This window comes from Hibiscus syriacus, unplaced genomic scaffold (genome assembly GCF_006381635.1).
Source record: "Hibiscus syriacus cultivar Baekdansim isolate YM2019G1 unplaced genomic scaffold, ASM638163v2 tig00113123_pilon, whole genome shotgun sequence".
NCBI lineage: Eukaryota > Viridiplantae > Streptophyta > Magnoliopsida > Malvales > Malvaceae > Hibiscus > Hibiscus syriacus.
This window is the reverse complement of record NW_024063443.1, coordinates 1,748,733-1,892,911: the sequence shown is the minus strand read 5'-3', so window position 1 is coordinate 1,892,911 and position 144,179 is coordinate 1,748,733. Positions and strand designations below refer to the sequence as shown.

Sequence of the window (144,179 nt, the reverse complement as noted above, 5' to 3'; positions counted from 1 at the left end):
TCAAAATAATTGTTTGAATATGATTTTTTTTTGTTGCCATATCGGTTTCAAGATTTTTCTCTTACTAATTCGGATCAACCCGCATCGTACACCTGACTTTGGTAGGTGAGTATTTCATCAGAGATTTTTTGCATACACAGTGACTCGAACTTGAGACATTGCTTAAGCAGAATCAAAATGCTCACCACTTAAACCAACTATGTTGGTCGAATATGGAATTTTTGATATTAATGTTAAATGAGGTAACATAATACATAGAAAATAAAAGTAATGACTTGAGAGAGAAAGGGAAAATATATATTAAATATGAAAGCCGACATATGGGAATAATAAACAGAAAAACGTTGAAAATTGGTGTTTTGACGAGCGTCGTTTGAAGAAGGCAGTTTGATTGAAATAAAATAAAGTATATTAAACTTTTATTCTATATGCACATGCATTCAATTATATTGATTCATATGTAAAATATTATATTTTTAAAAAGATAAGTAAAACATTTGATACTCCATTAAGTTTGTTAATATCGAATTTAATATTTTAATAACTCTTATTTCGTTTTTATATGAAAAGGGGTTGAAAATAAATATTTAACCTCACACAGTATGAAATCGAGATTGCTCCCCGATAACTAAACCGGTTATACATCTGGATAATCTAAAAATGTAAACAGAAAGAGAGTGAGTTAAAAGCTCAGTGTGCCCTCTAAATATAAATAATTATTATTATAAATATACGGATAATCAAATATGACATATTAAATAACATGATAAATAAGTAAAACATATATTTATCACTCGAAAATCATACAGAGTTTCTCACAATCTTGCATTTCATTACAGATAAACATAATAAGGAGCATTACCTTCCAAAGGGTTAGTGACCTCCGAAAAATGGATTCATAACAGAAAACATTCATCAGGATGGGGACGTTACCCTCTGGAAAGGAGCCCGAGTTAACCTCCAAAGATCAACAAAAATCAAAAACATGATGGGGATACCTTCCGAAGAGGATCCCAATAGAATCAGGACATGGATGATGCCCTCCGTAGAGGATCCCATGTTGAATCGGGACGAGGATGATGCCCTCCGTAGATGATCCCATGCAAAATCGGGACGAGGATGATGCTCTCCGTAGAGGATCCCATGCAAAATCGGGACGGGGATGATGCCCTCCGTAGAGGATCACATGCAAAATCGGGACGAGGAAGATGCCCTCCATAGAGGATCCCATGCAAAATCGCGACGAGGATGATGCTCTCCGTAGAGGATCCCATACAGAATGATATAAATGCACCAATATATAAATTAATAGTGATGCAACATTAATAAGAAATCAGACATATTACGGATAAATATAATCATGTTACAAACACGCGTTCTAATAGAATCATGTCATACAATATCATTAAACATTAGATGTATCAATAGGTTAAGAGATACACCTATACCTGCTAAGCTTCACTTTTCCCACGAACAGTAGTATTAGGTCATGCGAAACGAAAACCTAATGATAATATATTACTGAAAAGAACTGAAGTAATGTTTACTTAAACGGAGATCAACCAGTAATTAATTTAATAACACTAAGACGTATCTCAAATTAAACGTGCAGAATCAAGCCGAATTTAATAGAGTTGATTCAGACTTACTAGGGAGCAGTGTAGAGACATGTAACCACCTTCAAAAAATAATATCAAAGAGTAAGACCATAAATTTCAAAAAAATTACTTAACATAATTGTACTGTAAAGTACTAAAATATGCAAAAAGTGACTTTTAGATCAAAATTCGACAAAATGCACTACGAAAACGGATCAAGACATCGAAAAATATCAGAATAGAGATCTTCAAAAAAGCCAATGGTTAACGGAAATATCAACGGTCAACTGATCGGGTCAAAGTCAACGTATCAGGTTGGTCAAAGTTAACAGGTCTATTTGATTAAAGTCAACGGGTCGGGTCAATCAAATTTGATTGGATTAGCGATTCAAAATTGATTTAGACAGACCGATTCAAGCAAACTGGTTCAACAGGCTCACAGTTTAGGACGTTTTCATCTTTAATAAAATCTATTGCTGAGCAAAAAAAAAATGATTCAATAGTTTACACGATTGGAACCTTCCCCACAGATGACGCGTAAGACGCCTTCCGATGGCTGGAATTATACCATTTTTTCTAGAATTACATTTTAAAGCACAATGAATCACTTAACGAGGTCGGTTTACGGCAAAGCTTAGCGGAGACATGACTTCTACAAAATCTGAAAGTTATCTTACTTCATCCCTGGTAACGACGACAGCAACGAGAATGAGGTCACCACTGTTCAAACGAAAATGCCAAGACGAACCGAACTGTGCTAACGGTGTCATTAACAGAGACCATATCGACGATGAAACGAGCAAAACCAGAATGTAGAGAGAGAGAGAGACTGTTGGAAATTTTCAAAATGGGGGGGAACTTGAAAGGCAAAACTGAAATTTGTTTTTAAATATTTCAACCTTGGTCCAATCACAGAAAATGTCCCTACACTTTTAGGACACTCATACAATGACAGTGAAATTTTAAATGTTCGACCTGTAACCTCCAATTTTTGGGGTGTGACAACATGTCCTACTTAGTTCTTTGATTCATTTTCAAAATTGACTTATGACATTATTTTTTTAATTGTTTAGAGCAATTACAATCAATAGAAGATTAAAGTTGAAACTTAATTTTTTTTCCTGATAATTATCTATTTTATTAATGTGCACCCTGAAATTTTATTTGTGTTAATCCAATATAAAAAAATTATGTGGTTGATATATATGTGTGTGCTCACTCTAAAAAAAATTCTAGATCAACCACTTAATACAGAGTAGTATATGTTGAGAATTATAACATTATTTTCTTTATTTCAAATGGAAACTTTGCTCATAAGAAGAAAATTTATTTGTAGATTTACATTTGCACATAATGTTCTATATGCAATTTGCTGAAGCTGCATCATATAACTTGAACCTACCTATAATTAAAGAAGAAGCAAAAAATAAAATAATAACAAAATATAACTTTCTTCTAGTCTGAATATTGATCCTTTATACTGGATTTGCAGACTTGAATCATTCTAGTGACCAGGTCCTCTAGGACTGGGTCCAGACGCCAAGCGCTGGAGCCAGCATGACATGGTGAACTTGGCCTTCTCGTATACCGACGAGTATGTCTCCAAGTGATTTGCTTCAGCAAAATCTTCGCCTAAAACTCGTGTTGCCTCGACTCGAACATGGCTCGAAATGGCCACCGAAATGACGAAAATGATCAAAAAGGTGCTTAACTTTCTGCTATTCATCTTCTGAAATCGACTGTGTTTTTCCTGCACCCGATAGCTCAAACTATGAAGGTTGTTTTTGTGTGAAGCATGGAAGAGAAATGAGGTGTGTTTATATAGGCAAGGTTGGACTGTAGTAAAATGGCTTGAATATATTAGTTGGGGTTTTGAACAGATTACGTGTTGACCAAGGAGTTTTGAACCAGTCATGCATGCAGCAGGCATAAACAGGAAAGACTTGGCGAAAATGCGGTTTAAGGAGGATATTATAAAGCGCAAACTATGTATTTAGTCACCCAACTACTCCCATGATATGTTTTTTCACCCATTTATTCCCATGATTACATTTTGGTCATCCAACTATTTTTTTTTCAAATCACTCCTAAACTTATGTTTTTGTTCTGTTTTAGTCAGGGTCATGCCTCCTAAGGGCCAAGTGTATACCCATTATTTTGGATAAATTATTAAATATAGCTCAATGTATTAAGGGATGGAGAAATAATAATAAATTTGCATACCTATTTTGTTGGGGAAAAAAGTATTAAAATTTTTGGACCACTATTTTAAATTATGGACCCACCACTAGTTTTAATCAACCTTTATTAAAGAATTAACGGTGATATTGATGTGTCACCATAGGATAATAGCACATTATTATTGAAAAAAGTACAAAAATGTCACGTTGGTAATTTTGTTTATTTTTAATGACAACTGACTAAAATGAAACATAAACTTAAGTTTAAATATGATTTAAAAATAATTGAATGACTAAAACAGAATCGTGGAAATAGTTGGTTGAATAAATATATAGTTTACCCTAATATAGAAGGTGTAGTGTTTTGAATGTCAGAAGCACGAGTTATTTGAACACTTGAATTCATACTGCATTCATGTAGTTCCGTTTTCCATAAGGTAGAAAGTTGGTTTTTGTCGCGTTTACGATACTGTACATAAATCAGATTAGTCATCGATTAAGGGTATAAAATACAACTCTTTAATATAAAATTAAAAAAATATTGTAATCGGTTGTAATCAAAATATTTTTTATGTTAAAACTGAAAATTTTATCTTCTTCGTGATTTATTATGTAAATTGCATAATTGTTTTAATTGTAATCTAAAAAGTTACCATTAAAAACTCATGTAACATTATCGATTGTAAATGAAATTATTACTAATTGTATAATTTTTTAGAGTAGTATGGTAATATTTTAGGTTAAAACCAATCATAATATAATATTCTCGATTGTAACCGAAATTATTATCAATTATATAACTTTTTTAAAAGTATATAAAATAATTTAAATTCATCGTAAATTAGTTTTAGATTTCTCCACCGCACGCAGAACTATGGTCAATTAAGAGTGAATAAAAACTTAGGTATAAGTTCATGTAAATATCTTTGGAAATTACATTCGGATGTCAACATTTATAACATTTTTAGTATTACATTTATTATTGGGATCATACAAAATTGAAGTAATTAATAATGAAGTCCAATGTGTTGAAATTTTCTATTGATTTGTTATAAGATTATTAATTAGTTTGCTTATTTTGAATGGAATGGCGTGCAAGAAAGACTGAAACCCCAACTATTACAGCGAAGCAACTGTGATGGCGCTTCCAATTTTCGTTCAAAGACCGCTGCTTATATTTTATGCTTTGAATTTTATAGCCGGACCGCTGCTAAAAGTTTTGACACGTTTGCTCCCTTTTTTCCTTTCTTCACAAGCAAAATTGACCTCTAGACCAAAAGAAATCTGCCCGAATATCGCAAGCTTCGGGTTTATGATAAACTTGGGAATGTATCCAGGAATAACGATGATCGTTTGCCGTCCGTAATTCGCGGCAGCTATCGGTTAGATACTCGAAAGGTGTGTCAAACAGATTTAAAAAAGGCAAAGTTGACAGAGACTATTTGTACATTAGCAAGTTACTTGAATACATGGTCCAAAAACATGGGACACTGCCGCTGGTGCACATTAGGATAAGTGCAACATGACAATGATCATTTAATGTAAATACATGAAAGTATGTACATAACCATCCAAAATTTGCTATAGTGGGTTGAGTTTGGACTGGACTGCAGCTATACATATCATAGATTTGGAATCTAGCTCGAGAAAGTAAATTGTTGGAAGGAAAATACCGTCATTTTGGCATCCATATCAGGAACTTTAGAAGCCTTTTGCCTTTTTCCTCAGCTCTTTGAGCTCCATCTCAATCTCGGCGTCTTGATACGGAAATGTCTTGTTTGTGCTAGCAGAACCAGTTCTTCCAGGCGGAAGCTCTCCCTTCTGTTGGTCAAACGAAGAGGCGAAGAGAAAAAGAAAAATAAAAACTTTTGAGTTCGAGTTGTGACCAACTAAGGGGAATTTCTTTTCCTTCTCAAACCACTATCACTCCGTAGTTGTCGAAACAGACCAGGGAAAGAAAAACGATATGCAAAAATAGATTCTGAATGTTCAGTCAATGCCCATTTTTTTTTATAATTGGTCAGTCAGTTCTGAATTCAGTTCTTCACCCAATATCCAGTAATTTAATTTTAAAATCAGCTCTATGCAGGGGAAGTTATGTATATAAGAGAGACTAATACAATCACACAGAATCCCATTTTTCGTAAAACAAGTATGAGACGTATCTGTGAGCTGCCAGAGAGTTCCCTTTTCATTTTTGCAAGATCATCATCAACCGATGTGCTCTCAAGTAATGCAAACTGCAAATTCAAGAAATGGGATCGAAAAATACATCATATTATCAAAGTGAAAGGCTCCTACATATGTGCAGCAGTACATTGCAGCTTTGCATTCTTATTACAAAATTTCAGGTTGCAGACAATCCAGAATATGAAAGCCAAAATTTCTGACTAATAAAATACTAAAATTCTAATGATTTATCTTCAATGTACGATAATTACCTATCCCGAATAATATGACCTTTTTCATACCACAACCAAAAAAAAGGCTATCGTATCCAATTGGCTGTCCATCTATTTTCAGTTCAGGGACCTAACTGGAAAACCTGTTCTGTATTTCCTATCCCAGGAGAAATTCAACAGAAACATATAAATCGTATGTCCCTATTTCAAAAAGATTCAAGAATATACGTACAGCTAAATTGACGTTTCCTATTTACACCATCAACAAGCCATCATGCCAGCCACCATCAATCACAAATATTATAGCATATCAACAAGAGAAAGTCAGATTTAACGAATGCAAATAAAGATAGAGCAGTCACTACCTTTCCTTCAAGATCATCGGTGGTTAACTGCAACAAGAGCTTCTGCTTCAGACTCCATAGCCATAACTGTCCCAAGAAAGAAAAAAAATAGAAGACATGGTTGGTATGTAGTGATCAAGATTCAAGAAATGCATTTGGCAAGGAGGGATTACAAATCATCAGGTGCATGATAAGGATGATATCAGAGTCAGACAATGTATTTTGAATCTTCAGTTCTTTTTAAATTACATATGATTCATGCATATCCAAACATGAAAATGGGAATATCATCCTCCAAAGACCTACTATATACATGAAAATGGGAATATCATCCTCCAAAGACCTTCTATACACGTGAAAATAATTTAAAAAATTAATGCAATTCTCACTTACAACAAAAAGCTTGCAACCTAAGACAAACTCACCTTTCTCTTCCATCTTCTCAAAAGCTGCTAAAGCACTGTCAGGGTTGACATCTCCCACCATCTCATTGACTTTAGTTGCAGTTCTGAAGAAACATCAAAGTGAGCATGACCAGAAAGTTCAATTTAAAAAACACACCGAAATAGGTAGCAATGAGAATATTGGATATCACCTGGCAGACTGAGCACGAGCATTCAAAGTATCTTTCTTCGACTTTGCTTCTAGTATCTTGCTCTCCAAAAGCTATACAACAGGGAATTCAGGGAAAGCGACCACAACAACCCGTCAATGTACAACTAATAAAAAGGTAAAAATAATTGTATAGAAAATTCTCTTATCATATGTATTATTTATGTATTACGTGTTTCATCAAATTTATTTTCATCAAAATCATTTCATAATTATAAGGAAAAACTGTCTCAGTCTAACAAAATGACCTACAAAGTATGCTAAAAGGCATGCAAAGCAAGATAGAGAGGATAATTCTCAAGCTAGTTGACATCCTGCAAGTTCCCAACACATTGCTGAGATAAAGCACCACTGTTAATTCGGCCACTTAATAAGGTAACTAAAACTGCTCCAATTCTATTCAGGATGACTTATTGCCTCTAACTAACGGATCATATATAGCAAGAAGTTCCGTTCCATCTCCTAACCAGGTTCTTAATTCAACAATAATTCAGAACACCAAGATCAACAAAGCACTAGTACAACATTCTTTCCTCTTCCGTAGCCTTTTTATTCGAAACAGATCTTAACCTTTAGATGCTTGTGTCTCATACATATCCAAAACATGATAATCATATATTTCAATTCATGTCAAACATGAAACAAAGTGTACCTAAGTCATATGACACTGTAAAAATCCCAACCAAATTATCTAAGTAGATAATATTTCAATCATATTAATAGTCAAAAAGTTAAACAGAAACAAGTTTCAAAAAATAAAGTTAAACAGAAACCTACTCGTGTGTTAGAAAAAAGATTATCAACGCCACTTTTTTGTTGATCAAGCTGGGTTTTCAATGAATTAGCATTATCCTGCAACAAAATGGAGAAATGGCAATTAATCAATTATTCGGTCGGAAAGATAATATCCACTTTATGAACTATGAATTGTAATAGGTTCTAAAACCAGAGAAAAAAAGGGCACTTTGAATCCAAAGTAAATTACATTAACCAGTTACACAGGCTTAGTCTCTTTAGCCAATAAATCAGACCATGATGCCAACTGGTCTTTCTGTAATTTTTTTTGCTAGAAGAAGCATAGTTTGAGAAACACGAGGAAATAGATAGGACTTGGGAGACATAGAGGACCCAAATTCCACTCCAAAACCTCGAATTTCAAGCTTTTAATGATCTCAATGCAAACCTAACAGAAATTGAAATAACATAAAAATATTTATATCTACTTGGATCTTAAAATTCAAGAGACCAATTTTAATCCTAAAATACCTTACAAATCAACAGGTAGAATTTGAACCATAAGATATGCCAAAGTAATTGAAAATATCCCAAATGCCTTTATTTCTTCAATTAGCTTTTTCACCCATCAACTCGTCTTCTATTTTCTTTCTTCCTTCACTATCTCCATATAAATTCAGCATCCTTTTGTAGTCTTCCTCTACTTTTCCATGAGCAATAGTACTAGAACCAGGGTTTAAATAGCGTTAGCGGTCGCGTTTATCGCGGTTGCGGACATAATGGATGCCATCACGTTCATTGCGGATGTCGCGGTCGTGAATTTTTTTAAATTTTGCACAACTTATCTTAAAACATAATAAAATAATTATAATTATAATGAATCATTTTAATGATTTTTAAAATGTTTTCTAAGCGAAATTGACATATATATAATATAGTTTAACAAAGAAAACAAAACAAAAACGTAAACAATGTGATTTTTTAGGCTTTTCTAAGTAGGATATTTATTTAATTTAAAATATCAGAATATAAGGCCTAAATAAAATAGTTCAGAATATTAAAATTATAGAATTAAAATGACTAAAATATAATAAAGTAAAGCATAGAGATCAAAATAAAATAATAACAGTGAGTAGATTATAAATAAAAACAATGACCAAAATAAAAGAAAATAAAAATATCACAACTAATTTCGAAATAAAAAATATAAATGAGTCATTAAAATAAAACTAATGAAACTAGAGCATCATATTCAAAATAATTAAAAAATGAGGAAGGGGTGACTATTTCATAAAAAGGTGCATAAATGTTAGGGACCTAAGAAGGATTAATCCTAAAACTTCTTAATAAACACTGAGCAAAACAATAAGGTAAATTATCATTATTAGACCCTATGATCCAGAATAAAATTCATAATAGTCCAAACTCAATGACAAAAATACAAATATGCGGCTAAAGATGGGGGACTTAAATGAAATTAATCCAAAAAATAAATTAATATAACCTAAAACAATACCCCGTGTACTTCATCTCTTCTATTTCTCTCCCTCTCATCTCACGAACGACGCTCACCATGGAGGCTCCAAGCCTCTCGATCGTCGACCACCGTTATTAACGGTAGATAACGGTAATAGCGCCCCGTTATCGGCGCTATTCACCGTTACCCGTTAGATTGCGGATGTGATCGACTGATTTTGGCGTGAATCCGCTGCCCACCGTTATTTTATCGGATTTCGGTTTCGGACGACGGCGCTACCGCAAAATAGTGGACGCTATTACGTTTTCGTCCCGCTATTTTAAACCCTGCTAGAACCATAACATCCCAAGCCCAGTAAATCTGATCAGATTATTCTTTGTTGCCAACCCAAACCAAACTTTCTCATTACATAAATTTAGTAAAATCTAAAAATATAGTCACTCCAATCAATGGATAAACTATGCTAAATTTGTTAATTTAACTTTTTGGTTTCCTCAATCCTTTAAAAAGCCACAGATAGTTCAGGGAAAGACTTGACTAGGGAAATTTTTATAACTTGCATATCAAATTTTAAGTGTCCTGTCATCCTGTGAAATCAAATAATTGGAAGAAAGCTTGACTAATGTTCTTTTTACAAATTTCGAGGAGTAAGAAATTGTAGATATGGAATGATTTTATACGAGTCCTCGGAGAAACTCTATTTCTAGCAAGAAGTCATCTTACAGCAAAAGATTTACGCCGCTTGAGGGCTTCACATGCAAGATCCTCTTCTCCTTTCTGCAGAGCCAACTGCTTTGCGGTACCTACATGAAATCAAAACTTAACTGGGACATTTAAATACCAGCATATTTCACAGACTAAAGAAAAAAACCCCTTAAAACAATTACCACTCTTCAGAAGCCTGTTGTGCAGCATTGTACTTGTTTTCCAACCGCTTTTGAGACGCTAATACCTTCAAAAAGAGAGAAGAAGAAAGATCACATTTATAGTAACGTGGGAAGAAAATTACACTGAAACTGCAGAATAACACATCAAATAGGATTCTAAGACCATATAGGCATCCACAGTTGAGTACATATGCTTTGCAATTATGAATAAAAGTGAATAAAAGAAAACAAAAAACAGCGAAAAGGAAGATGATAAAAAGGAAATTATGAGAACAAAAAGAAAGGAACCAAAAGAAAACTTTAAAATGAAATACAAGATGTAAAAAATTATGAGGCTTACTTGTGCAGTGGCCTGTCTCATCTTCACTGAGTCATCATTCATTTCAAGCACAGCTTGATCCAAAATTTTCTCAGGGTCTTCAACGGAACTTAAGATTGAATTTGAATATGACTGCCATTATTAGAGAAATAAGTGAATTATTGATATAACACACCAAAAGTTGGAATCAGAAGCCATGATACCATTACATGAATTATATATGAACAGTTCCCAAACTCTGAACTTAACAACTCTAGCAAACCGATCAAAAAGGTTCATGCGCGTACCAAGAGCACCTCCACCTTGTTTGACAATGAGATCTTCCCGGAAGGGCCCTTATGCTTGTAACTTTTAGTTCAGCCGCTATTTTACAAAATAAAAATATATATTAAAGGATAGATTGAACCTATTATAAATGTTTGTATTTAGCCCTGTTTAGATGATGTTAGATGGTCCTTTGAATTTAGTATTGCCATGTATTAGAATGAGAAAATGTTGTTTTTCACAGGAGTTCCTAACTTACCTTACACTCCCTTTCTTCAGCCAAAATGTGAATAAAACAGTCAAATCAATAGAAAAATGGGAGGAAGAAAATAGGCTGAAAAGATGGTGGCTCGCATGACTACCAATTCAAAATCTCATTACCCAAGCCAAGCACACTTATTGCTGGAGAACTGACAAATTCATCAATAGTATTTTATTTCATAGAATTGATTTATCTTTTTTGAAACGTAAATCATTCAACTGCTGTTATTCAGTAAACCGTTTGTGCTTTAATATATTAATGTCTTCAAGAACGCATTTGATTCACCAAATAACTAAGCTTTACCTTCGCTCACGGAATATATAAATGTGATCTTCGATACAACCAGTTCAGCTTTAAAAATCCTTTTTTGTATTCCATTTGAGCTAAGTTAGCAGGCTAGTCAATATACTTATCAAATACACATTCATTGGCAACTCTCTTTTCTCAAATCAGACAAAGACACAATTGCTCTAGATTTACGGTAACAATCAAAGCTCATTTCTTTAGGGGGAGAGCATAAGTTCAATATATCTCATCACAATAAACAAAATTTAGTTCCAAATTCCAATATTAATCTTACTCCAAAGGCAAGTAAAAGAGGAAAAAAGAAAAACACTTCATTAACCATATTAAAAATAAAAAAGAGAAAATACCCATTAAAATTGAAAGAAAGAAAGAGGCAAAAGGAAGAGTACCTCCGCCGTTGAAGAAGGAGGAAGTGAGTGGTTTCTTAACTAAAGAGAGGCTGCTGCTACTACTCCCAGAGCTTGAAGAAGAAGCAGTGGGTTTGAAAGGATTGATAAATCCTGTAATTATGTGAGACTTTACAGACATCTTAGGATTAACGGGAAGAAAAATTGAAATCTTTATTGCCGGCTGTCTTATTCGGTTTTATCCGGGTACGAAATTTTACTTAACCGAAAAAATAAATGATTTTGATTTAGAATATTTTAGGAGTAACCATTAACTTTTTTGGTTTAGGTAGTTTAAATACCTAAAAATAATATTTTAAAATATTTTTTAAGAAAACATAATTTAAAAAATAAATTGATTTGCATTTAACCAAAAATTCATTCTTTTTAATAATAAAAATTGTCTTTATTTTTAGAAATTTAAATATTCAAAGATGTACTTAATTTATAATCCTATTATTTCGAATTTATAATTTTAAGAAAATCTATTAATTTATATATATAAATAAAATATTTATTTATTTAGAAATATTAGAAAAGAGTTTTTAGGTGCTTTAAGACAGTTCTTTTTTTAATATTAAAAAATAAATAAATATTAAAACATTTATCTAAAAAATAAAAAATAGATATAATTTATAAAAGTAATATATTTATTTATTTAAAAATATCAGAAAATGGACATCCAGTTGCTTTAAGACTGTCATTTCTTAATATTTGAAAAATAAATATATATTTAAATATAATTCTTTAAAATTAATTTGTAAACTTAAAAATAAAAAATAAAAAATAAATATTATTTATTATATAGATTTTTATAATAATAATAATAATAATGATAATAATAATAAATGTATTAAAAATAAACATATAAAATTGAAATACAACTAAATAATGACCAAAATAAATAAAATTAAAACTATATAGTTTAAAATATAAAGCAATAAAACTTGTAATTGAAAATATTAAAATTAATGACTAAATTAGAATATATTAAAATTAAATATCCTAAATCATAATTAATTATTTAATATTTCAGTGACTAAACATGTTATTTTTCTTATTATTAATTTAGGGACTAAAATAAACATAATTAAAAAATATAATTTAAATGTAAAATATTAAAATTCACACACCTAATTCGAATTTAGCCTTAATTAATTATTTCGGGATTAAAATAAATGTTATCAAAATTTTAGGGACTAAATGTGATATTTATCCTAAATATGTATAAAATACAGGTAATGACGAAATTATAAATAAATAAGTAACCGGTTTTCGCCCGGGCACGAAATTTTACTTAGCGGAAAAAATAAATGATTTTGATTTAGAATATTTTAGGAGTAGTCATTGACCTTTTTGGTTTAGGTAGGTCAACTACCTAAAATAATCTTTTAAAATAGTTTTTAAGAAAACATAATACAGGTAAGAAACGAAATTTAAATAAATAGTAACCGGTTTTCGCTCGGGACGAAATTTTACTTAGCGGAAAAAATAAATGATTTTGATTTAGAATATTTTAGGAGTAGTCATTGACCTTTTTGGTTTAGGTAGGTCAACTACCTAAAATAATTTTTAAAATAGTTTTTAAGAAAACATAATTTAAAAAATAAATTGATATGCGTTTAACCAAAAATTCATTCTTTTTAATAATAAAAAGGGATTCGTGGTCGATTACGTTTGGGGAAGGATTAACACCCCCACAACGCCCAAGATTGGTACTTTATTAATTATAAATTGTCTTTATTATTAGAAATTTAAATATTCAAAGATGTATTTAATTTATAATCCTATTATGAATTTATAATTTTAAGAAAATCTATTAATTTATATATATAAATAAGATATTTATTTATTTAGAAATATCAGAAAAGGGCTTCTAGGTGCTTTAAGACAACTCTTTTCTTAATATTAAAAAAAGTAAATAAATATTAAAACATTTATCTATAAATAAAAAATAGATATAATTTAAAAAAGTAATATATTTATTTATTTAAAAATATCATAAAATGGACATTAAGTTGCTTTAAGACTGTCATTTCTTAATATTTAAAAAATAAATATATATTTAAATATAATTCTTTAAAGTAATTTGTAAACTTAAAAATAAAAAAAAAAAATAAATATTATTTATTATATAGATATTTATAATAATAATAATATATATAATAAATGTATTAAAAATAAACATATAAAATTGAAATACAACTAAATAATGACCAAAATAAATAAAATTAAAACTATATAGTTTAAAATATAAAGCAATAAAACTTGTAATTGAAAATATTAAAATTAATGACTAAATTAGAATATATTAAAATTAAATATCCTAAATCATAATTAATTATTTAATATTTCAGTGACTAAACATGTTATTTTTCTTATTATTAATTTAGGGACTAAAATAAACATAATTAAAAAATATAATTTAAATGTAAAATATTAAAATTCACAGACCTAATTCGAATTTAGCCTTACTTAAATATTTTGGGATTAAAATAAATGTTATCAAAATTTTAGGGACTAAATGTGATATTTATCCTAAATATGTATAAAATACAGGTAATGACTAAATTATAAATAATTAAAATATAACGACCAAATTAGAATAATTAGAAGCTGATATCAGTGACTAATTTGTAAAGAATACAAAATAGGAGTGACTACGGACGAGGTTTTCATATAAGGGAAATTACACAGATACCCTCCCCAAAACGGCATCGTTTGGGGAGGGGTTTAAATACCCTTTCAATCGACCATTCAGGCCATTTGCTTTTATTCTTTCTTAGAGAGAGAATGTTTTTTTCTCTCATCTCTCTCCTAAAACCCTTCGCCCGGAGAGATCCCGGGCATCGATCGGCTGTCGTGCTCCGACGTCGATGGTCACCGCCGGCCACCGTCATCGGTGGCCAGAAAATTCAAAATACCCTAAAATATAGATCTCAAATCCCCAAAGGCAAATCCAAACTCCATTTCTCTTAAATCCCTCTAGAATTTCCTAGATCTAGGTTTTATACCTTCGGGTTTTCAAGGGTTCGAAGACGGTTTGGAGGGCTGTGATGGTCGTAAGTTCTTCTCTCTTCATTTTCTTTATTTTGTTGCTGTGGATTTTGTTTGCTGTTGGTGTGGTTTTTGCAGTTTGTCGTTGGTCTGTCCTCTTTGCTTGCTCTCGGGTTCTTGCTCGCCTCTTTTTTTTGCAAGTTTGGTGGCCATATTTATAGGCCACCATGTACGCCCTTCGGACCGGATAATGGAGCGGTCTTCAGTGAGTCACCAAGCTATGGCGGTGACTCACCATAGAGCTTCAACGTGGGTGGCTATCTGGGTCTTCTGGAGGCTTCGAAGAGGGTGGTAGAAGCTGGCTGAGGCACCTGGCAGTGGCATCGTCGGCAGTGGCGGTTGGAGCACTTGGCAGCAAAGGTTGAAGCGTCTGGAAGCTTGGAGCGACGGCGGCGCTAGGGTTAGAAACCCTAGCAGACATGATACAAATCCTAGAGGGTTTGGGTTATCTGTTGGTTGGTTCTAGACTGGATCGGGGTCTGGGCCTCTGATGGTAATTGGGCTCCGGGATTTGTAATTGTAAATGGGCATGTTTGTAATAAATAAATAATAATAAAAATAAATAATAATATAATAGTAATAATAATAATAAAATGAAAAAACTAGTGTCTTCACTTTATTGCTGTGAGAAAATAAGGAAAGAAAGTTGTGATTCATAGAAATGGAAGAGATGATGAATGATAGCACTCTCTCACGAACAGGCGTTTTCCCCCCTTTTTATCTCCGTTTATTTGTGTGAATTGTATAGGATTTTGATTTGGGTAAACAGTACTACTGGTAGTCCCCTTTTTAAGTCTATTTGCTTTTGGTCACCATTTTTGAAGAAGTTACATTACAAGCACTTATGTTATTGATTTATTATATTACGGTCATTGAATCGTTAAGGGATGTCTGTTTGATGATATGATACATTAGTTAAAAGGACTAATTTCAAATTTAAATCTTAATATTTATATAAAATGTAAAATTAATCATTAATTTTTTATGATATAAAAATATTTTTATTTTGTTAATGACTATAACACTGGTAGAAGGCTCCATTGGTCAAATATTGGAGGTGGGGAAAAATTCAAAATATAAGGATGTTTGAAGATTATTTTAGGATCTAGTTCATTTGCTACCGTAGATAGGAAATTTGTCATAAGGGGGTGACGAGTTTCATAAAATATAATAAATAATCTAAACCCATCACGAAGACATGACGAGTTCCATACAATTTTCTAAAAGTTCATATGATTAGTTTGATTTTTTTAATATAGTTCACAAAACTCGTCACTCCCCCATGTCAAGTTTCCCGTGTATTATAGTAAATGACCTAGATCTCAAAATAATTCTCAAACACCCTCATTTTTAAAATTTTTCTTGCCTACAATATTCCCAATATTTAAACCTAGTACGAGCAGCTCCATAATAGTGCCAAGTTCGGGGATTTTTTGGAAATACTGAGCAGGGATTTAAATAGCGATTGATTATTAACGACCGTTATATAACAATAAAGGTATCATTCGAAATTGTTATTGCACAACTATACTCACAATGACAGCAATAACACCCGTTATTGCTGCAATTGCGATAAACACGTTACAACTGAAGATACAACCACAACCACGATTTACCGAATAAGACAACCAATTGTGTTGCTATATGTTGTTGTCTTTGTTCCATACCAAGTGGATATCGTCGAGTATTATAACAAATGGGGAGTTCTAGTGGTGATCTCATTTCATTCGCCAACACTTCGGCATTGTTTAGATGAACCAAACATAACCGTCGAGCATTATAACGAATGGATATCGTTGACGGACATAAACGAGCTTCACACGAAGGCCGAACAATGGAACGGCATGCCTTTTGGCAGCAAGGGAAACCATGTTCAACCCAGCAGGCCCTACGATCCCACCTTTTGCCATCACTGCATGAGCTCCAACAATAATTTACAGTAGGACTTTCGTATCTAGCCAGCTTATAGGCTTGAACGTACCATATAAAAGTTGATAGTTACCATGTGAAAGTCGTGAAATCCGCAATCGATGCAGTGATACATGTACATTATGAGCACACATTTACACTAACTTCAAAAATAGCACCATTAACCTTATAAGCATTAAAATGACATAACTTTATACTTGCAAACACATATAGAACATTCACACATTATCTACTCTTATCTTTCTTGCCTAATTGCATTTAACAATTATAAATAAATGAATTTGTCAAGTGACCTCAATAACAAAAGATAATGTAATTCTCCTTAAAAGTTTTGGGTTTGAGCAACTACATTTACAGGGTGTATGTATTATCAATTGATTAATTTTTTTAAATGAGTAATACTTTATAATCACCCTAAACTATTAAAAAATCAATTATAAATAAACCGACATCGATATTATGCATTTCAACTCAACAATTTATCATTAAGGTAAAACCAATCAAACGTCAATGACATTTATTTATATACTTTTGCTCATAAACAATGCACAAACTAATTAATCAAAGCACATAGAGTTTGAGCATTAAACATTTGTATTGATTAGTTCCGGAGTTACTTGCAATGCCCTAAATGCAATCTCGACCAATCTATAAGTATTAAATATTTGCAAAGACATTAAAAAAATGGAATAAGCTTACATACCTTAATAAGACAATTAACTAAAGTTCTTTAGGGACAATTTATCTAAACAACTTATACAGTTAATCAATAAGAAATTTTGGTATTAAAAGTCCTATTAAATTTCACCAAGGATACTGAAATGTTTAGTAGGATTTTATAAGATAATGTTTCACGATAGTAGGATCGATTTTATAAGAATAAGCTTCCATTGTCGCAGGATTCACGGATCCGTCAGTGTTAAGATTGAAAGTTACTTTGTTGGAATTGTTTCCTTGAGGGCCTCAAACCGTGACCCGAAATCCTTGTTTGACTTGGCTTGATCCTTTTTTTCAGCCGATCCCGGAGCTTGTCGGCAACAGTGGCGTTCAATCACCATCCCGGGGCCGTAAGGGTCAGAATTCTTCCCCATCTGATCGTCTGAAACTTCTTTATGGATCGCATGATTAGAGTTTCCATCTCCCACAACATTGGACCGCTGGTTGTTAGAATTTGAAGTATGGTTCAGAAAACAAGGATTCTGGCCATTGTCCCAGGGTTTACACGCTTCCTTTAGATGATCAAAGCGGCCGCAGGCAAAGCAGATAAGAGGAAGGTTCTCATATTCCACTATTTGGACCTTATTTTCTATCACCACTTTGGGCACACAAGGGGTTTCGTAAGGTCGACATAGACTGCAATCAGGGACGAAGCCACGTTATGGATGGGACACCTACATTGACGGACTAATTACATTTTAGGCCATTGGATGTTTTTAAACTAATACAATTAAGTCTTTCACCCCAAAAAAAAATCTTAGTATAATTATTTTTTAAATACCGTCAGTTTTAAAATTAATAAAATCAAGTCTTGACCCAAAATTTATCTGATTTAATTATTTTTATAAGACATTTAAATTTTAAAATTAGTAGAATTAACCCCCCCCCAAACTCTTAATTTTTACGATTTAATAGTGCAGGTTTGGACACTCCATAGTATAACTGGAGACAGTTATTCGGTATTCTTATTCGGTGATTATGGAAGAATCGAAATGGCTTTGTGTTTCAAGGCCAAATTTGGTCGTATACGGCCACCATTCTGTCGGTAAAAGCTTGGGCTCAAACTGCCAAGATCTATCAAACCACTTATGCTACTCGGTCGACCACTAGAGCTGGCAACACTCGGTGGAAAAGCACCCGAGCTTGGATCCCTCAAGCTTAATACTGGCGGCGCCATGAATCCCTCGACGATGAAAGCTGCATGTGGTGGAGTTATTTGAAACAACAACGGTGACTGGATTGTCGATTTTAGCAGAAGAATATAACGTTATTCAGCCCTTCAGGCTGAGCTCTGGTGGACTCGATCTAGCCTGGTCCCTCGGCACAAACCAGATTCAAGTTGAGCTCGACAGCAAAGAAGTGGTCAGTAGCGTCACAGTTCATCCCTCAATGAATCCTCACTTATAAGGAGGATCCGAGGTTTTCTAAGTCAGGGATTCAAATCGTGCCTTGGCAGCGTTTTGGCGCGTTGCGTTTATCACGGTCGCGGACGTAACGAATGCTATCACGATCATTGCAGGTATCGTGGATGTGAATTTTTTTAATTCACACAACTTATTACAAAATATAATAAATTATAATTATAAAATATCAATTTTAATGATATTTAGAGTGTTTTCTAACACTTATTAACTTCTAAAAACTTTTATTAATACATTAGAATAATTTTTTAGCATCATTAATTATTCTTATATTTATTTATAAATTTCTTAAAAATATTATACAAGAAACATAAAATTAAAATTTATAAATATAAAACAATTCATTACTTCTATTATCACTAATATAATACAAAATATAATAAACGTTTACTAATAGTGAAGAAAAGTAAGTTTATTACATAAATTAATAAATAATAAAAATAATTTAAGTGTATAAAATTTAAATTCAACATTCAATCTCTTAAAATAAATCATAATCATTTAAAAAAGTTAAGCCATAAAATTATCCATTATTATTCATTTACCAAAAACAACATATTAAAATTGAAAACTCACAAAACTAAAATAAACCTAACAAAAAAACCCGTAACATGTAACCCAAATCTTATTAATTTATTGGGATTTCTTTTGGTCCAAACCCAAAAAATTAAAAGTAAAAAAATATTTAAATCTAAAACATAAATAAAATAAAAATTATTAAATCTCCAAGCCTCTTCTTCTTCTATCTCTTCGTGAGATAAGGGAGGCAGAGATACACATCAAAATCAGAAAAACTGGATTCCCATATTTATTTTTCGTTTGTGATTTTCATAAAAAAATTTCATTTTTTTCTTGTAGATGTGTTGTTGAAAGCTTCCACTGTTCTTTCTTTGTTGAAGAATCATCAATTGGAACATCCTGTTCGCATGTTTTCCCCTCTTTTTATCCAAAAACAGGTATGGGTCTGGTCATTTTCCTTCTTTTTTCTTTCTTCCAAGCTCTACTCTTCCCTCTAAAACCCAGAAAATCTGTGGGTTTCAGTAGTTGATTTGAGTATAACGAGAATAAAGGTCTGTTATCACCGTGATCGACCGTTACCCGTTAAGTTGTGGCCGCAATCGGCCGTTATCGGTGTGATTCTGCTTCACACCGTTATTTTGGACAATAGCGGTATCGGATGACGGCGCTACCGCGAAATAGCAACTGCTATCACGTTTGCGCTCCGCTATTTAATACCCTGTTCTAAATCGCTATTTAATAGTCTCATTGGGGTTTATCCATCGAGAAGCAAAAAGGTGGCTGATAGCCTCACTAAACTCGGTCGCACTCAAAACATGAGTGGTTCTTGTTGAAAAAATAGACTGCTGCAAAATGAGGCGTTAGTATTGACTGAAAAATATTAAATAAAATAATCAATCAGAATGATAATCGTGTCGTGGTAATCCACTGCCTTAGAAGCGAATTCGCCTCGATGTGTGTAATCGTTATAATAGACGAATGCCCCCCGAGTTTAACACGGCTCTCCAAATTTCATATACCCAAAAGACGGAACAGACTTGGTGGTACTATTTTCTCTCAACTCAAGGCAACACTCTATGAGAGTGTTTCTAAAGTAAACAATTACTTTTTGGATATATCAAAAGAGAAAAATTGCCCACTATTTATAGGCTAAATAGTGAGGGTAAAGACATCATTTTAAACACACAATTTAATTCTATTAAAAATAGGATTAAATATCAGTATGAAATGATTATATTTTGAGCATTAACCAACAATCCCCACTAATGTGAAATATTTTTTTTCGTAAAAATGAGGGCATTGAAATTAAAACACGAGAAGAGCAATAGTGAGATTAATTGCTTAAGCATTGGCGAACATATCTTGAACTATTGTATAGTAATGATGAACAATTATTCTCTTAGATAAGTAAACTAGTCTTGAACTAACTAAGATAAGGGTAAACTCATAGCACACAATTAATCCCTTAATCTTCCAAATTCCTTGATGTGTCTACAAGGAGTATATATATGTTTTAGCCATCTTTCCTCAAGATTTTAATAAGTGTACTAGAAAAATAGGTAACGTTTTTCATATAAGGTGCTATTATATATTGTGATAAAAGTACAAATAAAATACTTATCTATATAAATTTACTTTTTAAAATATTATATAATATATTAATTATTGGTTTAATATGAAGTTTTTGTTAAAATTTGAGAGTACAACGATAATAATTCTAAGAATTTTCATTTAATAATTTAGTTTAATATTAATAATTTAATTTATTAAAAAATATATCATAAGAATAATTTAAAGAAAAAAATTGATTCTAAATAATTTTAGATTCTTCTAACCAAACATACAAAAAAATTAATATAACATCCCAATAATATATTAAATATTATTACATTATAGAATTTTATTTCTAAAATAATATTATATTAAACCAAACTACCCTTAAATATACTTTTTTACTTTTTATACAATTAAAGTGAAAATTTGATATTAAATTTTCTGAAAACAAGGAGAATTACATTTTTGGTGTTTTAATTAAGAGTAACTCATTTTTTTCAGATTTTAATTTTTCTTTTGCTTTTGACATTGATTAAATTGTGATCTCAATAGAAAAAGAAACTTTGTTGTTTCTGTAGATAACATTTTTTTCCTCAACAAATTATTAATATAATATTACTTTTTAAATAATTATGATATTCGAATCAATTAATTTGATTTAAATAATTAATTTAGATTTATTAATATCTAATTTATTCAACTCGAAATCATCTATTTATTTTAATTTATTTTATTTTCAAAATTAAAATTAAAATTTAAAAATATAATATCTCATCGATCAATCAGTAATTAAAAATCAGTCTGAACCATGGTTATCAAAACCGGACCGACCGGTTCAATCGTGAACCAGTGGCTTGTCCGGTCCTGTTACCTCACAAAACCGGTATGGCAATGAACCGGCTGAAAATCGGTAAAATCGGGGTGAACCAGCTAAAAATCAGCAAAACAGGTTTGAACCGCTGGTTCACTTTTTTTTTCTTTTTTTTAAAAAAAAATTAAACTAAACGACGTCGTTTGTTCAACGAGTCGAGTCAAATTCGAGTATTGCTGAGCTCGACTCAAACTCGAAAACTTTAAAAGTAAGCTCAACTCAACTAAAAAACTCACGAGCTAAAAATTATCAAGTTCAACTCGAACTCGAAATATAATATTAAAACTTGAACTCGAAAAGGCTCGAACTCAAAAAAAATTAGAAGTTCGATTGAAGCCTAAGATTTGAGCTCAATTGCGCTCTGTGCTAACCAAAAGGCTCCATGATTTTGAATGTCAAATTACTTCTATTATTTATAGAAGTAAATTGTGATGCTCTTCAATGTTTCTTAGTCATGTGAGATTGTTTTGTTCTCATATTTTTACTCTTTAAACTTTTGAGATACTCTTCTATGTTTCTTAGCCATGTAAAATTATTTAAAAAAAAAAAATTAAACCAAATGATATCATTTATTATAATTTTTTAAAACCCTAATTTTATTTTTTTGATTATAGTTATATAATTATATTTATTATTTATTACGTTTTACCTTAAATATTATGTTGTAGTTGATTTGAATCATTTTGTTTCACTTGATTTTATGGTTTTTAATTTATATATGTTATGACTTGTGATATTTTTATACATATTAATATTGTAAACTTAAAAAAAGTGTTACATATATATTAATATTGCTTTGAATATTATGTAAAATTAAAAAAATTATTTTATATAAAATCCGATTCAACCGCGGTTGAACCCGGTTGAACTAGTGAGCCAGTACCTTCACCGGTTCAATGTCCGATCCGGTTTTAAAAACATTGGTTTGAACAACTTAATAAATTTATATTATTCGCTTTTACAAAATAAAATTATTATTATCAAAAAATAATATTATCAAAAAAATAATACTATGATATTTGTTCTTAAATTTTGAATTGCCATTTCTATTAACAATAATAATAATAAAAAAAAAGGAATGAACAATATAAACATGAAAAATAAGAAATCAAACCTAGGACAGACCCGAAAGGGGAAAATGAAAAGAGAAAAACAAAAAAATTGAAGAAAAATCTGAGAAACGAATTAATAAATTAAAAAATAAGAAACGAGAAACGATTTTGGTGCGTGTGGAAATGGCGACGGAGGAGAAGCTCCTCCTCTTTCACAAATCCCTTTTCTCTTCGCCTCTTGTTCTCGTCAAATATTCGAAACGGGTTTTGAATGCGTTTTGAATTCGATCAACAATCAAAAAACCAGGATCCGTATAAATCAAATGGAAACGTTTAGGAAAACCCATAGTTCATATACGGGTTTTATGTGAAATCATATCTTCATTGTTTGGAAATAAATAATAAAGGAAGAGGGAGGGGGTGAATGGTGGTTTAGGAAAAGAGAAGAGAGAGAAAAAAAGGAAGCGGAGGTGGTTGGTGTTTTTTCGAAGGGTAATGTCTTTGAAGGACAAGGAAAATCAATGGAGCTGTGGAAAAGCTGCCGCCGCCGCCGTCAACATTCAAAGAGTTGGTTCTATCGTTCGCGACATTGGAGATCCGTGCCTTCCCTATTCTTCCATCAAGGTTGTTTTTAGCTGTAAGATTATTCCTTTAACATTCTTTATATCTGTATATTTACCAGTTAAATTATATAATGAAACGATTTTTTTCTTGTGGAATCCAGTTTTATTCCTTTAAAATGTTTGTTTCTTATCATTGAATCATAACAGTTTGTAAGTTTTTAAGGTTTTTGTTGCAAACGTTTTGATCAAATGAGATCTGTGGGAGAGATCTAGGGTTTTCTTCTGTTTATTGTTTTTTTCCCTGAAAACAAGGAAATTATTACAATAATGGAAAATTTAATTGGTTTAATGTTTAGTTCCAATAGTTTAAGAAATTAAGCAAGCTTGAAATAAATAATTAGTGATTGACACCCTTGTTGAATGGTTGATCCTTTAATCGTTGAATTTTATTTGTATGCTTATAAAGGAAAAAAGTTTGTATTGTGAGGGAAGGGTCGACGTGGGTCAAATGCGATGTCCGAACATTGATCGTTGTGTTCACACTAATATATATTCAGAATTTATGCTCTCTGAAAAATTGAATTGAGACCATGCAATGTGAGTTCAAACAAATTGCAGCATTTTAGTCTTAAAATGTTTCTTTACTGGCTCTCTCCATTTTCTATTTTGTTAATTTCAATAACTAGAGAAGAAAGTGGCTTCATTGCTTTTGAAAAAAAATTGATCTCCACAAAAATGTACCTTCATTGGTTTCCCATTTTCTGATTATGGTATGGCTAGGGTAATTCATTTTATCTATTGCCATATTGATAAAGCCGGTACTTATGATTTAGGTAGGCAAGATGCTTAAGCCAGAGAAATGGCAGGCCACTTTTGATGACAAGGGGAAGGTTTCTGGTTTTCAGAAAGCACTCAAGTTGATTATTCTGGGGGTATGTCTTAGCTTCTCTTTCCCTTTTCTTTTTCCAATCATTTGTTTCAACCAGATTGTTTATTTCATGCTTTCTTTTTGCATTTTTTTTGGGAAATCTGTTGGTATTGCTATTGTACTTGCAGGAACGGATTTTTATTGTGGTCCATGATGAGATTTGATATGCTCAAATATTTGTTTCCTTGTTTTTGAAATAAATAGGCTTTAGTAGTAAATCGACCCCTAAACTATACCCTAATTTTCAGATTGGTATTTAAAAGTTTTTTTTGGTCAGAAGTGGTACCTAAAGTATTAACTTGTTACCCCCAAAAAGTTACCAGCCAATAAGAATGTGATAAAATGATAATGTGATAAAATGATAGTTTAAGTACCGGTTCTAACCAAAAGAAACTTTAAATACCAATTTGATAATTGGAGTATAGTTGAGGGACCCATTTGTTAGCAAAGTTAAATAAATAATACCAAAAGTTAAGTCTGCCAATCATTATTCTTCCTTTGGTACCAATTTGATCAATAGTTTTTTAAGCTTTGCCATGTTCAACTTGCATGGTTATATGCAAATGCTTATTATATATATACTCTCGACCTATGAAAATATCTATACTTCATGCCTTTCTGAACTATATGGCATTAAAATTTTAGCAGGGTCTATCATGGATGACAATTGGGTAATTTTGAGGGTATTAACTTGTCCCAACTTTAATAGGTTGTGTCAAACTGTCAGTTAATACCTTATATGATGATCTAACCTGACTATGTTTTCTTTTTCGAGTCTATTTTCATGTTATTATGGTAATTATATGCATGTCTATTTTATGTCACTGGTTTGTTGAAGTTTTAAATTTTTTTGAGTACTAAAATGTGAAGAGACTAATATGTTTGGAATTAATTGTTGGCTTGATTGGATGCCCGCTTTAACCTGTTCCATTTCCGGTTCAAATTTGCTTAAATTCTGAACACACTTGGGTTTGGCTTCTAGAAATCTGCATGTTTTATGATCTGCAGTGACATCTTGGCGTAATGGCACTTCTCTCTTGTTTTGTTTGCATTCATGATGCTTGCTATCATATTTCTATCTTTTAGATGGACCTTGGTTTTATTCTGGGTTCATTTGGCCACATAGCTCTCTGCAACTTCACTGGTTCTAGGTAGTCACAAGTGCTTCATTAATCAGCCCATATCTCATATAATATGACATCTTAGCTCATAATTAAGCGGTGGGAGGTCAAATGTGGATTCAGAGCTCAGCTTTGTTGCATGACTGAATAAGAGGAGAAAATACAAGTGCAACTTCTATCATTTTGTTTGGTTCCATATAGTGAATTTGTCACCTTCGTTACCTTTACTAGCTTTAAGATTTTAGGTGATATTGTGACTGTTTCAGTTAGTGCCATATTTGCTTTCCACATATCTCTCTTCTCCTCCAAGTCTGTATGAACACACTAACATTTTCTGCAGTTGGTGCAAAACTTTAAGATCAATTTATCTCATTGATGCTAGGGGGTTGATCCGTCTATAAGACCAGAAGTTTGGGAATTTCTTCTAGGTTGCTATGCATTGGGGAGCACTGCAGATGACAGAAGGCAATTAAGGACAGCCCGGAGGTTAGTCCTGTTCTTTTCCACTTTATATTCTAAAATTCTTTTCCTTGTGAGTCCCTTTCTTAGGTTGTTCTGCTTGGCGCTTGAATGTCAAAGTAACTGAATATCTTTTTTCAGTTAAATATTCTTATGTAATCATACTTATTTGTCGACCATGGTTAGCTTTCAATCAACATTATTTTTAATAATTATCTGCAATGTCCATTGTTTCTCCTCTTTCTATTGTCAGCAGATAGACAAATATGCTCATTGTCGTATGTAGGAAATAGCTGTTCAAGCAAATGACTGAAAGTTATCATTTGTTCGAGAAGTCTTATTTGTTATGGTATGATTTATACCAAATTAGGTTACCTTTCAAGAGGCTCATTTTGTAAAGGATTATAATTTTATCCGTATTTGCTTTTATTATTTAGGTATAGTGTTTGTATTTTATCCTTATCCTCTTCATCTGCTATTGCAAGCTATAAATTCCTTCAAATGCCAATAACTTTAAACAGAAAAACATACAATGGTTTTAAATGCTGGGAAAAGTGCTCAAATTGCAATGCATTGAGAATACAGATAGATACTTAAGATTAAAGGACATTTTGATTAGAACTTTTAGTTTTATGCTTTGGCTAGAAGAAGGATACGCGTCAGCACTATTTAAGAAATATATATATTCATTTGGGAAAAGGCTCTCTTGATTAAGCATCTGTAGAGACGCATGCTGTCTATGCTTCCAGAATTGATGACTTTTTATTTTTGTAGTTAAAATTTTTTTTAGAGAATTTCTCTAGAGTGCTGGGAATTTTGCAAATTCCACTATCCTTTTTTCTCAGATCAAGGCTCTGTTTTGCTGAATTCTAAATAATTAACAGCTGTATGGAAAATATGCAGGGAACGTTACGAAGACCTTATAAAGCAATGCCAGACAATGCATTCAAGCATAGGAACTGGTTCACTTGCATATCCTGTTGGTTCAAAAGTTATGGATATGAGGACTCCATCCAAGGAAGTAAAAGTTAAGAGTAGAGAAGCTTCCCCTGATGGTACTGGTAAAAGAGAGAAATGTTCTGATTTCAGTAATTGTTCTGATAAGTCGTCTGCTGACCAAAGACTGAGTATTAGTAATTCTGGTGACCTTACAAGTGTCAGGAAAAATGCTGAGAGTGCTGCATATGATTCTTGTTCTTCATCGACTTCTGGTCCATGTGGTCCTTGTTCCTCAAAAAGAGGGGGAGATTGTAATGGGTCAGAATTCATAGCTGAATATGATTTTGATTTTCCTTCCTTACCAAGAACAGATTTGTTTGAGGAGAGTGAAGATGAAAAAAGAATTTGATGCAGAGGAAGTGTATTCTGCACGATATAAATTGATATTTGAGGATGATAATATGCATAGTTTTCAAATCGATAACAATGCTGATTTAATCATGGAATCAAACATTAAATCCTCACTTTCTAAAAATATCTCACGTCGATGTAATACTGAAATTGAATTGGTGGCCCATTCTGATGCCTTTGAGCCAGCTCTGTGTCCCAACAATATAAGTTATAAAACAGAAACAGTGAACGGATTAAGCATATCTAGTGTTCCAAAACCACCATTGGCGAATGCAACCAGATCCCAAGAAGTGGCTGCCCAAGAAGAAAGAGTAAGTGAATGGCTTTGGACTCTGCACCGAATAGGTAACTTATGTGTTTTTGCAGTTTAAAGCATTTTTTCCTTTTTCTATTCCATTTGATGGATACTGTTTATTTGTTTTTCTTCTTAACTGACAGGATTTCTGTTTTCCCAGTTGTTGATGTGGTCAGAACAGATAGTCATCTTGATTTCTATAAGGATACAAGAAACTTAGCTAGAATGGCTGATATTCTCGCTGTTTATGCATGGGTTGATCCTACAACTGGTTATTGTCAAGGTTTTAGCCTTCTGCTTTGTTTTGCTGAACCTTTCTCTTATTATTGCTATTTATTTGGTGCAAAGCTGTGAATGATCCAGCTTCAGGTTTTGAGTTTTAAACATCTAATGCTATTTGTTCTGCTTGGATTTTGATCTTAGGTATGAGTGACCTGCTGTCTCCTTTTGTTGTGCTCTTTGAGGATAATGCAGATGCATTTTGGTGCTTTGAGATGCTCATTAGAAGAATGGTAATTTAAACTTGGTGAATATGTCAATCTTGATCGTTTATATTTTTAATACTTACACCTCTTTCTCATACGCCTCCAGCGTGAAAATTTTAAGATTGACGGGCCGACTGGAGTGATGAAGCAGCTGCAAGCACTGTGGCATATTTTGGAATTCACAGACAGGGAAATTTTTGCACATCTCTCAAATATAGGTGCTGAAAGCCTTCATTTTGCATTTCCTATGCTGCTTGTTCTGTTTCGGCGAGAGCTATCATTCAATGAGTCTCTTCGTATGTGGGAGGTCTGTGCCCTTACTCTCATTTGATGCTATCAAACTATTGCAATCTTTTGTACTACTATGTTATAATGTATCCAGGAAACAATAAAGCATTGTGATAAAATTTTAATGGGCATAAAGCATAATAGTCATCTGGTTGAGCACAAAGTTAACAACAGTAAGGTGGAAAGCTTCTAGCACGAATTTTGTTGCTTATTTAGAGTTTCGCTGCAACAATTATCTTCTTGATTGAGCCCATATTTCTGGAATATTTTGTCCCTTCTTTTTCACCATTGCGGTTCCATGAGGAGCCCTGCCTATTTTTATCAGTGATGCTTGTTTTACCTAGTTAACTCAAACCCCCGACTGATGGTATTTATGTATGAAGGTCCTAAAACCAACTTGTGGGGTTTGACTTTTGACTACTGCATCTATGAGGGTGCTTTTACAATACAAAGTTAATAGAATAGGGCCACAGGGAATTAAAATTTCCAACAGATTTCCCTTTGCTCTAAAAATTGACAGAGATTACCACTAACCTATACAGTGTGTAATGCATGTTATTGTTTTTCATTTTAATTAAGTCTCAAGATCTTGATTCTCTCCACCTCATTTTATTGTCAAGTTCAAGTTTACAATGTCTGAGGTGCGGTTGATGAGCATGGTTTCTGTGAAACAGAGTATTATCCTATTAAGGAAGTTGAGAAAAGAAATTTTATATCTGAGTTTCTCATGATTAGCATGAAACTATACTTTACTTTTTCATATTCTTTTGGGGGGTTTTTGGGTGAGATTGGCACTAAGAATATCAACCTCGATATAGATGATGTGGGCAGCTGATTTTGATGAATCTACCACCTGCAATTTAGAGGACATCTGTCTGGATGCATTGATTGTACATCTTCCTAGGGATTCTGGGGAAGAAATCCGACAAGAAAACCCAGAAAATGAAGATGATGGCGTAAAGGGTGACTTACAATCAAAACATTCACGTTCGTTGTCAGCATCGGATCGCTTTTGTGGTTTGACAAAGAGTTTTTTGGCTAGAAATAATAGCCTCCAATTACACGGTGTTGTCTCATCAGCTAGGAAAGGAGATGAAAATTTGGCTGTATATTGTGTAGCTGCTATTCTTATCATGAACCGTCAAAAAATCATCAAGCAAACCCGTTCAATAGATGATATGATAAAGGTAATTCAATAGATGACATGATAAAGGTAAGTCCCTTAAAATTATTAAGTTATACTATCATCCTCTGTCTTTACACACATGCACAGCTTTGAGTATCCATTCTACTCACAACCCCTCTCAAGTAGGACTTATTAAATTTACAAAGTAGAAAATGTTTTTTCCCCCTTAAGATGCAATATTATTGTTTTCCTTTCTGTAAAAAAGTATTATTGTTCTCTTCTACAAGATATAAAAAACTTGGAAAAAAAATGCCTGATAGATATGATGTTAATCAAAGTGATGCCTCGCCTTTGAAATGTCGCTTTTAGCTAGTTATATTGCAACCTTACAAGTGAAATTTGGGGGGAGCTCACCTGTATTGCTTGGTTTTTTTATAAGTTGGTTCCATACTAAATTTTCATAGAAACTATTTTTGTCTTAAATGAAATTTAACCTACCAGAGAACTCAGGTTTTGAGCGAGTGCATAATTTGCATATTTATGGCCAGTTTATTTCCTGTATAACCTGTTATTTTTCAAGTCTTTCTTTCTGCTGTGTATGCCATTAAATTCCAGATGTGTGAGAAATGTTTTTGATGGAAGGGTTGATTTCTATGTACAACTTTTCCAAAGGAAAAATGCTTGCTATCAATACCTTTTTATGATATTTTTCTGCTGTAGAACTTAAAAATTGAAACGGGGAAGATTTCCCTTTCTTTATTTAGGATAGCGGGGATGCTTGCTTTGATTTCAATTGTTTTTCTTTGCTTTTCTATTGCAGATTTTCAATGATAAGCGTCTGAAAATCCATGTGAAAAGATGCGTGTGCACTGCAATCAAACTCAGAAAGAAATATTTATACAAGGTTAGTAATTTACTGAATTATGAGTGAGCCGATATGTGAATTCAACTCGCTACTGTGAGATGAATCCTTATTTTTTTTTGTGGTCTCTTTTTCTGATGACAAAATGAAGGTGCTTTATATTGGAAATTCTAAAACTGTTATCATGATTGAACATGTGAAAGCAAGTATCCAGTTACCCATGTGACAAGATGTGAGTTAATGCATGACAAGTATAACCCTTGCCTTTTTACTTGGTTGCTATACAGTCTTAAATGGAGCACAGTGGATTTGATATGATCCATTAAGTGAACCCCATACGGGGAATACTGTATTGTTCTTGCAATGACTTTTCTTGACTATCACATTGCCTGCATTACATAGTTTTGACAGAATGTTCTTGTTTTGAATGGATTGGATGAGAATATTAACAAGTTGAACATACCGAATTTATTATCTCCGTTGTTAAGTTATGTTAAACGAGTGGCATGTAAAATGTGTATATCCATATATTATGCCAATTGACGTGCATGGCATTACTTGTTTTTTTGCTCCATTAATTGGTTCACCTTGACAGTAAGCTGTATTAATCTCATGTTTTGTTTCAATCAGCTAACCAAGAGAAGAGGCTGAGTAGATCGCAGTATTGAGTAGGTCGGCAACGTTTCTTACCTACTTTCACAGAAATAAAAGGTGACAGCACTTGGAGCCAATATTTTCTATCCGGATTTCCTAGTTTGGACATGGCATGAAAGTTTATGGTGGATTTTTCTGATGGCATATAAAGAACACTTTGCCATCCAAAAATTCATCCGATTTTTGCACCTCCGTTGTCCTCAAGTCTGTTCCAAGCTAACTACTGTGGTGTAAATTCTTTTTCACAGAAACAGTATATTTGATGCAAAAAGAATGTATAAAAATATTCATATTGAAATTTTGGGTCGAGCGGACTCGGTACTACATGCTCTGGGACAATGACACATTTTCAAGACTTGAACTGTTGGTCATGTAGTCTCAGGGGAAATCATCTGTTCCCGCGGCCATATTTGGAGTTATTACCCTCCAAATACACAAAAAAAAACTTGAAAAATAAAAATGTCCGCAGCCGATACTTGCACGCGTTCGAGTAATTCAAGTGTTTGCGTAGAGTGTATTGCACATATTATTGACTATATCAGTGGAATTTGCATCTTATTTGACACCTTGCTTGTGCAGAGTTTTCCTGATGTTGAAGCACCCCCAAAAAGAGTGGTCTGTCCATTTTTGTGAAGTTTGATGCAGATGCAAGCGCTTAGCAATTACAGGGAAAGGTCTCCCAGGTTAGGCCCGGCTTTGATCTGCCTTTCTTTTTTCACTTAAAAGAAAAACTTGTAAATTCAAATGTCAAATTGTGCCTAAAAAATCTCTTGTTTTTATTCCTCCGAAATGAAACAAAAATACGGTGTCTAGTTAGATAATTGTTCATCTTTTAGCTCCCATGTAAGGACAGTCATTTTAGTTTAGGATTCAACAATTCATTTCTGGAAAGCTACTTTTTTTTAAATGCCTTTCTATTGTTTTTAAATATTTCATTTAATTAATAATAAAAATACTTTTAAATTAAATAATACATTTTCATTAAAATCTTTTCATCACACAGCATGGTTACGATTAAGTGTAAACTTTTCATCTTCAAATTAGATTTGTCCATTGTCAGTTGACTCGATCGATTCAACTCATCAGATTTTGATTTCGGATTTTTGTTAGGTTAATTCGAACAAAATTAAATTAGTTTTCAAGTTTTTATATTTAATTTAATTTTAACTAAAAATATAAATAAATATTAATATGATATCATTATTTTTATTATTTTAAGAAAATATAAGTGAGCCTCAATTTGATTCATGGGCACTTCTAATATTTAATTATAGAAACTATATAAGTAATATAAAACCAAATCTTTAAATACTAAAATATGTTGTTTTATTCATTAGCCTTGCTGTAAGAGATCCACTTAGTGTCAATGGTGTTGCATCATTCGATACAAGTATGAACGGACATATGATTTTATATTTATTGACGAACATATAAAGTTCTAAGGGACAAAATCAAATTATCAATGGAAAATACAAAAAAAAAAAAATTAAAATATATAAAATTTTGAAAATTTCCAGAGATGACCGGCATCATTGAATACAAGGCATGAGTAGCCAAACATCTTTTCTTACAAATTGCTATAGTTCTTTCTTGCATTGCATGCATTTTCACTATTAGTGTCCATCCTTCAAACTTAGGCTTCAATGGTATAGCAAGTAAATCTTACCATATTTCGATAGTTTTTACTTGATTTCTCAATCCTTCACTTATGTTCCCAATAAATATATCAATAGGGTCAGGGATGAAATCAGGATTGAACTATGAGGAGCAAATTACTTAATTTTGAAGTAAATGAGGTCCTAAAAAGTAATTAAACCATAAAAATTAAGAGAGTCGGTGTTTAATTTCAATGATTTTGTTAATTGTTTTAAAAAAAATGAACCAATGCTTAATTTTGTTAATTTTAAAATTGGTAGGGTCCTAAAAACAATTAAACCAAAAAGTTTTTAGATGGGCAACGATTTGATTACAATGATTTCAAACTACCAGTGACATAAAATGTAATCAGACCATCAAAGTTATGGGGACACTGCCCCTGTCACAATGTCACCCTAGAATGTACATTAGTCTCCCAAATAATATTTGTTCAATGCATTGCATTGTAGGAGAGAGGCGAAATCATTTTTTAATTAAAATACTAAATATGTAGTTTACCACTTATATATTCATTTTTAAAAAATATGTTCTTTTAAATTCTCTTTAAAAAGATAATTTTGAAAGTCTACTTTTAAAATTAAAATAAAATCAGATTCAAGAGTCGATTACGTAAAGAGAAAATTAAAGTATCCTATTACGCCAAAAAAGTTAATATCTTGTTTAAATGTATCTCGTCTCGGGTTTTGAATTTTTTTAATATAAAATTAAATTAAATTCATAATTCATTGAATGAAAAAAAATATGAATATAAATTTATGAAATTGTCTGAAAAGATAAAGCATTTACATTGATTTTTGAAAATACAAAAACCTTTGTTTATACGGTTTTACAAAAGAATGTTCTCCTATTCCGAACATTTAAAAAGATAATATTTCAATAAATAAAGATATCGCATCGTTAAATATATGCCTTATTTTTAAAAAAAAGATGAAGAGAAAATTTTTGCAAATGATGTTCTACTATAACAAATAATTAAATGGATAATCGTTATTTATCAAAATGTAACAACTTTACTTTAATTGTTTTTAAAAATGATTTTTTTTTTTAATTTTATAAAACTAACAAGATATCACTCTCGTAAGTTAATAGATCCTCTCATTATTTACCAAAACACAACAATATTATATTAATTAATTTTAAAAATAAGAATTTTTAAGTTAATTGCATCAAATGTCCTCAAATTATGACCCTCATTTTAAATTGGTCCTTAATATTTTAAATACTTCAATTTTCATCCCTAATTTTTGACGACCATTCTAAATTAGCCCTCAAACTTTTGAAAATTTCAATTTCATCCCCAAACTATGACATTCATTCAGAATTGGTCCCCACACATTTTGAACATTCCAATTTCATCCCAAACTAGACATATATTCTAATTGCATCCCTTGTTAATAAACTTATTAGGCAAGTTATATTATTATATGTTTAAGAAAATAAAATTTAGGTTAAACTATGGTTGAAACTAATTTCACACTTGGATGAACTGGCTGATGAAATAGGAATATTCAAAGTTTGGGGGACTAATTTAGAAGGATTGTCATAGTTTAGGGCTGAAATTAGAACGTCTTAAGGTTTAAGGACTAATTTAGGGCGAGAGTCATAGTTTGGAGATGCAATTAGAATATTATAAAGTTTAGGGACCAATTTAAAATAAGGATTATAGTTTGAGGACATATGATGCAATTAACTTTTTTTATATATAAAAATGCATCATTTATCACCCCTATACTGTCTAGTCGAAAACTGAGCAGAAGATGTCATATTAACTGATTGAAATTTGGTTGGAGTCGAATTATAACTAAACCAAACTAACAAAAATTCAAATAGACAATAAACTATTTTTTAGAGTATAACTGTCTCATATATAAAACATAAGGTTAAATCAGGTAATCACACATCAAATATGATTGCCAAACAAAAAAAAAATTAGTCTAGGGATACTCGGATCTCACATCCTCGTCAAGTATCAATACGATACAAAAATCAATATTTATTATTTTGTCTTGTTTGGATACAAGGTCGTAATACACAATATCCCTCTGCCTTATCAAGAGTGAAGTCTTAATTAAGTTGCACGCAAGTGCAATAGATCGTATGTCATGCCAATTGTACCCGACATAAAATTAACAATCAAGGATTGTTGAAAAATCAAGAGACTCGTTAGTCATCACAATTACAAAAAACTGACTGAAACAAACAAATGGTGAAGAAAAGAAATAGAACATTCACTGTAAACAACAACGAATAACGTCCCAAGCACACCAGCCTCACAAATTAACCAGCTTCTATAGAACCTGAAAGAAAAAAAGAAAGACAAAAACAAAGAAAACCTAAAAGGTTAGGTTAGGAGAAGAGAGAAATGCAAGCTATTAGATTATCTAGCCTTTTTTTTTATATATCCCAATAATTCCTATCAGATCAGCACTATTAGTCTGATTTATTTTGGATTAATGGGCATAACCGCCTAACCGAAAAGCCAAACGGATTAACCTCATGGCCACCTGGCAAGAGCCCCAACAACCTATTTTCCATTTTTAACGTTCTTTCTGCTTCTCAACTTTCTTAAAAAAAACTCAGTTAGCACCTCCAACAGAAGCACAATTCTGATTCAAAGGCAAAACCTTCAGACTTTGACGCATCTCTTGGAACTGAGCTGTGGGAAGAGGCTTAGTAAGGATGTCAACAACTTGAAACTTAGCAGGCACTTAGTTCATTTCAAGAACTTTACTCCCAACCTTTTCACGAACAAAATGTATACCAAGGTCTACATGCTTAAGTTGCGCACGTAAAACCAAGTTCACTACCATAGCGATAGTACTTGTGTTATCACACCATACAACCGGTGTTTGAGAAGAATGCACGCCTATATCCTGAAGCAACGCCTTAACCCAAGCAACCTCATACATTGCATCCGCAAGGCTCCTATATTCTACCTCAATAGTAGAACGAGGGACAGATCGATGCTTCCTTGAAATCCAAGACAACAGATGCTTCCCGAGATACACATAATAACCGAAGATGGAACGTCGGCCATCAACGTCACTACCCCAGTCAGCATCAGCAAAACAAGTTATACAAGGAACAGTTTTCTAAGGAGCAATCCAAGTACCAAATTCAGAGGTACCGCAGTATGCACTTAACCCCGGACTAATGCGACTCACAAGGAGCCTACATAAACTACGCAATCTTACGCACATCAAACGAGATAAAACATTCACTGTAAACAAAGATGAAGAAAAGAAATAAAACATTCACTGTAAACAACAATGAATGAACGCCCTAAGCACACCAACCTCACAGATTAACCAACTTCCATAGAACCTGAAAGAAGAAGAAACGACATAAACAAAGAAAACCTAAAAGATTATGTTAAGAGAGAGAAATGTAGCCTTTTTAGCCGAGGGCCTTTTTTTATATAGCCCAATATATCCTATCAGATCAGCACTCTTAGTCTGATATGTTTTGGATTATTGGGCATAACCCGCCAAACCGAAAAGCGAACGAATTAACCACACACCCAACTAGCAAGAGCCCCAACTGTTGGTTTTTGGAAAAAGTCCCACATTGGTTGTGTATAAAGAGGAGGGAAAATTATTTTGTTATAAATAAAGCCCTCATCCTCCTTAGTTAATCATTCCACAAATATAAGTCTTCTTCTATTTTAAAGGCTATTTGTATTCTTTCTCTCTTTGAAATATTTTGGTGTTCTCTTTTATGTCTATTTAATAGCTATTGTCGGGTATAGTTGTTAATTATTGTCCTATTAAAATTACTTGTCTTGGTAGTTCTGTCTAAGGAAAGTGGGTTTTAAGAGGAACCATTGTGACCCCTCTTCTTTCCTGGGAATCTACCTTGGGGTGATTTTTAGTACAATCGTTTTCACACTAGTCACCTAGATAATAGTTTTCAAGGTGAATATGTTATTGGTGGAAATTAACCCGAATTCCACAACAATTGGTATCAGAGCTCTTGGTTTATTTTAGTATGCTCTGTGGTTGCGGCTTAGGCTGATCTTCCACATCAGAAAAATTTCCTTGGGATAATTGACATTCCGCATTGGCAGCTATTAAATAGAATTTGTAGCAGAAATGGCAGACGCTTCTTCATCTTCAATTTTGACAAGAAATGCTGTGACAAATGTTAGATTTGCAGTGGAGATTTTTGATGGCACCGATCATTTTGGCATGTGGCAAAGCGAGGTTCTAGATGCCCTATTTCAGCAGGGTCTAGACATTGCTATTGAAGGAGAGAAACCAGATGATGTTGAGGAGAAAGAATGGAAGAGGATCAATAGAATGACATGTGGTACTATTCGATCGTGTCTTTCTAGAGAGCAGAAGTATGCATTTTCTAAGGAAACTTCTGCAAGTAAATTGTGGAAGGCACTGGAGGAGAAATTTTTGAAGAAAAGCGGTCAGAACAAACTCTACATGAAAAAGAGATTGTTCCGCTTCAACTATGTACCAGGTACCACTATGAATGATCACATTACTAGCTTTAATCAGCCGGTGACTGATCTGATGAATATGGACGTGACTTTTGAAGACGAAGATCTGGCTCTGATGTTGATGGGATCACTTCCTGATGAGTTTGAGTATCTTGAAACTACTCTACTTCATGGGAAGGTTGATGTGTCTCTCAGTGAACTAACTGTTGCCTTGTATAGTTATGAATTGAGAAAAAAAGACAAACAAGAAAACACAAGTGTCGAAGCAGAAGCTCTTGTTGTTAGAGGCCGTTCCAAGAGTCAGAATAAAGGAAGCAGAGGGAGATCGAAGTCAAAGTCCAGATTGAGCAAAGATGAATGTGCCTTTTGTCGAGAAAAAGGGCACTGGAAGAAAGAATGTCCCAGGCTAAAGAATAAAGGCAAACCTAAAAGGGGAAAGGCTGTCTCAGAATCAAATGTGGTCGAGTATGATGATGGAGATTCAGATTTCGCATTCGCTGCTACGCCATCAACCAGCTGTTCCAGTTCATGGCTGTTAGATTCAGCTTGTAGCCACCATATGACCCCCAATAGAGAATGGTTCTTTGATTTTAAAGAACTAAAAGGTGGAATTATCTACACAGCAAATAATTCCCCTCTTGACACACTTGGGATTGGTTCAATTCGCTTGAGGAATCAGGATGGATCAATCAGAACCTTAACATGTGTCCATTATATACCAGATTTAATGAGAAATCTCATCTCTGTGGGAACCTTAAAGTCAAAAGGTTTAGAAGTGAGGGCAAAAGATGGGATTATGAGGATTATCTCGGGTGCACTGGTGATAATGAAGGGAATCCGAAAAAGAAACAATGTGTATTACTTTCTGGGTAGTACAATTGTTGGGACAGCAACAGTGGCAGCTTCTACTGATGAACAGGAGTCAGAAGCAACCAGGTTATGGCATATGCGCTTGGGGCATGTTGGTGAAAAATCCTTGAAATTACTGATAGATCAAGGATTATTGAAGGGTGCTCGGGCTTGCAAATTAGCTTTTTGTGAGCATTGCATCAAAGGGAAGAAGACGATGGTGAAATTTGGAACAACAATCCATGATACTAAATGTATTTTGGATTATGTTCATTCAGATGTATGGGGGCCTTCCAAGATAACTTCATTGGGAGGAACACACTATTATGTCACATTTGTTGATGATTTTTCCCGGAGAGTTTGGGTGTATCCAATGAAGGCAAAGGATGAAGTGCTAGGATTTTTCCTTAAATGGAAAAAGATGATGGAGACTCAAACAGGCAGAAAAATCAAACGTCTCCGTACAGACAATGGTGGAGAGTACAAAAATGATCCATTTCTGAAAGTCTGTGAAGAGGAAGGTATTGTTAGGCACTTCACTGTCAGAGGTACACCACAACAGAATGGGGTGGCAGAGCGTATGAACTGGACATTAGTGGAGAAGGTTCGGTGTATGTTGTCTAATGCTGGGTTAGGCAAAGAATTTTGGGCTGAGGCTTTGGTCTATGCTTGTCACCTTGTCAACTGCTTACCATCGACTGCTATTGGTGGTAAAACACCATTAGAGAAATGGTTTGGAGTACCTGCTACAGATTATGATTCCTTACATGTGTTTGGTTCCACTGCATACTACCATGTTAAGGAGTCAAAGCTGGATCCAAGAGCAAAGAAGGCGATCTTTATGGGGATCACCTCTGGTATGAAAGGCTATCGTCTTTGGTGTCCATAAACAAAGAAAATAATCTTCAGCAGGGATGTTACCTTTGATGAATCTACCATGTTGAGAAAGGTGACTTCAGAAAAATTGGAGCAGACAGATGGAACTCCCAAACAGGTGGAGTTTGAAGGAAGCAAATTTGTCCCAACCAGTAAAGAAACTGATGTTGACTCTCCTATGGTAGAAGAAGAGTCAGATGAAGAAGAGGTTCAGACCCAAGAACCTCCACAACAACATGAATCAATTACACTCAGAAAGGGAAAGAGGACTATTAGACAACCTGCTCGTTATGCTGATATGGTCTCTTTTGCATCACCAATTGTAATTGATGACGTTCCTGCCACTTTTAATGAAGCAGTTCAAAGTTCAGAACATAAAAAGTGGAGGATCGCCATGAATGAAGAAATGCAATCCCTTCAAAAGAATCAGACGTGGAAACTAGCTAGTCTTCCGAAGGGAAAGAAGGCAATTGGGTGCAAGTGGGTATATGCAAAGAAAGATGGATTTCCTGACAAGAATAACATCTGCCACAAAGCAAGATTGGTGGCTAAAGGCTACGCTCAAACGGAGGGAGTTGATTATAATGAAGTATTTTCTCCAGTTGTAAAACATTCCTCCATCAGAATTTTGTTGACTTTGGTAGCGCAGTTGGATTTGGAACTAGTTCAGATGGATGTAAAAACTGCATTTTTACATGGAGACTTGGATGAGGAAATCTACATGACTCAGCCAGATGGATTCAAAGTTGCTGAAAAAGAAGAGATGGTGTGCAAATTAGAAAAATCGCTATAAGGATTGAAGCAATCTCCAAGGCAGTGGTACAAGCGATTTGACAAGTTTATGATAGGGCAGAAGTACACAAGAAGCAAATATGATCATTGTGTGTATTTACGCGAGCTAGAAGACGGATCCTATATATATCTTCTTCTTTATGTTGATGATATGCTGATAGCTTCCAGGAGTCAGACAGAAATTGCGAAACTAAAGACTCAATTGAACAGGGAGTTTGAGATGAAGGATCTTGGTGAAGCGAAGAAGATTCTAGGCATGGAGATATCAAGGGATAAGAAATTGGGGAGGCTTTATTTGTCTCAGAAAGAATATCTGAGGAAGGTACTAAAACGTTTTGGCATAAATGAGATGTCAAAACCAGTTAGTACACCTCTTGCTCCTCATTTCAAGCTCGGTGCATCCATGTCACCTAAGGATGATGCAGAACGGGAATACATGTCAAAGGTTCCGTATGCAAGTGCTGTTGGTAGCTTGATGTATGCAATGGTGTGTATGAGACCCGATATTTCACAGGCAATTGGGGTTGTGAGCAGGTATATGCATGATCCTGGAAAGGAGCATTGGCAAGTTGTGAAATGGATTCTGCGGTATATTCTGAACACCGTAGATGTTGGTTTGGTCTTTCAGCAGGGCAAACAAGATGGTCAGTGTGTAGTTGGGTATTGTGATTCAGACTATGCAGGTGATTTGGACAAGCGTCGATCAACTACTGGTTATGTGTTTACATTTGCAAAGGCACCAGTCAGTTGGAAGTCCACCTTACAGTCAACAGTGGCTTTGTCTACTACAGAGGCAAAGTATATGGCAGTTACAGAGGCTGTGAAGGAGGCAATTTGGCTTCAAGGGTTGCTTGGTGAATTGGGAATGGAATAAAAGCACATCAAAATGCACTGTGACAGTCAGAGTGCTATTCATTTAGCAAAGAACCAGGTTTACCATGCAAGGACGAAGCACATCGATGTTCGATATCACTTTGTACGAGAGATTCTAGAAGAAGGTGGAGTCATAATCCAGAAGATTCGGACCACTGAGAATCCTGCTGATATGTTGACAAAAGTGGTAACTGCGGTCAAGTTTAAACATTGTTTAGACTTGGTCAATATTGTTACAAATTAAAAGATTGTTTTTTTTAGAGATATGTGTGGAATTTTCCAAGGTAGAGATTTGTTGGATTTTGGCAAAAGTCCCACATTGGTTGTGTATAAGGAGGAGGGGAAATTCTTTTGTTATAAATAAAACCCTCCTCCTCCTTAGTTAATCATCCCACAAATATAAGCCTTCTTCTATTTTAAAGGCTATTTGTATTCTTTCTCTCTTTGAAATATTTTGGTGTTCTCTTTTATGTCTATTTAATAGCTATTGTCGGGTATAGTTGTTAATTATTGTCCTATTAAAATTACTTGTCTTGGTAGTTCTGTCTAAGGAAAGTGGGTTTTAAGAGGGACCATTGTGACCCCTCCTCTTTCCTGGGAATCTACCTTGGGGTGATTTTTAGTACAATCGTTTTCACACTAGTCACCTAGATAATAGTTTTCAAGGTGAATCTGTTATTGGTGGAAATTAACCCGAGTTCCACAACACCAACAACCTACTTCCATTTTTAACAAGGATTATTTTAACACCTCACTAAGTATAAGAATTTACCATTTATGTTATTTGATTAATATATATGATATATCAAATGGAGCTTTGAGCTTGATTTAACAAATTCAAACATGGAAAATTAACACATTGCATATGTCAAATATAATTTCATATGAAACACTAAGTCGACTGTGCTCAAATATAATCGATCATCGAAATAACATATCAAAACACTTTACAACATACCATAACACTTCCATTACTAGTTAATTACTTAGTTTTCAATCGATTTTATAAATTAATTCAAACATAATTCACCTAGACCAAAGCATATCAAACATACATATACATAAAAACATGTTAACTTGATTTTAATAACATTGACTTAATTTAAACTTACGATATCTCTCAAATTGTCAAATTTAATCAGTATTTTTCCCTTTCTGATTTGAGGTTTCCACCTCATCCAATGCTTCAAATACACAAATAAAAATATATTACACATAGAAATTACTTGTTTAATTAAATTTATGATCATCAAACTCCAAACAAATTTCAATTAACAATTATATGTCCACACGTCTTGATTCCCCAGACATTTATGAAAGTTTAACAATTTCATGTTCGTTATCATACTTGAGAAATGTCCATTTTTATTTCTTAAATGAACAGTTGCATTGAATTATTCTTTCTTTCTTCTATTTGTTCATTCTATAGGAATTAAAAGTTAAGGGATAGAAATGTAATAAATGTAAGTAAATAAAAGATGATTATGGAGAGTCAAAAGCAGGCAAAATAAGTATTTTGTAAGAAAGAATTGTGCTATGAATTTGGTCTAATCATCCGTCAAATTCGCAATTTGATTTTGTAGCTTTAGTTAACAGATAATAAAAGAGTATGAAATGGCGGTTTACGCTTAGACTTTGTCACTCTATTTTGTTTTAGTTACTCGATTATTTTTCTAGAATTATATCTAATGTTACGTTTTTACTTCATTTTGATCCTCCGTAAAAATAAATTGAACTGTTGACGTGATAATTCTTTACTTTTTTCAATGATGACACGACATTATCTACACATTAACACCATCGTTCATTAATTTTTTAACGACGGACGATCAAAACGAAACTAAAATGTAACATTAGATGTGATTTAAAAAAAATGGTCGATAATCAAAATAGAGCCACAAAAATAATTGAGTGGCTAAATATCTTCTAAAAATTTCAAATCCTCGTATAATTTAAATATCTTTTTTTATTAATTATCTAATTTTGATATTTTATAGTTTCAATATAATTTCTTAGGTCTATCCGATTGGAAAAATCTATTGATTGTTTGACAGGTTGAGAATGGGGTTTACAAATGGAACAACATTGTTGAGGGTGCTGATTTTCGGCTTCAATTTCATAGCATTTGCTGCCCAATTTGATTGACCTTCCCCAGGTCAGTTCTAATTACATTTGACTTCTCTATTATGATTATGAAGGGTGGAATAAATATATTTCTTAGAAAATAAAATCTTGGAAAAATATATTCTTCTTATACAAGTTAAAATGAAACTTAAATAAAAACTAAATATTTAAAACAATATCTTATCTTAATCCAATTCCAACTTTTATTTAAGGTAAAACTATGGGCCGTGCCCAAAAATATATAAGAGGGTCCGAGTCTTGTGTATAACAACTTTAAACTACTCCATGTCATCGAATTGTACACTTTAAACTATTCCACGTCATAATGGCGTTATAAATTTAGAGCGAGTAAAATAATGCAATCTTCAAAGTTCGGTAAGTAAAATAGAAAAACTTGAAGTTGGGTGAGCAAAATCTGGGAGAAAGTAAAGTTCAATGAGGAACAGTAAATTTTCCCTTATAGATTTAAGGGTAAAACTATATAAAATGACCACTTTCATTTTGTAAGTGTTCACTTTTGGTCATTGAAATTTTAAAGTGATATTTTGCTCATTTGTATTATTGTTATATAATGTTTTGGTCCCTTATGTTACGGTTTCTAATATTTTTAGTCACTAGGTCATCAAACTATTAGTTTGATAATATGGCATATTAATAAAAGGAATTATTTTTTATTTTTAACCTTTAAATTTTAGATAAAATATCAATTTGTCATTGAACTTTAGATAAAATATCAATTTAACTCAAAAATCTGATCAAATTCTTTTGTTACTTGCCTTCATTCACCATCATTATCAGTCATTGTTGACCGTCATCGTCGACGATCGTTGGACCATAAAATTTCTAGTTTACTCCAATTTAACATTCCAAACACGAATCTAATGTCTGTTTCTTTGAAAAATACATTAAACTCTATAAATCTAGTCTCAAATCCTTAACTTCCTTTAAAATTAAAGCATAATAAATTTATCATTAATGTTCATTTGTAAATAAGGGCATTATAAATCAAAATCTATGTCGTAATCAAATTCATATTTTTTTTTGTTTATAGTTGTTTTGGTTTAGATAAAGTAAAATCCTATAATGAAACAATATGATTTTTTATTGAAATTTTAAGGTCTAACGATTACCGGTGATGGAGATCGAAGACACTGGTGAATGATAGACCGTAGTAAGAGATTTCGATAGAATTCATTTGGTATTTTATCTAAGGTTAAAGAGTTAAATTAATATTTTATCTAGAGTTAAAATAATATTTTATCTAAAGTTAATGGGTAAAATTAAAAAGTATTTCCTTTTCAATTTAGTGATCAAAAGTGAACATTGGACAATTTACTCTTAACTTTAATTAACGAAACTGATAAATCCATAAGTTTTATTACGTTGGTTTGGTTTTAATTTTGATTAGATATAAATTCAAGCAATGAAGCTGATACAGTGATGGTGGATCCATTGGACAGTTTCAACAAGTATAGAGGAGGATTTGATATCACCAACAAGCATTATTGGGCTGTAATTCTCTTATCTTTTACTATTTCACATTCTTTTTTATTAGAATTTGATCGGAATTTGAAGTTTGATTTAACCAATTAAAATTCAAACAAAATTTTATTTGATTTGGGTTTGAAATAATCTCGATCTAATTTTGAATAAATTCCCTCCGTTTTGCAGTCAGTTGTATTTACAGGTATCTACGGCTTCGCAATCGCATTCTCGTGGCTTTTATGTGGATTATTGTACGAAATATGTCTCCTGGCAATTGCTTGCCGTTGCGGAAGATGCAGAAAACCCAGAACGAAATCGGACTGTCACAAGCAATGTTACTTATGGCCTGTTCTCCTTGCTATAATCTTCACAATCCTTGCACAGTAAGTTCTTCAACATCTAAATTTTAATCAATTCGATTCAATAATCTCATGTTACCGAGTTTCAAAAATCGAAATCAATTCCGGGTTATGAAGAAAGCCCTGTTCTCGTTTTCAGAGTTGCCTCAGGTTTAGCTCTTGGAGGGACAGTTAGATTCCATTCTGAAGCGAAAACCATGGCGGACATTATTATAGACAGGGCATCGGAAACTATATATAACACAACGGGAGCCATGAAAGAAATGAGGGATAGCTTGGCAGACACGGATGCAACTGGTCAGGCTTCTACTTTTCTTACTACTACATCTCGGAGGTTAGATGTCGAAGCCGACGATATCGCGAGACAGGCAAGGAGAAACAGGCGATTGATCGAAAGGGGTCTCGAGATTGTGTAAATCCTTCTCAAACTTAGTATCTTTGTTACTTGAACCCGAGTGTGTGTCTCTGGTATTGATTATGGATCCTTGTATCTATTTGTTCTTGCAGGTTTATAGTAACCAATGTGACTATTTCCTTGAACTTGGTAGCAGTTATTGCTTTGTCAGGTATGTTTATCAATGTATATGAAACTTTTCATGATCATGAACAAAATCCATAGTGCTTATGGAATTTAGATAATTGGATTGAACAACTTCGGATATCAATATACAAATCGAATTTAGATAGCCCTTTGTCATTGTTCTTATCATAGTTGAACGTTTTCTCCTTCTGCAGTGACTGAATTTTGAGAATTCGACCATCACTTTACTGGTAAGACACTTGAGCATTCATAAGCTTGAGATTTTTATGATTGAATGATTGAAGGTGATAAAATTTAGCTGAAGATTTTAATTTTTTCCATTCGTTTTTCAGGCTAATTGGAATGTGTTGGATCTTGACAATTCTATGCTGGTTGTTCTTTGGGGTTTATTTCTTCTTGGAAAAGTAAGTGCATGCAAGCTGGTTTGCTCGATCTATTTGTTATTTTCTCAGGATTTTTCCAGGTTTGATTGAATTAAAAAAACTCACAAACAAATGCTTGAATTCCAGGTTTTCAGGAGATACTTGCACCGCCCTAGAAATCTTCCAATAAAATCCATACAATAACACTTTGAGTTCAATCCTCCATTGTGATGAATTGCTGTCTGCAGAGTCAGTCATCTTTGATGTTAGTGCTGGAATTTACAACCTTGTTAATGAGGTAATTCAATCTCATTTGATGTTTTACTTAATATGTTTAATCCGAACTCGAAAAAGCCGAACTTGAAAATTAACCTAATTAGCCTAAATCCAAACTCCATATGAACTTGCGCAACGACATGAACTGAACTAAACACGAAATGCGTTAAACAATGGCTTAAATATACAAAAGGTGCCCAATCTAGACCCGTTTTTCCAGTTCAGTGCCTAATGTTTTTTTCGTTTCAGTTTGGTGCCTAACGTTTCATTCTGTAACTCAAAATGGGTTACACCGTGACAAACCGTTAAGTTTGGCCATTAACCCATTAAAAATGCCATGTGTCATGTTTTTTAATATTAAAAAATAATTTTTGCAAATAAAAAATTAAAATGAAAAAATAAACATTTTAAGGGGGGAAACCAATTACCCAGGCTAACCAGAACCCCTCCCCCCGATTTTTTGTGTGTGTATCCCCAAAAGCTCTTCGCCCTCCGATCAAGCATCTCCGACCACCGTGGAAGTGCCCCGTCGCCGCTAACGGCCTCAACAACGAGTGGCGACCCAACCCCGACACTCCAATCGGTTGATTTAGCCGTAGTCGCGTCTTAATCGCAAGGAGAGCTTTCGGCTGCCAATCGTCGATCCGCCCATCCGGTCGCCGTTGACGTACACCCTCGCCATGATAACATGGTTCTAGAATGTTGTATATGTTCAAATCTTGTAAGTTCTGCAATTTGTTAAATTTCATAAGCAAACCAAAGAGAACTGAGATTCAAATTATCCAAATTTCCCCTTAAAATCATCGTAAAATAAGAAAATTAGTCAACTACCGCATCAACTTTGTCCAGTTTTTTTTTCACAAATATCACTCAGTGGGATATAGAAATTGCCCTTGCACTCAGTTTTAACCTCCTGCACAATGTAGATTCGAATATCAGAGCTACACATTTTCAGGAAATAAAAACAAACTTATGGCCTGTTTTCACTCGAGAGTTGGTCAAGTTTGAATCCAATTGTTTCCAATAACAAACATGGATCAAAGAAAAATCTAAAAACATAAAAACAGTCCTTTACCAAACACAAACTAAGACGAAAACTGATATTTGAAAGTGTAGATTCAGATAGAATGTGAACAGAAAGCTCAAATGCCACTACTGCAGCAAAATTTCAGAAGTAATTACACTTAGTACTGGCACCTTCTGTAAGAGCTCGTTGCACGGAAAATCCAGTGTTATGCAAGCAAAAGGTGGCATTACAATATGATATACCATTTCCAGGCATGTGACATACCTCATATATATCATCTGATATCAGGCCATACCATGGGCAAATGGAACAAGAGCATTGCCATCAAATTCATTGTCTGTGACTCTATTTCCGACCAACTATCCCTGCATTTTACAACTTAAGATTGTAGCAAGAAGGCAAGCATTTGTTTAAACTTTAACCAAAATAGTTTCTAGAGATACACCTTTAAATTGAGAACAGGCTGAGAACCAGCAATAATTCCTGTGAAAGATTCATATCACACTTTTAGGTTTATCCTAAAACTTTAAGTCTAAAACTACGAGGATATACCTTTCACTACATAAGAAAGAGTGGGGACATAAACACCTGTAATACCCTAATTTTATCCTAAAAATGAATAGGGAACAAAACCAATGACCAAGCTTGTACTATTACCTTTTTTATTGTTGGGGGGCTTTAAAAGCCAAAAAGAAATCAGAAATCAGGGCCCCGTTTTTGTAAACCCCCAGATTTGTAAGTTTAAAAACAGTAAATAAAAGCTCTTTGGTTCTCTGCTTCAGTTTTTTTTGCTTTCATTTCTTTTTTTTCTTAGTCTCATTACGTGAAGGTGGTGAAGGTGTAGGCATTGGTCGTAGTTCTACATCACCGGTGGGGAGTTGTTATTGTCCAGGTTAGTTTAGAGTCCCGACCACCATGGATGGTGGTCGGAGAGGATGAACAATGGCTTACATAGGGCATTCGGGTTTCGTCCGAGGGGTTTTGGTTCTTTTTGAGTTGGATCGTGTTTCTCTGTTTGTTTCGGTGTTGGTTGGGGTATGTGAGGACCACCGCTTTATGGTGGCCGGCGTTTGGCCGGAGAGAAGAGACCCACCCTTGTGGCCAGTTGTGCGTGCAGAGAAGAAAAATGGGAAGTTTGTTTTATGTTTTTTTGGGTAAATCACGCATAGGTCTCCTGTTTTTTAGAGCCATTTACGTTTTGGTCATTTAAAAGTGGAAAACCACTTGCCAGTCCTCCATTTTTAACCTTTTTGCTTTGGTCACTAATTTATTTATTATTTTCGAATATGCATGCATCTTTTACTAACTTTTAATTTGGTCACTGCTAACTGTTAACTGCTATTTTATTGCATTCTAACCATTATTTATTTATTTATTTATTTATTTATTTATTGTTTCTATTATTCGATTCGACCTTGTGGAGATTAGATTCGGAGTATGATCCACGTTATTATGGTTCGGACTCTGCTAGCTACTGACTTTTATTTTTATTGCGCTCTAACATTTGTTTATTTATTTATTGTTTCTATTATTAGATTCGGCCTTGTGGTGACCCGATCCGGGGTATGATCTACATTATTATGGTTCAGACTCTGTTAACTACTAACTTTTATTTTATTACATTCTAACAGTTATTTATTTATTTATTTGTTGTTTCTATTATTTGATTCGGCCTTGTGGTGACCCGATCCGGGGTATGATCCGTATTATTATAGTTCGGACTCTGTTAACCGTTAATTTTTCTAACCGCTAATTACTAATTGTTAACCTTTTATTTATTTGTTTGTTTTATTTCATGTTCGAACTATGTACGACCTTACGAAAATTTACCCCAACTTGCATAATTTACGGTATGAGATACATAATAAAATTCGATATTAATATTTTATTTTTATTACATTTTATTTATGCAATTTACCTTTGTACACTTTTAAATTTATGTTTTTATTTTCTTTATTTAATTTAAGTATTTACATTTTATTTGTTTTAACGATCTAATCATTTATTTTTGTCTCTTTATTTTTTAGTACTTTAATTTTATTCGTTTAATTATTGTGTTTTATTATATGTTTATTTTATTTCTATAATTTAATTTTTGTTGAGTTAGATTTTATTGTCTTACATTTTTGCCATGTATGTATATTATATATTTATTCGTATCATTTATGTATGAATATGTTCTTTGTACTTGGGAATTAGTTTCAAACGATTATACAAAATATTTGTTTCATTCATTTTTTTTGTTGTTTTACTCCAATATTTTCAAAAACATCGATTTTGTAAAATGAGCGTGGAAAGCTTCACTTGTCGAAGTGATGCGATCCGATACGACATTTTAACAAAATGTGAACTTGAAATAAATCAATTTTATTTTGCTAATTAATTCTTTTTATTTTAAGTTGAACAATGCGATGTGTGTTATTAAATAGCAATTTATTTTAGGCAAATATCGATTTTCTTTTTTATTCGATTTGCGTTTATCGAAGAGGCAAAATTTTTTACGGATCATAAATAGTCGAAATAACTTTCCTGATAGAGGATTGCTAATTTCAAGATTTCTTTTCAAGGTAAGCAATTTTCTCTAATTAATGTGAAGCTAATTAAATTAATTTTAATAAATAGATCATAATTTAATTTTATATTCGATTTATAGTTTCCACCATTACGACGATATGTAAGCGACATAGTATTGATTTTTTGGCGTTGTGGGGGTGCTAATCCTTCCCCACACGTAATAGACTCCCGAACCTAACAAATCGAATTTTTGGTAAACGCAGACTATTTTTGTTTTCAAAAAGATTTTTCTTAAAATTGTTTTGAAATGCGTTTTTAGGTATTCGATCTACCTAACCCAAAGGTCGATGGCGACTCCTTTCAATTTAATTCTAATTAATCCAAAATCACTTAATTTATCCAAATTAAAGTCATAATCGTTTTTTAAAATAATATTTATTTGTTTTACGAAAAATGGTTATGACAGCTTGGCGACTCTGCTGGAGACGTTTTTAGAGGGTCAAGTTGTAGGTCGTTTACACATTGTCGTTGTGGTTGAAATTATAAGTTCGAGTCTTTAGTTAACTTCTGATTCATTTATTGAAGTTTTTAATTGCTTTATTTTTATCTGTCATACTAACAATTTAATCTATGTTTTCAGATTCGTCAAGGTTTTATCAAGTTTTTTCCTTGTTTTGTTTTCCTTTTGAGTCAATGGTAGGTACGTTCCTCCTCACACACATCACTCGCATTAGCATACATAAGTTCTAGACACGAGCTTCGATCCAAATTAGTTGGGTGAATGCTTTACTCTCGTAAGAATTTATTCTTCGTATGAGTTTTAGCAAATAACCCATGGGATACATACCTTATACCTTCGTAGGGATTTATTCCTCGTATGAGTATAAGACAGTGAATCCCCTCAAATTGAACTCGTTCCGCTCGAAACCTGTAATGGGTGAGGATCGAGGGTCTGGCAGCCCAAGGGGCACCAACATCAAGGACAATTCGAGCACCATTTTCCTGTTAGAGCCGAAACCATGTATATAGTGAACTGTATAACGGTCACTCTAGATATAGTCATACCGAACCTCTGTCCGTTAGTAGGTACCCAAATAGGTGTACACAAAGGAGGAGCGTTTCTAAACCATTATCTTTTGCTTTAAGTTTGTAGAATATGTTTTCTTTTCGAATAAAAACATGCGAACTAGATACCATGCGGTTAGGACCAATTTCTTGAAAATAGATCATTGTGGGTAAAAAGCATATTCGTGTAGGATTGTTATATATCGAAAGCATGTTCGGGTAGATATCATGATGGGGTAGGTGTTATATTCATATTTGAATAACATTTTTTATCTGTATCAATTATTTTACATGTACTAACTTGTTTTTCTCTTTTGTTTTTGTACACCAACTTATTTCTTCTCTTTTGTTTGTGTCATTTTGTCATAATTCTTTGCATTGCCTTGCATCATCATAAGGCAAAAGTGTTGATCCGCAAGGGGGTATCTAAGAGAAAATTTTTCACAAGAAGAGGTGAAAATTTTCAGTCAAGCAGTCGTGTATGTAGGCATGCATCGAGGGTTCAAAGAAGCTCAAAATATAAGAATGAGACTTGCTCGATGATCGTGCCGCATTCTAGACTAAAATGATGATCCACTAATTCGAGGAGTAATCCAACAGTGGAGTTTTATCTACAATCATGTCATCACTAGTCATCAATGATTGACATACTGGCTTCAACACCGCCGAGGCATTAACAGAGTTGGTTTATAGAGCATTGAGGGGCATTAGTTCTAAATACAAAGATCCAAGACGAAGCAGTGATCTCGAAGATCGTGTAATATTCGATACTGAAATGACGATCCATTGATTTGAGGAAGAATCCTGTAGTAGATTCTCTTTTACGATCATTCAAACTCTAATCATCGAAGAGTGACGTACTGACTTCACCACCTCAGGAGCATTAACCGAGTTAGGTTATAGAATGCTTGAGAGGCATCATTTTCAAGAATGAAGATCCGAGACGAAGCAGTGATCCATTTCAAACTCAGCATATAAACGAACCCTTGTCCGTAAAGTGGACTGTCTTGTAATGTGAAAGCTTTTATTTCTGGTGAAAATTATTCTAAGATATTCATCGTTGGGATCAACATTTTTGCGTTTGCATGTGCATTTTTGCATTTTGCATATGTATTTCAATTTTTAAGCATTTTCACATGCATGGAATTAGTTCATGGAGAATTCGATGGAATTGATCATGATCATGTGACGCCATTGAGAATATAAGCAAGATTCGAATAAATCAGCACGATGAAAGCTTGTTCAGCTGGTTATAGGATTGAGCCTTCCATGGTGATCTGAGACAAGAGTCCCATATCCTGGGGGCTACGATGTTGATCCAACACGTAATTACCGCCTGAGATGCTCCGGACATTCCGTTGAGAACTGCAAGGAATTAAAGATCAAACTCCAGAATCTTATTCATTCAGGGGCATCCTAATGCTAAGCAAGAGAAGTCATTGCACCTACCATTTGTATCTAGAGAGTTTATTTTTGTTTGAACTCAATTTTTGTTCTGTTTTTAATATGTGCTTAAATATATTTTTAAATCTTAATTATTGAATTTATGCTACCTTCTAAGGTGGAATAATTGAAAATTTTTAATCTTTAGTTATTTGAATATCGAATGAATTAAGTATTCTCTTAATTCTTCAAGAATTATAGATTTTTGACATATGACAAGATTAAACCTTTCTCATCCTGTCTAAAACCCCAAAAATAAGAATCTCTTATTTTTCCCCAAAATAATTCATGGTCACTACCAAAGAACCAATTTTTGACATTCCCTCTCTTTGAGACCTTAAAACATTCTTTTCAACCTTGAAACATTGCATCTATCCTTTTGATACACAAAAATTTATACCCATACATTCCTTTGAGCCAACAAAGTCATACCATTGTCTCTTTAGACGCAAAGTCGACATTTTTCTACCAATAAAACAATAAGACATTGAGTACAAGATGTTCGCTTGAACATGAAATTTCCTACAACAAGAAACAATGTGGGGTATCTCGAAGCGATCTTATGAAGACGAGCCTGAGCAATTGAGACATGCTGAGAGCAAGAAGCAAAATAAGAGAATTAATTCAAAATAATTTTATCATGCATTAATTACATTTTTTTCATGTGAATAAAAATTATTCCTGAATATTTATCCCCCTGGGGATACCTCTTCTGCAAGGACTTCTGTGTATGAGATGATGAACGACTTTCTTTCTTTATCATTTCTCAATAGGAGAAAATATATCCCTTATGTCCTCTTTTGAGCCTGAATGATATTTTCTTCTGATTCAACCCTAACCAAGGATCACCCTCCACATTGGGGGGCAAGGTGGAGTAAATCTGCTCGTATGAGTGAAGACATCGATTCAGAATAGATACCGAAAGTTGAACCAGATGCAAAGAGCAAAGATCAAATCAAAGTGAAGAGACAAGAAAAACAAACATAAAAGAAGCAAAAAAAAACAAAGAAAAAGAGAAAAAGAACAAAGAATAACAAAGAAAAAACAAAGAAAAAAAGTGCAAAGAAAAAAGCAAAGAGAAAAGAAACAAAGAAAAAATCAAAGCAAAAGAAAAAACAAAGAGCAAAAAGAAAACAAGGAGCATAGACAAAGAGTCTCTCGACTCAAATGACGCATCGAGTTTTAAACCATGAGATTGATCAAGCACAATCATTCCAGAATCACTTCACTCGAAGATCACAGAACATCAAGAGAAAGACATATACGAGCATATTCAAATTGAGCAAGACAATCTAAGGCATCATAATAAATTGATCTTTGGTTCAATTACCCTTAAATGCTTATTTGTGCCTATTTATCCATTTCTTTCATAACCATGAACCATGGCCTACATTACTTTCCTTAAAAGTCCATTCTAATCATACATGGATTTCTAAACAGAAGAGACTATCTTCAGATTTCATCAAGCCCATTAGGATTAATCTTTTATTTAAAAAAAGGTTTTCTAAAATCTTTAATGCCATGATAGAGAAAAATAACAAAGGAGGTTCAAGACGTAAATTCTGAATAACATCTTGAAACCAAAGGAGGATTCGAGTTGAAAACCTGAAAAGGCGGCTTGAATACGAAGATTGTGCAACTATTGCATATGAGGCAATCGCACAAGTCCCTTAAGGCATCGCACAACCCGAATGTGTAACACCCCCAACCCGTTATGGGATGCGTCACTGTATACTACAAAATTCTTGCCAGATTCCAGTTGAACCAATATCGGAGTTTCCGTCAGAATTCTCTTTAAAGCTTCGAAACTTTCTTGACATTCAGAATTCCAAACAAACGGTACATTCTTTCTCATCATCTTTGTTAAAGGCAATACTATCATCGAAAAATTCTTAACGAATCTTCGATAATACCCGGCAAGTCCAAGAAAACTCCGAACTTCAGATACATTCTTTGGAACTTCCCAGTCCATAATAGCTTTAACCTTCTGAGGGTATACTCTAATCCCAACTGCCGAGATCACATGCCCCAAGAAAATTACTTCGTTTAGCCAAAATTCACATTTGGATAATTTCGCATAGAGATTTTTATCCCTGAGAATTTGCAAAACTAGCCTCAGATGTGCGCTGTACTCTTCAATGGACTTCGAGTAAACCAGTATGTCATCAATAAAGACAACAACAAACTGGTCCAAATAGGGCTGAAAAATCCTGTTCATAAGATCCATGAAAGCAGCTGGTGCATTCGTTACTCCGAATGACATTACGATGAATTCATAATGACCATATCTCGTTCTGAAAGCCGTCTTCGGAATATCTTTCTCCTGAATCTTCAATTGATGATAACCCGAATGTAGATCGATCTTCGAAAATACCGAAGCTCCTTTTAGTTGATCAAACAAGTCATCAATGCGCGGAAGGGGATACTTGTTCTTGATGGTCACCTTATTAAGCTGTCGATAATCAATACAGAGACGCATTGATCCATCCTTCTTCTTAACAAATAACACCGGAGCTCCCCAAGGTGACACACTTGGTTGAATAAATCCTTTTCCTAACAATTCTTGCAATTGATTCTTTAACTCTTGCAATTTCGGAGCCATCCGATAAGGTGCCATTGCAATTGGAGCGGTTCCTGGCATTATCTCAATTTGAAATTCTACCTCTCTATCTGGAGGTAATCCTGGCAACTCCGCCGGGAAAACTTCAGGGAATTCTTGAACTATTGGAATCTCCTCTAGCCCTTTCTCTATAGCTCTTAAATCTATCACATTTGCAAGAAATCATTGACATCCCTGTAGCAATAGCTTCTTAGCTGACATTACATTTGCTAAGGGATTAAACTTTTCACTGCTCACACTTATCTCTGTTCCTCCTGGACTTTTCAGGGTTACCTTTTTCAATCTGTAATTAACATCTTCATAGTAACGGAACAACCAATCCATTCCCAGAATCACTTCAAACTCGTCAAAGGGTAATTCCATCAGATTAGCAGGGAATTCAATTCCTTGAACCTTTATGGGACACCCCTTACAGACTTTATTCACCCGAGCACTATGGCCTAACGGAGTTGTTACTATAATCTCATTACTCGTACCTTCTAAGGGAATCCTCAATTCCTTTACTAACTTACTTGTAATATAAGAATAATTAGAACCCAGATCAATCAGTACCAATACTAATTTATCTTACAACTGAAAAGTACCTGCTATAATATCAGGGTCATCATGGTCTTCACTTGTCTTTAAATTGTACACTCGTGCGGTTGATCGAACTTCAGGTTGAGCAGAGAATTCAGACGGGTTCCTTCCTCTGCCTCTTCCTCATCCTCTTTGTGAGGAAGAACCAACTCTTTCAGAGGGTGCAGGCTCACCAACAATCAATGGACAATCCCGGATAAAATGTCCGGCATCTCCGCATCGAAAACAAGTCCCAGCAGCCATCCGACAAGCCCCAGAATGGTTTTTCCCACAGTGCTGACAATGTCTCGCTTGACTCGGAGTAGATCTCCCAGCACCATATCCCACTGACTGCGTCTGTCTAGGTCTTGCCTGACTTGCTCCCCTAGCAGACGATGCAACTGATTCTGTTCTAGCTTGTGATCGAAATCCCGAGTCTCTTCCCCTTTTTGATGGTGCAGAGCTAGAAGAAGCACCCGTTCTCTTTGATGTCTGAACTCTAAAATCCCCGAATCTCTCATTCTGAGCTCTTTCAAGAGCCTTGGCACGATTGATCACCTCTTGGAACGAGGACAAATTCAATACTATCCGCATCTCTTTCAATCTAGGGCGTAAACCCTCCACACAAACCATTCACAAGCCTCTTTTTCAGTAGGCACAAGCTCGGATGCAAACCTACTCAACTTGTTGAACTCACATTCATACTCATATACAGAGCGGTTCATCTGTTTGAAATTCAAAAACTCCTGCTTCATCTGTCGAATAAATTGATCTCCAATGTACTTGTTTTTAAATTCATCTAAGAATAAAGACCAAGTCAATTGGTCACTGGGCATCCTCATGGTGACGTTCGTCCACCATATTCTCGCCTGACCCCTCAACAACGAGACAGCTCCATCTAACTTCTCCACTTCAGAACAGTGGAGACCATCCAACATGATTTTTAAATCATTTAACCAAAGATCTGCCACAACCGGACCTTCTTCGGTTTCTCCCTTAAATTCGGGAGCTCCTAAACCTCTCAACTCTTTTGCTACATCCATCCTTTGAGTTGGTGGAGCAGGAGGTTGAAGACGCGTTAGAATAACGTCTAATGTTCTGAAGAACATATCTTGATCTTGCACAGGCACTCCTTGATATGCATGTTCTTCACCTTGCCTGGCCAGGGCAGGTGAATTACTGCTTTCAGAATGCCTATCTTCTCCCGCTTCACTTCGGGAGCTATTATGTCCGGACATCTAATAAGAATAAACACATTGTTCTATTAGCAAAACAGCATACTCATACTATACCAGATCAGAAGTTCTCACTATTTGTTGGCATGTATTCCATTTAAAGACTCTATAGACTCTGGTTTATGCCTAGAATCGGCTAAACCATAGCTCTGATACCATTAAATGTAACACCCCCAACCCGTATCCCAACCCGGATACGAGTCAGAGATATTACATTGACTTTTAAAACATAACTCATTACAAATAATAGTAAAATACTTGAACTTATATTACGAAAAATACAATAATATACATATGGTACTATAAGTTACCAAAATATTCAGAGCATACACAACTTAACTTTTTAATTACATGCCAACATCCATTTTCATAACAAAATGACCTACTGATTATGTTGCTTCTGATCTGATAGTTGCAGGAGTAATGTTGTCCAGCTGCTTAACCTCGATCGTCTACTTTATCGGATCCTACGTGTGAAACACTCACACGTTAAGTCATCGACTTAGTGAGGCAATAATATAATAATAATATCAATAAACATAAAGTAATTGCCAAAATGAGATGGGTTGCAATAATAAGATGTATGTAAACAATGCAATAACCAAAACCATGTTTCTTACACATATACTTATCAAATTCACATTCATAAATTCGCCTTAGTAAGTTCATTAGCCCATGGTACCATACAGAGAACCTAAGGTATGTGAGTATTGTGAGGTTGTGCACTATGTTGTCACCACAGCTCATATAATTGCACCTAAGTGCCACGTAGAATTGCACCAGAGTGCCGCGTAGAATTGCACCGTAATGCCATATAATAATGTCCATAAGGACCACATATCATTCCTTAAGGATCATATACATATGCCAAGGATCAAGTATGTGTCTCACCAGACTTCACACATGTACCAAAGAATACATATATGTCCCGAAAGACCACATATCATTCCTTAAGAATCATATACATATGCCAAGGATCAAGTATGTGTCTCACCAGAGTTCACACATGTTCCAAAGAATACATATATGTCCCGAAGGACCACATATCATTTCTTAAGAATCATATACATATGCCAAGGATCAAGTATGTGTCTCACCAGAGTTCACACATGTTCCAAAGAATACATATATGTCCCGAAGGACCACATAGACCCTCTACCCTTGGCATGCCAACTATACCTATAGTTCTCATTTACATAACATGGGCTTTTACAATTTATCTAATTCATATCACGTAGACATATTATTTCCATACCTTTATCATATAACTCATATAACTTTTCTTTCATATTCATGTCCCATAATGCATATGGTATGGATTCATGTCATATATCATCATATAAACTACGATCATGTATCAAAACATTGAATCTAGACTTATCACAAGTCTAGAACTGAATAAAATACATATTCATGCTATGTATATGCACTCACCTAGATTTCATTGTTTTTCCCTCGATTGATCCTACTTGTCGATGGTTCCGGAACTCGATTAGGCTCAATATCTACATAAGCAAAATTTTCAAGATGATTATCATATGCCTAAGTCTTGAAATTAACCTCTAATAGCCTATCATAATAAGAAATTGATAGTTTAGTCTCTCTTCTTTCTTTTCTTTTTTTTTATGGGGGAATCGGTTCCCCCCTGGGGGTATCGATTCCCCTCTAGCGTTCTGGAAATTCATATTCGTTTGAGGGGGTATCGATTCCCCTTGAATGGGTATCGATTCCCCTAGCCCAGAACTCCTATTTTGAGCTCGAAAATCACTTCATTTCAGCTTAAACCTTCATATTTTACTTCCTTTAATATTTCTAACTTCCATATACATATTTAAACTCATTTCTATTCCATAATCACTTTTTTAAACCCAAAATTCCATCATTTACATGGTATTCAAGAATCACACTAAATTTTCAAGGTGTTCTAATTCCAAGTCTAACACTTCATATCCCTTAATTAACTTGATGACAAGTCAAATCTCACTTCCAATTCTTATTATGAACTCTAATCTAAGATTTCACTTTTATACTTCATTTCTTTAATTCTTCATATACTTCTCATCTTGAGGTTTTAAAACAATTTAAACCTCCTTTAAGCTTAACTATTGCCTAATAGTCATGAATCAACCATAAATTCATCAAGAAATTCACTAACAAGAAAATCTTACCTTAGCTTGGGTCTCACGTATGAAGAAGAAGAAAGAAGAATATGACTCTGGAAGCTTGTTTTAATTTCCTACTCTTCCACATGCTTAATATAATACTAACCCCAAAATTATATTGCTATAAAAAAACCATTTTGTCCTTCTAATCTTCCTTCTTTATAATTCAATCCTACACCAAATAACTCAAATAGGTCATTGAACTCTTCCATCATTCTACTTAAATCACCAAATGCTGAAACTTTACAAATTAATCACTAACCCGGCATGGAGGATGTTACAGAATGAGATCATGAGAACTGGGAGTCGGAAAACACTTCCAATAAATGAGTACAAAAGCTACTCCATCAGATCAGTGAACAACAAATAAATGAGAATACCAAACCTTTGACCAAAAATAACCGCTTGAAACTTTTTTATCCTTCCTTGCTTAAACCATTCCTCAAAGATAGCATTGATCTTGACATTTGTCAAATAGCTATAATTTATTGAAGAATTAACAGTGTAATTAATTCTTTGATATACAATGAACTCTTGTTTTATGATTTTTCAATTGTGAAACCTTGAAAGAGGCAATATTTTCAAAATCTTTGATTAAACATTTTTAAAACTCTTTTGATAGATATTTTCATACTTTTGAAAATAAAAAGAAAAAGGAAAACATTTTCAAACAAGATAATCTCTTTGGATGCATATCTTGGAATTCAACGAATATCTCTCTGAAGCTCAAGATCAAAGCTGGGGCAAGAGAAGCTAAATTTGCGAGTCAAAATTTACTGGGGAAAGGAAACAAATTGTCTCAGGTCGAGGTTTGAAAGAGTACACCCTAGTGGAAATACAGACAAACTGAATCAAAGATATAATGAAGACTGCTCTCGCAACCATTCTCCTTCAATATCGAGAAAAGCATACATCAATACATACATACATACATACATACATACATACAAACATATATACACATACATACATTATATATAAAAGTTGCATCAAACATTTATCATCATGTGTATTAAAAACATTTTTCGCCTCACTTGAGGACAAATCAAATGAATTTCATCTTAACAACCATCATAACATCCAAGATAGTCAGTCAAAAATGCATCATTTTGATCTCTCAGGAAATCAAAGCTCGGAAATGACTAGATGTCTCTAACTTGATGAAACAATGATTTGACTTCCTGAAGTCAACAATCAGATCTTCTGAAGCATTTCATCCACTAGCAGGAATAAGCAAATTATCAGTATCCTTTGATGTTGTTTCTCTCGAAACAAAATGTCGTCTCGCTATAGACAACTTTTGAAAAACAAATTTTGTCTCACTTGAGACATTTTTCCTTTGAGATACAAAATTCGAATTTGTTTCACATTAAACAAAGTTGATCTCATTCGAGATCGCTTTCTAAAAAAAACAAACAAACTTCGTCTCGATTGAGACATTTTTCTATGAAATAAAAATTTAAATTTGTTGTACTTGAAACAAAATTATCTAACTTGAGATTGTTATTTCTTTCAAAACAATTATGTCTCGTTTGAGACATTTTTCCTTTGAGAATACAAATTTCGAATTTATTTCACATTAAACAAAGTTGATCTCACTTGAGATCGTTTTCTCAAAAAACAAACTTTGTCTCAAACAAACTTTGTCTCACTTGAGACAGTTTTTTAAAAACAAATTTTGTCTCGTTTAAAACAATTTCTCTTAAAACAAATGTTGTCTCAGTTGAGACAATTCTCCAAATTATGAATTTGTTTCACTGGAAACAAACTCATCTTTGAGTATTTTTCTTTCGAAAGAAAATTTTGTCTCGCTTGAGATAGTTTTTCGTGAAAAAATCTTTGAGTCCTTTCTTTTCAAACACCTATCTTTGAGTTAATTTCTCTTGAAACACCCACCTTTGAGATTGTTTCTATTAAAACAAATATTATTTCCCTTGAGGCAGTTTCTCTAGAAAATCAAAATCTTTGAGTTTGTTTCTCTTGAAATAAAACCATCTTTGAGTCGTTTCCCTTGAAACGAATTTTGACTATTGAGACATTTTCTCTTAAAACAATATCATCTTTGAGTTTGTTTCTCTGGAAATAAGGTTTTATCCCTTGAGACAGTTTCTTTTGAAGAAAAATCTTTGAATTTGTTTCTTTGGAAACAAAATTTTGTTTCACTTAGATACAATTTTCTGAAAAACAAAGTTTTGTCTATATTGAGACAATTTCTTTTGAAAAATCATTGAATATATTTCTTTGGGAAACAAAATTTTGTCTCTTTTGAGATAGTTTCTTTTAAGAAAAATCTTTGAGTTTGTTTCTTTGGAAACAAAATTTACCATCTTTGAGTCTGTTTCCCTTGAAACAAAACAAAAATCTTTGAGAACGTCTCCCTTAAAAACAAATTTTATTTCGCTTGAAACAGTTTCCTTTAAATGTCATCTTTGAGTCGTTTCCCTTGAAACGAATTTTGTCTCTTTCGAGACAGTTGCTTTTAAAAAACATCATCCTTGAGTCTGTTTCTTTTGAAACATCATCTTTGAGTTGGTTTCTTTTGAAATCAGTATCCCTAAAGATGGCCAGAACTCTTCATCACCTATGAGCCGTGTCATCCACCGACCAGATCTCTTCATCACGTAGGAGTCGTGTCAACCATAGATAACCAGCCGTCCTCATCACGTAGGAACCGAGTTATCACCCTTCCTAAAGATGGCCAGAACTCTTCATCACGTATAAGTCGTGTCATCCACCACCAGATCTCTTCATCACGTAGGAGCCATGTCAACCATAGATAACCAGTCGTCCTCATCATGTAGGAACCGAGTTATCACCCTTCCTAAAGATGGCCATAACTCTTCATCACGTATGAGCCGTGACATCCACCGACCAGATCTCTTCATCACGTAGGAGCCGTGTCAACCATAGATAACCAGCCGTCCTCATCGTGTAGGAACCGAGTTATCACCCTTCCTAAAGATGGCCATAACTCTTCATCACGTATGAGCCGTGTCATCCCTGACCAGACCTCCTTATCATGTAGGAGTTGTGTCACTCTTAGACGACCCGAACTCTTCATCACGCTCGGAAATGAAGCCTATTACAAGAAGCCCAAATAGTGGCCCAATACACAACCCACGTGGAAAACCCATCAGGTTTTTGCTTCAGCTCCAGCAGCCCATCAGGACCCAACTGACCCATATTGACCCGATTTCCTCAACGAGAAGGAACAAAGTCATATTCAACAAACAATTTACCTGAAAGCGACCAGAACTCTTCAACATGGATGAGCAACGTCATCTTCAACACCAAATTATCTCCAGATTGACCCGACGTCCTCAACATGAAGGAACAATGTCATCTTTAAGTCATATGTTTTCAGATAAAGAATTGGAGCTCCAGATGCGAAGCAAACATCGTAGCTAGAAAAAATTAGGCCATTATTTATCTTTGCTTCGTCATTGTTTACACAATAGGCAAGCAAAGAGGGGCAGTTGTAATACCCTAATTTTGTCCTAAAAATGAATAGGGAACAAAACCAATGACCAAGCTTGTACTATTACTTTTTTTATTGTGGGGGGCTTTAAAAGCCAAAAAGAAATCAGAAATCAGGGCCCTGTTTTTGTAACCCCATTCCCCATTTTGTAAACTCCCAGATTTGTAAGTTTAAAAACAATAAATAAAAGCTCTTTGGTTCTCTGCTTCAGTTTTTTTTTTGCTTTCATTTCTTTTTTTTTCTTAGTCTCATTACGTGAAGGTGGTGAAGGTGTAGGCATTGGTCGTAGTTCTACATCACTGGTGGGGAGTTGTTATTGTCCAAGTTAGTTTAGAGTCCCGACCACCATGGATGGTGGTCGGAAAGGATGAACAGTGGCTTACGTAGGGCATTCGGGTTTCGTCCGAGGGGTTTTGGTCTTTTTTGAGTTGGTTCGCGTTTCTCTGTTTGTTTCGATGTTGGTTAGGGTATGTGAGGACCACCGCTTTATGGTGGCCAGCGTTTGGCCTGAGAGAAGGGACCCTTATGGCCAGTTGTGCATGCAGAGAAGAAAAATAGGAAGTTTGTTTTATGTTTTTTTGGGTAAATCACGCATAGGTCTCCTGTTTTTTAGAGCCATTTACGTTTTGGTCATTTAAAAGGGGAAAACCACTTGTCAGTCCTCCATATTTTAACCTTTTTGCTCTGGTCACTTATTTATTTATTTTTTTCGAATATGCATGCATCTTTTACTAACTTTTAATTTGGTCACTGCTAACTGCTAACTTTTATCTTATTGCATTCTAACCATTATTTATTTATTTATTGTTTCTATTATTCGATTCGACCTTGTGGTGACCAGATCCGGGGTATGATCCACATTATTATGGTTCGGACTATGCTAACTACTGACTTTTATTTTTATTGCGCTCTAACCTTTGTTTATTTATTTATTGTTTCTATTATTAGATTCGGCCTTGTGGTGACCCGATCCGGGGTATGATCTACATTATTATGGTTCGGACTCTGTTAACTACTAATTTTTATTTTATTACATTCTAACAGTTATTTATTTATTTGTTGTTTCTATTATTTGATTCGGCCTTGTGGTGACCCGATCCGGGGTATGATCCGTATTATTATGGTTCGGACTCTGTTAACCGTTAATTTTTCTAACCGCTAATTACTAATTGTTAACCTTTTATTTATTTGTTTGTTTTATTTTATTTTCGAACCATGTACGACCTTACAAAAATTTGCCCCAAGGTATGATTTGCATCATTTACGGTATGAGATACATAATAAAATTTGATATTAATATTTTATTTTTATTACATTTTATTTCTGCATTTTAACTTTGTACACTTTTAAATTTATGTTTTTATTTTCTTTATTTAATTTAAGTATTTACATTTTATTTGTTTTAATGTTCTAATCATTTATTTTTGTCTTTTTATTTTTTAGTACTTTAATTTTATTCGTTTAATTATTGTGTTTTATTATATGTTTATTTTATTTCTATAATTTAATTTTTGTTGAGTTAGATTTTATTGCCTTACATTTTTGCCATGTATGTATATTATATATTTATTCGTATCATTTATGTATGAATATGTTCTTTGTACTTGGGAATTAGTTTCAAACGATTATACAAAATATTTGTTTCATTCATTTTTTTCGTTGTTTTACTCCAATATTTTCAAGAACATCGATTTTGTAAAATGAGTGTGGAAAGCTTCACTTGTCGAAGTGATGCGATCCGATACGATATTTTAACAAAATGTGAACTTGAAATAAATCAATTTTATTTTGCTAATTAATTCTTTTTATTTTAAGTTGAACAATGCGATGTGTGTTATTAAATAGCAATTTATTTTAGGCAAATATCGATTTTCATTTTTATTCGATTTGCGTTTATCGAAGAGGCAAAATTTTTTACGGATCAGAAATAGTCGAAATAGCTTTCCTGACGGAGGATTGTTAATTTCAAGATTTCTTTTCAAGATAAGCAATTTTCTCTAATTAATGCGAAGCAAATTAAATTAATTTTAATAAATGGATCACAATTTAACTTTATATTCAATTTATAGTTTCCACCATTACGACGATATGTAAGCGACACATTATCGATTTTTGGGCGTTGTGGGGGTGTTAATCCTTCCCCACACGTAACCGACTCCCGAACCCAACAAATCGAATTTTTGGTAAACGCAGACCATTTTTGTTTTCAAAACGATTTTTCTTAAAATTGTTTTAAAATACGTTTTTAGGTATTCGACCTACCTAACCCAAATGTCGATGGCGACTCCTTTCAATTTAATTCTAATTAATCCAAAATCACCCAATTTATCCAAATTAAAGTCATAATCGTTTTTTAAAATAATATTTATTTTTTTTTACGAAAAAAGGTTATGACAACACCAACGTACAACTCTCCAGCAATAAAAAAGGGGTTTGAGAGGAGGAACTCGGGGTATAACTCGAAACAATGTTACACAACAGATACTTAAGTATTCAGCAATGAAGAACTCGAGCAGCGTTGGGTAAGTATGCAACAAAAATTTTATTGCCTCTTACCTTGAGAAGAAATGCATAACTGTCGATGGCAGTCTGAATGTCACCAATCAAGTAATCACTTCGGTTCTTAGAATAAGAAAGCCCAACCCCAACCGAAGAATCTAAATAAATATTGTTGGAGACCTGAAATAAAAATAAGAAAACAAGCGTACTATGATACTTTTACCACAATAAGGGAAATCAATATAAACAAATCAAACATTTCCTTTATCTCCAATCAAGCCAAAGTAACTGAGAAATAACAACCTTGGACCAACTAGATGGACTGAGATGCAATTATGGCAAACCTCCCTTCGTCTTTGCTTCTTCGAAATTGAATGGCCCTGGAATGAACAATGAAAAAAAAAGTGCTATAAAAGTGATACAATGTCTCAATACCCTCATCTAAGTAGAATATGTTATCATGGTTGGGTTGCTATCGGAGCGAGGCTTCGATTTGACCAGCATGGGCGGTGTACTTCAACGGCGATCGGACGGGCGGATCGACGATTGGTAGCCGAAAGCTCTCCTCGTGATTAAGACGCGACGACGGTCAAATCAGGCGATTGGAGTGCTGGGGCTGGGTCGCCAATCGTTGCTGAGGCCGTTAGCGACGACGGGGCACTTCCACGGCGGTTGGAGATGCCTGATCGGAGGGCGAAGAGCTTTTGGGGATACACAGAAAATCAGGGGAGGGGGGAGGGTTTCTGGTTAGCTTGGGTAATTGGTCCCCCATTAAAATGTTTATTTTTTCATTTTAATTTATTTTTTATTTGCAAAAATTATTTTTTAATATTAAAAAATATGCCACATGGCATTTTTAATGGGTTAACGGTTAAATTTAACGGCCTGTCATGACGTGACGTATTTTGAGTTACGGAAAGAAACGTTCGGCACCAACTGAAACGAAAAAAAATTAAGCACTGAACTAGAAAAACGGATATAAGTTGTGTATATTAATGAGCTTTGTGATTTCAATTCCTCAGGTGAATTCAAATATATCGCAGCTGCAAGCAACAACATATCCAACTCTTTCTCATGTTTGCAACCCTTTCTCCGCACAACTGGCATATACATATCAGCCAAGTAACTGCCCTGCTAATACGATCAGGATTGACGACATACCAAAGGTATGCAATCGATCATACGGTTTCAGGTTCCGTTATGTTGTTTTCTTATACATTACTCCTACCTGATATTCATTTCGAGTTTTTTACATTGGTTCAATCCGATACTGCCCGTTAAATTTCAGGTATCAGTGACTAATTGTCCAATCTATTTGCAGATATTGAAAGTATTTACTTGTTCAGAAGCCAACAATGGGACCTGTCAAGGGGGACAATTCATATCCAGTAACGATTCGAGGCCTACACAAGTTCGATTCAAAATCTGCTAAACGTTTATCCAGGCGTGGAGAGTCTAGTCCAATGCCAGTCCGTGAAGGACGCATTCTCGGAGATCCTTGCCAAACACTGCAGACCATGGAAGCGATCGGCGCACATTGCGTGGGCGGCAATGGTTCTTCTCTCCGTCGTCACGGTAATTTCAGTTCTCGTATGGACAGTGCAAGCTCGCCATGATCATGAACTTCATTCATCAGACATTTCATCCAAACCCGAATCTCAAGCAACAGATTCGTCGGAATTACAGAAAAATAACGAAGTGATAATCAAGCATCACCCGACAAATCATGATTCAGTTTAAAAGAAAAAGCACCGAAGAACTCAAGATTGATACCTTGGAAGACAAGGCAGGCTGCAGCTTCCAGAAAATACTAGTTTTGTACAGGTAGAGATACGAAATTAATTAAACTGAAATAATGATGGAGATAATTTATCTGAGGTAGGTAAAGAAAGATAGAATACAAGTGCCATTTTGTTTGGTCTGATTTTAAGTTTAGGTACTGTAGTTGATTACATACTTTTTACTTACTTAATTTACCATCAACCCCTTTAGACAATGCAAACATATATTTGAAGAGAAATAAAATTGATTCATTTAAATTAAGGTGTGGGGTTTTAATAATAAAATGTGTATTTAACCTCTCAATTGGTCAATTTCTCTTAAATTGATATCTAATATTTACATAAATTTAGTAGACAAACCCTAAACCCATCATCATAAATATGATCCTTTTTTCAGGAAATTCATTTTGTTCTTATCTGTCAATGGAGAAACATAAAAGATTATGACAATGTTAAAATAATTAACATTAAGTTAGAAGAATAAAAAAGGAAAATGTTAATTGAGTTAATAATTTTTTAAGAGTTTGATCTTAATTTAATTTGACTCAAATGATATCAAACAAAGAGAAAATTAGAAAAAACAAGAGACATAGTTTGGTTTGAAAATTTAACCTCTATTCTATTTTATGTTGATTGAAAGCATAAAACATAGATTTCTTTTACACAAATTTACATTACAATAAAAATAATTATTCATGTATATAAATATTAGGAGTTAGATATCAAGTTGTTTTTGAAAATCTTCTTGTACTCTCTATTCCATACATGGTTTTTTTTTCTTGTGAAGTGTGAACTCTGGTTTAATAAATCTATGAAAACATATGAGAAGCCATGAAATATCTGATTTCAGTCTGCAGCAACATTTTCACACACAAAAAAGAAGATATTATTCATCTGAGACAGGGAACTGTACTATATGACAAAATGAAAGAATTATAAATTGAAAGAACAGATGAACATAACAAAAAAAAAGAGATGCAGTAGTGACCTCAAAGTTCAAACAGCATACAATGTCAAGTTGATGGCAGCATTCAATTCAACTACAACCACTTGTGAAATATGTTATTGATCCTATTTTCCCAAAGCTGATAAGACCCTAAACACCCAGAGAGAAGATAAAACAAATTGTCAGTTCATCATAAAAGAATTCATTTTGAAAGAAAAATCCAAGTTAAAGCTTATGAAACCATGCTTATCTAAAGGTTCAAAGTAGACCCAGAAACACTTTTGAAGCTTTTTTCGCAGATTGCAAAAGATTTTGCTACTAGGCAAACCCACACGGCAAGTGCTGTTTCGATTTGTTTATTCTAGTTTACAGGAAGAACTGCAGATCATTGGTCATTTTTGAGATGCAGCTGCAGTTTCACTCAACGATGAACCTAATTGAAGCATAAGAGGATATACAGGACTGAACTCCTTGTCTCCTCTAGCCCTAACCTTTGCAGCATAATCATCCAGTGTTGCCTTGATTCCTTTCCAGATCTGATCTTCTCCTTGAGAATCCAGCCACAACGAATATTGCAAATGTGTAAGTTTGTTCCTCTGGAGCGGCGATTGCAAGTCTTCAGGGCCTCGGGAATAGATATGATGCAGTATGGCACTAGATGGTAAGTCTTGAAGAAGAGGAGATGCTCCTAGTTGAGAAGTTTCCAAGAAGATTAGTGGCCGGAATGCTCAAAGAGCTCGGTACGGTGCACCTAATTGTTCAACTGGGAACAAATTTTGGCCCACAGCTAATTCCAGCTCAGCCATGTCTCTGACCATTCTCAGCTTCCCCGACTCTGAAAGGGGTCTAACAAGAGAAGCGTGCGTGATAAAGAGAATCAAAACCCTTGAAGCCATGCTCCTCACAAGCCTTGTGCATATGGTTTCTGTTCCTGCAGTTGTAGCATTGGCTGAAGATGGCAACAGCCTTGAAAGGAACTCACGACGAAAGTGAAGAATGGACTTTTGCAACTCCTCCATGTAAGGCGAAGCATTGTTGTCCATAGCAGCATCCATGCCCAATGCAGAAAAGTTCTGGTCATGGATTTGCAAGATGCAAGATTCAAGATGATCAATCATTGCCTGGAACAAGGATGTTATAGAGTCACAAGCAACACCATATATTGCACCAAGGTGACAACACATCTGCAGCAATAGTTGGAAGCCCCATGATCATAGAAGTTGCACGTGTGTGAATTTCTTGTAGATGCTGACATAATGCGAAGTTCTTGAGCTGAGATGCGGTAGCAGGACCAGATACTTGGCGGGCTTCAGGACCAATTGATATCTGCCAGTTTAACAAAGTTGAATACACGTATTATTGCATATATATGTGTGTGTTTTGGATACAACAATTATGTACTATATGACACACACAGAGTTGTATTAGTTGGTATACTACTATAAGATTCGGCCAAGACTTTTCAGGGTTGAGGAAAGGAAATCTTCAGAAATCACCAATGAGATTAAACTGATCACTAGTAGTGAATGTGTTTATTTGATGATAATTAAACTTTACCCCATGCTGTTACATCATGATGCAATATAATCACTGTGACCTAATTTCCCAAATATACCAAAAACTTACAATGGCACTGCAGGGACGAAATACTAATGAGTTCTTAATCATAAACTCGTATAGACAAACCATAGCAGATATATGAAAGGCAATGAAGAGGTAACATCGTTCATCCTCCCCTACCCTGAATCCTGATCCAAATTCTAAATCAGGGATGTAAAGTGTTTAGTAATTAGTGTATACTAATGTATAATTCAGCACATAGAAGTTACTGAATTCAGTAAGGAAACAGATTTTGCACAGGAAAAATGAAATACCAGATATTCAGCTCGTTCTGCGATCAGCAGCAAAACCTTACTAATTTCACGCAGCACAAGAAGAGTCAATCGAGCATCCAATTGAACAGCTTCGATTTCTTCCTGAATGCAAGAGAGAATTCGAGAGATCTGTTCTTTGGAAGGAACACTACCACGACTGGATACTGGGAAAACAGAATTAACAATATCTGACAGACGTCTTAGGCAGCCAGCCAAGAAAGCCATCTGAAAAGTTTCAATAGCCGCAACCATTTGAGCTTTTCCCTCTGAAGTTATGGCTGGTAACACCCCCTTGACGTCAGTGTCACGTGAAATTCCATCAAGAAGATTTTCCATCATAGAGAAGAGCTTCGGATACCCATTTGTGAATATCTCTTTGACAAAACTGGATGCAGTAAAAGCAGACTTCATTGGATAGCAAAAGCCTTAACTAGAGCTTCCCACACCCGATCTGTCAGCATGGGATCACCCTCCTGCACCAATCAGTATAAATAATTACAGTGAAACAGCAGTTACATGTTATGTTATGTCACTTCCTATGTTGTTATGACTTTCATTTCATGTCTAACACTAAATTAGACTAATTCAATTATGAATCAAAATGCGTTTACCTTGATGACTTCATCAAGCAGAAAGACATGTGAAAAGGGATCTCTCTTCTTAGACAAAACCCTCTGCAAATGCCAAATTGCAACCATTATAGAATGCAATTGATCCATACAACTCTCCATCCGCTGCCACAAGGCCTCTCTTGCCTTCCCACTTCCCCCAATCTGCGGGGTTCCACTCCCCCTAATACCTCCAGGACCGAATCCGCTGCCACCAGCTGAAATGGCCTTCATATCCAATGCCACACTCACACTCACACTCTTCACACCCATTCCCTTATATTTATTCACCAATTGCTCCACCGTCCCTCTCAACTCCCCAAGATTGTAAAACACTTGCAACCCAGTCCCCACCTCAGCCTGATTCAACCCTTCCATTCCCTTTTCCAAAACTTTCATTGCTTCACTTCTTAACTTACTCCCTATCTCTTTGACCGCATTCATTTCCTCGTCGACCATATCGATACCGCCAATATCATATTCCTCATACAAGGTCAAGACATCATTATGAAACTGAGCAGCCTTAGCAAGATCCAGCTTATCAGGCTCTGCCTCAGCGGAGAGTCTTGGAGAGGATTGAATTATGGGGTTCGGAGAGCTCAGATCGGACTCGACGAACCGAAGATTGAAGCGAATAGATGGAAGATCTAAGAGTGGAGAGGGAAACCTCAACGTTGTTGAGAGAAGATAACTGAGTGAGGAGGAGCGGGTGGTTGACATGGACGTGAGAACGGATTTGGGAATCGAGTTGGCGGATGGCTTGGAGGAGGTGTTCGGCGGTGGAAGCGGGGGATCCGGAGGAAAGAGCGGCGGATAAGAAGGTGGTTGAAGAGAAAGAAGGGGAGAGGAAAGGGGAAAGGATTGGGTCTTTGGCGAAAGAATCGAGAATGGAAGAAGGCGGAGGAGGAGGAGCATGAGGAGAAGCCGGAGGGTTTTTGAAAGTGGAGAGACGGTGGAGAGGGGAGGAGGCGGCGGCGGTGGGTCTTTGGAGAGGAGCCGGCGAAACAATCTCTTTGGGTTTTCCGAATCAAAAAAAGAACACAAATATTTCAGATCTATCAAGTAATTAAAAGAAAATTTTAAGAAAAGATTGAAGGAAAAAAATGCAGAATCATTTTGAAAGTAACTGTAGTTATAACATTCCGTAGGGCAAACACTACGTAGCCCCGGGTGATATCTTAAGACTTCATGATTTTCAATTATCTTTATGTACGTGTTGGTTTAATATAAATATTTTGATATCGTTTAATTAAGTATTGAATTAAAAAGATAATTATTATATTATTATTTTTGGATTTTAATATTAGTATAAAGATGGTTGAGTGTTTATTGTTATATAATTTAGGTTTAATATAAAATTAAGTGTTTAAAGTATACGACAACAACAACAACAATACCCTATTTCCATATGCAATGGGGTAAGGGGAGGTAGAGTAGTAGGCTGCCCCAAACGCCAGGTTTGAGAGCAACTTCCGTGTAAGACCTCCAGCAGTCAAAAAATTAAAAAGAAAGATAAAATGCAATGCATGTATAAATAAATAGAATAAATACATAGCTGAAACATGCATCATATGCAGTCCACGTATGCGCGTCTTTAATGGGAAGTAATCCTTGCAAATAAATCTCTGCGTGAAAATCTCTGCATATAGATAGAAACGTAAGACCCGACTAAATTTTAAAAGATGAAACCTGAAGAGAATGATACACAATAATCAACGATAGCAAGCTACAAGAAGGAATTAAGTCAAATGGGTTAAAACCTAAACTAAGGCAACACTACTCCGCTACCCTAGTTCTAAGCCTTCAAAAATTCTAATGACAGAAACGCATATAAAGTAAAAGTCATTGGAAATTATTACAAAGGCATTAAAAGGAAGACAGAGATGTTACACCCTATGTTTGTGACCCGTACTACTCGGCTACCCTAGTCTTAAGTCTCCATACTTTCCTATCAGAGGTCATGTCCTCGGTAATGGCTAAATCCTTCAAATCATATCTCAAGCAGTCTTCCCACTTCCTCCTTGGTCGTCATCTCCTTCTGGCACCGTCAACTGTAATCGACTCTACCCTCCTGACCGCATCCGACGGTTGTCGCCTAAGGACATGTCCAAACCACCGTAATCTTCCCTCCCTCATCTTTTCGGATACCGACACCACCCCCAAGGACATCCTAATAGCAGAGTTTGGTGTCATGTCCCACAGAGTCCTACCACATGTCCATCGAAGCATTCTCATTTCTGCGGCCTCCATCCTCCTTTCGTGATCCTTCTTGATTGCCCAACATTCTGATCCGTACAGCAGCGCTGGTCTTATTGCCATTCTATAAAATTTTCCCTTAAGTTTTTAGGCACCTTCTTGTCACACAAAACTCCAGTAGCAGCCCTCCACTTTATCCATCCCGCCTTTATACGGGTGTAACGTCATCATCTACACCCCCATCTTTATGTATCATAGACCCGAGGTACTTGAAACAATCCTTTGAGGGGAGAACATGTCCTTCTATGCATACTTCCACATCTGCATCGTTTTGGTTCCCACTGAAGTTTGAACATAAATACTCTGTCTTTTCAATATTGATCCTGAGACCTTTTTCTTCCAAAGCAGTTTTCCAGGTAGCCAGTCTACTATTCAACTCAGTTTTTGTTTCAGCAACTAGGACAATGTCGTCAGCGAAAAGCATACACCATGGGACACCGTCTGGTGTCGCCAAAAAGATGTCGTCCATAATTAAGGCGAAGATGTACGGGCTAAGAGTTGACCCCTGGTGGAGTCCGATTTCCACCGGGAATGCCTCAGTGTCGCCAAATGTAGTCCTGACATAAATAGTAGATCTACAATACATATCACGAATCGCTCGGATATAAGCGGTTGGGATCCGTCTCGTTTCCAAGGTTTTCCAGATCGTATCGCGTGTGACGCTATCATACGCCTTTTCAAGGTCAATGAACGCCATGTGAAGAACTCTATTTTTTCCCTATATTTCTCCATAAGCCGTCGAAGTAGATGAATTGCCTCCGTAGTCGACCTGCCTGGCATAAAACCAAATTGGTTTTCCGAAACCCTAGTAACCTGTCTCAACCTAGCCTCTATCACCCTTTCCCATAGCTTCATGGTATGACTTAGTAGTTTAATACCTCTGTAGTTGCCTCAACGTTGGGGATCTCCTTTATTCTTAAAGATTGGTATCACCGTAGACTCTCTCCACTCCTCTGGCATCTTGGCAGTCTCTAAAATAATATTAAAGATGTTGGTCAACCACTTAACTCCCTCTTCCCCTAGGGCCAACCACACAGTGATAGGAATTTGGTCTGGGCCAACAGCTTTGTCCCTCCCCATCTTTCTAAGAGCCATTTTGACTTCCTCAAACCCAATCCTACTTGTAGGGCGGTTATTGGCTGTAGTATGATGGTTGGCTGACCCATCAACGGTCATATCTCTACAGGGCAAGACACCATCATTAAATAAGCCAAAGAAATAACTACCCAAACCCTCTTAATATCATGGTCTTTCACTAAAAGAACACCACTGTTGTCCTTTATAAACCTAATGCTACCGAGATCCTTTTTCCTATTTTCCCTGGATTTTGCAAGCCTGAAGATGTCGTTTTGTCCTTCTTTGGTGTCTAATCTCTTGTACATTTCCTCGTATGCCTTATCATTTGCTTTAGCCACTGTTTTCTTGGCTTCCCGCTTTGCCTCCTTGTATCTTTGTTTAGCTCTCGATCTTTCTTCGTCGTCATTGCATTGTAGAAACTCCTTGAAGCAAGTTTGCTTTGTCTTCACCTTAGTTTGGACTTTGTCGTTCCACCACCACGATTCTTTATGTTCTTTACCTTCCCTGTCGACAACCCAAGGGTGTTTTTGCCCACCTCTCTGATGGTTTTTGCCATATTTTTCCATAACATATCTGCATTATTTGCGTTTGTAGTTCCAAAAACCTGTATTAGACAAAACCTTACTCCTAAAGTCATCAGCTGTCGCTCCAAGTAAGTTTTTCCAAAGGATCCTAGGTTTACCAAGTTTAGTTCTCCTATGAGTGTTCCGCCCGTGGCGAACGCGGAACACCAAAACCAACAATTTGTGTTGTGATGCACATGCCTCTTCAGGGAACACCTTACAGTCAATGCAAGCCCATCGATCCCGATTTCGAACCAGAATGTAGTCGATTTGGGTACAATGTCCCCCGCTATGGAACGTAATCAAGTTCACATCTTTCTTGTTAAAGAAGGAGTTAATGACCAACATATCGTGTGCAGTAGCAAATTCAAGCAACGTACGCCCCTCCTCGTTCTACTACCAAAACCGAAACCTCCATGAACACCGTCATACCCGTCAGTTGCACTACCTATATGACCATTGAAGTCTCCCCCTATGAAAACTCTTTGGTCCTCCGGAATGCTCCTAAGTACATCATCTAACTGATCCCAGAAGCAACGTTTTTCCCCCTCCCCTAAGCCAACGTGTGGGGCGTACACTGAAAGGACATTCACCACTTCCGCTTCTATGATAACCTTAATCATCATGATCCTATCCCGGTATCTACAAACTTCAACTACATTTTCCTTGAGCCTAGAGGATACCAAGATACCCACCCCATTTCTAGCGTTATCTACGCCTGAATACCACAACTTGTACCCATTACACTCTCTGGCACGAGCCCCTTTCCACCTAGTCTCCTGAATACAAGCAAAATCTATTTTCCTATTATAAAGTACGTCGGTCAGCTCCAGCAGCCTAGCATTTAATGTGCCTACATTCAACGAACAAACTCTAAGTCTAGTATCCTTGACACCACTCTGTCGGGCCCTCCCCCTATACGCCCTATTGGATCTAAAAGAAGGACAAGACCTCAAGTAATCATCTATAGACGAAGCTATGAGGGACAATGAAAAAGGAAATCCAAAGAAGACAAAAGATGCACCAATAAAAACTTGATAGGATTTTAAGATAAATTAACACTATCTTAGTTTAATTTAGGGCAATACAGAACAGTTAAAAAAAACTGTAAATCGTTCCACCAAAAAAAAACAGATCTGAAAACCAAAAACAGATATGAACAAGGCACATACGCAATTGAAGTAGAGATTGATAAACCTCCAACAGAAATTGAAGAGGGAAAAAGATAAAGACCGGCAGATAATTGAAGCAAAACAAAAACATGCACTAGTACCAAAAACTGAATCAGAGAGCTATAAGCGCATATAACAAAGATTATATAATCAACTATCATATATTTTTTTAACACTAAAAACGCATGCAAAACTAGAAACAATTGTTGCAATTTGTATTTGGGTTTTCTCTTAAATTAAACGAGGGTACCAGAATCAGGGAGTGAAGGATGGGATGCGAAGTGCAGGAAAGCGAGATGGGCGGCGGCGTTTTGGGCTTCCTTGGAAGACCTGGCCGGATTCCGAGATCTGCAAATGCTTTACCCTAAAAATAAATACCTTGAAAAGAAAGCAAGAAGAACCAGATCCGATGAATTAGCAGATCCAAAGATCCACTAATTTTCTTGAACCTTGAATATAGGTAAGTGAATCGAAAAAAAAATGAAATTGTAGCCCAGAACTACAAAACACCGCAACAAATGGTATCTTCAGAAAAGGATTAAATTGATGTCTAACATTTTTTCAGTTATATTTTTAGGTGTTTACCGTTATATTTTTATTTTTTACTTTTTAATAATAAAAATATTTTTTAAAAAAAACTTAATTTATTTATAAGAATACCTAATTTTTTTATTAAAATTATAAAAAACCTAAAAAACTAAAATTTCTCATTTTAACCCATTATCAATTGTCTTCATTCATCTCCGGCCATCATCGTCATCGTCGAACAATTCAGTTTTGATCGGAATTACACGGTGGTTCGAATAGTGGTGACGGTGTGACTTATAAACATCATAATCGATCGGAATCGATGAAGAACGACGACGATCCGACGAACCTTTAAACGCTTCTCCACAGTAAACGGTGACAGATTACAACGAAAGGCCAAAGGGGGTTTGATCGAGAGTTGATGCAGATGCTAATAACAGTGGCGATGACGGTCACGACTAACTGATCGGTGGCTATGGGAGGGGGAGGGGAATGAGAGGGGGGAGAGGGACGAGCTGCTGTTGGTACTTTTTTTAAATTTTTTAAACAAATTTTCAAAATTACCAAAAACCCGACACCTACTACTTAACGAGGATTTTTAACTACAGTTAACAATCGAGAACCTAAAAATTAAAATTGGAAACATTTGGCGCCTATTTTAAGCGAAAAACTTCTTTAGGCACAAACATTTTTCAAGGCTTACTTTGAACACTTATTTTTGTATTAAACTAATAATTTAAAATAGATACTACCTTTTAATCACTTTAATTTCATAAAAAATAATCCATATTTCCATACAATTTAATATATTAATAATTCATCCGATCAATGCAATGACAACAAATTTACAAGTGTAACTGCAAGTCTACAAGGTTTAGATGCAATCTTCCTCTTTTATGTCAACATCAATTTTACATATCGTAATTCATAGCATCCTTTCGTGTTAATATAATGTTTTCAGCCTCATCTGTAAAGAAAAAAATGTTTTTTTATAATCTAAAATGATTATAAAGCAGTGTTTATTCAAAACTTTATTAATAATACGTAACTATTTATGTAAAATTAGACTAATTTCTTATAAAGTCATATTTGTTTTTTGATCATTTTCACATATTAAAGGGGGAAAAGAGTGTTTTTTAATAGGGCAAAGGAAAGGGAGATTGGATTAGAAAGGAAAACACAAAACTTGCACAAGTCATGAAACATCTAACGCTGTGCCGCTTGAGGAGGAAAAAGAAGGCCGTTCTCGGCAATTCATCCATAATCGCATGCTTCAACCAATATCTTACCTACAGAATCGAAACAAAAACGTCATGTTAAAATTTCAGGGCTGTTTTGGCCCATAATACGATGCAACAATTAAGTAAATAAAATGCATTTTTTAAGGCTCGAGTTGGAAAATGAATTTAAGGCTTGAAATCACAAGATAAGATAGCAAAGCAATCACCTAAATAACTACCATCCCATTCAAATATCGTCGAAAACTTAGTTCATTCTGATCTTTAGGGGAACGTATTCTGTACCCGGAAAATGGAAGGTGGGAACAACAAAATCGATACAAGTATCCGGGAAAAATGGAAGGTGGGAACAACAAAATCAATATATAAGTATCCGGGAAAAATGAATGGTCTGAACAACATAATAACCGATAAGAACGAATCAAACAGGACGCGATTATCATTGACATCGATGAATGTACTTCAAACAGAACATAAAGCCTTTCCCCTTAAGCAACACTCGACCCTCTTCCAATGTTACGTCCCAGAACCCATCAAACCAAAGCTCAAACTTGGGTTTTTTTCCATTTGAAATGTTCATTTAGATCATCAAGAAACGGATGTTGTTTAACCTCTCACTGATTCTGCCATCAAAATTTTGGCTTACATTCTAAAATGCCCAGAAAAAGCTAGTCTCTCCACACGAATTCGGAGAAACTATACATCGAACCTTGACCGAGATTTTAGATTAAATATCCAATGGCTGCATTTTGTTTGTACGAATCCTTTGAAAAAGTAATTTGTTTTTTGGATTTTGAATCTAAGCACCACAAACTTAAATAGTGACTAGAGTTTCTTGCTCTTTAAACTATTACAGGTACTCAACTTCGGTCAAGTTTTGGACTTCATTTAAGAATCTGTCTTACCCTTGACTCGATTCGGAATATGGATAAACTTTTTTTTCTATGTTTTCCTTTTCATATTTTAGGAGAATCATAACCTCGTATTCATGTTCGAATATGCATAGGACATATATATTTTAGAAAGAAAAATGAAGAGTCCAGGTAAATATAGCACCTAGCTTCAATGGTAAATACTTGGACGGGGAAAAACTATTTTAGTATTTCAACAGTCTTTAAGACTTGGTAAATTAACTTGGTTACAAGTAAAATTACAAATTTGAATCCCATAATATTTACATGTTAAAGAATTCTTGGGTTCATCCTATTATCTAGTGAGGAAGTGCACATGATTGTCGAAAATCAAAATCAATGCAACACTAGGATAATTGAGAAAGATGGAATGTATTATATATAGACAAACAGATAAATAGATAGATACAAAAGAATAACACAATTAATACATATACTAATTGAAGATGAAAACGTATGTACACAATAATACCTATAAAGAATATAAACTAAAGAATTGACCGCTAATGTTTAAATTTGTATTTTCACCACTAATATTTAAAAACTTACATTCTAGTCACTAACATTATTGATTTATTACATTATAATCACTTGGTTGTTAATTTTCTAAAAGCATAAGCTTACTCATGCAAGATGGACCATTTATGTAGTTCACCAAAGAAGATAAAACAATGAAGAAGCATAAGTGAAAAAACCTTAGGAGGCAACGCTAAAAGCGAGTACATGCAGCAGATCAATTCCATGCAACAAAAACAGGTAGGAAAAACGAGATTAAACATGTATCATAACGTGAAGTGATGTATATCCAAGCTTCACCTATGAAATAATTTCCCTCGTAACCTAATCAAAGTTACTAAACCATAGAAACCGTCCATCAAGAATAGGTTCATGGCTAACAATGGAAAGGCTAAGAAGAATAGTGCATGAAAGTATGATATCTAGCATGTAATAGGTTCAAACAAAAGCATTGAAAGTTAAAAGAAACTTCAACCTAAATCGTAGATGACTAGAAAGTTCCAACTTCAGAGATTCCATTACTCCTAAATTTTTTAAGTTCTAAATTAACAAAGTTCTACTTCACATATGCAATTTTCAGAATGAACATGCAGCCATCGAAAAGGGAGGATAATAACAGTCATCTAACAACCATCATCGCATAACAAACATCAATCAAAGACCGTCCCGAAATTAACTAGTCAAGCAGCCGCATGTACGAGTTGAAAATAAGCAACGGAAATTACCTAGATTGAAGGAGATTTCATGGCTAACTCCCTGTCCCTTGTCCACCTGGAGGATTTGTTTGCTGCTGTTGCTTCTGCTGAATCTGGAGCAGCAGGTTAGCTGCAAATTGCAACGTTGACTGGTATTGCTGGTTCTTATCAATCTCTACATCTGATGTGCCATGACCAGCTCCAGAAGGCACAGATTGCAGTAGCTGTACTTGACTAGGCGGGTCCATATTTTTACTGTCAGCTTGCATCAGATTTAGTGGCTGGGAAATAGTAGCACCATGAGCCTGATTAGGCAAAACATTTGGATTGCTCGGCTGCTGAAGAGTTGGTGCACCATATAACCCGGAAGCATTGGATACATGCATCATTCCATAGCCTTTCTGTGTACCAGGAGGAACTTGAGGCTGGTACTGCTGGTTAATAGAGGCAGAAAAAACACCATGTTCACTTTGACATGGGATATTGAAATTAGTCAGTGGCATTGATGATGCGGCACCTTGCTGTTGCAAGCCGATGACAGAATCCTGAAACTGAGTGTCGCCATGGGCCATTTGGGCTGAATAGGCGGGTATACTTGATATGGTGGAGTAATGCTGAACTGGAGGTAATTGTGCTGAAGGATTAAACCCTTGGAAAGGTGGGACTGCAGACTCAGAAGCTTGCTGATCCTGGCTCCATGCAGAAGCTCCCTTAGGCGCATTTGTTTGAGCAAATGAGGACTGCGTAGTTGATATCATTGATGGAGGCTGAACACCTCCAACAGCAGTGGACTGTGAGGTCATCGGGAGAAAGGAAACTAGAGTAGCAATCAGATCAGGTGTTAAAGCAACACCAGTTTGGGACAGTGGCCCTGCAGTATTGGGTTGTGGACTTTGCATGGTAGATTGTCCAAGTGGTCTTGCAGGAGGTTTGGAGTCCTCATGCAAAGCCCTTCCATACTCCATCTTCAGAGTCTGTTCTTCTTTCAAATGACTGTAATCAGGATGAGAAAGAGGTTGATGTGGTTGTGGTGGTGCAGCGCTTGGCACCTCTGGAGACAACTTCAAAACAACACCATAGAGCCTTTCAGGTCCTAAAACTTTTAGAACTTTTGTTAAAAATTCAGATGGAGGCACCAAAAATAACGTAGTCCCATCATCGAACTTAGCAACACCAGCTCTGTTTTTTGAACCAAGGTAGCGAAGGAATTCGGTGTATGATGCAAAATCATCTTCACTGTCCGGTAAGAAGAAAACAATATCAAATCCGATGGCATCGCCACAGTGATTTGCTAGCGTATCCAATCCTGTTCTGGCTGAACAGTTAACAACTCTGGGACTGAAGAAAACAAGAAATTCAGTGTGTAACAACATAGAAACAAAGAAAACTCCAACTTAAAATAGTTTGTGGAAACAAGCCTTCAAAAACCAGGAACTCAATAGGCAAGGTCCCACCCACAAAAACAAAGACATAAGCAAACAGGAAACTTCACTCAAGTCTGTGAGATATACTAATGACATTAGCGACAGCTAAATGTCAAATTTGTAGGTTAGATGAAAGAAATTCAAGAGGAGTTCAGTTAGCGAACATATTGCAAGTGGCACAAAAATAGTTCCAAAAGCCAACACAAATTTCAACTATTTTATCTTCCTTTGCATTACATGTGTCTGATGTACCTGTACCTGAATGCTCAACAAATTCTCCCTTCTTCAATAGAACCAATATTATTTGGACTTGGGTGTGAGTGTTAAATACGATTATGCATATGACATGGATGTGTTCATATTTTTCAAGTGTGGGAATTGGGTATTTTCAAGTAAGAATAACAATCGCAGTAACATGGAATAGAATATTCACAATAAAGAAACAAACAAATTAATGTGTCCAACAATCATTCTCAAAACAGATCCATCAGATAAAACCCCTATACGCTATGAACAAAAATTAAAAACTAAAAGCAAAGCACATTGGATATTTACATGGAATGAACAGGGGATCGAGCATTTTCTTTACACAATGGAAATTTGCAAAGAAGTACCAAGGAAAAAAGAACAACACTTACAGTTCTGTATCTAGCCCCTTTCCAATGGGAACACATCGAGCATGACAAACAGGCGTTCCGCCTTTAGCAATAATGCCTCTCCATATGAAATCATTATCAGGAGGGGCTACTCCAGGTCCACCGTAGTGACCTTTCCAGGCCCAGGACTTAAATGACCCTTCCCCTGGATATTCACAAATGGACCAGAAGCACCTCCACCAATTACTGGCCTAAGATCATCAATAGGCATTACAGTCTCTATCCTCGACCGTTTTGCATCTCTCTGAAATTGGTTCGCATCATAAACATCCCATGAACCAGATGCTTGTCTTGGTGAAGGCCTAAAACCTTGAGCAGAAGGAACAGCAGGAGATGGCCTTCCCCGGTTTATACCAACGAGATTTTTAAGATCAGCATCCAGCATATTGTGATGTACATATGAATCATTGTATTCTTGATGACTAAAAGACCTGATCGGCACATTTGGTCCAAGAATGCCACTGGATGGCAATGATCCAGATACTGTATTTGGTAGTAATGAATGATTTTGACCAAGAATTTCCACATGTGAAGGCCTAAATGGATGGTCACTGAGCATCATGCCAGGCCTTGGCCCCTTCGTGCCAGAATCAAAGCCGTAATCTCTCCCAGGTGCAAGTTGACTACTTGAGTACATAATGGTGATCCTTGGATCACTAAACAAACGACCCTGTAAACCCTCCTTTGCACGCCGAGCTTCCTCCACACTCCTAAACTCCACAAGGGCATAGTTTCTTGAAGGGAAGCTTTTCATGTTCTCAATCTCACCAAAAAGTATCATGGCATTATGAAGCATTTGTTCATCAATTTGCACGGAGGGAGGATACCCTACCCACAAAACTTTGCTAGGCTGACCATCAACTTTTTGGCCACCTAATTGAGAATGCTGCATAAATGATTCGACAAATCAGAATGCAAAAACATTCAAGTCAGGCAATAAATGTAAGTGCAGGAACGATGAAGAACATTATGCAAAATCTAGATCGAAAGAAGCTTTTCGGTTTAGAACTCACAGCCCTTTTTGCAAGAGAATGGCTGTCGGAAGACCCCATCCTTCCAGAAAAAGTCCCATCTCTAAGGTCATGATTATTAGGCCACTGATCCTGTCAATAGGATCGATAAGAAAATTCATCCAATGTCATAACTACCAGCACATTAAAGAGTTATAAATGTGTAATTCAAGATACAAGGAATGGAGAACTGGATAGACAAGCTTCAAGAACAGGAAAATATTGGTGTGGGAACTATCAACAAGACGCCAATCCTAACCAAAAGGCAATTCCTGTGTCATTCTGACTCTCCATTTTTCCTGATGTAACTGAACATGAGTATGAAGATATGCCCTCCAAGGACCCTCAGAACACATGAAAAAATTTGGAAGAAATTTTGAGAATGCCCATTTTGAGCACAAACTTGTTTCCAATCGCCTCAGTTGAGCCCGAGTAACATAAAATAGTTCTAACTAGTAAAAGAAGATTTGAAATTCCAAATGCAGGTACTTACTCTTCTTGAAGGGTGGGATCTCAAGAAATCAACACGAATCAGCTCCCCACCTATTTGCTTCCCACTCATGTTTCTCATGGCCTCAGAAGCATCTTCCATGCTAGAATATTCAACAAATGCAGTGTTACGATCTCTAAGGAACTTGAAATCTTCAATTTTACCAAATTTACGAAACACTTCTTCCAATTTTTCCTTTGAAACAGTCTGGCTAATCCCACCAACCCATAGATTCTTACAAGGTCTTGCCTGGGAAATATCACAACAAACCCCAAAAAAGTTCAAAGGTTAGACATGGTTTCTTACATAGTGCAGGGCATCTAAGGAGGGAAAACACATTAAAAACATTGCAGGAATATAAACTAAAACGCATTCTTCTGTAATTATAACATCTAATTGCTTAAAAAGTTACTCAAAGAAAAATCTAATTGCTTGAATTCATGTAATCTCAGAAATGCTCTACTATTTGTTCTATTGCAAGCAAATATTTAGATTATGACATCCTACAATTCTTCAAGTGAAGAAAAAAACTATCATTTTCTACATGCACAATTTCTAATCCATATGAAGCTCGCCATACTGAAGTGGGCTCTTTTGATATGAAAGATTTAAACTCATTTTAAGTTGTATTAACTGTCATCTTCAAAACAAAAACAAACAAACAAATCAAAATCCATCACTCTATATGTTCTCTAGCCTCTAGAAATAAAATAGATAATTAAAGTTCACATGCGTATCATTCTGTTGATTAATTGGCTTGTTTGTTTAATCACCTAAACAACAATTTTGTCAAACTCCATTTAACCATCTTGTTTGTTTAATCCAAATCTAATTTACCAAAATTTAATCAAACTAAGATCAATTGGCTTGGAAATGTTATGGGGAGTAGTGAAAATGAATTAAAAAGCATACCAGTTTTAAAGGAATATTATAATTTGTCAAATGATGTTGCTTTAGGGTGTTCGGAGTATAAAGATTAAGGTATAATCCTTGAAGAATCCTCCTAATATACGAAAAAGTTTAAAGCGAAATCTGAATATGCCGTGTCAAAATTATATACTATCCAACACTCACGTCGAGATCGTACAATTGAATTGGTTTAAAGAAGTGATGAATTCATATAACTCAATATACGGTTACTAGTTGATACTTTTTTTTTGGGGAGATTTCTTGTTATTGATACAAGTTTGTGCATTTAAATTTATATTTGACTAGTAGTAAAAAAAAAAGATTTGATGAATATGGTAATGTGTGAACATTTATAGTCAATTGACTAAGAAATTCCTAAACATATACAATCTTATAAAACCTGCAACTCAGCTAGGAGCAATGGTATCCATTATTTCCGTTGAGAGGTTGATTGCAGGAAATATAATTGATCAAATTGTTGCTTTCGACCATTTGTGAATACTAAAAATTATTGTTTGATACAAAGAAAAAAAGTTAATCGCTATGTACATTCTTCTTCAGAAGAAGAAATTATAAGATCTCCATCATACTCGCCTCTCAAGTTCAACCCTTATATCGTGAATTTTGAAAACTACTTAGCGGTTGCGATGACTTCTAAGTTCCATTACAGTACGATCTATGGCCTTAAAGACGCTCCCATCATCTATACCCAGATTTTTTTTCTTTTTAATTGATTAAGCTCGCTTTAGCTTCATATTTTGATTGCATTTAGATTCCAGGTTTAATTCGAGGTTTCGTGAAAAATAGTAAGAATAGTTTGTGGAAAATTGTTCAAAAAACACGAATTTGGAAGACATCTAAAACATCGGTTTCTATTCAGGATTACTTCAGAACATAGACAGAAATAGTTATACAAAATTTGCGAAAAAATTGAAAACCCTAACGAGACGGAAAGGAAAAGAAAAACGAAACAAACCGGTCGAGCGAACTCAATTTTGATATGGTTTCCGTGCAAGGTTGCTCCTTGGAGAGCGTCCCTTGCCGCCTTGGCATCCTCCACGCGCTTAAAGTAGACGAAGGCGTAGCTTCTCGAAGAGTACGTGGTGACGCTATCGAGTGCGCCGAATTTGTTGAACAACTCCGTCAGATCCGAATCCACTGTCTCACCCGAAAGGTTTCCGACCCATAAATGATTCGACAGCGGTGCGGGTTCGTACGATTCTTTGCCTAGCCTCTGTAGATTCATCGGTGGACCCATTTCGCGGTCTTCAAAGTTAGGGCTCTAAGAAGCTGTTAGAACGAACGAAACTGAGAGAGAGAGAGAGAGAGAGAGAGAGAGAGAGAGAGAGAGAACTGAAACCCTAAAATGATTGAAAATCGACTACAAATGAATTTGAAGAATCCGATGGAAGGAGATTGGGGGAAATTATACAAACCTCAAGCGAGAAGGATAAAAGGATAGGGCCACATCAGAACGTTGTCGTTTCGAAACAGAAAGCCAAATCTTTAAAATAACGATTAACTGTTGTTTTAGTCCCTTTATTATGCTGAATTTTAAACTTCATTCTTATATTTTAGTTTGACATGATTTGAATATTATTTGTAAATCCAAATTGAAGACACTGTCTGTCGTTGTTGCTAAAGAAATTATATGAATTTTTCAAAACAGTCTTCAGCGTTTGGTTAACAAACAAATTTATTATACACAGACACCACAAACTTTACTATAACAAATTTATTATTGGTTAAATATCATGTTTATACCCAGAGTGGAGTTTTTCTTATTCAGTGGGAGGGTTTTGTTGATATAAACGTGCTAATTTGAAATATAATATTCAATATAAATGAAAAATGATTCAGTTTATAAAAATGATGTTTTAGTAAATTAATTTTGTTATGTATGTTTATAGTGAAATCATATATGGTAATAAATATGATTTTTTTAATAAATATTTTAGTTAATTTTGTTAAATAACTCCTAAAAGCTTTTTTTATAATTATAATTGTTATAAAACCCTGATTGAGTTGAGGTTTGATACAGATATAATTATAATGGTTCAATTATGTAAATTTTGTGTTTTGACATGATTTACGAAAGGAAGTTATATGATGAGAATGCCCTTGTCTTTGTAAATACTTGTTTTTTTTCAATCATGTTATAGGTTGTTTGTCTAATCTTTGAATTTTATTTTTGTTGCTTATGTTGATGTATATTGATTAATAAAAAGAAAAATATAGACATATGTTTAAAGTCCGTTTTATTATGAGTCGCTTCGATAGTTAATGAATGGATCATCTTAAATATTGAGTGTCACATGAAAAAATTGGAAAGCCTCATTAAAGGCTTTCTATATGACCTCATGTGATTGTTGTTCAGCCAGTGGCAGCTGTTGTTGAGCGATTTGGGAAAATTCTAAATTGATCTTGAAGCTACCGCTTCGTTTTGTAAGAAAGTACACTGATAGGAGCTATACTTATGGGGAAAATGCTTATTGGAGTGGTTGTTGTGGTTGAGATCCATGTTGGAATGTAGGGTGGGGATCGTATTAAGGATAAGGGTTGTTAATTTTGGTTTTCTTCTTGTGAGTTTTGTGCTTTTCGAACTTGATTGAAAGTGTAGATGTGTTTGGTCGGGATAGTCACTCCGATTGATTTTTTTAACTGAATGTGTCCATGCTCTGGACGGGATGTTAGTTAACAATGATTCACTTTTTTTTATTAATATAAGGTGATTACAAGTGGTAATATATGTTCTAAAGACTCAACCATTTGATAATGAAAGCTCAAATATACTATAGTTGCTGGTGCTCGAACCCGAAATCTCTAGGAATAACAGCTGAGGTAACTTAATTCGGGTATGATTCACACCTTCTAGTCACTCAACATGTGTTACGAATACATATACGTGTGTGTATATATATCCCTCTTCCCTGACATACTTTTAAAATGAACGATTTAGAAGGGATAGACTTTACATTGGCCATGCATTCAGTTAAACTACGACCCCATCTACTTCTCTATTTTGCTAGGAAAATATTTTTTTTTTGTATTCCGATGTTACATATCATCCTTCAAGGACATTCCAAATACATAAAATGAAATGAACATACTCGTATTGGGCACGTACTTGTATCCAACACTTACACCTATGACCCGAGCTCGAACAGACTATTTCCGCTCCTTTACTCGAACAGCGACTTTTGGTTGATGCGAAACGTTGTCGTTTTGGAAGGATGATGGTAGGCACCTCCATAAGAATTCTTTTAATTCCACCATGCAACATAACAGAAGTAACCTTAATGCATCAATCTCTGCTTCATATTGATCATAGACAAAATATGCAGTGAAGGCATAAACCAGAGCTGCAATACGGATCATTTCCGAAGTCAATACCGATAACCAAAGAAATGTTGAGTTATTGGTAGAAGCAAATTGTTAGGTTTTTGCTCACCGAAGCCAAAAGGCACGGCCAAGGAATAAGACTGCATATACTTTAAGAGATAAAGGGAAACCACAACCTGAACAAGTTAAATGCATAAGTGAGAAATTCAATAACAAGAACAAAAAACTGTTAGTTTTTTTTTTTTTGCTCATACTCAGACCCTCACACCCGAGTAGCATAGCATGTGGGGGTAATAAAAAAATCTCACCCTTTGTTTAAAGGTCCAACCAAAACAAAACCTTGTATGTGAGGTTCTGCGTTTGAACCCGGGGAAGTGCACCCTTCAGATGGCAAAGCCTAGAGAGACGGTAAACATCCGAAGAGGACGATACCAGATTGTAGGTATGGCATGGTGCAATGTACGATAAGATCTAACCCGAACATGGAGAATTTCAACAGGACATGAACAATTTCTATGTTGGGGATTTTATGTAATACATGTTCCAGACTAGAAATCCGTTATGCTTTACAAACAAATCATAAAATACCATATAAGTGCAATAGATTGTTAAAAGAATTGCCATCAAAATGCAAACCTTGAAAAACTTGCTCCAATCCTCTCCCTTTGCCAACGTTTTTATTCTGCGTACTCCTTTATTCCATATATACGCTATGGATCTCAATGACTTTTGAACATCTGATACAGTGACTTGGAAACAAGACGAAGGTATCTCTTGAACAGCATAACCACAACTGTTGCAAAGGCAATTATATCAGAGACAGATATGTATGTTTTCACATTAGTTTGTGCATGCTCGTACGAAAAAGATTCTTAATAAAATATTACTAAATTCAACAGGCTACGGAAGGAAAAATAAAACTTGCAGATTCTATCAGTTGATCAGGGGAATGTAAATACTTTTAGAGAGAAAAATGTTCTGGTATGTCAAGAGTTCTATACCATGCACACAACTAAACCACATTCTTTAATTGCTTTAGAGGTGGAGAAATCATGGTATCTAATACGTTGGTTTTATTGTATGGAAAGAAAGCCTCGGTCATATTGACAGAAATGGTAAAAGTGAACAAAGGGAATCAAGATTAAGTACTTCATAACATCTATCTGACTATAAAATATCGAGAGAAAACTCCAAATCTGCAGAAAAAAGAATAGCCAGAGCAATGTAGCCAAAACAGTGGAATGATAAAGAATTATATGTCCCAGAAAAAGATAACATTAATCAAAAGAGTTTGGCATAAAACATGGACAGTGTAAAAGAAAAAGGATGAAATGGGAAAACCAAAATGGGAAGCTACTGTTTCAAGTTCCAGATGGATTCAATCAATGTGAAAAAATGGGGCTCAAATAAACCACAACAAATTGAAGATGTTTTTAAAAGGCATAATGAAATTCCATAAGAGGCATCTAATTACCAATACTCACAGCTTTGATGATAAAATGCCATGTCCATAAAGAGTGATTACAACTAGAAGCAGAAGGTCTGCTAAAGATGAGGCAAAAGTTCTTCCACAGAGAAAGAACCAGCAAAATAATAAAACCAGCGTAAAGAAGCATGCAAATGTTCTTCTTTCATCTCTCCACAGTAAGATGTCTGCAACTGAAACAAAGTAATTTAAGGTCATTATATAGAGAAAATAGTGTTATCATGACTCAACTGTTTACAGTAGCATATTAGGATGCATGATGCATTGAAGGAAAAGGTGGTGAGTCAAGAGCAATGTCTTAAAGTCTTCAATTAGTGATCAGTTGGTGCATCTAGTACTATGCCTGTATCTGATTGTACAATTTACCATGAAGTTGATATAGGCTTCAGGCAAAGTGAGCGTGCACTGTTTAGCCTATTGGTTATGATTGACACCCAGAAACCTTCACCAGCATTTGAGGAAAAAAGGAACTGAATTTGAATTATTCTTCCCATAGTGCAATCTTATTGCATAGCATGCTTCAGAAAGCACCTGGACTTTGAAAAATAGGTATAATACTGATAGACGAAAAACAATCAGAAGGGAAAAAAATTATTTCCAACATTAAAAATCTTCTAAAAACTTAATATGCTCAATCATTGTAAGGAAACCACTTCAATTTTTTTGGCCAAACATAAACTTCAGAGAAAATGCCTATGCAATCCCATTACAAGTCTGCATAAAAAATTCAGATAATGGACTACCTATCCCTCCGCCTAGCATCTTCTCCACTTTGGATTGTTCATTAAATTTCGTATAAAATGTGTCATTGGCTAAATGAGAGAATGCTTGAATTGTTGACTTGATACCATCCTGAAGCAACAAAAAGCAATAAAAGATGTCAAACTTTCAGATCTAAAAAAGCTAGCAGTCTTTGAAACAAGCACTTATATGTGCTGAATTCAATCAGTTTGAAACTAACACTAATCATCTCTTAAGGTGGTCACGTGAGGAAAAATGCATATCAGAGAATGATAACAATCTTCCGCTTATCAGATAGGGAAGAACAAGGATAAAGAGATAAGGGCAAAAGATGTTATTTGATTCCACTAGAAAGCCTACTCTGAAGGACCATATTTTTACATTTGAATTTCGCATAGCAAAAAGGATTCCAAATCCTACAAAATCCCATTCATTATATCAGTTCTGTTCAAGGAAATAAGCAGAATTAACCTTGCCATCAAAGACAATACATCTGGATATTTAAGGAACTTGAACAAGAATGAACTAGAATTATGACCTATTTACATTACAGCTTGTCAGGAAACTATTAAATTGAAGTGAAAAAAGTTTAATCGACTGTGCAAGTCAAATTGATGATTACCCTATAAAGATCAACAATAGCAATGACATCGAGGGACAAAAAAAAAATACAAAAGAAGAAAATAAATTGAATGCAATGTATACATACTTTGGCTAGTCAATTAATAATAAGTATTCTGGTTTCTAAAATTCAATATAAATTAGAAGCAACTATAGGCTAACAGAAGATCAAGAAAATACTCTATATAATATAGGAGTGCTAAAAGAAAGGACATATGATGCGTATATTATATGGTAGAAAGGATTGCATTTAAATACAAAGAAAGATGGAAGAAACTTACCTCTAGGGAGATAACAGGTGAATATCCAAGATGGTTTTGAGCTGCAGAGCAGTCAAAGGTTCTGGTGCGTGAAGCTAATTGAAGCATGTAGTGAGATGATACGCTATGGTTGTTCAATTTGTCATGTGAACATTGGTGAAGTGAGACAATACATGAAACCATCCAAGTAGGAACCTTTATGTAAGGTCTGCAGTACGATTACAACTCCAGTTAGGAGAAAAACATTGAAAGTCTTGAACAATCGAACAAAGGGAAAGAAAATAATTGTACCAATGCAGTAGAAAGACAAAAACACAATTTTATTACAAAAAAAATATATATGAGAATTCAGAAAACAAAATCAAACAGCACAACAAAACATATAACAACAGATTTTGTATAGCATAACAGTAAATACCAGCTGCAACCCAATGCCAACCAAGCAAGAAGACTTATTCCTATGTATAGATCCCTGCTGCCAATGGTATGGAAATATTCAGCAGCATCTTGTGCTGATAAATGACATGTCACACTTTGCCCATTATTAAAATCAAGGGGCTTTACCTTGGATACCCTAAACCTCCAAGTATGAGAGATACAAATTCCCAGAACATTATGGGCTCGAGGTTTGTGATGAGAAAAGCCTGCACATTGAGGACATCTCCCTTATATATAGATTCAATATAAATTAAAATATGAAAGAGATTTTCTTCATATCCAATTAAACTTCTAAGGAGAACCTTTCCAGCGACAGAGTGTCACACTTTGCCCATTATTAAAATCAAGGGGCTTTACCTTGGATACCCTAAACCTCCAAGTATGAGAGATACAAATTCCCAGAACATTATGGGCTCGAGGTTTGTGATGAGAAAAGCCTGCACATTGAGGACATCTCCCTTATATATAGATTCAATATAAATTAAAATATGAAAGAGATTTTCTTCATATCCAATTAAACTTCTAAGGAGAACCTTTCCAGCGACAGAGACCACCCGAGAGTCTAGAGTTTCTGCTGCGCAGATATGAGCATGAGCAACATTCTCCGCATACGTAAAGTCAGACATATTTTCACCACTTCCTATAATAAACTGAAATAAGGGACCCAATCAATATAAAAAGAATTAAATAGAAATATTCTATGTTGCATCATAACATAAAACAGACAATTAAGTATTGAAGAAAAGAATCAAGAGAAATAATAGAATTTTACAAACAGACATTCACCGGCACCGAAAGCATAAAAAGAATCTAAGATGCATGACAACTAAGGATCTTACCCGAGATAACTCCAAAAATGAGAGGTTAGGATAAAAATGGAGAAGTTCTTAAAAAGGTAAATTGTTGTAATTATGTTTCAGCTACTATTGATGATATCAGGAATTTTCCAAAAAAATAAGATAGTAGTAAAACTACAGCTCTACACAGATTATGTTATACTGAGACATATCACAAACCTTTGACAAACCAGATTTGGCTAGATCCACTAGCAAAGGCACGAAGCGTGTATCACAAGGTCCAAAGACATTGCTAGGCCGAAGTACACATGTTAGAAGACCATCAATATTGTTCGCTAACCTGATTAGACCTTCCGCATGAAACTTAAGGTCAATCAATGTATCCAGAAACTGTATTTGTACAATAAAATAAATGACCATTAACAACCCACAAATGGTAACACAGATTCCAAAGTATTTCATTAGATTGCAACAATAGGAAACATACTTTCCCCGGGCAAATGAAAGACAAACCACCATGAAGTATATCCCGCGAACCATCAAAAACAACATCTGCAGAACTGTTGTATACAATTCGTCTAACTCTACATTCCCGACATGCATTAATGACATTTTTTGCACCTGAATATAGTATCTCCACAAGGGTATCCATTTTTTAGAAATGTGATGTATTAATTACAAAACTAAAATATTAAATGAAAGAAAAAAAAACCACAAAGAGGGGGGGATCCATTACCTTGAACTATGATCATGTAACAAGTATAAAAATCATGTATGTCTAAATCAGTCGGCTCCATGTAAAATACAACATCTGCACCTTTAGTTACTGCAAGTGGTGCATTGTCAACACAGTCAATCCTCAAATATTTTCTATGTTTCAAGGAATTTTCAATTTTGAAAATGAGACTAAAAATATTAGATTATGAATTCAATTTATTTCCTCGTCACCTCAGTACCTTTCAGATTCTTAACAAAGAGAACGTAGTTACTACTATATTTTAGCTAATATTCTTGCAATCAAACAATACCAATTCCATGAGTCCATTTCCCCAGTAAGTTCGTAAAGGAAAATTTAAAAGAAGAAGAAGAAAAGATTGATTAAGCTCTGGCATTTTTTGAAGTTTTCAATTATCAGAATATGCATGGTTTCTGAGGAGCAAAATATCGGTACTAAAAACCATAATTTCCCATTCTTTCCAGCTACGCTAATCCATCAGGTAAATATTAATCTCTGAGGAAAAGACATCATTTTTGGCATTTTCCATTTTACTTCTAATTTCTAGTAAAAGGTAAGTAAAATGAAAAATTCCACATTTCAATTAAGAAAGGACAATGTAAAACTACTAAGCTCACCCCCTCCCAAAAAAAGAAAAGAAAAGAAATGAAACCAAAACGTGTTTGAAATGAAAAGAAAACAACATTTTTGCAAATACAGATATATATAAACTATTTCTTTTGGTTGTAAAATACATGATTTAACCTCTATAGACTAATTATGGTATAGTCAGTATTACTTTTTGATCATTTTCATTTTAAATCAACAATGAATATGCTTTTACTTGAAGGCTAGGATCAATGAAACCTCGGGGGAAGGGGGGACTCGCGCAAAAATTTAAGTATATTCAGACAATAATGCTCAGCTCAGACTGGATTAATTCTTAACTAACAAAAGCATAAAATCACCCTAATCTGAAAACATACATGCATATATTGAGCGTATATTTGCGTTTAAACATACTTGTATATATGCGAATAATATCGTTTTACCTTTGATGATTTGAGACGTATCGCGAACGTCGATATGGCAAAAGGAGGCTTGACCGGAGCAAAGAGCATTGCAGAGGAGAGAGTCGGAAGCGGAGGAAGGATCGTTGAGCAGGGGAGTGAGAAGAGGAATCGGCGACTCGTACGATCCAACCGCCGAGTCGCAGCAGCCTGGCAACGAGCGATCTCCCTAGGAATCCACGGCCTCCGAGAACGACGCACGTCCTGTTCTCGCTGGCCACGTCGTTGGACGTCATCTTCACCACCATCGTTGTAGAGATATTCAATTATGGGCGTTGTAAACAAACGAGGTGTTTGGCGGGGAACCGTTGCATTAATGTTTTATTATCGTTTGCTTGGGCGTTCTGTTTTGGAGAAAAAATATATATTTTATTGGTAGATAAGGGGAAGAAGAAAATAAACAGAATTAACTACTCAAATAGCCATTAATCTTTTAAGATATTATCAATTTAGTCACCAAAAAAGTACTTGCAATTAAATTTTAGAACGTTGTCAATTTAATTACCATAGTTTAAAAAATAATTTATTCCAAGTCATATCGTTAAATCCCGAATAAACTGCTAACATATGTCATCATCTAAGTAGTTGTAAAAATAAGTTGAAAATTGATTGATAATCTTTAAGATTACAACCATTTGCATAACATCATTAATATGTAAAATGCAAACGTCTTGCTTGATTAATTCTTATTTAACTGAAGAAAGGAAAACTTAAATATTTTAGGACTCTTGACCTAACGGTTTATGATATTGATATATGATTGACGAAATCGATACTTGTGGATACTAGAAATATCAAATCGATATAGTGAAATTCACCCAATCAATTATAGTATTGATATTAATAGAACGATATCAATAGCTTAAGAATAAGCATCGATACACTTATTAAAATTTCTTTTATTTTAAAGGTTTTTTTATAATCAAAATTCTAGGTGTTTTCTTTTTTCTCTTCTCTCTACTTTTTTTTCTTCTTATAATTTGTATTAATTTTATTGATCAATTTAACTTTTTCTTTTTTAATTTTGTTTAACCGACGACGACACCGGTTTTGATGCTGATTGTCCCTCACCGGTCGTCTTTGTTTTTTTTTAAGTTTTTAATAAGAATACTTATATCTTTGTGATATGTTCTTGTAATATGTTCTTTACCTTTATAACACGTTTATCTATGTCTTTGTGACATATTTTTCTCTGTCTTTTGATAACTTTTAATTTTTTTGTCACTGTTTTCGTTTATCTTTTTTCTTAATGTTGGATTTGACATAGCACGACTGATCAAGATGTCGCTTATTTGTTATCATGTTGATCTTTCTGCTTTGGACCATCGGATTGATTTGGATACACGTTTTGCGTTCGTGGATAATTTTATCACATCACTTGACTCTGATTTACGATTTGTCGGTAGTTTTCAGTAGCTTCGTCCCTTTTGTGGTTCATTCATCAATGTTGTCAGATTTGTTCGTCTCTTTATTTTGTTCGAGCATTGGTTAGATTTTTAAATTTTTTTGTTATTGTGTGATCTAAATGGCTATTTTTTGTATCAATAGTTATAAAAAAATATCCTAATTATAATTTAATTTATACTTACAATTATGCTTACAAAACTTCATTATAATTCTTGATATTTTTTATTTTGAATAAAATTAACGGCATTTTATAAATAAAAAGGATTTTTTTTATATGACGTCGATTTCGTAGGAATACTATTGATATCAAAATCCAGATATTGTACTATCCTCAAAAAGTTACTCCAAGTTAACTGTAAACATCTTGTTTGACGCCCTAAATGTATTCAAAGGTTACTCAAATTATTAAATCGTGATTTTTAAGTTAACAAATAAAATGAATTCATTTGACATACAAAATATCTTATTTATGATTTTCATAAAACATTTCAAAGTTAAAAGTATATATTGCCTTAGTGTAAAAGATTTTTTTCCAGATTAAATTGATGTTTTGATTATAATTTAGAGGTCAAATTAAATATTAATATGCTGCATCATAGATGTGTAGTAACCATTTTGTTATTTATTGATAATTTTAACGACTAAATCATAATTTTCAAAACTTTAAAGAATTAAAAGGAAATTACCTAAACGTTAGTGACTATGATTATAGCTTAACCTAGATGTTGATCCTATAAATAAATAGCTGCAAAGGGCAAATTGCCTTCTGCGAGTATAGGCTGAAGGCAGTACCATACTGTCGTAACCGTTTTTCGGTTGGGTCTTGAATTGGGTTTTGATTTAAAAAATGCGGATTGGAGTCGTGACCGACCATTTTAAAATGAATTTAGGTTGGTCGGACACCATTTTACCTGATTTGCATTTTTACCAGAAATATGTCGGGTTCGGGAGTCGGTTACGGTCAAGGAATGATTAGTACTCTTAAACCGCCCTTTCAGTACCAATTAATTTATCGGTTGTCTTAGTTGCAAAAATTCGAAATTAAAATTAAAATTTAACAAACCCGATTCAAATTACTTACAATTGATTGATTTGAATACCCTTAAAAGATAAAAACGTTAGATTCGTAGCGGAGTATAAAATCAAATTAGGATAGCAAGTGTATAAATGTGAGAATAATAAATAAAACAAGAAAAAATAAAAAATAACAAAACACGTAAAAAATAATAAAAATAAACAAAATAAATAAAATGTTAAAAAATAAAGACACAGATAAAAAGAAAAAAAAATAATGAAATAAAAAAATAAAAAAGGTGAAAGAAATTAAAAATGAATAAAAATAATGTGTACATATAAAGTAGTATTTACTAAAACAAATAAAAATAATAAATATATAATACTAAGTCAAACAAATAAAAATAAAGATATACATGATATTAAGAAAAATAATAATAAAATAAAAATATAATATATATATAAATAAATAAATAAAAAATAGAATATTAAGAATATATATATAAAAACGTATAAAATATAATATTAAGAAAAAAAATATACATAGTAAATGGAGAAAAATTAATACATCTATACATATATATATATATATAATAAAAATAATATAATATAAATAAAAAAAGAGGAATATATATAATTAAAAATATATATATGGGACGAAATTAATATAAAAGTAAAATTAAAGGGTAAATTTCAAGGTAAATTAAATATTAAGATTGACTTGGGGGAATATTAAATACTTTAAAAAATGAACATGCCTCGGGAGTAGATCTAGGTTCGAAATTTCGAAACTCCACCTCTTTTTGGTCATCGGCGCAACCCACGCTTTGGGTTATTCAAACCAAATTTCAAGAAAAATAGCATGCATATGCGAGAAATGAACGAATCAATGTAAAAAAAGATGATACCTTTTATTTCCTTTTCGAATCGTTTACAATAGTTTTGCCTTTGTATTTTTTCGTGCTTTTCTCTGTATCTTGTATGTAAATCGTGTGTTATAAATGGGGAGGATTACATGTATTTATAGTGAAAAAAACTAACTATTTTTAGAATCCTATTAACAATAGAATCCTAATGCAACTAGACTCCTTGCTTGGTTGTTGCACGTTTATTGGTGTGGTTGTTGCTTTAAAAGATATGGTGGTGGAAGAGTCCTCCTATAAGATAAACTCTTGCTAGTTATATCTTTTAAGAAAATTGGTGTCTACAGCTGCCCCTCTTTGTCTTTTTTCGTGGAACGAAAAATAGGACAAATATAAAAAGACACAAATTTTCGTTCAGTGGAGTTGAAGAATAACTCCTTGTCGAATTGAATTACGGATGGCTCCTCCGTCGCGAAGTCAAGTCCATCTTGAAATGATTTGAATCAGAATGTGGCTTCTCGTTGTAGTCCACTTTGGTATTCTTCTCGATTTAAAGACCTTGGCTAAAAATTCGATTGGAAAGTAATCTCTTGACTCCACAATGTGGTTGATATGCCCTAGAGCTGAATGAAACCGAACTCGAAAAATCTTCGCTAACAGATAGTTTTTCTCGACTTAAGTTATGCTGACGGAAAAAAGCCTTCTTGCTACTGAGGCACGGCTAACCCAGACCTTCTTCTCGGCTTGAAAAACCTCGATTGCAGCCGGACAATAGTGTGATTGAAGTGTCATTAAGTTGAATAGAATCGAACTCGACAATTTTATTGACAGATAGCCCTTGTTGCCTTGAGCTATACTGTAAATGATGTGCCTTAGAGCTGAGCATAGTCGAACTCGAAGGTCTTTTGGTGACAGATAACCCTTCTAGCCTTGAGTTATGATGTAAATGATGTGCCCTCGAAGCTGAGTGTAATCGAACTCGAGGGTTTGGTGTTTCAAGAGAAACATTTTCAAAGGTTTTTTTTTGTGTTTCAAGAGAAACAATTTCAAAGGTTTTTTATGTTTCAAGAGAAAATGTATTCAAAGATTGAAGTTTCAATGGAAACTATCTCAAGAGAGACAAAATTTATTTCAAGAGAAACTGTCTCAAGAGAGACAAAAACTTCCAAAAGAAACTGTCTCAAGGGAGACGAGATTTGTTTAACGTAAAACATATTCAAAGATTTTGTTTCAAAGGAAACTGTTTTCAAAGTTTATGCTTCAAGAGAAACTGTCTCAAGGGAGACAAAATTTATTTCAAGGGAAACTATTTCATGAGTGACAAAATTCATTTCAAGGGAAATGTTTTCAATGTTTATGTTTCAAGAGAAACTGTCTCAAGGGAGATAAAATTTTGTTTCAAGGGAACCTATCTCGAGAGAGACAAAATTCATCTCAATGGAAATGTTTTCAATGTTTATGTTTCAAGAGAAACTATCTCAAGAGAGACAAAACTTAGTTCCAAAAGAAAATGTCTCAAGGGAGACGAAATTTGTTTCAAGAGAAACTTTCTCAAGAGAGACAAAATTCATTTCAAGGGAAATGTTTTTCATGTTTAGTTTCAGAGAAACTATCTCAAGAGAAACAAAACTTAGTTCCAAAAGAAAATGTCTCAAGGGAGACGAAATTTGTTTCAAGGGAAACAGATTCAAAGATTTTGTTTCAAGAGAAACTATCTCAAGAGAGACAAAATTCATTTCAAGGGAAATATTTTCAATGTTTATGTTTCAAGAGAAACTGTCTCAAGGGAGACAAAATTTAGTTCCAAAAGAAAATGTCTAAAGGGAGACGAAATTAGTTTCAATGAAAACAGATTTAAATATTTTGTTTCAAGGGAAACTTGGAAACTGTCTCAAGAGAGACAATGGTGAGCACGATTCCATTCGTCGTGAAGTTAAAACCGTGGATGACCCCTTTGTTGTGAAGTTGAGCCTTGGAATTGGATATCCTTCGTCGTGAAGTTGAAATCCAAGTAATTTGTATTGTTTCGAGTCCAATATCCTCCGCCGTGAAGTTAAAATTGGCTCTGGAACTAAGAAATTGTTTGTTGACAGCCAGTCGCCCCTTTGCTGTGAAGTTGAGTATGTGCTATCTCGAGTCCAATATCCTTCGCTGTGAAGTTGAAATTGGCTCTGAAATTGGGAAATTATTTGTTGACAACCAGTCGTCCATTCGTTATGAAGTTGAACTTGTGTTGTCTCGAGTCCAATATCCTTCCTTATGAAGTTGAAATTGGCTATGAAATTGGGAAATTGTTTGTTCACAACCAGTTGTCCCTTCGTTGTGGAGTTGAACTTGTGTTGTCTCGAGTGGCACGATATTCTTCGTCGTGGAGTTGAAATCACAGGTGGCCCTTTCGTCGTGAAGTTGAGCCTTGACTTGGATATCCTTCGTTGTGAAGTTGAAATCCAAGTATTGTATGTTGCGGGTAGACACGATTCCCTTCGCTGTGAAGTCGAAACCGTGGATGACCCATTTATTGTGAAGTTTGGCTTCGAGCTAGATATCTTTCGTCGTGAAGTTGAAATCTACTCTCGAGCGAATTGTGTCGCTTTGAGTTCAATATCCTTTGCCGTGAAGTTGAAATTGACTCTGACTGAAACTGGAAAGTTGTTTTGTTGTCAGACAGTCGCCCCTTCGCTGTGAGGTAGAGCAACCACCATGTGATTTTGAATCGAGCATCATTCATCTTAAAGTTGAAACTTGAATCTAAAAGCTGCAAAAATTTATGTATAAAAAATGATAAATGCGATGCTCTTAAGTATGTCTAAGATGCATGTAATATGAATTACTTCTGTTTTATCCCCTGGATGGAGTCTCGTGCTTTGTGTGCTTGTTCCTGCATATGGAGGAAATGCCTTCAAAAGGTCTGATAATTTGCATCAGGATGTTGAATTCCCAAAGATGCCCCAATATTCGATGTTGAATCTAAAAAAATGCCCCAATATTTGATGTTGAATCTTCAAAGATGCCCTCATTGTTCCTGATTTCTTGCTTCAATATTGATTCTAAGCATGAGTTTTGTGTTTGAGAGCCAGATGTCATTTAGCAAAATCAACTCTAGAGAGATTGTCTTGTTTTGAAAAAAAAATGTTTTTCTTTCTTTCTTATTTTCAAAGTTCTGAAAATATCAAAAAAAGTTTCGAAAAATGTTTAACAAAAAGTTTTGAAAATATTGTCCCTATCACGATTTTACAATTGAGACAAATCATAAAACTAGAGTTCATTGGATATCAAAGAATTAATTACATTGTTAATCCTTTAATAAATTATAGCCGTTTGACACGTGCCAAGATCAAATCTATTTTTGGGAAATGTTAAGTAAGGAAAGGATAAAAATGTCTCAGGTTATTATGTTTGGTCAAAGGTTTGACATTTTTGTTTATTTGATGCTCAAAGGTTTGATGGGGTATCTTGCATGCTCCTCTATTGGAAGTGTTCTCTGATTCCCAGCTTTCATGGTCAAGCTCGGATTGTGCGATGCCTTATCAAGGAATTTGTGTGATGCCTTATCAAGGAATTCGTACGATCGCCTCACCTGCCCAATTTTTGTATTTGAGCCGCCTTTTCAGGTTTTTCAACTCGAATCCTCCTTTGGTTTCAAGACGTCATTCGTAATTTATGTCTTGAACCCTCTTTTTTTATTTTTCTCTATCATGCATTTACACTGTTTTTTGCAAATAAAGATTAATCCTGATGGGCGGGATGAAATATGAAGATAGTCTCTTCTGTTCAGAACTTCATGTATGATTAGAAGGGACTTTAAAGGCATATAATGTAGGCCATGGTTCATGGTTATGAAAGAAAAGGATAAATAGGCCCAATAAGTGTTTCAGGGTATTGAACCAATGATCAATTCATTCTGATATCTTCAATCATATCTTGCTCAATTTGAATTTGCTCGTATATGTCTCTCTCTTGATGCTCTATGATCTTCGAGTGAAGTGATTCAGTGATTTAGAAATAATTGTGCTTGATCAATCTCATTTGTTGCTCTATGATCTTCGAGTGAAGTGATTCAGTGATTCGAAAATGATTGTGCTTGATCAATCTCATAGTTTGAATCTTGATGCATCGTTTGAATCGAGAGAATCTTTGCATATGCATCTTGTCTTCTTTTTTCTTCAATTTTCCTTTGTTTTTTTTATTTTCTCTTTGTTTTTTTCTTTTTTCTTTTTATTCTGATTGAATCTTTGCACTTGGCATTTGATTCACCTTTCGGTATCTCATCTGAATCAATGTCTTCACTCATGCGAGCAGATTTTCTCCACCTTGCCCCCTAGTGTGGAGGGTGATCCTTGGTTAGGGTTGAATCAGAAGAAAAAATATTATAGGCTCAAAAGGGGACATAAGGGATATATATTTTCTCCTATTGTGAAGGGGTAAAGAAAGAAAGTCGTTCATCATTTCATACATGGAAGCTTTCACAGAAGAGGTATCCCCAGGGGGATAGATTTTCAGGATTATTTTTATTCATATGAAAACAGTGTAATTAATGCATGGTAGAATTATTTCGAGTGAATTCTTCTTTCTGCTTCTTGCCCCCAATATGTCTCAATGTTCATGCTTCCTTTTAATGGCATAAAATATCAATTTTGAGTCTAAAGACAATGGTGACTTTATTGACTTAAAGAAAGTATGGGTGTATCAAAGATAAGGCAATTTCAAAAGTTTCAAAGGAAAGTAATGTCAAAATTTGGTCTTTTTGGTAATGACCATGAGTTATTTTGGGTAAAGAATCAAGGTATTTTATTTTGGGGTTTGAGACAGGATAAGAGATGTCTAATCTTGTCATATGTCAAAAAATCTATAATTCTTGAAGAATTAAAAGAATCATTAATTCATTTAATATTCGAAGAACTAAAGATTAAAACTCGTTCAATTGCTTCACCTTAGAAAGTAGCATAAATTTAATTGTTTAAAAGATTACGCAAAAATGAAAGATCAAAGACGTGTTCAAACAAAACAATCCTCTAAGTGTAAATGATATGTGCAATGTCCCCTTCTCCGGCTGTCCATGTCCCTGAAGCCATCAAGTTTTAGATTTTGCGCTTCAGTGCCTTATAGTTCTTAGAGGAATGTTTGGGGGTTCCTATGTGGTAACCGCAAACAGCTTTAACATCGTAGCACTTAGGAGATGGGGACTCTTTTCTCAGATCATCCTGGCAGGCTTAGTCCTACAATCAACTGATCAAACTCCCACTGTACTGATTTCAGTTTTTTCTTTAATTGTTAAAATCTTGCTTCTATGTGGTGTTATGTGGTTAAGACCACTTCATCGAATCATCCATGAAGAAATTTCATGTTTATGAAAATATTTAAAAATGAAATGTAGATGTAAAATGCAAAATGTAAAAATGCATGAAATGTTCGAGGCATTGATCCAAAAACATGTCTGTTATTATAAATAATTTTTATTGGGACAAAAGTGTTTTATCTTTTAAGAGACATTAAACATATTTAAAGGTACATTCGAACTAAATCCTCTAGACCCAGAACAGGTTGACTAGTCATTTATCTTCGTCTTTCGCCGGTTGAATAACCTGTTGAACCGCTCTGACCTCTCTGGATGAACCGTGAAAATGTTGAGTTATTTTTTGTATTGGTTCCCAAAAGTATCAAATGACTGCATCTTTGGCTTTCATCATTTGCTGAATCAGAAACTCCATTGAAATCCTCCATCAAAGGGATTATCCAAAGTTCATTTGCTTGTTTCTTGAATTTGTCGACAATGACTTGCCATCTTGTTCTTGTTGTCTTTGAATGGATTCTCGAGGTTAGTAATCTTTTTCTCGTCTTGCCCCTACCACCTTTGTCAACCTATCTTTGAAAAGTTAACTTTTGATGTATTTGATTGTGGGCACCACGTCTTCTTGATCGAATGTGACACATAGTTGCCTTGCAGGTTGTCCTCCTTTTCTTTCTGAGTCTTTTCTGACCATAGTCGGACCCCTGCGTTCTTCATCTCTTGTATTACAACCCTTTGTTCATTAATGCATATTATTAATGTTTAACAAACATTTTTTTAGTGGATTAACACTTCTTTTAAATGATGCGAATGATGAGAACAAAATAAAAGAGAACAAAAAATAAAAAGAGTTAGTGAGGTAAATCAAAACAATAATAAAAATGAAAAATCCTACCCCACATGCTTTAATTCCTACCCGGACATGATCTCTTTCCCGCATGCTAATTTTAAACAAATCCTAACCGCATATTTGTCTAGTTCGCATGCTTTGAACAGAAAATAAAGCATGAAACAAAGCAGCCTAGGGTTTGCAATGAGGTTTTGGGGTGATCTCTAATTCTCCATGGTCTCCCGGTTTTGGTTCTATAGAAAGGTACTCGAGTTCTCCTTGCTAGTGCCCCCTTGGGCTTGCCAGACCCTTAGTCCTAAACCCATCACAGGCTTGTGTGGACTAAGTTAAACTTGAGAGGATACATTTCCTTATGTCCATACGGAGAATAAATTCACACGAAGACATAAGGTATATGAATCCCGAAGGTTACTTGCTAGGCCCATACGGAGAATAAATTCCCACGAAGGCGTCGCTTTCACCCCCACTTAAAAGGGTTCGGAGCTCGGGTATAGAGCCTGAGATGAACACTTTTGAAAAATCTGAAATCATTAAAAAACGTCAGTACAACTATTTATTTGAAAAATGTAATCAAAAGTAAGTAATAAAGATAAAAAAGTTACCTTAAAATTCAAAACTTACCCTTTTAGTTAAAAAGACAACTAAAAATTACCTTAGCCTGACTCGCTTACCTGTCCCCAGCAGAGTCGCCAAGCTGTCGTAACCGTCTTTCGGTTGGGCCCCGAATTAGGCTTTGACTTAAAAAATGTGGATTGGAGTCGCCACCGACCATTTTAAAATGAATTTAGGTGGGTCGGACACCATCTTATCTGATCTGCGTTTTTACCAGAAATATGTCAGGTTCGGGAGTCGGTTACGGTCAAGGAAGGATTAACACTCTTGAACCGCCCTTTCGGTACCAATTAATTTATCGGTTGTCTTAGTTGCAAAAAATCAAAATTTAAATTAAAATTTAACATACCCAATTCAAATTACTGACAATTGATTGATTTGAATACCCTTAAAAGATAAAAACGTTAGATTCATAGCGGAGTATAAAATCGAATTAGGATAACAAGTGTACAAACGTGAGAATAATAAATAAAACAAGAAAAATAGAAAATAACAAAAACGTAAAAAATAATAAAATAATAAAATAAACAAAATGAATAAATGTTAAAAAACAAAGACACAATAAAAGGAAAAAATTAATGGAGTAAAAAAATAAAAAAGGTAAAAGAAATTAAAAAGAAATAAAAATAATGTGTACATATAAGTAGTATTTACTAAAACAAATAAAATAATAATAATACTAAGTAAAACAAATAAAAATAAAGATATCATGTATAAGAAAAAAAATAGAAACAAATAAAATAAGTAAAAATATATATTTATAAATAAATAAAAACAAAATAGAATATTAAGAAAATACATAAAACGTATAAATAAATATTAAGAAAAAATATATACATAGTAAATGGAGAAAAATTAATACATTCATACATACATATATATATATATATATATATATAATGATATAAGATATATATAATAAAAATAATATAATATAAATAAAAAAAGAAGAATATATATAGTTAAATATATATATATATATAGGGGACAAAATTAATATAAAAGTAAAATTAAATGGTAAATTTCAAGGTAAATTAAAGATTAAGATTGACTTAGGAGAATATTAAATACTTTAAAAAATGAACATGCCTCGGGAGTAGATCTAGGTTCGAAACTTCGAAACCCCACCTCTTTTTGGTCATCGGCGCAACCCACGCTTTGGGTTATTCAAACCAAATCTCAAGAAAAATAACATGCTACCTTTTATTTCCTTTTCGAATCGTTTACAATAGCTTTGCCTTTGTATTTTTTCGTGCTTTCCTCTATATCTTGTATGTAAATCGTGTGTTACAAATGGAGAGGATTACATGTATTTATAGTGAAAAAAACTAACTATTTTTAGAATCCTATTAACAATAGAATCCTAATGCAACTAAACTCCTTACTTGGTTGTTGCACGTTTGTTGGTGTGGTTGTTGCTTTAAAAGATATGGTGGTGGAAGAGTCCTCCTAAAATATAAACTCTTGCTAGTTTAATCTTTTAAGAAAATAAGTGTCTACACATACAAATGATTCGGTGTGAGTGTTATGTACCTAAATGACTTTTTAGGCCTAACACAAAAATAAATACATAAATAATGTCTCAAACAACTTTTTAATACGTAAAGAGTTTTTTATTAAAATTAAATGTTTAAAGTTTTTTTCGTTATATTTTTAGGTATTTATCATAAAAAGTTGTTAAATGATATATATCACATTTAAATTTTTTTAAAATAAAATATTATTTAAAAATATTTAAAAAAAATCTAGATGTAATGCATGTCACTTAACGATTTTTTTAATAATAAATACTTAAAAGTATAAAAAGAATTTAAATATTTATTTTTAACTAAATATTATTTAAGTACTAAGAAGTTAATTTTATGTAAAGTTTACATACTTACTTCTATATTTACTTTTTATAGATAACGAGAAAAGCAGGCCCAGGAATCCAAAGGTACCGAATGGGCACTCTCCTGAAGTGCTACAAACCTCTGTTCTCCATCCGATTCTCTCCCTTCCCCAACTCACTCCGCTCGCTCCAATTCAGTACTCGCTCTTTCAATCATCCAAAACGGAGAAATCCAATCCGACGTTGTTTCACCTCCTTGAGCACATCATCACAGCCGCTGATCAATGGCAAAACGGTGGAGCCTGAGATTCCCTCATCGGACCTCTGGCTGCACAACACGATGAGTAAAAAGAAGGAATTGTTTAAGCCCAAAGTTGAAGGTCAAGTTGGGATGTACGTTTGCGGTGTTACCGCTTACGATCTCAGCCACATCGGGCATGCTCGTGTCTATGTTACTTTCGATGTTCTTTACAGGTCTTCCTTTACTCTCTTCCCAATTCCATTTAGTGAATTCTTTTTTTTTCAATTTGAATTTTATTTGTGATTGGATTGTGTACTAATTGGAAATTTTGAATTTGGGTTTTGTGGGTTAAAATTGTGGAATTAGGCAGATATCTTAAGCATTTGGGCTATGAAGTTTGCTATGTTCGGAATTTCACTGATGTAGATGACAAGGTCAGTTTTTGTATATGTTCTTTGTATCTTTTAGCTGCAAAATGTTGTTTTGCTTTTTTATTTCAAGTTGATTTTTTTTAATCGTAGCATGTATAGTGATAAAGCATAAAGTTATGCTCCACCCATTGCAGTAGCAAAAACTGAAACTTAAAAACATAAGTTTGAGTTTATTGCTTTGATCAAGTGTTACTTAAAATATTTTTGAAAGAACAAGGCTAATGATTGAAAGCAAACTTATAAATTAAAGATAAAAAAAGTGAAGACTAGAATGAAATGTTTATTCTAACATAATTATTCTTTATAAAAGTAAAATTATTTTTTTTCTCAAAAAGAAAAAAAACGTTGTTGCTTGCATTCTTACCCGGAAATATTTTTGGAAACCAAAATCAAGCTCTAAAAGTAATAACAAAAGAGTTCCTTAATCTTTAGAGGGCATTTCATTTATTCAGTCGATACTTTTAAGGAACAAATGAGTTAAATTTTTTGTTGTTATTGCTTAATTCAAAATTTCATCTTTAAATTGCTAGTGCTTGGGAAAATGTCTTTCAAATTATTTTCTTTTCCTTCCTTTAAGATTTGGATGCCGACTATTCCCTTTTAATTGACATAACAGGATAGCTGAGTCTGCACTTTTTCAAATTATGTAGATAATTGCTAGAGCAAATGAATTGGGGGAGGATCCGATCAACTTGAGCAGACGGTACTGTGATGAATTCAATCAAGATATGGTGCATCTTCAATGTCTGCCTCCATCTGTTGAACCTCGTGTGTCAGATCATATGCCTCAGATCATTGATATGATCAAGCAGGTAGTTTCTGGACTATTGGTTGTATGTTTTCTTATTCATTGGCAATTAGCATCTCTTCTTTGGCATGCTATATTGGTAATGCCTGCAAAGTTTCTACCTGTAACAATTTTACGTTGCAATGCTGTTTATTGCCACTTTATTGCCTTATGATGGATGTTCTTGATACCTTCAAAAAAGCAGGGAATGATGCGAATTCTCAAAGTAATACACCCTGTTTTAAAATTCTTGGTGTAAATATTTTATAGCAGTATTGACTATAATTCATGATTTTGTTTTTTTTAAAATTCTTGGTGTAAATATTTTATAGCAGTATTGACTATAATTCATGATTTTGTTTATCATTTCATGTCCTTTATGTTAGATTTTTGCTAATCTTTAATGCTTTGCTTGGAAGCTGGAAAGAAAATTGGAAAGATGGAAAATAGTAGTATCATTCCGAATTGGAGTGATTTGTTTTTATTCATGGGTATGGAAAATGATCACCTTTCCTACCGAACAAACCCAAAATTGACTTTATTTCCATTTCTGCACCCTTCTCTTGCTATAATTAGAACCTTTATTTGCAACAGAAGTTCTAATATTGACCTATTTAACTAAGGCTTTGCAATGCCAAGATGGATATTTAGACTTGTATTAACTTATAATTACATTTGTCTGAATTCGTCTGTAGCTGATCTTTTCTTTCTTTTAATCTACAACGTGCTACCTCGAACAGATTGTTGATAATGGATATGCCTACAGAGTTGAAGGTGATGTTTTCTTTGCGGTAGAAAAATTTCCACATTATGGCCAGTTATCTGGGCGGAAAGTAGAAGATAATCGAGCCGGGGAGCGTGTTGCTGTTGACTCAAGGAAGAGAAATCCAGCTGATTTTGCATTATGGAAGGCAAGCTTTATGAGAAATATTATGATACACCTTTGTCATGCGTGGATTATATACTATATAATATATACTACTATCAAAAGTGGAAAATATGTTGCGAGTATCACATAAAGTACCTGACTATCTGTAGATTAAAATTGTAGTTTTTCTTCATTATTCGTACCCAACCAGGTATGCATTAAATGTGAACTTTGCGCAATGTCTCAGCTTGAGCTGTTAAACAGTGGGCGGAGGAAGGAGCCCAGGCTTTCCTAACTGATACCGTAAATGGGAGTGTTGGAATATGTAAAGAAGGGTTTCATGCCACTGAGATAATAAGTAAATATTACATCAAACTGCATTATTTCTTGTTTTTGTTCTAAGTCTCAGTTTTGCAAAATGAATATATATCCCTAAAATCATCCTTAAAGCTCATTATAATAACTTCTTTGGCTGTAAATGTTTAACTATTATAATCAGCTTATGGTTCAATTTAAACTAGTTATTATTGTTTATCTTGAGTTTATGTCAACTTTGCCAGTTTTATATTTTAGATACAGGTGTGTTGAATTTAAAAATAAGAATACTATATGTTATATACCTACCACCAAGTAGGCTTTCTCAGCATGGTATTATTTTTCTTGATTATCATTTGAATATTTTTGCAGTCTGCAAAAGAAGGGGAGCCCTTTTGGGAGAGTCCTTGGGGACCTGGAAGACCTGGATGGCATATTGAGTGCAGTGCCATGAGTGCTGCTTATTTGGGTTACACTTTTGATATACATGGTGGAGGAATGGACCTTGTGTTTCCTCACCATGAAAATGAAATTGCACAAAGTTGTGCTGCATGTAAACAGAGTAATGTAGGCTACTGGATACACAATGGCTTTGTCACTATTGACTCAGAGAAAATGTCCAAATCCCTAGGAAACTTCTTCACGATTAGGCAGGTAGGTTTGCGATGATCTTTGACACATAATTTTACTCTTGATTAAATAATAAGTTCGCTCGGATCTTTATCTTGCTAATCATTTTTACTGTTTCTCAGGTTATAGATCTTTATCATCCACTAGCTTTGAGACTTTTCTTAATGGGAACTCACTATCGATCTCCAATCAACTACTCTGATGTGTTACTTGAAAGTGCTTCAGAACGCCTTTTCTACATCTATCAGGTTACACGGTCTCTCCTTTACTCTCTTTGTTTGCATGTGTGTACCGAGTTGCATAATTATATATTTTTTATAAGAATTTCATGTCTCGTTAAAAACTCCCTTCTTGATTAATGGAGCTAGTAGGGTAGCTCCTTAATCAGCGGAAGGAGGAAAAGAGTGCCTTAGGATTTTATTGAACATAAGAAATTACATAAGATACAACCTGGTAAACACCCTTAACAGAAACAGATAAACAGGGAACAATCCTAAACCACCCATGAACTACAAAAGTAGTTCAGTCAATCTGTCCTATTAACCCATCTAACAACACCTTCGAATACAATAAAAATCAACATTTACAACCAAAAACTAAAATAAACGCCTCTGAATACAGCTGTCGAGCAATTAAGAACCAGCTGGAGGAACAAGTTCTAGTGAAATATCGCAATCTTCGGGGACCCAAGAGTTAGGTTTGAAGGAATGATCAACTTCGTGCACCATGATTTTGAACAAATTATCGTCGACCTTCAACTCCATCAACTCATCAATTCTCCCTTGAGCCTTTGTGAGTATTTGAATTTTAGCCCGATCGAAAGACGATGAAAACTCACAACTGTTGTCGATTGCTACTAATTTGCCCCACTTAGATGCAATGTTTTTGAAAGTATTCCAATTCCAAGCGTGAAAAAGAATGCCTTCGCAGACAACCAGACGCGACGACACTCCACCACTAGGCTCTCTGACCAAGTTTCCACTCTGGAAAACCATTCTGCAAGAGTCTCTAGTTTCTCATCCTTCACTATTCTCAACGAATCGGAGTCTTTAAAAACCATTAGAACATCATTTCCAGCAGCTCTCATTAGCATGAAGCCAACTAGTCCTTTGGCTTGTATTTGGTTAGCAAGATTACCAATTTTGATAAAGTTCTTGCACCACCCCACAAGACAGTTACTCAACACGTGAAGTTTACCTTCATCCACAACACTCTCAACTTCACAGAGTTTATTACTCGGAATATCTTCCATCCCAGCCTTACGTTGAACAACTGTCGAGGATTTTCGCCAATAAGACTGTCGGGGTTTATGTTTAGTCAAAGAGACTCTAATTTTGTTGCCATAAATATGATTACCATTCATCTTAGAAATCGCGTTCCTTGCTTCTTCAATTGCAGCATAGCGAGTAAACCCGAAGCGAACCCCATTCGAGTTCCTTTTATTAAGAATGAAGGCATCAATAACTTGACCGTGTGTGCCAAATATAGATCCAATGCTCTTCCAATGGATCTTCTCTGGAAGGTTTTCCATGAAAATCGTGTAACAACCATTTTTAAACTCGTTATCGATTTTTGGATGGCTTTCCTTCCACCCGTTATGAAACCCTTTTCTTCTCCTTCTCGTCACTTCGAAAAACTTTTCATTGGAATACCCTTTCAAAGTTATCTCCTTGGTTCCATCATGAACAACATCAGCTACAGAAAGAGCTGGTGTTAGCTGTACTAATGTTGCTTTAACGAAGCACTTCTTCAAAGGAATGGTTGATATCCGACTTTCACCTGACCTCGTTGAATATGTTCCCATATTTTGCTGGTTTTGGGGCACCAGAGTGTGTCTGTAAGTAGTATCGTCGGGCTCAACTGTCCAACCAGCCTCACGGGCCAAGGCGGCCAGAATATCATTCATAGCAGCATGCGAGGGAAGAGGGAAGTTACCATATTGTCTCAATCCAACCAGCATACGTTTGGTGAAAGCTCGCCTGTGTCGTTTTCGAGTCTTTGTCCTCTCATTTTCTTTCTCCAATTCACGTTTGTCATTGCCGGAGAAAGATGAAGTGGTTGCACCGGCGTAACCAGAGGTCTTGAAAAACCTACCTCGTACAACTGCATTCTCCTTCAATTCTAATTTCTTTTATTGCCTATTCAAATCTGCTGCTATTACTTTAAGTTTCTTCACTCTCGCTTCTAAATCCTTGGCAGAATCCAGAATAAAATCCATAGTTGCACCACGGCTATATGTTTCAAGAGGGAGTTATGAATTCCTTGACGATGGAGGAGGAACAGCATATGGCCTCACAGAGGAAGCAACCATCGCGTATGTTGAATCGAACCCTCTAAATCGACTGGGCTGAGAGAACGGGGGTTGGGCTTCCATGGTTGTTGAGTTGTAAACTTTCACTGCAAAAGCAACGATTCTAGAGAATAGATACTCGGGTTTTGGTCACGAACAGACGTTGGGTTTAGTGGTGAGGCAGAGTCGAAATCGGACGGCGAGAAGTGGCTTAAATCTGCTGTGGTCGGCGTGTAGATTTGCGGCGAAAGACAGTATTTTTCGCAGAACTAAGGTCAGATCTGAACTCACAGTGAGCAGACGACCATTCCAGGAAAAAAGGCGACACTCGGAGGTCGGAGAATGGCGGCGGACGATGGCGGCAGACGGCGGGCAACAAATGGAGGAGAGAGAACTTTTTTTAAACACACCTGGGATCTAGAGAAATTTAAAATTTGAAATCGCCTGGGTTAGAGAGAAGATGAAGCTTCTCTCACTAACACGTGAACCCATATTATAATGTTACATTTTATATAAAAAAGTTGCATAATTATATGGGGTGAGTCTAAATATACCAAGCAATCTACTAAACCCACCAACTTTTTTATTTTTTTAATAATGGTGTAAGGTATATGGGCGGCAAAGAAATAAAGGTGTAGGGTATATGAGGGACAAAGAAATAAAAATGGGTACTATTAAATCTACCAAGATTTACTAAACCTACCAAGTCAAACCAACTTTTGGTCCTAATAAAAAACCCACTACCTATTAAACAATCATCCACTAAAAACCCATTAAATAAAACCCCATTAAAAAACCCACGACCTATTATTTTAAATCATCCACTATACAAAAATTCATCATAAAAATCAAAGAGAAGGAGGAGCATACGGGAGAGAGAAGAATTGAAGAGAAAAAGAGAAAAAAACATTTCTTGCATTATGTCGGATTTTCGCCGGCGATCGGGATCTCCGATCAACGTTCCGAACAGTGAAAAGTTGCGCAAGGCCAATACGAACAACATACTGAAATCAGGACGATCGGACAGTGAACAGCGGCGGATCGGAGAAAATAAGTCCGAACGGTTATTGGCCTCTTTACGGAGATCGGGATCTCCGATCAACGTTCCGAACGGTGAAAAGTTGCACAAGGCCAACACGAACAACATACTGAAAAATCAGAACGATAGGACGGTGGACGGCGACAGATCGGAGAAAATAAATACGAACGATTATTACCATATTGAAGAAATAAATGAAAAATACTTTAATAAAAAACTTTAATAATAAAAAATACTTTAATAAAAAACTTTAATAAAAAATATAGAAATAATCATTACACCAAACTTTTTGGTAGATTTAGTAAAAGAATTGGTATATTTAGACGGGTACCACTAAAGCTACCAAGATTTATTAAACCTACCATTAAACAATAATTTCCTTTACTACTCATTAAATAAATTCCCCACAAAAAACCCACTATCTATTAACAATCATCCATTACATGATAAATGAAAGAGGAGCAAAAAACGTGAGGTGGGGAGCCATACGTGAGAGAGAGAAAATTGAAGGAAAAAATAGAGAGTAAAAAACATTCTTGCATTCTGTCATATTCTTGCTGGCGATCGGGATCTCCGATCAACGTTCCGAACGGTAAAAAATTGCACAAGGTCAACACGAACAACATACTGAAAAATCAGGACGATCGAACGGTGGACGGTGGCGGATCGGACAAAACAAAAACGTTTTCGTTAAACAAATTTGGAGCAGATCTGAGACTTTTGATCCAATAACCGTAATTTCTAATGACTAGAATGGTGTTTCATGCAAAAAATCAGTCTTATTCCAGTCGTGCGGCACACGTTAACAAAGCTCCCACCTCCCCCCACCGGCGCAAGTTAGCATAACCCATTTGCCCATTTTTATGGGTTAGTCTAAATAAGGTTAGTCTAAATATATCAATTCTTTTACTAAATCTACCAAAAAGTTTGGTGTAATGATTATGTAATGATTATTTCTATATTTTTTATTAAAGTTTTGTATTAAAGTCTTTTTTATTATTAAAGTTTTTTATTAAAATATTTTTCATGTATTTCTTCAACATCGTAATAACTGTTTTGATTTATTTTCTCTGATCTGTTGTCGTCCACCGTCCGATCGTTCTGATTTTTCAGTATGTTGTTCGTGTTGGCCTTGCGCAACTTTTCACCGTTCGGAACGTTGATCGGAGATCTCGACCGCCGGCGAAAATCCAGCATAATGCAAGAATTGTTTTTTTTTCTTTTTTCTCTTTAATTCTTCTCTCTCCCGTATGCTCCTTCTTCTCATCTTTGATTTTTATGATGAATTTTAGTGTGGTGGATGATTTAAAATAATAGGTAGTGGGTTTTTAGTGGGGTTTTATTTAATGGATAGTGGGTTTTTAGTGAATGATTGTTGTTGAAATATGTTTCAATATAACAAATTTAAAGGCAAAATGTTTTTGGATTTGAATTGAATTTATTCAAAGTTTTCAAAAGGTTTCAAAAATAATTCAAAGTACATTAAAAATTCGGATTTGAGCAAAAATGTTCAAGAGTATCCATACCCCCATGAAGGCTAAAATTCCAGAATGCTCATAGGGTACTGATACCCCCTGCAGGGGTATCCATACCCCTGGCTGCAACGACTAGTAACGGCTAGTTAATTTGAATTTATTGAAGGAGTATCGATACCCTATGATGGGGTATCGATACCTTATGATGGGGTACCGATACCCTATGATGGGGTACCGATACCCCCTATTATGGGCAGCCTTTTTTAGTAGAAAAATCATCCCCAAACGGCTCCAAATCATCCCCAAACGGCTCCAAAACATCCCCAACGACTATATACGACTTCAAACACATTCCAAGCTATAAATACAAGCTAAGGACACTTGAAGAAGTAAGAGAACAATTATCCAAGTAATTAAACACAAGAGAAGAGTTTTTCATTCTTATTTCATCTTTCTCTTGTAAATATTTTGTTCTTGTGAGCTCAATCTTGTAAACACCTACCCTAGAAAGGTTTTCTTGTTTACATCTTTTATCCTTTTGTAAATGGGAAATGTTCTAGCTTATCCCGTGTAAAAACTAGGGAAAGGTTCTAGTTTAGCCCGGAAAAATTAGAGAGTTGTAAGGTTATCTCTGTCCTCAAAAGAAACAAATTAGTGAATTTGTTGGAAAATCCTTGGTGAGGAGCTAAGGTAGTGAATGTAGACTTGGTTGAGAGTCGAACCACTCTAAATCACTATTCAATTTTTTTATCTTTCAATCTCCTTATTAGTAGTACCCATTTTTATTTCTTTGTCGCCCATATATCCTACACCTTTATTAAAAAAATAAAAAAGTTGGTGGGTTTAGTAGATTGCTTGGTATATTTAGACTCACCCCATATAATTATGCAACTTTTTTGACATAAACTGTAACATTATAATGTGGGTTTACGTGTTAGTGAGAAGCTCCATCTTCTCTCTAAACCAGGCGATTTCAATTTTCTCTAGATCCCAGGTGTGTTTTAAAAAGTTTTCTCTCTCCTCCGTTCGTTGCCCACCGTCCGCCGCCGCAGTCAGCCGTCCGCCGCCATTCTTCGACCTCCGAGTGATGTCGTTTTTTCCTGGAATGGTCGTCTGCTCACTGTGAGTTCATATCTGGCCTTAGTTTTGTGAAAAATACTGTCTTTCGCCGCATATCTACATGCCGACCACAACAAATTTAAGCCACTTCCGTCGTCCGGTTTCGACTCTGCCTTACCACTGAACCCAGCGTCTGTTCGCGACCAAAACCCGAGTATCTATTGTCTAGAATCGTTGCTTTTGTAGTGAAAGTTTATAACTCAAACAACCATAAAAGTCCAACCCCCGTTCTCTCAGCCCAGTCGACTTAGAGGGTTCGATTCAACATACGCGGTGGCTGCTTCCTCTGTGAGGCCCTCTGTTGTTCCTCCTCAATCGTCAAGGAATTCACAACTCCCTCTTGAATCATATAGCCGTGGTGCAACTGTGGATTTTCTTTTGGATTCTGCCAAGGATTTAGAAGCGAGAGTGAAGGAACTTAAAGCAATAGCAGCAGATTTGAATAGGCGGGAAAATGAATTAGAATTGAAGGAGAATGCAGTTGTACGAGGTAGGGTTTTCAAGACCTCTGGTTACGCCGGTGCAACCACTTCATCTTTCTCCGTCAATGACAAACGTGAATTGGAGAAAGAAAAGGAGAGGACAAAGACTCGGAAACGACACAGGCGAGCTTTCACCAAACGTATGCTGGTTGGATTGAGACAATATGGTAACTTCCCTCTTCCCTCGCATGCTGCTATGAATGATATTCTGGCCGCCTTGGCCCGTGAGGCTGGTTGGACAGTTGAGCCCGACGGTACTACTTACAGACACACTCCAGTGCCCCAAAACCAGCAAAATATGAGAACATATTCAGCGAGGTCAGGTGAAAGTCGGATATCAACCATTCCTTTGAAAAAGTGCTCCGTTAAAGCAACATTGGTACAACCAACACCAATTTTTTCTGTAGCTGATGTTGTTCATGATGGAACCAAGGAGATCACTTCGAAAAGGTATTCCAATGAAAAGTTTTTCGAAGTGGCGAGAAGGAGAAGAAAAGGGTTTCATAACGGGTGGAAGGAATGCCATCCAAAAATCAGTAACGAGTTCAAAAATGGTTACACGATTTTCATCGAAAACCTTCCAGAGAAGATCCATTTGAAGAGACTTGGATCTATATTTGACACACACGGTCAAGTTATTGATGCCTTCATTCCTAATAAAAGGAACTCGAATGGGGTTCGCTTCGAGTTTATTCGCTATGCTGCAATTTAAGAAGCAAGGAAAACGATTTCTAAGATGAATGGTAATCATATTTACGGCAACAAAATTAGAGTCTCTTTGGCTAAACATAAAACCCGACAGTCTTATGGCGAAAGTCCTCGACAGTTGTTCAACGTAAAGTTGGGATGGTTTTAATAAATCTGACGGTGGACCGCGGCGGATCGAAGAAAATAAATCCGAACGGTTTTTGGCCTTTTTACGATGATCGGGATCTCCGATCAACATTCCGAACGGTGAAAAGTTGCGCAAGGCCAACACGAACAACATACTGAAAAATAAGAACGATCGGACGGTGGACGGCGACAGATCGGAGAAAATAAATCCTAACGGTTATTACCATGTTGAAGAAATAAATGAAAAATACTTTAATAAAAACTTTAATAATAAAAAAGACTTTAATAAAAAAATAGAATAATCATTAGTCCAAACTTTTTGGTAGGTTTAGTAAAAGAATTGATATTAGATTAACCCATAAAAATGGGCAAATGGGTTATGCTAACTTGCGCCGGGTGGGGAAGGTGGGAGCTTTGTTAACGTGTGCCGCACGGCTGAAATGAGATTGATTTTTTGCATGAAACACCATTCCAGTCATTGGAAATTACGGTTATTGGATCAAAAGTCTCAGATCTGCTCCAAATTTGTTTAACGAACACGTTTTTGTTTTCTCCGATCCGCCACTGTCACCGTCCGATCGTCCTAATTTTTCAGTATGTTGTTCGTGTTGACCTTGTGCAACTTTTCATTGTTCGAAATGTTGATCGGAGATCCCGATCGCCGGCAAGAATCTGGCAGAATGCAAGAATGTTTTTTTTTCTCTATTTTTTCCTTCAATTTTCTCTCTCTAACGTATGGCTCCCCACCTCACGTTTTTTGCTCCTCTTTCATTTATCATGTAATGGATGATTGTCAATAGATAGTGGGTTTTTTTGTGGGGAATTTATTTAATGGGTAGTGGAGGAAATGATTGTTTAATGGTAGGTTTGGTTAATTTTGGTAGTTTTATTAGTACCCATTATATGAAGCTGTACAAGTTGGACTAATAAATCTCGTCAATCATATTTTTTTCTGAAAAGATTTTATTGCTGTCTGGATTAATCTGCCACAGTTATAGCATTATAGGGCATAGCAATACCTTGTATATGGTTTCTGATGACTTGAATTTCAGAATTGAGACAGGCAACAACTTAAAACTGTTTTTTTTTATTATTTGCAACAATAGGCATTGTATACAAACAAAACTGGGAGATATTTTAGCTTCTTTGATACGATATTTTTGTTGATTTCGATTTGATGAATAGTATTTTCTGCTGTCATTTGTGCTATGATCCAATTGGCTGCAGACGCTACATGATTGTGAAGATATTTTGAGCCAGCATGACAAAGGGCTTCAGGAATTCATTCTGCCTGAGATTTCTAATGTCATCAACAAGTTCCATAACGACTTTTTCGCTTCCATGTCGGATGATCTCCACACGCCAGTTGTCTTGGCAGCATTATCTGACCCATTGAAAACCATCAATGATCTACTTCATACGCGTAAGGTATCAGGTTTCAAGACAGTTGATTAAATTTTTTTTTATAGAACTTCAAAGCGCTTCTCTGTAGTTTAACCATAAGCAAAGCATGGCCCCAAACATATGAATCATATATCACTCTTTTCTACCTGAATCATTCCAAGGATGAATGCAAGATTCCATATTTTATGAACCCATTTTGTTGGTTAAAATCTGTGATCTTTCAGGGGAAGAAGCAGGCGAAGCGGATAGAATCGGTCGCTGCTCTAGAAAAGACAATCAGGAATATTCTAAATGTAATGGGGCTGATGCCGACAAGTTATTGCGAGGTAAAGACTCGATGTCAAATGTTGCTCTATAGTGCATGTTGCAGACTAACAGCTAAATTTTTTGTGTTTGATATCAATATTTTATGAGCTATTGCATAATCTCCTCTCTTATGCTGTTGTCCTGTATTTTATTCACCATGAAACTATCTGAACCTGCAGGCACTGCAGCAGTTGAGGGTAATGGCGCTGAAGAGGGCAAAGTTAACAGAAGGCGAAATATTGCAGAAAATCGAGGAAAGAACCGAGGCAAGAAAGAAGAAAGAGTACGAAAAATCAGATGCAATTAGAAAAGATTTGGCTGTTCTTGGAATTGCTCTGATGGACTCCCCAAACGGCACAAGTTGGAGGCCTGCCATTCCACTAGCATTGCAGGAGCAGCAAGTGGCTTCTTCCTAAAATTGACATTTGGTTTCAAGTTATTATTTATTTTGTCAAAACCCTTGCAACTTACCAAGGAGATACATTTTAATTCTAATAAAGTTCCTAGTTTTGGACACCCAAATACAAAACTAAATCATCACATTAAACATGATTTTTTTTTAATATTCTGGGTGATTACAAGATAATAACACTCAAACGAGTTTCATATAAAACATGACTTGAGTATACAAATAAAATGTTATTTTATTATTATTATTATGTGGAGGTACCCAATATGAGAAAAAAGAATTTAGTTTACCTGTATGTTTGCAATGTTTTCCCGCCCGAAACAGGCAGTTAAGAAACCGTTTTTGTTCTTTAATTTTTCACATACTATCAACCTGTCTGTCAAAATTCAAATCTTGGAAATTCCCCTAAAATCTCTCAATGCCTGCAATTCTTTTCCTTATCTTCTTCCTCTTCATGATGGTTCCCGAGTTTGGGTTTTCTCATTCCTCATGGTTCCCTAGCTACCCGCATCATCCACACTTGTTTTACGGTCAATGGCGTTTCAGAAACGGTGATGATAGACTTTCAAAACCCTTAATTGGAGATAGCGGAAGGATTTATGCTTGTTCTGAGGCTACGTTATTTGCATTTGAAAACAATGGTTCCATTGCTTGGTTATTACCTTTGACTTTCAAATGCAACATGGCTAATGCCCCAGTTCATGGAGGTAGAGGAAAGGTACCAATTGAGCAAAAATTATCACTACTTCAACTTAGTTGTTTTCTTTCAAAATGAAGTAATTAATGATTTCTTCACGTATTGGTAGATCTATTTGATTGCAGAAAACAGGGTACTTCAAATCAATATCATGAAAATTGGAACTTCAGAACCTACTATTAATGTTCTGTTTGATCCTGGCCAAGGTGAACGAGGAGATGAAATTATTGGGATTGCAGTAAGCACATTGTATTCATCTGTGATTATCAATGTTAAAAATCGGGGTTTGTTTGCCTATTCGATGCGTGGACAGCTACTTTGGAGTACTGGACCTGTGCTAGATCAGTATGGCTACAGGCAAGGTTGCTGGAAAATTGTTTCAGATTGTTTTTTTGCTTCAGCCCCTGTGACTGTTCAATGTGAAGCTAGTATTTATGTAAGGTCTTCTTAGCATTTTAAGCCTACGAACTGTTTGATAAAATTCCAGATCTCTTAATATAAGATTGTAGCTTGCCCCCTAGGATGATATTTTCATGTTTTTGCATATGCAGATCTTGAATACTGAAGGGGAACTTTATTCGATGTGGTTTCGAAGTCCACAGCTTACATGGATTCAGGATTCATTTGATAAGGTTTACACCATTACACCAGGAAATAATGGCCTCTTATACGTTACTGTACCAGAGAAATCTCTTGATCTGGGACTAAACGTTTCTTCAGGGAACGTTCTCTGGCAGACAAGTACTGGCCCACTGAGTTCTGCAGAATCTTCACCGGTGGTTGATTCTTATGGTCAAGTTTTACTTCTTTACCTCCAAATTTAGATTCTTGCAAACTGTCTTTTTCAGTTCTTTTTATTAAATTCTATGTCACTAAGTCTCTGGTAGGAGTGTGGGATGGTACGAACTTGGAAAGTTATATCATTAGTAGAAAATACAAAGAAAATATATAAACTAAAGCATGCGTCGGTCCATCCCTAAGCGGAATGCAACTTAAAAGTATGTGTCCAACACTAGTTTTATCATGAATGAATCTGCATCAAACACAGATTTTGCATACTGTTACTTTCTATTTTCTAGTAAAACAACACTGAAAATCTCTTTGTTAGCGATTCCAGATCAACTTTTTAAGCTCCTAACTTAGCGTCTTGCAAACTGTCTTTTCATTTTTCTTATTCTTATATTCAACTCGGTTGTCAGCGTGTCAGATATGTTTATATTAATTCTTTTCTAGTTTGTCTATCCTTTCGGAAGAATATATCCTCATAACTATATCCAGATATGTTCAACATGTGCATTTAAAAAATGAAGAATCGGAATAACGTAGCTTATATGTTTAGGAAACTAACACTGAAAATCTCTTCCACTTGCTAGCTATTCTATCATATCTTCTCAAGAGTCACTTGCATCACCCTCTCTGTCTTTCAAACCTTTTATAGCTGATTTAATTTACTTCAAGCTACTCGATTTACTGAATGAACAATCAAGATCTCCTTGAATATTTTACTTTCTGATCAAAAACAAGAGGTTGGGTGACAATTGGTTCACTGGATGGATTCCTATACTCATTTTCACCTACAGGACTCGAGAAATTTCCTAGAGCGGATGCATTAGATTCCGTGATTCGATATAGTATTTTCCTTGATTGTTCTGGCTATGCAGCCTATTTTAGTCAGATAGAAATGGAAGAAAAGGTTATCCATATGAACGACCAATTCACTCATGTCTTTGCAATTAAACCGAAAAGATCAGTCTTCACATTAATGGTTCCATCTACCGGAAAAATCTACTGGTCTGAAAGCAATCATGGTGGTTTACATCTTTCTTTTAATCGTCGTTATTTGGATTCTTCAATGGATTTACATTCTCAGCGTCTTATATGGTTCATCTTATCAGGCCCTTTTTTTTCTTCATTGTCTAAGAGTGATCTGCAGAACGTTGTAGTGGACGAGGGCATGCTTCTAGCTTTTGTCACTGCTTCAAGTAAGTTTCACCGACCTGCTCCTATAACTTGCTTCTTTCAGTTCATACTTGTCTTACTTCCATTGCTTTTTAAACTAATATTTCGATGTGAACAACTGAACATCATGCATGTAAGTCGGATTTGGGTGTGTGTATTAGATATAGGTATGCATGTCAGTCAGATTTGGGTGTATCAGATATGGGTATGCATGTAAGTTCGAATTCAATGCTTCTTTAACTAAATAAACACATAGCTATGATATTCTGATTTCTGAGCAGAATGGCTTAAACTGTTTAGATATTCAATCAAGCTATGGTGTCATTAAACTTTAATGCTGGTATTTCGTATTTTGCAGAGATCGGCAACCAGCTACCTTGTCGCAGCAAGGGTAATTCTTCGTCATGCTTTCTTGTTTCCTTAATTAGTTGTTTTGACACAAATTTGTGAACCTGTCACCAGCTCTGAAGCTTTCATCCAGCTGCTCCCAAGGAACAAGCAAGCACCTTATTGTCCACACTGGTAACTGCACTTTTTGACACTATAAAAAATACAATAACACTAAATCAACACGAATACACAATGCGTTGAAATTTATGTAACACTTACTAAACCAATTACGTTATGAAATACAACACGAATGCTATACATTCTCAGACTGTGAACTCGGTTGTTCCTCTAGAATCAAATGAGAGCTAAATTATCCCTTCACTTGCAGGTAATAGAAGTTCTATATATCTCTTCCTGTTAGTGGAGTCCATACTCTTGGTAGTTTTAGCTGCAGTCGTGCTGTTCTGTTGTGTTTTTGGAGGAAAAAGAAGCTTCAAGATCAAGGCCTTGGGCGTTTCCTAGAAAAACGAGTACGTTCTACACTTTATTCCTGTCAAAACTCATTTTTTATTAATGTTATTCATATCCAGTTACTAGTGTCAGATACGAATATGTACCAATACAGTAATGTTCAACAATTTTCTATTATCTTTCATGTGAATGGAGATCATATCCCAATACGGTTAGAATAATGTCAACATTTGGAGTTTGAATCCAAACATCTACTATCATATTCTGTCTTTCAATTGATAAAAGAGCTTAATAGTATGTAAACTAAATGTTATGCCATTTTGGGTTCCAAAGATCCCTTCAACATAAGAAGAAAGCATTTGATATCATGATTACAGAGCTTGGGCAAAATGCTACAGAGGGAGCAGTAGCAGACAAAGCAACAATGGAAGAACTTGGCAAACTCGTTCAAGAAAGGCAAGGCATCGAGAGAATGCTGTCGACAACCTACAGTTTAGGCAGAGACGAAACAGTTTCAAATCCGAAATCTGTTCCATTATACAGTGGAAGAACAAGGAGCTATATTCTTCCCGAAGGGCAAAGAAAGAAAGTGTTACAATTTTCCTCACTTTTAGCAATACATCTTCAGGCGAAAGCAGCAGTGGTAGAGACTATGTTTTGGATTCTGAAGTAGAAGAGGATTATGTTGTCAAGGGAAAGGGGAAGGGAAAGACAGCCATTGATGATGAAAGTTCGAGCAACTATGTACAGCTTGCAATAATATATCAAAGAAGTCCATCAGAACCAGCTTCAAGCTCAAAAGGGTATATTGATTCTCTGTTTGTTCAACAAGAAACTGGAGAAGAAAAATTTCATGGTGTGGGAAAGGTGGTGAAATCCATGGCTAGTAGTAGCAGCTGAAGCCTTAGGCTAAAGAGACCCTTTTCTTCTTTAAACTAAAAACTAGATTGTAATTAATGTTTCTGTAGAGATTTGCTTAAGAGATTTAAGTTTCAAAAGAAGGAAAAATTAAGGGGAAAATATAAAGCACATGGACATGGAAATAATGAACATTTGTTGTGTTTAGATCATTTCATAATGGAAGAGAAATCATCAATTCAGCTGTACACAAACAGGAATGAAGTATCATATATGTGTAGCAGGCTAGTAGCTATGTATGCAAGTACTACTAGAAATTATCCATTGCTCGACATATGACACCCAAGGCTTCCGCATCATCTGCCACCAGCGGAATTTCTAACGCCTTCCGTATTTCTGCACTTGATGTACGGAGGAATGGATTGCATGCCTTCTCCATCTTTAATGTACTCGGAATCTGAAACATCACATCACATTCAACTTATCCTTGAATCTTTCCATTCAAAATAAAGTGGTCTCGAACCCTTAAACCTTACCAAGCCTCAATCAGACCTTGGTCATGTTGTACAAATCTCATGATCTAATAACACTCACGAGGTATGCTACTCGGACGGGCAGACCCATGTGTGGCTTTGACACAAATATGCTCAAATTCTTAAAATATTTTGTCACATAATTGAATGATCAAATTCCCGTACCCGAATATGTCTTGAACACCAATGTCAAACATAGATGGTTTAAGAAAAATGAAGAGTCCGAGTAGCATAACTCATTAGCATAATGTTAAGATTTTAAACTTCAAAAGATCCAAGAAACCAATTAAGAAAGAAAAAACAATTTGAAATTACCGTAGGCAATCCCTTGTTTCGAAGGTGAGCTACATGGGTGGCATAAGCCTGAAGTGCATTATTCTTGGGTTCAATAGATGAAGCAAATTTCGAATTACTCTGCCAAAACGGATACATGTATAATTGTATTGTTAGAGCCTTTCAGAATACAGTGTCTGGGAAACTAAATGATTAGAGTACAAAAATAAGTAGACTAACCAAAGTATATTCATGACCACAGTATATATTTGTCTCATCAGGCAGTGACATAATCCGCTGTAGAGAAGAAAGCATCTGCCAGATAGAGTTCGGATGTTATGATAGTATCAAAATTCAAAACATAGAAGAAGATTTGCCATAATATAAAAGAATCATGATATATACTACCAGAAATCTACATTCATTTGGTTTTAATTTAACTCCATGAACCTTCAGTTGGTATTAAAAAAACCAATGTCCAAAATTGCACAATGACACATGGAAGCGTAAAAGTAACGAAAATGAAGACCCCGCTATAGCAACTATTTTTTTAGCAACTATAATTTCAGTTAATATGTTCCCGTGCACCCAATTTATAAGGAACTACCAATTCTCCAAACGTATACGAACAAATAACGAATTCCAAAGCAAAACATATAAGAACAAATGACGAATTCCAAAGCAAAACGTATAAGAACAAATGACGTGCAAACTTTTTTTTTTTTACTTCTAAACCTTAAAAATTCAACTGCTAGTAAACTGTAATGACGAATTCCAAAGCAAAACGTATAAGAACAAATGACGTGCAAACTTTTTTTTTTTACTTCTAAACCTTAAAAATTCAACTGCTAGTAAACTGTATGAGTCAATTTTGAACTTCGTATCCTATTGTCCCCAACAATAAATTTGCATCACTTTGATAGCTGAATTTCATTTCCTCCAGAAAGTAACCTATTTACCATCTGTTGACAATTTAAAGTTGCAATAAGTTGTTGAGCTTCTCATTTAGATTAAGAGGTGAAATAGTTGCACATAGGGTGTCCACTGTCAGCAATGATATGATAAAATAAACGTCGAGATTACCTGCTCCGGGGTTCCTTCGAAAAGTTTGCCACATGATAAGCTGAACAAAGTGTCTCCGGTAAATATTGCTCGAGAACCCGGAAAATAGAAGCTAATATGGCCTGCATATGAAAAATTCAAATTTTAGAAAGTAAAAACAATAAAGGGGAATGAGGTGATACAAGCTACCACAAAATGCAGAACCACAATCATGAATTTCTACATCGAGACATTATCGCTGACTTTTGAAATGATAAAAGTATCTAATTAATGAGATTTCCAACAGAATCGACTAACAGATCTAACCTCGGGTATGACCAGGAGTTTCCATGATTTGTACCTCGTGACCTGCGAACATCCACGTTTCCCCATCATTTAGAACAATATCAATTCCAGGAATCCTATCTTTGTCTATTCCAGAACCAATCACCTACATGAAAAAGCACAATTATTATTATTATTATTATTATTATTTTGGTCATTATGAGCAAGATCAAAAGGCCTATTAGACTGCAAATAGTTACGCCATATATAAGCTGATAATTTGAGAGGAAACTAATTATCTGATATGAGCTGAAAGGTGACAGAATTTTTTTTAACATCAGAAAAGTTAGAACTTGGGAGATAAAGTTTTCCATACCTTTGCACCATACCTTGCTTTTAACTCCGTATTCCCACCAGTGTGGTCATGATGGTGGTGGGTATTCAATATATAAGTCAAATTCCAGTTTTTCCGACTCAAAGCATCGATAATTGGCACAGCTTCTGAAGGATCAACGACTCCAACTGTGCCCGTGTCCACATCATGCAAAAGATATGCATAATTGTCTCCAAGACATGGTACCTGAAAAAAGAAGAAAAAAGTGTTGGTGAAAAGTTCATAACTAGTGCTCATGAAAACCATTAATTATAACCTTCAACAACAAGAAGTCATCAAAGGACTCTTTTTTTCATGTAAAAAAATGCTAATAATTTTTTTGGATAGAAATTGGAGGTCTCGTTAATAATCAGTCAAGCAAAAGAAAAAGTGAAAAAAATGCAATTAAAGATAGACAGAGGTTTGCTCACCAATTCAATTTGTAACGAGGAAGACATATTGGAAACACTGCAAAACTCTGCAACCCTAAGAGAGCGACTCGCTCCACGCAAGGTTTTGAAGGGAATTGATAGTAAGCGCATAAGGCCATACACAAGACCCTCTCTAATGCACAGTTGCCTCTTGCCTGGCCAGAGGCAAAGCCCACTCCTCACCTAAAACATTGGAAACCAGGCTTTGAAATGTAAATACCATAAACCAACATATAATCAAGAAAAAAGTTCCTGCAATAACAATCAACGGATTTTAGAGAAGCTCTGAAAAATAATAATGAAATTTCATATCAAAGGATTTGTAGTTACAGTCGAGATCGTAAACCACCAAAATCTAACTTTTTATGGAAAAAAAAAACAACACTCTGCATGAAACGATTTCACAGGGGGTATCAATAATTTCACATACAATACAAACAAAATTATCAAAACTCAAGCTTAGATCGAAACCAAGGCTTTCTTTTAACGACTTGAAGCCATGTTAGTCCCACTTTTCATTCTTTTTCTCCTGAAACATCTATGTTCAATAGATAATTGGACATGTATGCAAAGGTACAATCCTCCAAATACATGAAAAAACTTGCAACAAAATACACTATACCACCCCATTCGCTTGTATCATCACAAAAGGAGATTCATATCATATGGTGACAAGAAGGGAAAAAATGGTTACCTTTCTTAACACAAGTTTTGATTGTCCTTATTAAGGTAAAACTACAGAAAAACACATGACTGAATTTTGGAAGATTGCAATAGAAGTAGGAAAAGATGAGTAAGAATGTCACAAAAACCAAACCAAATATCACAAAAAAAAAAAAGACTAGCCAAAAAGCAAAAATAGGCCAACTCTGGGCCTGAGAAAAAAAGAATAAAACAATACAAAAACACCCATTTCCTCAATTAGCTACAACAGGGTGTAACAATCAGATCTTTACCATTATACTTTCATTTCTCTTCCAAAAAAACAAAAAAGATAGAAATTCAACAGAAGAAAAAACAAAAATGCAAAATGAAAGAAACGAAACAAACCCTGGAACAAGGGAAGGAGGCCATGGCAGATGAAGGTTTAGAGAGCATTTGGTTAAAACTTCCTCTCTCTCTCTCTCTCTCTCTCTCTAAAATGGGTTTACTTTCTCTTAAGAGTTCTGTCTCTCTGTCGAGAGAGAAAGCGTCTGTGGCACTCAATTATGTGTTTGTTTATGTGGGGGAGGGGAGGAGAGATATTCAGTTCAAATACAACAAAAGCTTCTTTAGTTAAAAAAAAGGAAAGAAAATTTAAATAAATATTTTCATATTAGTAGATTCTTGATAAAAATATAAACAACAAATTTATTAAATATTTTATTTTTTGATGGTATAAAAATTACATACAGATTTAAAAAAAATATATGTTCTGTTTCGACCCGTCATTATACTTGGGAGACGCTTATAATTTATTTCAAGTTAATTTTGACGATTAAGCTTTCATGATAACGTTACTGTCGGTGAGAATTTAAAGGAACTAGAGTCAATGGATGATTCACACGTGGAAGTTTTAGTTGGGCTGTATTGGTTCATGATTGCTATTACCTTTTGTGGGACTGGGACATTGTTAGCTGCACCCACCTTTATTAAACCCTTTTTAATTTACTAATATCAACATTTAATTATTAAGTTTATTAAAAACCTTATTGTTAAACCGATAATCAGTTGATCTAGTCGGATGTGATACTAAATCTCTCAATTAAAATTATGAGTTTGAATTTTGACTTTATCGGATGTAGTAAATTAATTTAAGACGATCACTCCGATAATAGACCCTGTAAAACTACATCCAAAATAGTTGAGCAATAAATCAAAAACCGATAATTTAACCAAAAAATCTTATAATTGGATAAAAAATTAAAAGCAATGTTAAAAAATACTTTTGACATTTGATTGAAATAATTATTTTAATCGTTTGTTTATTAACAATTTTTATCGGAATTTTTTTACTCAAAATGAAATATGAGTTAAAATACTCCAAAAATAAGAATAAAGATCAAAATATCAAACATTATAGACATATTTTTGTATAAATTAATAGCTCCGAACTTTTAGAAAATGAAGTTCCGAAATCATTTGTCAATGGAACCAAGTTTTTCTCTGGTTCTTAATTTAAGGCAACAAATACAAATGCAACTTGCAAAACTTTTCCTTTGATATTGACTACTGTGTTTATACCTCAAAAGTCAAGACCCGCGTTGGATTTATATTCACAACTGTTGATTTAGTATAAGCACTTAAGCAGGCCTCACTGCTGTTCTTGACACTCTTTACTTGCCCATGTCACTTTTTCGATTTCGTTTCGGCAGTTCGGATGGGTGGTGGTGGTGCGCCGCTACCTAGAGCAGCAGCAGCAGATTCAACATGAGTTAGAAGATATTCGTATATTTTCTTCCTTAGCCGATCAATTGTTTCGGATGAAACATGGGGAGTCATCTCTCCTCCTCCTCCTTCGTCTTTGCTCGAAATGATTTCATCTAACCAGTCATTGACTCTCTTCAGCTGTGTCAACATCCCAGCTATTTGATCACTGTCGGATAAAGCGGATGTGTCGACATCGGCATCCAAGAATTTCTCCACAAATCCTAAGAACCAGTCCTGGGATTCCATTCGTAGCATTTCAGCCAAGTCAACGGCCTCGTCAAGGCCTTTTCCCCTTGTCCATTCCGGTGGTAGTTCGACCAGTACTTTCGGACCAAGGTCTGAAACATCCCCTGCTTTTCGAAGAATACCTTGTGCCACAAGCTTAGAACCGATTACAGGACGGGTTTTTGCTTGGGCTTTTGCAGAATTTTCTAGAATTAAAATGTTTTGAATGGCAGGGTAGCCTTCTGGCTTTGAGCAGAAGCTGAAGCATGACCGGAAATTGAATTATGCTCTTTGGTAAATACCGAGAAGGTCGATAGATTGGTAGCCAATGCAGCTTGCACCCATGAAGCTGCATATTTCCGTCTATCCGATGTGACCTTCACTGCCTCTTCTGATGGGTTTCCTTCAGATTCCGGAGACGAACCAATAGGTATAGTTTTCGATAAAGAATCTGCAATCATCCGAGCATGATTCAAGCTTGCATGCAGTGTTAAGAACTGATCCACTGCAGGCTGAGAATTATCTTCCTTGGCAGAAGCAGTAAGATCAAGAATATAAGCTGCAAGAAAAAGAAGGCATACCCAAAATGTCATGCAAGAAAGCATAGAACAATTCAGTCACAAATGATCTACCCACAATTGTTAAACATGTCGTCAAATACGACCAAAATACCCAGAATCAGTCCACACTATGTTACGTAGCCTAAATTCATGGCGAGGTTTCTATGGGTGTCCCAACATGCACCATCCTAAATGTCTTTCTCCAGGTCTCAATCACATAGAATCCACTAAGACCTACTACAAAGAACACCGTATGTTCGAGATGGAAAACAAAGTCTATTGAAGAACTAAAACGAAAAACCAAACATAATAGCTCTTATTGAACAACAAAACCTCACTCATTTAGTTACAGCACGCACAACAGTGATGTATGGAACTTGTTTTCTGGGTATGGAAGAGAAAGCTGGTCATGCCATTACCGAGGAATCTACAGAACCCCGTTGTGGTAGTACTTTGACATGAAGGCCAAAGAAGTTGGGAATTTGTGACCGCTTTTGCTTGTGGAGTTTAATAGTACTAAATGTATAAATTTCCTAAAGACTGTCGAGGTAAAATTTCACAATTTAGTTCTCAATTGTCCCTTTGAGATGAGATACGTGTGCCTATTACGGACTTTAACTGTGTCAATGAAGGAATAAATACTTCGTTTTTCTTCACACTTATAAAAGCAAGAAATTTGCTGCTATGACTGGAGAAGACCCTCTATTCTCGACTGGTTCCAACCCCATGAAGCCAAGATAAGAGTTGCTAATGTAAGATTGCTAAGCAATCAAACTATAATATTAGGACTGCCAGACTGGGACTCACTAGTGTATAGTTAGCAGCTGAGCTTAAAGGAGAAACCGAATAATTAGATACTGAATTACTCTTATCTAGTACTTAGATCAAAGACAACCGGAAACAAAAGAGAAATAATTGTTCATGGAAAGTGTTATAACGTAAAACTTTCCCGTTGACTCCATAAATTCTCTCATGAAGTAATACTAACATGATGGACTTATCGTCATTGGCACACAGTGGCAGATGCACTAAGCCCCCATAGGGGCCAAGTGCATCCCCATTATTTTGAAAAAATGGTTAAATTTAGCTTAATGTGTTAAGGAAAAAAGAAAAAAAAAATTACAATTTTTGCATACCCGTTATTTTTAAAAAAGAAAATTAAAATTTTGGACCCCATTCTTAAATTTCTAGATCCGCCACTGTTGGCACATTACAAACATAAGTTACGCACAATCAAAATCCAGACATTGAAAGTATTTTATCCTAGTTTTGAAACTAAGAAAACTTGGGTTTTACTGCCAATTTCTATAATTTTCTTTGCTAACATTTCCCTTATCATTAAGTAGCCATACCTTAAACATCGTAGTAAGATCTCTGTAGCAGCAGCCTCTTGCAAAGCTTCTATTGCCGCTGTTTGTGCTGCATCCCTATGTGTCAAGACCTCCTGTAACCAAAAACATAAATTTGGCATGAGAATCACAAAAGACCTATGTTGCAAAATGCTAGGAAGTGACACATATAAATTAGTTTTAGTTAAATTTGAACTTCATATTTTTTCTTCACTAGGAATTTGTTAATAGGAGATGCAACCTTTTTACGACAAGATAGCCCTTAAGAGATTTTCCTATAAAAACTATGAATGTTATCACGATGTAAAGAGTCATAGGGTCATACCCTTCCGAGCTTTGAAAGAGAAGAGGGGAGTGAACCCCATGAAATACTTGCATCTGTCAATTTTTTACTATTTATCGGAACCTTAATCAAGTTCCCCAGGCCACCATTATTAGTTAGGTCTCCGGATTTCTTCACAATGTAAGTTCTTGGCTTGTTCGGTTTTTCGTGCTCATCCAACATCTTACCTGAAACCGGAGATTTACTTTCCTCTTTTAGTGACCGGGCAGATGTTTGAAGCTTAGTCTCCTCTTTGGACATCAACTTTTCGCTTTATGTGCTCTTTCTAGGAACCTGGCCTCCGGGTTTTAATCATTACATAAGAGTAAAACAGCTTGAAATAATATGTATTATTTAAAGAAAAACAGGCAAAATTACCAACAAATCAAACAGAATCATGTAATACATGTAATGTATGTCATATTCTAAACCTAATCTAGAGTTCAAGCATCATCATAGGTTATGGCCTTGAGGAAATATTGCTACAAAATTTGAACAACTCGTATGAACCAGTAGAAATGGATGTAAGAGAAAAAACCAATCCCATTCTATAATCTCGTATTTTAAGCTTACTAATGTTTTACTCAGTTAAAAGTAACAGATCGGCCAAATTAAAAATCACGAACAAGAAAAACTTACCGAAGTGCTCCAAGATTCTTGCTTGATGTCATGCTTGCTAGCCCTCGGATTAGAATGTTCCCTACCCTTCACTTCCATATTCCCTTCCCAGCTCTTTCTCAAAGCCTTGGCCCCTAATTCAATCCCTTGAACCAAAGACTTGATCACCGGTGCCCTTTTTCTGGTCGGACCCATCCCATGGAAAGAACTCGGCTTCTCCACGGATCCCACCTTGGGACTTCCCTTTCTCTGCCCTTTTATTTCTGCCTGCTTCTTAACACCAGTGGCGAACTTCTCAAACGAAGCTGGAACTGAGTAGCAACTTGTGGGGGAAGATGGAATTGATCTCGAACTATGAAAATTCGATTTCCCCAAAGGTTCCTTTTTCGTATCAGAACTCAATCTCGGTTTTAATCAATTGAGGTTTCAAAGAAGACATTTTCTTATCCAATTGATCCTCCTTTGCACCTCCATTCGATCTACTCCCAACAGATCTATCTTTCTCTCCATTGTGACCACTACCTAAGACTTGTTTCGATGGCGACTTAACTCTCTCCCCAGTTTTCATACCCGACCCACATTTACTACCATTACTAAGGAAGCCAAGAGAATGAGTTGCAACAATGTCCTCAGGGCTCCCTACACAAGGGTGTCGCCCCAGAACAGGCCTAACCCCGTGAAGAATGGGAACCGGGGAAGCGGTTTCTAACCGATCGACATGAATAAACTGGCCTAATTGGATCTTATCACTAAGAATCAAATCATCATGTTCATCAGGCAATGATACATATGTAGCATGAGATGAATCATAAACCTTAAGGTAAAAGCCTCGGTTAGGGAATAGCTCACCTCCTGCTAGTGCAGGAACTATACTCACTACCTGCAATAAAGATGACATGTGCTCACCACCAACCTTCACATCTGTGTTCATATGCTGTAAGAGCTTCAAAAGAACACCTGGAACAAGATTTGCCATTTTAGGTGCCTCCAATTTGCATTTACTCTTTAGAACAAATACCTCAGAGAAATAAACTCAAGCATGTTGTGTACTAAAATACATGGGAGGACTTGAATCAAAGGAACTGAAAACAAAAGAACTCTGATCAATACCCAGATTAAGAAAAAAAAAACGTTGTCTTTTACCAAAAGAAAAACCCAAACTGAAACAGGGAGAAACAAATTGTAGTAAGATTAATCATAGACCCCTTTTACCAAATGAAGTGTTTCCAATAATTAGAAGTAACAAACAACAATAATGGTGGTACGATTGTTGAAAAGTCCACCAAGCCCATATAAGAAAATAGATAAATTAATAAATGTTTATATAGAACTAGAAAGAACCCCAAAATGGAAAAACGTAAAATGAAGTGCAAAAAACCTGGAAAAAGGAAAAACTTTGGGTTGGTTTTATCTTTAGGGGATAAAAATGCAACTTTTAAAAAGATCAGAGATTAAAAAACAAAGCTTGGTTGCTGGAAATTGTTTTCCGATAATGAGATATTGAAAAATATTTTATATTATGTATGCAAATGGGTGCATGTGCAGAGCAATTGGGGTGGTGTCAGAAACAAGGTAAGAGCTTCTCGATTACCTGATTAAAAGTTGTAACATCGCCAAGCTAATTCCTTTTCTTTAATCTTATTCTTATTTTGTGATAATGAATGTTTTATTCTATAAATTTAAGTCAATGCAAGATGACATAAATTTAAATATAACTTTTTAATTATTTGTTAATAAATATTCATATTTTGTAATGTTTGAATCTAAAACTTTAAAAAATAATAGTAAATCTTTTAGTCATTAAAATATTAGTACAATAATAATAAACAAATGATAATAAATAAATTTTGCAAATGTGGCTATAAAGCATCGTGTTATTTTTTTCAATTATAAATTTGAAGAAGAAATTAATTATCGAGGTTTAACTTCTGTTTAGGCTTTTATGTTCTACTGTTTGTAATAACTAAAATAAATATATTTGATCATAACTTAAATTAATTAACATATCGTACGAATGAAATTGTAATTGTAATCAGTTTATATATATATACACACACGATTAGAAGTAATCATTATAATATTAGAACAAATAGAATAATTATCAAAACATACCTACACAAGGTCGCTCATAATGAAATATTTTTAACACATAATAAGATTTAAGTTAAAATAAATATACACTTAAATTTATGTTCGAGGTTTTCTTATAGTGAAGTGGAACTTGGGAGATTTGCTCATAATAGAAGTCATTAATGTTAGCTCATGTTTTGCTCTCAATATACAACTACAATGCCAACCCAAGCTCCATCAAATAACATGTTCAATTTTATTATGATTTTACCACGTTTATTTTAGAAATGAAAAAAAAAAATGATTGTTATAGTTTCTTGGGCCTCGTTTTTATTTTTAAATGCTGATCAGAAGTTAGGTTTATCGCAATAAAAGAAGGGTAAACTACTATATTGATCATTTTTTGTTTAAATTTGTATATTTTTCCTTGCTAAATTAATATATATATATATATATATATAATACTTGGTCGGTTTTGTTTTTATTTAATTATGATATGATCACTGAGAGTTAATTGACGTTATATCTTTAAAAGATTACTGACGTGATACAATGAATTTAGAAAAATAAAAAAGATAAACTACACAAATGATAACTAATGTTTGAATAAATTTTTATTTTCCTATTGAAGTTTAAAAAAAATAACAAATTAATCACTAAAACATCAAATAGATTATTGAACAATGATTTAATATATAATTTATTCCAAAAGCTTTCTAAGTTTTTGTTTATCATTCAAAATATTTGATTGCTTCATGTTCGAAAAAGTTAATTTCAAAGTTTTATTTTTAAAATTTAAAAAGTATATATATATTAGAACAATTAGAAAGCTTTTGAGGTAAATTAAATATAAAATCATTGTTCAGTGATCAATTTGTCATTTTTAAAACTTTAGTTATGAAAAACGAAATATTAGTGAATATTTATATAAATTTACCGTTTAATTTTCTAAATCAATGTGCCACATCAATAATCTATTGATGGTCTAACGACAAGTCAATAGATCACATCATTAAAATAAAAATAACCAATTATTATTTTTTTTTTAAATTTGATAAAGAAAAATGTATAAAACTCAAACGAAAAGTCATTAATCATATAGTTTACAAGTAATTTATGAGTTAAAAGGTTTGATTTAAATTTAAATCAAAATGCTCAAATAATTTTATTATCCCATAACATCACCATTTTTGAATAAATCAACTGAGTTAGTTTTCACCTATCTTCAATCTCAATTAATCTAATTCGATGCTTTTAATCAGATTAAACAGTTTACATGAAAGGTTTGATCCATTATTTTAGTTAAATTTAAAGGGAAAAATTGAGAAGATTATGAGAGGGTAAATTGGATTTTGGACCCAAAAGAAAAATATTAAGTCATTCGTCCAACTAGATTATATGTACTGAGAGAATAAAAATGGGAAACAAAAAGTGCACAAAAGAGGAGACGCAAGGCATTAGTCCAACTAGATAATATGCATAACCAGAGCGAACCGATCACGGTTTAACCCGAAAACGTAGGTTGGATACAATGTTACCTGCAAATCCTATCGAAAAAACATCAAAACCATGGCGCAACTATGACGAAATATACTTACTTGCATCACACCCTGCAATCAGTTGCCTCCAGAATGTTTTCTACTTTTATTCCATCGCAGCAACAGTTTGCAACTGCTAAGTAACAATCGGGAAAAAAATTAATTCGCATTTATACTTGTGATCTGTGTGCAACAAATACCTCAAGCATCAAGATTTTCCAAGAAACTGCAATGGAACAAAAAGAGTACAATCAAAAAGCTTGACTTCAATATCTCCCCCTTTATAACAATGGAAAAGACAAACCAGTTTTGAGTTTGGACTCTGTAATCAATTATCATGTATTCCTTTCACTTGTCTTCACAATCACAACATCCTGCTAAGCGACTTGATAAGCAATTTTAGATTCTTTCTTGTAGACTCGTCACCCGTGAATCCCAGTATATCAGAACTTATATTCTGCAATGGTAAATGAAGAGAGAGACAAGGACAAGTGCGAGGTTAAGATTTAAATAAACAATTGAGAGGAATAGTAGTAGCTGGTAAGTAAATTTTTACCTCGATATTCTTCAAAGTGAAAATCAGAGTATAAATTTTTAAGACAAGTGAAAATCAGAACTTATATCCCACTTCTCTACTTTAAAAACATCATTGTTTGATGCATTTTCAAACATTACCTAAAAAAATAAAAATCATGTGCTAGACCTTTTATTTACTATTCTGTAAATGTTCATAACTCAATTACTTTGAAGTTTCACAATAATTTGTTCAACTAAGATTCAGATGACAAAGATTAAAGTGTCTTAAAAACAATTCTCAGTTAAAGCATGCTGGCGTAATGTTTTGTCGGAAAACAATTCTTCGTTATAGCATGTAGGAGAAACTCTTTGTAACAAGCACAACTTAATAAAATTATGCTCGAGAAAGAATAGAGAAATTCACCTCAAATCCTCAGAGGCTTGTGTTAGGCTTCTGGTCAAATTCTCAACCTCCTTAAGCAGACCACTATCATGAAGCTCAGCCAACAAAGGTTGCACGTCTTCGGCCATGGTTTCAATCTGAAAAGTCACTACATCAAATTCAAAATTTTGAGCATGAGAATCCATCGAAATTTTATGTTAGAATGTTTATCCAGTCAGTTAGAGATCAGAGTAACACGTACAGACATAAACTTCTAGATTTATATACATCAGGCTACAATGTGTAATAATAAATCATTCAAACAGAACTCACATAGGGGGGAAAAAGAAAAGGAAAAGATGATGAAGTAGAACCATTCACGTCTTTTGTGCTTAATAGAACTATCAGCAATACAGCTTAGAAAAAGAAACTTCATCACTAAGACGTAAAGATAAAATGTAACAAAACATTGCACACCTTTGTGAGAAGGGGCTTTGCATCCTGAATAACAGCAGCAACTCGCTCAGCAAGTTCATAGACGTTGGCAATACCGATTTCCTCCATTTGACGAGCAAGACGGGTGACAATCCCTACCAATGCATCCAGGCTTACCCCTTGTTCCCCCTTTATCTTTTGCCTATCACATACAATTAAGCCTTCTTTAATGCAGTCAGCACTGAGAGGTCCCACTGAAGGTGACGGAATTGGATCCCTTGTGTGATGTCAATCAAAGTTTCCATCAAAAGACCAGATTGATTGACCTCAATCAGTGAATTTCGAGGTATAATAATCTTATCATCTTCAACCTAAGAATGATGGCAGTAATGTTGGTGCATACACAAACCAAATCAGAAGAAAATATTACAGAATTTTTTTTATCCTGAAGCGTACCTCAACAACTGCTTCTATACTTTTCAGGGAGGGATTAACACGTACAACATTGCCTATAGTCACCCCTCTAATCCTAACAGGTGTTCCAGTACAAATACCCGATGCCTGAGCAAATTCAAACACTGCTAGGTACTTTCGGAATTTAGAACGAATCTGAAACCCCCTCAACCAAGCCAGACTAAGAGCAAGAAGCACAGTACCCGACACAAGAAACAACCCAACCCCACCTTCCCAAATGCTTTTACGACCAAACCCAAAATCACTCAGTGGACGTAAAGTTTGTCTCCAAATATTCAGAGGAATATCTAAAACAGCAGCAAGTGGATTCTTTTCCTCTGAAGAAACCAGCGGTGGGTTATGCTCAGTACTGGCAGACATAACTCTAACTTTTGCCGGCCTCGTTCTTGGTTTAGGTGAAAGAAACGGTAAAATTCTCCGAGAAGAATGTGGGATGGTGGCCAAAGTTGAAGATGACAAAGCCGGGTACGTTGGAACCTTGAATAATGTATTTCCAACCATTTTTTGGAAATTTGAAAGCCAAAAGCTATGAGTACTACGCAACCTAAACTTGCTAGCAATATCCCTTTTTAGCTAAATACAGAACAAAACAATACAGGTTCTCTCTAAATGTTCAGCGGCTAAGGATTCCATTTAACTGTAAGGCAACACAACTGAGATTCCTTCAGTTCAACAAAAAATACAATTCCACGAATAAAACAAAATTGAAGCTAAATTGAATACTTAAAATACCATCAATCACGCTTGAAAAAACAACCAGATCAGTGACTCTTCAATGTAGCATTAATCACCACCACACAAAATATAATGAAATTAAGAAGCAAAAACCTAGGTTGGAGTCGAAAGAAACAACTCCAATATCTACTAAATTCAATTCACAGCGGTTTTAAGGGAAATTGAAAATAAAGGGGGAATCAAGTCCTTAATATTAAAACTGAAATTCATCATATTTTTTCAACAATAACTGAGGTTCATATCAAATTCCTAGTTCAGTAATAGGAAGTTAAGAACCTAAGATTTCACAGCTAGCAGAAAAAAGTACAATCAGTAAATAAATTGAAAATTAACTGTTAAGAGGTATATTACAGAGATTCTTGAAATTTTCTCGTAAACCAAACAGTTTAAAAAGAAAGATGTAACGTTTGTGAGTGATGAGTACCTTCAGAGCTGGCTAGGGCTTACCATTTCACGAATCAAAGGCCGTAGTTCAGTCATTTTGTTGGAAATGAAAAAGAGTAAAAGATAAATAAATTACTCAGGTGCGTTTGGTTCACGGAATGTAAGATTATCAATGAGAATAAAAGATTACCAAAGAAATAAAATTACTGAGAATGTTACATTACTGTGTTTAGTTGGTTTGGCAGGAATGTAAGATTATTGTTTAGTTGAAAGAATAAAAGATTACTGGAATATATATTTTACCAAATTGTCCTTATTCTATATTTTTTAATAAGTGTAATTCTAAATATTTAAATAAAAATTATTTATATAAAAATTATATATGTTGATAATATATTACTTGATTACTTGAGTATTTAAATATATTATGTATTATTTTAATTTTAATTAATATTAAATTTTACATAATTTATGTAAAAATATATTAAAATTTTACATCAACATTTAACTAAATGTTTACATCAACATTTAACTAAATGTTTACATCGTGGAAATTAGCTTTGGTTCATACGTGAGGCATTCATTAAGAGATTTCTTGTATTTTTCAATCGACAAGGTTTACATTCTTCTATATACAATAATTTATCATAAATATTCATAATAATAAAAAGTTGTAAATTATTTTTGTTATCTAAGATATAATATTTATTATATTTTCTATATACAATAATTTATTTATTTATCTTTTATATTTATACTTAATTCTACATACTTTATCATTATTATTTATCTCATGAAAAATTAAATCCTTTACAAGCATATAAGGAGGTATTTCACCATCCATTACAAATCTTAAAGTTGGTGGAACCCGCAATCGAATATTTATTTATCTTCTATATACAAACTTTATGACACCAAATCAGCTAATTTCATGTCTTTTAGATTGACTACGGATTTGCATTATCTTCATATATGATTAACCCATCCAATCCAACCTTGCAATAGGTTGCAGTGAAATACTGTTTCCCCCTAATTACAACTAAAATCTTGTTTGTTTGCATCAACTGTTTTGAATCAGACATAAAATGTTTCATCAAACCGAACAGAAGCTAATAAAACTTATGTCAATTGTGATAGACAATGAATTTTCTAAAAAGACATTTTGCGGTTCTCACTTCTACATAAAGATCCAGCTCTGTCAATGCTTCTCGAACCCTTCTGCAAAAGGGGCATGCTTCTGTTTACAAAAATCAGATATTTAATAAAGTGAAAACCTTCAATTTCAGAAAATGTAAGTAAGCAATTCATTCAAACTTATCCCATTGGCAACTTACAATTTGTATACCCATTGGCAATTAACAATTTAGTTGACAAAACTCTGACAGAAAAAACTCTTAATTATAAGGATGAAAGTGAATATGTAACATTTTGAAACACTAAATCAACACTAAATACAACCAAAAACTTAGGGAACTGCATCTGCAATCTGCTCTGTTTTATGCATATTGTATACGAACTTTATTTGATTAACAATTTGGTTCATATGAAAGTATAATTTATGCATGAATCAAGTGTAGGATGAGGAAAAATCATACACAGTATCACAAGTTTAACATGCCTAATGAGCAAACTTAGGTAGTTGAAAATTCATGATCATGTAATTCAATAAGGCAAAGTATAATGTAGGAGTTGGAAGGTTGTGAGATATTTAGTGCACAATTGTCATCGCTATGCAGAAGGACATTCAGTCTACTCTGCACCATTAGACAATCACAATATAAGATGAGAAAGCACAAAATGTATGTGTCTGTCTGTGAGTATGTATGTATATTGAAGTAATGTGGCTTTTTTATCTAAGGCACTGCTAAAACAAGAACAAACTGAGTTGAGAATTTTACATATAATCATGTAAGCATAATCATAGATGAATTTATCTTAGACAGTGTATACATGGAAATGAAAATCCTAGCATGATGTATGTAGTTGAGGCATCAGTAAATGAGAAGACTTGCAGTTATTGTGAACTGTACCAAAGACTCCTAGTCTACCCAAGAAAGTTCACTCATCATTTTCCTTATAAACTGAATGAAGGATTGATTTCAGGAAACAAACAAATTTAACCTTAGTTCATATTCTAATGAGTAATCCAAACATAACTGTATCAAATAAAAAAAACTTCAAAATTCATTTACTCCTTTTCTAACAAACTAGATCTATTCAACTTTTACCTTATTATCCTTTTATGTGATACTACAGCCGCGAGAATAATCTTCCGTTGTACTAAAGAGAATAACAGAAACGAGGAAACTAAGGGGTTCATTTGCAAATCTACCAAATGATATAGAACTACAATGCACATATTCTGCCTGTCCAGTTCAAAAAGGATGGAGTTAAATACATTAAATTGATGGAAATCACAAGCTGAAGTATAAAGTAAATTGTATTATCCGAGCCAATTCACTAATAGGAAACTCATGAAAGAGTATAAGGGCTTGAAATGCAAGTGGGACTTGGGAAGAACTTGGGATACTATAAGCTACTACAGTTAATGGCAGTCTTCTATAGACTGTCAACATTTCAGAAATAATATGGTAGAACTTTCTAATGGCACAAAACTGGTGCCATAGCCAATTTGACATATAAAACAGAATTAACAGATATAATAGAAAAAAGTTATTTGTTAGTGTTTAAACTAGTGGTAAAATATATACAATGCCTTAAAGATAACAAGCATTTAATCATCTAAATAGGCAACTTCATCTTCTCTACATTCTGCCTTTAGCTCCTCCAGGTTACTTCCCAATAAACTTAATATTTTCTTTTTTTAATGAGCGTGGAGTTGAAAATTAATGTCTAGTACCCATAAGTTTAAATGGTAACTATGAAATAATGTTACCCCTATAAACGAGAAAAACTAATATGTTGTGTGTATACCATACTCAACATAGAATCCAGGTAACATATAAGATAATAATTCTAGTCATAAAACAACCTAAATTAATTACTGGAACTATTAATTTTTTTTATCTAAACTACCTATATTTAGAGAACAATCGTCAATACATGTAAAAGCTAATTTAAAAAAGGAAGATACTTGTGTTGGACTCATATTTTATCCAACACTCAACCTAGTGTTCAAGTACCATGTAGAATAACAATTCTGATCATAAGAAAACCTACATTACTCGTATTCTTTACTTTTATTTTTGAAATCATCCATATTGAACACTTATAACTATACATATTAGAACATATCAACTATGATGCCAAGGCAGATCGATGTGCTACGTGGAAAGAATTTATAGTGATTTACCAGTTCATACAATAACTTATAGTTGTAAAAGAAAACTAGTAGTAGCCGGCCTTGACTCCAAATCATAAATCAAAAACGCTAGAAACTTATTGAACCAAACAGATAATGAAATGATCTAAAAAACAGAGGAAGGCATTCAGTAAATCTTGTGAACATTTTTATACATCAAATTAATGTTGAAAAAAAAGAAATGATGATCATTACCAAACTACAACAAATCAACCAATGGACTAACAGAAACTCCAAATAACAAGTAAAACTGGTTTAAGAAGCTGAAGATAAAACATTTCTTATGTAGAAAATAGATTGAGAGAGAGATGATACAAAAGAAAATACCAGTAAACTAAAGCTGAAAGGCTCTTCAATCTCTCCGGCCATTTGCAACAAAAATCAAGCTCGAAACAGAAAATACTTTCAAAAATCAAGATTCAGCGCCGACATGCTTAACTCTTATCAAACGAATCAAATCAATCAAATTCACAAACATTGTTTATTTTCATTTAAAATAACAGTTTAATCATGTGGCGGTTTGCTCGTCTTTCTTGTCTTGATCGCATTAGATCACCGCAGTTTACAATCGACGGCTCTGAACAAACTCCAAAACCTTAAAAAACGGATGAAATTTTCACAGAGGAAAACATTCAAGAGGTTTTCGTTAACAGAAACAAAACCACAAAATATAAAAATCAAGTAACATTACTGGGAAAATAAAAGAAAAGGAGTGAAGGAGAAATCTTACCAGGAGAAATTTTACTGGGAAAAAAACTGAATTTTTTTGCCTGGACAGAAACGAGGTCATAGGGAGAAGAAGAGAAAGGGTATTTTAGCCCAAACGCCTGGGAATAAACAAAAACCTATGGAATATGTGGGAATGACATTCCCAATAATGAGGTTAAAAAAATTACTGTTGGCAATGAGATAATACCCTCAAGTGGGAATCTTTCCCATCCAAACGTGGGTATTACAATCTGGGAAAAAAATATTCCTACCAGTAAAATCCATGATCCAAACGCCCCCTCAAGGGTTAATACAATAAGGGTAGACTACATGGGTGACCACCGAACAATGGTCATAAGCTATTTTGACCACCAAAGTTTGGAAACGATCAAATAAACCACTCAATTATTTAAATAGTTCATTTAAGCTATTGTCTGTTAATTTTTAACAGACGGAGGTGGTGGCATAGCAGTTAATAAAACTAACATAGTTATATATTTGGTCCTTAATATTTATACATTCTATCAATTTAATCATTATTTTAATTCAATTAAATAAATTTAGCAATCCAATTCGGAAGTGACATGTGTCACTATATGATTGGAGGGTGAATTTAATTAATTTTAATAATTTAATTAAATAAAATTTTCACCAATCAGGTGGTGACATGTGTAACCAGGACATCTTTTTGTCCCTGGGCATACCCTTACCATTGGGTTAAGCCATTTATTTGGTTTTAATTTGCATAATATTTTATATATTGTGTTTGAGGTTATCATGTATGTGTATATATATTAAATTATTAAATTAAATTTAATAAAGACATTATATTTTACATATATATTAATTTATAGTTAATGTAGGACTTAAAAATGAAAATGAGTTTAATCTTTTTAATTTAAATTATTTTTACAATTATTTTTAAATAGTAATATATAAATTATATTAAAATTATTTATAGATTCCAAATTAAAAAATAAAAATAATTTAATTTAAAAAATAAAAAGATTAAACTCATTTTCATTTTTAAGTCTTACATTAACTATAATTAATAAATATGTGAAATGTATTTTATTTATTAAATTTATTTTAATAATTTAATATGTGTGTGTAAAATAGCCTCAAACACAATATATAAAATATTGTGTAAATTAAAACAAAAAAATTTGTCTGGTCTAATGGCAAGGGCATGCCTAAGGACAAAAGAGGTTCCTAGTTCAAATTCATGCCCAAGCATCTTTCTCATCTATTATACTATCCCCTTGTCACCACTTAATCATATAGTGACACGTGACACTTTTGGATTGAAGGGTTAAATTTATTTAATTAAATTAAAATAGTGAGTAAATTGATTGAATGTGTAAATATTAAGGGCCAAATATATAATTATGTCAGTTTTATTAACTGTCACATCACCTCTTTCATTAAAAATTAACGGACAGTGGCTTGAATGAATCATTTAAATAGTTGAGTGGCATGTTTGATCGTTTCCAAACGTTGGTGGTCAAAATGGTTGTTCAGTGGTCAATTGTGTAGTTTACCCTAACAACAATAATAATAATAAATAATAAGGATAAATTCCACCATGGTCACTCAACTATGAGTATGTTTACAATTGGTACTATACTTTTTTAAATGTGTAATGGGCACTACCTGTAATACCCTAAACATCGGGCCAGTGACTAAAATGTAAGAATTTAAAATTTACTGGTTAAATTGTAATAAATTGAAAAGTTTAAGGATTGATTTTGGAAATTTTATTTAAGACTTTTTGTTAAAGCTTGAAAATGAAAGGGCATTATGGTATTTTAGCATGTAATGAATTTAATATCCATTTTTAAAAAGATATTTTAAGCATGTGGGTTGGAGAGAGACAAGAGAAAAGTCTAGAAACTAGCTCTTTTCTTCTTCCTCTTCACGTGAAGCTCTATGGTTAAGGTAAGTTACTTCCAAGTTGGTTATTTTCCTAATTTTTGGGTTGATTTTAAATCCTTGAGTGGTATGGAAGCTTAAGGAAAGCTTTAAGGTGAATAAAAACTAAGAGTCGGTGATTTAACGATGAATTAGTAAAATGAGTTTTTAAGTGAAATGATGGATTTTGGTTAGTAATTGAATTCTAAAAGCATAATTGACTTGTCGAAGGTCTAATTAATGGATTTGAAGTGTTAGAAAGGATTGAGAACATGTTAGAAAAATTGTTATGATTTTTAGTTTCAAGAGTTCTATGGAGAAATTAGAGTGTTAAAGGGGTTTTAATGGATATAAGTTAGTGGTAATAAGTGTAAGTGAGTTTAAAGGCATGAATGGTGTAACATCCTCAATATCGAGTTAGTGACCAAATTGTAAAGTTTCAGAAATTGATGATTAAAGTAGGATAATTGAATAGTTCAATGATTTATTGTAAATATGATGAAGGTTATTTAGTAATTATTGAATGAATTAAAGGGTAAAATGGTCAATTGACAAGTAAGATTTTTTATATTCCTTTTATAAGATAATGAACCACGTGGGAAAAGAGAATTATCCAGAGTTTTCTTTATTCTTCTTTCTCCTCCCGTATCTCCAAGCTCAAAGGTGCGTTTCTTTGTTTATAGATTAATTGTTGATTTTAAGGTTGAGTTTTGATTATTAGATGATAACTAAGCTTAAGGAAAGCTTAAGTTATCTTAAAATCAAAGTATGATGGAGTTAGGAGGATTAAAGATTTGAGGTTCTTGGGTGAAATATTGAAATAGAGTTCATAACTAGAGTTGAAAGTTAAATTTGACTTGTCGAGGGTCTAATTAAGAAGTTAGAAGCCATAGAATTAGAATCAAAACATATTGCAAAGTTGGTTTAATTCTTGAGTTACATATGAGGAATAGAATTTTGAAGTTAAAGATGGTTTATATGGATATAAATTGGTTTAAGCATGTGTATATGAGTTGAGAACATGAAAGGGGATGAAAGATGAAGCATTTGAGTTGATTTGATTAGATTTTCGGGCTTAAAAATGAATTTTGGGCTATGTGCATCGCTGCACATTCAATGTGCACCGATGCATCAAGGGTAAATTTCCAGAAATTATTCAGTGTGTATCGATGCACAGGAAGTGCATCGATGCACTCCTTAAAATTGGAAACATCGAATGCAATTGGTGCATCGATGCATAAGGAGTGCATTGATGCATCCCTTTAAAATGAAAACACCGAAGGTAATTTGTGTATCGATGCATGGGTAGTGCATCGATGCACATGTTAAAGAATGCATCGATGCACTGTAGAATGCATCGATTCACTATAGAATGCATCGATGCACTTCAAGTGGAAATAGAATTAAACCTTTCTTTTGGTCTAAGAAATGATAGATTATAGTATATTAATTGGATACTAATATGTATCAATGTATGATTATGTAGATATCGAACACGAACAAGTTCCGGTATGATCATCAAGTTAAGATTCGATCGAAAGAAATGAAATCATAAAAGGGGATCGAAACTCAGTGAGGCCAAGGTGAATGCATATTCGATAGTATATGATAAATGATGGAAATAAGACTTGCGACAAGTCTATTTCCTATAGTGTTGCGTATGAATTCATGAATAGTAACTTGTGTTTAATATGAATGTGTGTATGATTGTTTATATGAATTGATTTGTTCTTGTATGTGCTATATGAATATGTAATATGAATGTGATATACTTGAGGTATGAGAATTATATGAGAATAAGAAATGACAATGAGTTACATGTCATATGAACACAAGAGAAGTGTTATAAGCTAAGTGACATATGATTTTGAAATCATATGAAAAGTGAAATGTATATGTGAATATGTGAAGTGATATGAATATAATGCCCATGTTATATGATACGAGAGCTATAGGTATAGTTGACATGCCAATAGTAGAGGGTCTACGCGGTCCTTCGGGACATACAGTGATCCTTCGGGATATTTCATAGTGGTTTTTCGGGACAAAATTTCATAGCCCCTAGTGGGACCCCATATGAGCTGT

At 34.5% G+C, this 144,179-nt stretch overlaps 2 protein-coding genes, 4 long non-coding RNA genes and 8 pseudogenes across 9 annotated transcripts; 5 read left to right on the top strand and 9 right to left on the bottom strand.

Annotated features, from left to right (window-relative positions):
• Positions 1-5,206: 5,206 nt before the first annotated feature.
• Positions 5,207-10,703, bottom strand: LOC120185458 (annotated as a pseudogene).
• A 93-nt stretch (positions 10,704-10,796) lies between these two features.
• LOC120185460 lies at positions 10,797-15,491 on the bottom strand. Its single transcript, XR_005522120.1, has 3 exons — positions 15,445-15,491; positions 11,776-11,944; positions 10,797-10,917 (listed from the first exon to the last, which is right to left on the bottom strand). It is a non-coding gene; the product is annotated as an uncharacterized LOC120185460 (long non-coding RNA).
• Positions 15,492-22,948: 7,457 nt separating this feature from the next.
• On the top strand, positions 22,949-31,232 carry LOC120185423 (annotated as a pseudogene).
• Positions 31,233-44,403: 13,171 nt separating this feature from the next.
• Positions 44,404-44,677, top strand: LOC120185467. The gene is made up of 2 exons (XR_005522123.1): positions 44,404-44,511; positions 44,627-44,677. It is a non-coding gene; the product is annotated as an uncharacterized LOC120185467 (long non-coding RNA).
• Positions 44,678-44,709: 32 nt separating this feature from the next.
• On the top strand, positions 44,710-45,574 carry LOC120185466. The gene is made up of 5 exons (XR_005522122.1): positions 44,710-44,899; positions 44,995-45,053; positions 45,223-45,258; positions 45,361-45,432; positions 45,538-45,574. It is a non-coding gene; the product is annotated as an uncharacterized LOC120185466 (long non-coding RNA).
• An 18,770-nt stretch (positions 45,575-64,344) lies between these two features.
• LOC120185484 lies at positions 64,345-64,648 on the bottom strand. Its single transcript, XR_005522124.1, has 2 exons — positions 64,571-64,648; positions 64,345-64,447 (listed from the first exon to the last, which is right to left on the bottom strand). It is a non-coding gene; the product is annotated as an uncharacterized LOC120185484 (long non-coding RNA).
• A 2,422-nt stretch (positions 64,649-67,070) lies between these two features.
• Positions 67,071-70,503, bottom strand: LOC120185403 (annotated as a pseudogene).
• Positions 70,504-76,179: 5,676 nt separating this feature from the next.
• LOC120185483 lies at positions 76,180-84,320 on the bottom strand (annotated as a pseudogene).
• Positions 84,321-85,886: 1,566 nt separating this feature from the next.
• On the bottom strand, positions 85,887-92,688 carry LOC120185432 (annotated as a pseudogene).
• Positions 92,689-104,331: 11,643 nt separating this feature from the next.
• On the top strand, positions 104,332-116,956 carry LOC120185447 (cysteine--tRNA ligase, chloroplastic/mitochondrial-like). Of its 4 annotated transcripts, none has more exons than XM_039189659.1 (9): positions 104,332-104,729; positions 104,867-104,930; positions 105,578-105,739; positions 106,455-106,625; positions 107,270-107,551; positions 107,650-107,775; positions 115,994-116,194; positions 116,395-116,496; positions 116,656-116,956. In XM_039189659.1, the coding sequence occupies exons 1-9, from the start codon at positions 104,368-104,370 to the stop codon at positions 116,890-116,892; spliced, it is 1,707 nt and encodes a 568-aa protein (XP_039045590.1). In that variant the 5' UTR covers positions 104,332-104,367; the 3' UTR covers positions 116,893-116,956. The 4 variants fall into 4 exon arrangements, with proteins under 4 accessions (XP_039045590.1, XP_039045591.1, XP_039045592.1 ...); XM_039189660.1 differs by having other exon boundaries at positions 104,588-104,729; positions 104,863-104,930; positions 116,656-116,955; XM_039189661.1 differs by having other exon boundaries at positions 104,588-104,729; positions 104,863-104,930; positions 105,544-105,739; positions 116,656-116,954.
• A 332-nt stretch (positions 116,957-117,288) lies between these two features.
• On the top strand, positions 117,289-121,321 carry LOC120185451 (annotated as a pseudogene).
• Positions 121,322-121,387: 66 nt separating this feature from the next.
• On the bottom strand, positions 121,388-125,318 carry LOC120185449 (probable hydroxyacylglutathione hydrolase 2, chloroplastic). Its single transcript, XM_039189663.1, has 8 exons — positions 125,187-125,318; positions 124,137-124,319; positions 123,709-123,912; positions 123,375-123,498; positions 123,090-123,190; positions 122,247-122,321; positions 122,049-122,147; positions 121,388-121,657 (listed from the first exon to the last, which is right to left on the bottom strand). Exons 1-8 carry the CDS (start codon positions 125,232-125,234, stop codon positions 121,511-121,513), a joined length of 981 nt encoding a protein of 326 aa, XP_039045594.1. The 5' UTR covers positions 125,235-125,318; the 3' UTR covers positions 121,388-121,510.
• A 930-nt stretch (positions 125,319-126,248) lies between these two features.
• Positions 126,249-130,784, bottom strand: LOC120185450 (annotated as a pseudogene).
• Positions 130,785-133,574: 2,790 nt separating this feature from the next.
• LOC120185453 lies at positions 133,575-136,278 on the bottom strand (annotated as a pseudogene).
• Between the last annotated feature and the right edge of the window lie 7,901 nt (positions 136,279-144,179).

Coding starts and splice junctions, on each gene's coding strand:
- LOC120185447 (XM_039189659.1), top strand. CDS start 104,368: ATGGGCACTCTCCTGAAGTGCTACAAACCTCTGTTCTCCATCCGATTC. Junction 107,552..107,649: donor ACTTCTTCACGATTAGGCAG/GTAGGTTTGCGA, acceptor ACTGTTTCTCAG/GTTATAGATCTTTATCATCC. Junction 107,776..115,993: donor GCCTTTTCTACATCTATCAG/GTTACACGGTCT, acceptor AATTGGCTGCAG/ACGCTACATGATTGTGAAGA.
- LOC120185449 (XM_039189663.1), bottom strand. CDS start 125,234: ATGCTCTCTAAACCTTCATCTGCCATGGCCTCCTTCCCTTGTTCCAGG. Junction 124,320..125,186: donor CCTCCTTCCCTTGTTCCAGG/GTTTGTTTCGTT, acceptor CCAATGTTTTAG/GTGAGGAGTGGGCTTTGCCT. Junction 123,191..123,374: donor AACTCCTGGTCATACCCGAG/GTTAGATCTGTT, acceptor TTTCATATGCAG/GCCATATTAGCTTCTATTTT.